General features: G+C 34.0%; 15 protein-coding genes and 2 long non-coding RNA genes across 22 annotated transcripts in view; 9 read left to right on the top strand and 8 right to left on the bottom strand.

The window, feature by feature from the left end:
* Positions 1–4,667, top strand: part of LOC108210143 (uncharacterized) — a 6,388-nt gene extending 1,721 nt beyond the window's left edge. The window contains exons 3-8 of the mRNA XM_017381413.2: positions 520–618; positions 769–911; positions 1,615–1,723; positions 2,715–2,822; positions 3,798–3,938; positions 4,035–4,667. Of these exons, the coding sequence (XP_017236902.1) occupies positions 520–618; positions 769–911; positions 1,615–1,723; positions 2,715–2,822; positions 3,798–3,938; positions 4,035–4,496 (1,062 nt within the window). The 3' untranslated portion in view covers positions 4,497–4,667. The remainder of the gene's footprint in view (positions 1–519; positions 619–768; positions 912–1,614; positions 1,724–2,714; positions 2,823–3,797; positions 3,939–4,034) is intronic.
* A 1,672-nt stretch (positions 4,668–6,339) lies between these two features.
* Positions 6,340–9,952, top strand: LOC108209889 (leucine-rich repeat receptor-like serine/threonine-protein kinase At1g17230). Its single transcript, XM_017381087.2, has 4 exons — positions 6,340–7,021; positions 7,225–7,485; positions 7,608–8,483; positions 9,340–9,952. The coding sequence occupies exons 1-4, from the start codon at positions 6,589–6,591 to the stop codon at positions 9,822–9,824; spliced, it is 2,055 nt and encodes a 684-aa protein (XP_017236576.1). The 5' UTR covers positions 6,340–6,588; the 3' UTR covers positions 9,825–9,952.
* Positions 9,953–10,038: 86 nt separating this feature from the next.
* On the bottom strand, positions 10,039–13,487 carry LOC108209890 (putative transferase At4g12130, mitochondrial). Its single transcript, XM_017381089.2, has 5 exons — positions 12,734–13,487; positions 11,563–11,813; positions 11,288–11,386; positions 10,703–10,861; positions 10,039–10,631 (listed from the first exon to the last, which is right to left on the bottom strand). The coding sequence occupies exons 1-5, from the start codon at positions 13,198–13,200 to the stop codon at positions 10,387–10,389; spliced, it is 1,221 nt and encodes a 406-aa protein (XP_017236578.1). The 5' UTR covers positions 13,201–13,487; the 3' UTR covers positions 10,039–10,386.
* A 2,296-nt stretch (positions 13,488–15,783) lies between these two features.
* On the top strand, positions 15,784–16,813 carry LOC108207964 (uncharacterized). The gene is made up of 2 exons (XM_017378426.2): positions 15,784–15,947; positions 16,148–16,813. Exons 1-2 carry the CDS (start codon positions 15,888–15,890, stop codon positions 16,736–16,738), a joined length of 651 nt encoding a protein of 216 aa, XP_017233915.1. The 5' UTR covers positions 15,784–15,887; the 3' UTR covers positions 16,739–16,813.
* A 2,012-nt stretch (positions 16,814–18,825) lies between these two features.
* LOC108206411 (uncharacterized) lies at positions 18,826–21,832 on the bottom strand. Its single transcript, XM_017376711.2, has 7 exons — positions 21,420–21,832; positions 20,528–20,587; positions 20,305–20,387; positions 19,822–19,886; positions 19,720–19,753; positions 19,367–19,437; positions 18,826–19,163 (listed from the first exon to the last, which is right to left on the bottom strand). The coding sequence occupies exons 1-7, from the start codon at positions 21,718–21,720 to the stop codon at positions 19,073–19,075; spliced, it is 705 nt and encodes a 234-aa protein (XP_017232200.1). The 5' UTR covers positions 21,721–21,832; the 3' UTR covers positions 18,826–19,072.
* A 4,817-nt stretch (positions 21,833–26,649) lies between these two features.
* Positions 26,650–27,629, bottom strand: LOC108205733 (uncharacterized). Its single transcript, XM_017375773.2, has 2 exons — positions 26,786–27,629; positions 26,650–26,678 (listed from the first exon to the last, which is right to left on the bottom strand). The coding sequence occupies exons 1-2, from the start codon at positions 27,627–27,629 to the stop codon at positions 26,650–26,652; spliced, it is 873 nt and encodes a 290-aa protein (XP_017231262.2).
* A 2,852-nt stretch (positions 27,630–30,481) lies between these two features.
* On the bottom strand, positions 30,482–33,175 carry LOC108205732 (uncharacterized). Of its 3 annotated transcripts, none has more exons than XM_064087737.1 (7): positions 33,049–33,175; positions 32,075–32,472; positions 31,821–31,990; positions 31,634–31,714; positions 31,284–31,359; positions 31,101–31,187; positions 30,482–30,941 (listed from the first exon to the last, which is right to left on the bottom strand). In XM_064087737.1, the coding sequence occupies exons 2-7, from the start codon at positions 32,451–32,453 to the stop codon at positions 30,772–30,774; spliced, it is 963 nt and encodes a 320-aa protein (XP_063943807.1). In that variant the 5' UTR covers positions 32,454–32,472; positions 33,049–33,175; the 3' UTR covers positions 30,482–30,771. The 3 variants fall into 3 exon arrangements, with proteins under 3 accessions (XP_063943807.1, XP_063943806.1, XP_063943808.1); XM_064087736.1 differs by having other exon boundaries at positions 32,911–33,051; XM_064087738.1 differs by lacking the exon at positions 33,049–33,175 and adding an exon at positions 32,684–32,804 and having other exon boundaries at positions 30,585–30,941.
* Positions 33,176–40,317: 7,142 nt separating this feature from the next.
* On the bottom strand, positions 40,318–43,985 carry LOC108206084 (AT-hook motif nuclear-localized protein 1). The gene is made up of 6 exons (XM_017376264.2): positions 43,786–43,985; positions 43,086–43,580; positions 42,089–42,153; positions 41,769–41,900; positions 41,303–41,464; positions 40,318–41,052 (listed from the first exon to the last, which is right to left on the bottom strand). The coding sequence occupies exons 2-6, from the start codon at positions 43,465–43,467 to the stop codon at positions 40,657–40,659; spliced, it is 1,137 nt and encodes a 378-aa protein (XP_017231753.1). The 5' UTR covers positions 43,468–43,580; positions 43,786–43,985; the 3' UTR covers positions 40,318–40,656.
* A 6,839-nt stretch (positions 43,986–50,824) lies between these two features.
* On the bottom strand, positions 50,825–53,380 carry LOC108206194 (ACT domain-containing protein ACR8). The gene is made up of 7 exons (XM_017376415.2): positions 53,129–53,380; positions 52,920–52,965; positions 52,692–52,806; positions 52,521–52,588; positions 51,840–52,406; positions 51,622–51,726; positions 50,825–51,514 (listed from the first exon to the last, which is right to left on the bottom strand). The coding sequence occupies exons 1-7, from the start codon at positions 53,188–53,190 to the stop codon at positions 51,146–51,148; spliced, it is 1,332 nt and encodes a 443-aa protein (XP_017231904.1). The 5' UTR covers positions 53,191–53,380; the 3' UTR covers positions 50,825–51,145.
* A 1,753-nt stretch (positions 53,381–55,133) lies between these two features.
* LOC135150750 (uncharacterized) lies at positions 55,134–57,948 on the top strand. The gene is made up of 2 exons (XR_010288963.1): positions 55,134–55,758; positions 57,679–57,948. It is a non-coding gene; the product is annotated as an uncharacterized LOC135150750 (long non-coding RNA).
* A 1,782-nt stretch (positions 57,949–59,730) lies between these two features.
* On the top strand, positions 59,731–67,145 carry LOC135150749 (uncharacterized). The gene is made up of 2 exons (XR_010288962.1): positions 59,731–64,955; positions 66,876–67,145. It is a non-coding gene; the product is annotated as an uncharacterized LOC135150749 (long non-coding RNA).
* A 16,324-nt stretch (positions 67,146–83,469) lies between these two features.
* Positions 83,470–84,954, top strand: LOC108208112 (AT-hook motif nuclear-localized protein 26). Its single transcript, XM_017378598.2, has one exon. It carries the CDS (start codon positions 83,803–83,805, stop codon positions 84,697–84,699), a length of 897 nt encoding a protein of 298 aa, XP_017234087.1. The 5' UTR covers positions 83,470–83,802; the 3' UTR covers positions 84,700–84,954.
* A 2,757-nt stretch (positions 84,955–87,711) lies between these two features.
* LOC108205762 (probable sodium/metabolite cotransporter BASS5, chloroplastic) lies at positions 87,712–92,955 on the bottom strand. 3 transcript variants are annotated; one of them, XR_001804012.2, is made up of 9 exons: positions 92,698–92,936; positions 92,419–92,519; positions 90,441–90,571; positions 89,798–89,991; positions 89,375–89,627; positions 89,044–89,297; positions 88,870–88,952; positions 88,303–88,434; positions 87,712–88,152 (listed from the first exon to the last, which is right to left on the bottom strand). XR_001804012.2 is itself a non-coding variant. In XM_017375821.2 (8 exons), exons 1-8 carry the CDS (start codon positions 92,816–92,818, stop codon positions 88,063–88,065), a joined length of 1,227 nt encoding a protein of 408 aa, XP_017231310.1. In that variant the 5' UTR covers positions 92,819–92,955; the 3' UTR covers positions 87,712–88,062. The 3 variants fall into 3 exon arrangements, 2 of the variants coding, with proteins under 2 accessions (XP_017231310.1, XP_017231311.1); XM_017375821.2 differs by lacking the exon at positions 88,303–88,434 and having other exon boundaries at positions 92,698–92,955; XM_017375822.2 differs by lacking the exon at positions 88,303–88,434 and having other exon boundaries at positions 87,834–88,152; positions 92,691–92,829.
* A 3,914-nt stretch (positions 92,956–96,869) lies between these two features.
* Positions 96,870–101,738, top strand: LOC108205761 (uncharacterized). The gene is made up of 4 exons (XM_017375819.2): positions 96,870–97,514; positions 98,133–98,369; positions 98,483–98,700; positions 101,030–101,738. The coding sequence occupies exons 1-4, from the start codon at positions 97,242–97,244 to the stop codon at positions 101,205–101,207; spliced, it is 906 nt and encodes a 301-aa protein (XP_017231308.1). The 5' UTR covers positions 96,870–97,241; the 3' UTR covers positions 101,208–101,738.
* Positions 101,739–102,857: 1,119 nt separating this feature from the next.
* On the top strand, positions 102,858–105,891 carry LOC108206125 (probable LRR receptor-like serine/threonine-protein kinase At1g12460). Its single transcript, XM_017376317.2, has 2 exons — positions 102,858–104,172; positions 104,257–105,891. The coding sequence occupies exons 1-2, from the start codon at positions 103,001–103,003 to the stop codon at positions 105,728–105,730; spliced, it is 2,646 nt and encodes an 881-aa protein (XP_017231806.1). The 5' UTR covers positions 102,858–103,000; the 3' UTR covers positions 105,731–105,891.
* Positions 105,892–105,932: 41 nt separating this feature from the next.
* Positions 105,933–109,478, bottom strand: LOC108206126 (probable aminotransferase ACS12). The gene is made up of 4 exons (XM_017376318.2): positions 108,928–109,478; positions 108,720–108,821; positions 107,482–107,642; positions 105,933–107,389 (listed from the first exon to the last, which is right to left on the bottom strand). Exons 1-4 carry the CDS (start codon positions 109,471–109,473, stop codon positions 106,537–106,539), a joined length of 1,662 nt encoding a protein of 553 aa, XP_017231807.1. The 5' UTR covers positions 109,474–109,478; the 3' UTR covers positions 105,933–106,536.
* Positions 109,479–112,304: 2,826 nt separating this feature from the next.
* LOC108206624 (protein TPX2) lies at positions 112,305–118,635 on the top strand. 2 transcript variants are annotated; one of them, XR_010288961.1, is made up of 18 exons: positions 112,305–112,767; positions 113,498–113,653; positions 113,994–114,080; positions 114,274–114,421; positions 114,622–114,724; positions 115,249–115,299; positions 115,496–115,593; positions 115,678–115,750; positions 115,828–115,890; positions 116,009–116,086; positions 116,216–116,274; positions 117,055–117,133; positions 117,213–117,278; positions 117,375–117,437; positions 117,697–117,774; positions 117,860–117,927; positions 118,017–118,117; positions 118,199–118,635. XR_010288961.1 is itself a non-coding variant. In XM_017376986.2 (18 exons), exons 1-18 carry the CDS (start codon positions 112,596–112,598, stop codon positions 118,215–118,217), a joined length of 1,539 nt encoding a protein of 512 aa, XP_017232475.1. In that variant the 5' UTR covers positions 112,306–112,595; the 3' UTR covers positions 118,218–118,635. The 2 variants fall into 2 exon arrangements, 1 of the variants encoding a protein (XP_017232475.1); XM_017376986.2 differs by having other exon boundaries at positions 112,306–112,767; positions 117,860–117,904.
* Positions 118,636–118,843: the final 208 nt, after the last annotated feature.

Here is a 118,843-nt window from a genome sequence, read left to right as displayed (position 1 = left end):
TTTTTTTTAAAAATATCAAGTCACTGTCTATTGATTAAAAGAGCACAGTCTGCCCTCTGATCTTTCGTTAAGATTTAGGCTTTACTTCCAACATTTGGGTTCTTTTTTTTTTCTAGGGGTTAAACCTAAGCTTGGGTAATGGATTAAATGGTGCCGCCATTGTCCACTTACTAGATTTCTTATCTTTTTAATTCTAGCATTATGCAGAATTTTGAAGAAAACCTTTAATACTATTACGGCAATTTCCGTTTTTTTTTATCTTCTTATTTTAGTCCTAAAAGAAGGCCTTACATATGTAAAGAATACATTTTAAAAGATTTTTTTATCTTTCATTAAGATTTAGGATTACTTCCAACATTTGGGTTCTTTTTTTCTAGGGGTTAAACCTAAGCTGGTTTTGAAATTGCATATGGTATACATTTTGTTGTTTTCCGTGTGTGGCTATTTAATTTGTCTTGAATAAAAACCGGACCCTGATATTGATTAAAGACAATTTTGTGTTCTGTATTATATTTTAAGGGCTATCGAGTAATCTCAGTTGATATTCCCCGGGTATGGAACCATCAGGAGTGGGTTCAAGCATTTGAGAAATTTTTGGACGTAATTGATGTCCATCATGTAAGCTCACTTTTTGTCCACTTCCGTGCCCTTTATTACTGCATCAGCTTTATGAGACTTTTAGTATTTCCTTTTTTAAAAATTAAAAAAGCAATTTAATTAAGTAGTAGTGATGGCAAACAGAGCTTACTGATCATCTGTATTCTACAGATACATCTTTATGGTACAGCCCTTGGAGGATTCCTAGCTCAACTTTTTGCTCAGTATCGTCCACGAAGGGTCAAGTCGTTGCTACTATCAAATACTTTCTTGGATACACTTAGTTTCTCATCTTCAATGCCATGGTCTCCTATGTAAGACACTTTACTTGTTTGATATCGATACATGTATCATCTCGCACTTACAGAATTGTGCTGCACTGTCCCCTCCAATCTCAGTTTGATGAATTAGCTTAAGCAATTTTATTTTACAAGGCTCTATTTAAGCTTGTTTTGTGTAGCATAATGTCAACAGACGACTTCACTATTAGATCTTGGGGGAGGGTGGTTCAAGCATCAGATAGATGCTAGGTTTGTTCGTGGTTCTCCGAGTTGGTCTGTTGCTTCCACCAGTCACTTCATATAATTGCTAAACAGTTTAACAGCTGTTGTAGATATGAGGAATCACATGATTCGAGTTTTGAATAAACTTACAGTTGCAGGATAATAACATTTAGGCATCACTGTTTATTTTTGAACCTGTTTTCTCTCTCTTCCTGCTGTTTTTTGACTTAATTGCATTAATTTTTCAGCATTCCTAAATATTAACTTTAAGATGTTCCCAAATTTGAAAAAAAAGAAATAGAACTGTTGGAAATTCATGTGACACAAACAAATATTATTAGTCCACATCATAAAGGGTAGCAGTTAACTACGATGCAATTATTAAAATTTGATTTAAATTTATTTGCTAGATTTCTTATATCTTTATTTCTGTATCACTACAGAATGTCTCTATTTGCATGCACTGATTCTTCATCTGAAAGGAATTTGTATTCAATCAACTATTTGGTTGCAGTGTTGGTTGGACCCCTTCTTTTTTGCTGAAGCGATATGTCTTGACAGGAATCCCAAAGGGTCCTCATGAACCATTTATAGCTGATTCTATAGACTTTGTAGTTTCTCAGGTAAATAAATACACGGTTACTTCAGTCACTACATATTAGACTCCATGAAACCATATAGATTGAAGTTTGTTTAAAAAGTAATGTTTTCAACTTGAATTATAGAAGTACCTGGGAAACTTTTCAATCTTGGACTAAGAGCAAGTCCAATGCAATGTTATAAGTGGTGCCATTTCTATAATTTGAAATCAAATGCTAAAAATCCCAACTCCAATGGGGTTCTATATTTGGATGCAAATATGCATATATGCATCCTTGGTTCTAAATTTGAAACCAAGGATGCATTTATGCATCCATGCCACATCATCAACTAACTATAATTGGTATGTATAGTGGTGAACTTTAAATAAATTTTAGGAGAGAGGGACTAAAGTTGCTTAAATTTGGAATTATTTGGATGCAAAATGCATCTAGCATTGGAGTTGAAGTACTACTTTAGCAATAAAAAACACTTTTTGGTGCTAAATTACAACAATAGCTATAGTTATTTTGCATCTTGCATTGGAATTTCAGAAGAAAAATAGGCATTATTTCCAACTTCATTATGATATGATAGACCAATGTCCATCTCAGATTTTATTCCTCTATCAACTTGCTTTTGTACTTATATTTATCTGGGTATCATTTTGTTGCGCTGATTTATAAATTTTAAATTACTGATAATAGCTAATATTTCAACATGAATTGATATATGTTCTTTGGAATATGTATTCTAGTATCCAACTGATTCGACATCCAGGACTGTCTGGAAGTAGTGTACTGATGTTTTTAAGCAATCAAATGAAGCCAACTGTTTCAGTATTTATCTTTTATTCCATGAAATGCTCTGTGCTAATAGCAGTATTATTCTTGTTTGTGCAAACATTTCTGTTGGAGCATTGTAATTGTGTAGCATGATTTAAAATTAGTAACTTGTGTTACTAATAGTTTTATAGTTACTGTTCCCATATAAAGAATTGTTAAGTCATCTTATGCTGCCAAGTTTGAATTGCAGGTAGAAACACTCAAAAAAGATGACTTGGCCTCCAGATTGACTTTAACGGTGGATGCTGCATCAGTTGGTCCGCTTCTCCTTCCAGATTCTAATATCACACTGATGGATGTATGTTGATGGAACAATTGACATGCATTTATAATCACTTGCAACATTGAATGTTGTTGGTTAGATAATTTTATCTGTTCTATTTTTAGCTTTTACAATCAGAATTATGTTAGAACTTATTTTATAAAGAGGTATTAAAATGATACTTGGACTCCTCTATACCACTTGCCCGTGATTTTAGCGACTTACAGGGCATCAGTAGCTAATAAGAATACCTGTTAGGACGTAGATGGTAGCCTCCCGTTTAAAATTATAAATTTTGTATGTTAAAATATAGAAATAAAGTTAATTGTTATATGTCGTGAAATTGATAAGTAGGTGTAGTAATATTTGTTTTATTTATTTAATTATATTAGTATGTTAATTTGAAGAAGTGGTTATTAATTAGACTAGTATATATTATTAGGGTTTACTTGTTAATTAGGTTGTATGAGTATTGCATTTGTGATCTTTCTCTTGCAAATTGCAATAGCTAGAGTGCACGAGAAGTCCTATAGGTAGTGTACCCTGCGGTCGAGTCACCATAGTGGCAGTGGATTTTCTGCAGTTAATCCACTTAAACTTCTCTTTTCTTGTTTAAATTCATAAAATCCCTATTCTTTACTTGCACCCAATCAAGACTTCTTTAAAAACAGAAACTGATGCAACATACTGATCCAGGAAGTTTAATAATGATATGGTATTGCAGCTTCACTAGATTTAATTATCTGGCTCGTGAGAAACTTGCATTGTATGGCAATCAACTAGTCTTGCAACAGAGTTGAAGTTGCCTGCATTTTCTATTTAACCTGATAATATTTGTCATTAATGTCTAATAAAATATTGTCGTGTTCTTGCTTTATGGTCCAACTTGATTATGGAGCACTTGTAAACCTACTCTTAGGTTGTTTTTAGCTTTTGAATAAAAGAGGCCTGAAGAAAATATGCTGACTCTTGTATTATTATTTTTTGTTTGTACTTGCTACTATCTGGAAGACAAATGACCAATCTGCAACCCCTCAAGAACTAAAGGATCAAGTGACTGAAAGGTACCCTGGTGCTAGACGTGCATACTTGAAGACTGGAGGTGATTTTCCATTTCTCTCACGCTCAGACGAAGTAAATCTCCATCTTCAGGTATATATTTCATTTAGGTTGAATGTTCCTATTCTTTTTATGCTGATAAATTGGTAGTGCATATGTTTTTCTAAAGTGGAAAGTACGATGCAACAGCTACACTTGAGACGAGTAGGCGTTGAACCTCGGGCAGACTTGGTCCAAGGTGCCTCAAATGATGGTGGTGGAAGTTCTAGTGAACAAAATGGGGGAAAGGAAGATTCTAATGATCCAGAAAATAGAGATTCTGATGGCTCACCTAATAATGATGCCGGAGATTCACCATCTGAAGATGCTGAAATCTCTGAAAGCCCATCGAATGAAAATCAGCCACCCCTAATGCCTACAAGTGCACATATGAAAAATCTAGAGAACCAGGTAATTGCTGCAATTTCTTCTGTTACCAATTGCAGTTGTTCAGTCCCCATAATTTCACATATACTCCCACAGAAACAACACCAGACAGTAGCCGCTACATCCTTTCTACATATAGCATTTGAATTTTTAGTTTGTGAACTGCTTTCCGGCTATATCTTAACATTGTACATTAATAGGGAGAATTTGTTGAAACTTAAATAACTTGTGTGATCATAACAATTTCTGGGTATTTTGCTGAAATTCGATATGAGTGCTTGAACAACAGGGACTTTTGAATTTTTCCATGTAAATTGAAACATCTGATGTAAAAATTTTGTAATGTACCGCTTTTGCTGCAAATTGTTGGTTGAAACAAGCTTGATGTTTTTTTAATCCTCTGTCTATGTAAAGGCACCTCTTTGCTATTTTCATTAAAATATTGTGCAATCTGTTGTAATAAAAAAAGGGAAATTGATCCCATATTTGGATAAAAAATGTTTCATTTTTCAAAGAGTAAAATTTTGATGCTGCTGCCTGTTGAAATATGTTGCCCTGGCGAGTTGCCACCTAAAGTCTAAAGACTCAACTTTCTGCTATTATTTTTACATCAGCATGACAGAAAATTATGCTTATAACTGCTCATCTATGAAGATGTATCAAGAATTTGAAAAAAGAATAAAGGAAGTGATGAATGATGAAGTTGCTATAATGCTACCTTTCCTTTTCTTGTGGACACTGTTTCTTGACTTTGATGATGAGGAAAAGTGGCAGCAAAAGAGAGAACCTTTTTCCAAATAATGCTCTGTATATCCACTCCTTGTTTCAAATATTTCATTTGGATTCATCATGGTGTGTGTGTTTCTGAAGCAACAGCTACCAAAATCCAGTACAGTTCTCCATCTCCTCTGTTCCATTGAGTATTTTATTCATGTACAATATTTTAATCATTTTATTCAAAATGGCAGAGTCTTGCATATAATCATTAATCAAATATTAATTATAGCTACTTTATTATGACTGCTAAGTTGTGACCCAGCAGGCCAGCACTGGTTATATTTAATTTGCTGCATATTTATATCTGACCTACCATAATTTTATCATTCGAAATTAGTTAAAAAAGAGAGAATTAAATTCAAATTTCAAATTGGATTTTGCATAACATTTCAAAAACAATTAATATTACTATATGATTGTACAACTCAAAAGGCCAACCTTTTTCTTTCCAAAACCAAAAAGCTAACTTTGATTTATATTATTAATAAAAAAAATTTAAATGTAAAAGAAAGTAAATGAGAGTCGGCCTTGTTTTTCCTTTTATGTCATTTTTGGAATGAAGATTTTGAAGTGGAATTATGTTAAAGTTGCATTTTTTTTCCACCTGCTTCCTTCCTTTTAAAAATATTCAAGAACAAAAATAATAGTGAAAGTTATGCTATTTTATCTCCTTTTCACAGGCTTTCCTTCTTGTTTAAAATTCGGGAGAAAGGTGTTAGACCTCCAGCATCTTCATCCAATTTTTACTGCCCAACGTCCGGCAGATTTCAATTAAGCAAGTTCTTGCCTTGGCACTAATGGAGGAGGAGTGGAGGACTATGACAAAAAATTAATCTTTAATTGAGATGGTGATTGTCTTTTTCCTTGTCCTTGTCCAGGACTAAGACAGATCTTCCTGATTAACTTTTGAAATCATTGAGCATAACTAAATCCATCTGTCCTTTTTCTATCTCTGAGTTAAATATTGATTAACCAAATTAAACATTCACTTATGTTCCAAACAAAGCAAGCAAGCTCAAACCAATAACCATCTACTATTCTAAAACCCAATGAAAAACACCCTTTTAATATATTTTTATAATTGTTTCCACAAGTTTTTTAGAATCTTATTAGCCAATTCATATACTTGTTGAGCTTATTCAACCAAATTAGGTCTCCAGCCTGACTTTTCTACTTGACAATATGCAACCAAACAAATGAAAGAAAGTCAACAATGAAATAGCTAAAGATCTAATAACCAATTTGTTTCAATTTATTATAAGAAAACAAAAAATAATGCTCCTCAAGTCCATTAATTATACACCTACTAGTATAGAAAAATGTGATTGCATGATCATGTCAGTGGCAGCCCCAGATTTAAAGCCATGACTCCTTAAAAGTCCTACTTTTCACACACTACATACTCACTACTATCAAATATCAATCCTCAAACTCAAAAAATCTAACAACATTCATACACATTCCCCTGGCTATACAATTCATTTCCTACCTAAATACTGTATATGTATCAGCTCTCTGCATAAATTTCACTAATAAAACAATGAACAACAATTCCCATACTGTTTTCTTCACATTTCTCTCATATTTCACACTTTTCTTTCCCATATTGATCAGTGCAAATGCAGAGCTCAGAGCTCTGATGGAGCTCAAATCTTCTTTAGATCCAGATAACAAGTTCTTGAAATCATGGACTTTTGAAGGGGACCCTTGTAGCTCTTTTCAAGGTGTTGCTTGTAATCAGCATCTTAAGGTTGCTAATATTACATTACAAGGTAAAGGCCTCACTGGAAGATTGTCACCTGCTGTGGCTGGACTCAAGTGCTTGTCTGGTCTTTACTTGCATTACAATTTTTTGTCTGGTGAGATACCAAGAGAAATTTATGGGCTCACTGAGCTGCTTGATCTTTATCTCAATGTGAATAATTTTTCGGGGATCATTCCTCCAGAAATTGGAAAAATGGCTAGTCTTCAAGGTTTGTAATTATATTCAAAATTGCTTGTTTTAGTTTTTATTCTATCATGCATCATCATTTAAGCATGTGTGTTTAATCTTGTGCATAAAGATGTAATTTTTCTATATGAAAAGATTTTGTCCATGATTATTCTGTTATGATTGTTTTAATATTTTCCTTCTAAAGATTAGCTAACATAGTATATGAATTTGTTGGTTCTGTAGTTCTGGATCTCTGTTGTAATCAACTGAATGGGAGCATACCAAGAGAAATTGGGAACTTAAAGAAGCTAAGTGCTGTAACATTGCAGCATAACAGATTGACAGGTCCAATTCCATCGAGTATTGGAAATCTTGGAATGTTAAAAAGGCTTGATTTGAGCTTTAACCAGTTATCTGGCAACATTCCTTCTACTATAGCTAATCCTCCTGAGTTGAAGATTCTTGATCTTCAAAACAACACGCTGTCCGGAGTTGTTCCTCCTGGTAAGTTTAGTCCCTTTTGTTTTAATCTTGTTAGTCAATTTTTAGCATATCTAGCTATCTTCTGGTTTAAGCCTTAAGGTATCTCCACAATGATATGAATGCTTTCTTGTTTGATTATGAAGCTTTGAAGAGATTAAATGGAGGATTCAAGGGCGAAAACAATCTTGGTTTATGTGGAGCTGGGTTTTCTTCATTAAGAGTTTGCAGCACTTGGGATAATTCAAATATCAACCAAGCAGAACCCTTTGCACCTAGAATAAATTCTACTGGTACAAAGCATGTACCTATGAATGCTAAGATTCCGGTAGCTTGCAGCCAAACAAATTGCTCAAAATCATCGAAACTCCCTAGAGTCGCAGTTATAACAGGTGTGATTATCTGCAGTATTACATTGTTGGTTGGGGCTTTTCTGTTCGTATTTCAGTTGCGTAGGCGAAAACAGAAGATAGGGTTCACAGCTGATAGTACCTCCGAGGACCGGCTTAGCACGAATGAGGCCAAGGATTTGACCTCAAGAAGTGCTTCTCCCCTTATAACTCTGGAGTACAGCAATAAATGGGATCCAATGATGAGTTATCAGATTGGCACTGAAGATTCTGATAATTTTTTACATAGGTTCACTTTCAATTTGGAAGAAATTGAGTCTGCAACACAGTACTTCTCAGATTTAAATTTGTTGGGAAAGAGCAAATTTTTTGCTGTCTACAAAGGGATTCTGAAAGACGGATCAGTTGTAGCTATCAAATGTGTGCATGTGATCAACTGCAAATCAGAGGAAGCCGAGTTCTTGAGTGGATTACGCTTATTGACTTCTCTAAGACATGAAAACCTTGCTAAATTACGCGGTTTTTGCTGCTCAATGAGCAGGGGCGAGTGTTACTTGATCTATGATTTTGCCTCTAGAGGTAATCTGTTGCGATATCTGGACCTGGTTGATGGAAGTGAGCACAATCTTGACTGGGCCACGAGGGTTTCCATCATCAAAGGGATAGCGAAAGGTTAGTATGTTTATTCAAAGATTTTTTGTTAACTTTTCCTCCTCCAAATCATTGCAAGTATTCGACTTATCTCACGTGTCAACGTGTGTGCACATACATACACTATGTTTAAACTTTCTACTATGATCTGTTGAAACTAGAATGTGCCAGCACTAATGTAGTTGCGGCATAAGCCTCCAGTTAGTTGCACATATTAGATTCCCAGAATTATTTCAAGGCACAGCACTTGATATTGTTATCTTGGTAAGAGACATAAGATTGGTTAGAGTTATTGTTTCAGTTGTATCTTTTATTCCTGTTGGTCCAGTGATGTAGAAACAATTTAAAGCACATTAGCCAAGCAGAATGGCAATGTATGTGAGTCCCTAGAGTGGACGATGTTCTGATATGACACGCGCCTTATGAAAGAAGATAGTCATGATAATAACGTCTGAAATCTTGATTAGATTCGTGTATGATAGTTTTCATGTTAATTGTTCATAATTAGCTTCAGTAATGGCTTAAATAGTTAAATTTTGCAGTTTGAATCTGAAAAATAGGGCAGTGAGATAGCATGTCAAATCAGATTTTTAATATATAGTTCCAACTATTTTTCCTGTTGGTGCCATATAATCTTGGACAATGTACAAGCTAAGAGATCTGAACTCAGATCCCAGGACAGTCAATAAACTTATTGAAAAAAAGTTGGTCATTGCATTTATTTTGATGTACTGTACTTTCTTTCTTTTTAAGTCGGGGTATTCACGAAAACAGTTTCTACTTCTTGCAGTAGGAGTAAGTTTTGTTCGGACCCTACTATCCTTGGATAATACTAACATATTTCTTCTCAATGTTTATGTTTACTTCCTCCAACTAGGTATTGGGTATCTTCACAGAAGTGAAACAAACAGACCTGCTATAGTTCACAAAAGCATATCTGTAAAAAATATTCTCCTCGACGAGCAATTTAAACCGATCATCACGGATTCTGGCCTTCAAAAGCTCCTTGTTGATGACATTATATTTTCCACCCTCAAAGTCAGTGCTTCATTAGGGTACATGGCTCCAGAGTACATCACCACTGGCGGATGCACAGAAAAGAGCGACGTGTATGCATTTGGGGTGATCATGCTTCAGATTCTATCAGGCAAAACATATCTCAATAGCTCAATACGATTAGCAGCTGAATCAGGCAGATACGAGGAGTTCATAGATGCAAATTTGAAGGGCAAGTTCTCAAAAACTGAAGCAGCTATTCTAACAAAAATTGCAGTCATCAGTACAGATGAACTTCCAGATTCCAGGCCAACTATGAAGACAGTAATTCAAGATTTAAGCAACCTTGGCTCTGTAACTTTATGATTTGTTCTGTACTTGCTAATCCTGCTGCTCTAGAACTGATGGTGAAAGAGTAACAGATGTAGTTGGCCGATTGTATAGTAGAGCTGGTACAAAGAAAATCTGAAGAAATTAACATTATGTTTACTATCTATACTAAAACCAATAATACAAAGTGAAGGAGATCTTTCACTTCACTTGCAGGTAAAATTTACACAGTAGGCGACACATTAAACTCTGAGCAAAATCTTATTCTTCATTTATCATGTAAACATTCACAAATCAAATTGAAATCCTTCATAATTTTGACCTTAAAAACAAAGGCTTCAACTTCAATTCATTTAACTCTAGATTCTACTGCTTCGAGATTCGCAAGTACGGTGCACATTTACAGGTTTGCATCCCTACCAAACTTCCAAAAATCAAAAGGTTATTTTACAAATAAAATTACATTGCATACATCAAAACCATCTCTCTGGTTGATCTTTATTCTTCTTAAAAGTGGAGTCGGTCTTCGACTTTTTAAGTGCACAAGTGGAGTTTCTAACAGCAATTAGAGTTGAAATTAGATGGAACAAACAAACATCTACGCAGCTGCCCTATCCTGTTGATTATCTACAGACCATTCTGAGGGCCACCAATCTGGTCTTCTAGTCTCAACTTTCACACCTTCATGTCCTTTAATCACCAAGGTTTCTGGGCTTTTAAAAGCTTCTTCTAGGCGCAAAAGTCCAAGCCCACGAGACCCAAGTGCAGTAGTAACAGTCCCGGCCTTTTTACCTGAAGCAGCAACCAAAACTTCTGATCTAGGAGCAACTTCTTGTTCCAACTCTGGAGTACAGAAAAACAATTCAGTTGATAACAAGTGACAGCAAAATGTTGTTAAGACCGGCGTATTTTACCTTTTCCACTGTCATCAAGAAACCTTAAAGGAATCAAGCGCTTCCTAACAACTCCACGATGATGGGAGCGTGCAATGAGTTCCTGACCAACGTAACATCCCTTGTCAAAGCTTATGGCATTCAAACCAGCGAAATTGTACTCAAGTGGGATAGCTTCACCTGATAATGTTAATCAAAAAATCAGACAACCAGTTTTGGTTGAATGGTAGTTTTTACTCGTATAAAAATAAAACAAGGCGACATGATTCCCAATCAAAAAATAGGCTTCCACGATTCTGAGCTAATAATGCTAAGTTCTAACATATAAGAAACAACACGGGTTAAAAAATATTCTCAAATTAAAATCAATAACACCAGAGAAAATATAAAGGGAGGAAATTTTTTTAGCCAAAAGAAAAAAAGGGAAGAACTTTGTTAAATCAAGTCCACATGGTGAAATTCCTATCTCATCCATAGTTTTCTAAACCTTTGTTTATAATGTACAGGGAACTCTTTATGTATAGGAACACAACATTTTCACACTAACAAACTTTTCAGGAAAACAAGATGTAAATATAGCCAAACACAAAAGGAATCAATATCAACCTTTTGGCATCTCAATCGAGCCTTCCGCAACTCCCTTCTCCAATCTCCAGAGTAGGTAATTTTGTTCATCAGTTTCCTTGTCAGCCTCCACCAAAGGTGCTGCAACATACAGAAAACAGTTAAGTGTATATTATATATGTTACTTTCCAAATTATTTGATAACCTAGCATTCATTACTCAAGTTTGAAGGTTTTTGTTTATGACAATTGAATGAACATTCTAATTCTAATTTTATTTGGTAACCCGCAGAAGTAGCCAAAGTGAAGGGAACTGACGTGTAGTATCGGCTGGAAAGATGCCCCTGAATCCGAGGCAATCTAATCTGGGATCCTTATACCATTGCCACCCATGTTTACCTCCTTCTGCAGTTGAGCCACCTAAACGATCAACTGCACCACCGTAGCCTATTCCAGAAGCTTCTGGGTCATCTGTACAAAAGTCCTCATCTAGGTTCCCACCAAAACGTTGCCAACATAAGAATTCCTTTCCAGCACTCTCAATCTCAACCTTAGACCTCAATCGATATCTGCAGCATCAACACATTCAATTACTATGCTATGCGAGAATATACAGCAGTGCCATATTACAGTACAGTGCACTATGTTAGATGCACAGTAAATCAAGCAGTCTTCCACAACTAACTCCCAAGTTGTAATTTACCACACTGCAAAGCAGAACTTTAAAATCTGGCATCCGGATTCCCAAAATCTAATCTTGGCCTAGTGAATTAATCACCCCGAAAAATCAACTACCTAGTTGTGTATCAATTAACTATCGGTTTGTCTAGTGTGTGCCCACGGGCACATGCTAAGCACTAAATTCTATGCATTTAGCTCATTTTGATTGGCCCATGGGCACACCATAGAAAAACCGATTAACTATTTGTATAGTTATGTGCACACACAAAGGGTCGGGTCACACCACACTATTCTACTCTAAAACTCTATAAACCAGCTACGATTCTCATCCTCATTAACACAATACGACTCAGTTATGTTGGAATGAATGAAATTGGAGGGAATGGAATGAAATTTGAACTATAATTTAGTTAAATGTTTAAGAATTTCATTCCCAGAACCATTCCATTCTTATCACCCTTAAGTAGAGCTTAAACCCTCCATTTTGTGAAGGAATACTCCATTCCTTATCATGGTTATTTTCTACCCAAACCTCATCATACAAAACTTGCATCCACTCATTTTTTTTTTCAAGTCCTCCCTTCTACCCTCTTTTATTTCCTTTTATTCCACTCATTCCATTCCATTCCATTACACTCACCCAAACAAAACACAGCATGAGTTAATAATTTTTAAGGCTAAATCATTATGCACCTAGACAAGAGCACGTAGAAGAGCTAGATTAAAACAATAAAACAGTAACATCAAAAATAATACTGTATAAATGAACAATTTGTACATAAAAAAGGATTAAAAACACAAAACTCACTTCTTTAAGGTACCCAATAGCTCATCCACCACAGACCCATCAACATCAGCAAACAACTCAAGCTCATCCGGGTTCGGGCCGGGTCCAGACCCGGATTGATCAAGCTTCTCAACAGGCCAAGAAGGTCTATATAAAAACATATCATACAAAAACCTTCCCTGAGGTGTCAACATTGCTGCGTACATGGGCGGAATCGAAACAGACGACAAATTAGGCGTAGGTACATTCGATGTCTTCTCTCCAATAGCTTCGCCAAATCTTCTTACATCGTTTGTTACTAAACCCTGTAGGAACTTCACCGAATCGGGTCCTCGGATCCGGATCACGGACCGGGTCTTGAGATGGGAGGCCATTGGGCCGACATCTTTAAGATGGGATTTTTGTGAATAGTTGTTCTTGATTGATTTTAGGTAGCTTTGCTTGGCGGGTTTGCTGAACTGTAGGCTTTTTCTTGTTAATTGAAACATAGTGTGTGTGTGTGTGTTTTCTTGAAAATTTAGGGTTTTGAAAGAAGCTTAAGAGCTAGAGCTTGGAGAGGAGGTTAGTAATGGCGGCAGGATAACGTGGCGTGGACACGTGTAACTGAATTTTGATTTTGGGACACGTGGCGCGTGTTTGGTTTCTTGTTGTCTGATAAATTATTTTTTCCCGAAAGGTGTTCGATAAAATGACTGAATGAGCTTGAGAAATGGATTATGTACGCACAAACTCATATACGTGGGTCTACAGCATAACCACTGGCTATGGATTTGTGACGATAACGAGATCCAGCCCAGTCACCTTTCCTACCACTATTATGGATTTGTGATGGTAATGACATCCAGCCCAATTCAAGACAACCCAATTCTATTATTATTATTACTTTTCTGAACTTTTGTGTAAAAATTTTATGATAAAGTGATCACAATTAATACCCGATCTCAACCGATTTCTTAATAAATTTTATAAAGAAGTAAGTCTTTATTTTCGAAAAATAAGATTAGACAAATAACATAATAGCTCGTCAATCAACAAAAATAATAAATAAATAAAATATAATTTAAATCCACAAGCATTTATTTTTAAATAAAAAGGTGAAATCATAACAACACTATTTATTAATATAATTAGTATGACCACTTTGGTATTACTCTTTTACGAAATATTATACATTTCACTTTTCAAAAAATTACGTATATAATATTAATAAATTCTGATATCTTACTTCATGTTGATCTTTAATTATTTTTAAATAAATAACTAATTTCAATATAATTATTGACTACTAAAATGATTAATACGTGGAAAAGGTCCGTTCTCGGTCTTAATTTTGAAATAAGTCAATACATAAAAATAGTAAAAATCAAAAATTGAGAAATTGAGAAATGTTTTATGTAACAAGACGGAGGAAGTAGAAATCAGAGGTACTGCGGAGCAAAGGTGGCGTCTCATTGCGTGTGAATGTTTTATTCGCACACCGTATTCTTCTATATTACCGCGGGCGCAGTCCCCTTGTTTGCTGCATTTGTCTGTTACGTACGCACCTTTGTGGAGTTGATAATCAGTTAACGGTTGCCTGTTGGGCCATAGTTCTATATACACATGAAAATATGTTTTTTAGTTGGTGGGGAGATAATGCACGCGTAAGTTTAGGGATGGCCACGGGTCGGCTTCGGTTCGGATTTCTTGAGATTCATATCCGATTCATTATATTTCGGGTTGGGTTGGGTCTGGGTCCGGATCTGGAAAATGAAGATTCAAATTCGATCCGTCGGATTTTTTCGGGTTTCGGTTCGGGTTCGGGTTTAATTCGGATATTTAAAAAAATAAAATAAAAATTAAAAATTATATATCTATAAAAAATGTGATGGCTTAAAAAAAATTTCTTTCTAATTTAGGAATATAAAAAAGGATTTTACAGGTTTTATTTACTACAACAAACACGTGAAACATGTTAACTTAATTATATACAATCATTCAACTTATCATTTGTATTTTATTATATTTAAATTTTTTAATGCACAATAATTAGGAAAAATAAAATATTGATGAAATAAATATAAATTTTGTATTGCGCATATAAAATTAAGGTGTTAATATGCATACATAATAATTCATAATAATTCATATATATACTTTACATTTAACATATAACACACACACATGTATAATATTTGTATCGGGTTTTTTCCGGGTTTTACGTTCGGATCAGGTTTAAATCGGGTTTCGGGCCAGATCTCGGTTCGGAACATGTAAGATCCAAATCCAAATTTTTTCGGGTCTAAAAATAAGATCCAAATTCGGATCCAGATCCAAAAAAATCGGATTCGAGTAGATCCAATCAGATCGGAACGGATCGGGTATCCATCGGGTCGGATTTTGCCATCCCTACGTAAGTTTACGAAAACACTTCTCAGAATACTCTGAGAAGTGTTTTCGTAAAAGGAAACAATTATCTGGGCTCGACTCGACTCGTTAAATGACCCGAATTCAAGCAAAGTTCCATCTCGTTTAATTAAACGAACCGTCTCGACTCAACTCGTAAAAATAAACGAGACGAGTTCAGGCAGAGATTTAAGCTCGATTAAGTGTAAAATGATACGAGCTGGCTCGTTCGACTTCGTTAAAACTGGCTCGTCTAGCTAAACAAGCCGGCTGGACTCGACTCGTGAAATTAAACGATTCGAGTTCGAGCAGAAATTTAGACTCGATTAGTTAAACAAGTTGGCTTCGCTCGATTAAACTTGGCTCGAATTAGACTCGACTCGAAACTCGACCGGCTCGGCTAAGCCTGTAGACAACTTAGGAGTAGTAAATTACAGAAGTAAATCCAATTGTGCATAAGTTGCAAACTTGCATGAACAACTTGGTATACTCCATTTGGTAAATTAGTTAGAAGTTGTAACCACTTATAAAATTGTTTAGTTCGGAGCTACATATATACCTCTACCTACGAATGGTAATCCATTGGGTTTCGTGCCAATCCTCCACACATTAACACGTTGGAAATGCGCGGTTTCATTTAGTCAACCCTTGTGCCACTACAACTACCCTTAATTAAAACCAAACAGACCGACCGTTTCTCATATAAAACCCCCATATCTCCCTCACCAACATACATATATACCTTTATAACACCCAAACAAAGATATCAACAAGTCACAACACAGGAACAATGAAGTTAGTTTGGTCTCCGGAGACAGCCTCTAAAGCTTATATCGACACTGTTAATTCTGTAAGCCTTTTCTCAACTAACTCTTTCTCATATTCTCTGTATAACAATCTTCAATCTTCGTTACTACAACAAAAACGGTTAAATTCATCTGACCACAGTCGATTTAAATTCATCTTTTTTTAGAAGCTGAAAAAATAATTTTAATATATCTGTTCGTAAACATTCAAAGAAAAGTCTATGAATATTTAATTTTGGTGCAGTGCAAGATATTTCAAGATTCGAGCGTAGCGGAGCTCATCTCGGCGATGGCTGCCGGATGGAACGCAAAACTAACGGTGGAGACATGGTCCCGAGGCGGCGCAATAGCAACTAGCATTGGTTTAGCCATCGCAAGCCACCACACAAACGGGAGACACGTTTGTATCGTCCCAGACAATCTCTCAAGAACCGAGTATCTCAAAGCCATGAAAATCTCCGGCTTAGCCCCGGAAATCATCGTGGGAGACCCCGAAGAAGCGTTTCAAACACTGCAAGGCATTGATTTCTTGGTAATAAATTGTGAAATAGACAATCCGTCGAGAATACTCAAGGTGGTCAAGTTAGGCCACAGGGGTGCAGTGTTGGTCTCGAAGAATGTGACGAGTACGATGAGATCGCCGTCGTCGGAGTTCAGGTGGCGTGGGGTGGTGGAAGGAGGTTCGCGGCTGGTCCGGTCGGTGATCTTGCCGGTGGGGGAGGGGCTGGATATAGCGCATGTTGGGGCGGTGAGAAGCTCCGGGAATAAAGTTGAAAGCAGGTGGATTAGACGGTTTGATAGACAATCTGGTGAGGAGTTTGTATTTAGGAAATAAATTCTCGAAACTTGTCAACCTTTTTTTTTGTCAGCTCGTGTAAATTGGTAGTAATGGATTTGTTTTTTTTTTTCTCGTCTCTTTCGTTTGTTTTTTATGCAGCGCGGAAGTGAAAGAGTTTAGAAACATACTCCCTCAGTCCCATTTAATTTTATACGTTTCTTTTTCACTGCTCGATACGCATTTCAATGCTATTATAAAATATAGCTCCGTAATTTATTTTTGAGATTTTCTTTTTCTATATAAAAATATAACATCCAAACTTTAATTCAGAAGAAAAAAAATTTAAAAATAAATTGCACAACTACATTTTGCAGGAGCATTAAAGTCCGTGCCGCGTCCCCGTCCCCGAATGTATACTACTCAGGGGGACGGAGAGAGTAGTAATTTCAGAGATCGAAAAAAAATAAACACCTATAATCTAATTAATATGTTGGTGACAGAGAAGAAGGGAATTAGTGTTTACACCCTAGATTTGGGATCAAACAGAAAGGTACGTTTTGCTGCGGCATCATCATCAAACTTATGAAAACACGAATGCTTTTCGATCTTATCACAATTGGCTACTTGATGTTACCAACTTGGGCATAATGTTTCCGGAGTGTCTTTAATAATTTCTTCCAACAAATTCTTAATTTTAAATTGAAAAAGAATATAAAAAAATAATGTTCTAAAAAGTTTCTAGAGACTTTTTAAAAATTTAATACATCTCTCTTTTTATCAAAAGAGTATCTAACAACTTTTTTTAACTTATTATTATTGAATATAAAATTCAGTTCTCTTTAATTATAATCACTTCTCTCTCAACATTTCTTTCAAACAATAATAAAAATATAAAAGAGAGAGCAGTTGCAAAAATAGGGTTGGAATTGTGCCTATATTTAATATTTTAACTTGTCAAAATAATATATTATATTATTTTTTTAAAAATGATTTAGGAGCAAGGGAAATGGTCGCGTGCTTTCCCTTGGCCTACAAAGGATTGTGAATCTAACTTTACGGGTCTTCTTGATCACGTTTAAGACATATACAATCATTACGTTCATCTCAGGCTCACAATTTAAATATGTATCTTGCTTTAAATTAATAAAAAGGAGTTGTCATTATAATCGTCTTTTCTTACGCGGTACAGTAGGGTGACAACTCCAGTTTCTGTATGAGACGAGTCTCCCATAATTGAATTCTACAAGTAACCATTACAAAAAAAAATGTCCCGGACTGATTCTTTGCAGAGCCGCTTCTCACACCAAGCCACTTATGCTAACGAACCACATACTCAAAAATTGAATACTGGGAACATAATCTTTTTCTTATAAAAGAGAAAAAGAACTAAAAATATTGAAGGGGCACAAAATAAGATCAAACATATGCAACATTTGATTAGAATCTACTTCCAAATGTATGTTACAAAAGATTCATTAATTATTGCATACAATGCTTACAATATACTACGGTATATATCACCATCAGTTGGTCAAAACTTTGAAGGGAATACTACAGTACATATCTTGCAGTTCAATTCCGTTATGTCAATTACTCAATTGCCAAGATAAGCATCTACTATATCCTAGTTCAACTTGATCTGCTACATGTATAAAATATGTCCTAGTTGTCACATTCTGATAAAAGGTCAATTCTTATCACCTCTGAAACTACTAGTATACTGTATTATACATTCTTATTATAAGAACCTGTCCTGATATAATAAGGCTGTGTTCTTATCATGTCCACGTTTGTTCTATTATTTATATTTTTATGCAGTGGAGTATGCTATTAACTAGATTTATTAGCTGTGGCCTGTAGCCAATATTGCTAATCATGACTTAGATACTGAATAAGACAAAAATTTTGTAAAAATATCACATTCAAAGCATCTTCTGTATTACAATTTACATATCATATGATATATCTTGCACAGAGGAAAAGAAAAAGAATATAAGAACCATGGGGTTCGAGTGTGCGAACTAAGAGATATCTATATACTCGTTATCACGCAATTACATGAATTTAACAATTAAAACTATAAAAGCGTCGTTATCACGCAATTAAATAAATTTAACAATTAAAACCATGAAGGCGTGCAAGGATAAAGCAGAAAGTCATTTTCATTATAAGTGTTAGCATAACTGCATTTTATATACAACATTTTCGTAGTCTTGATGTCTAGCATAATTTGGGCCCTTCTAATGTATCAAAAACTTTGGTATACATCCCCTGAGAATTTCAGCTAATTTTTAAGAAATTCAAGTTGCTAGTTGGTGGTCTGATCTTAAATATTCATTGACCTTTTTCATAGAAAATTGCAGCACAAAAAAGTTTACAGATAGAAAGAGCTTAGTCATAACTGTCTCGACTCCTTCGAAAAGCTTTCTTATCGGAAAGAATCTTCTTGCTCTGCAGCCTTTTCTTATCCCCAATGGCAGCTCTATAAACAATGATAAGAAAAAATTATATAGTAATTGTGGATTCCATACCATTATAATCATATAAGACAAAGCTGAGAATAGATAGAACAAAATCAAAAGGTAAGCTGAAATCAAGATTCACTGTCGAGCGGTAGCATTATAGGCAATATAAATAAAGCTAACATCAACAAAATATATAGTTGATATGACAACATTTTCTTACATTTTGGCTATTTTCTTTATCTGCTCTTCAGAAGGTGGTGGTGGGACATAAGAAGCAGCATCTATAATTGCCTGATATTTCATTTTGTAATACAGTTAAAAGAAATAATGCAAAATATATGCACATCTAAAACTATTGTACAGAACAAATGCAGCACATCTTCAACAACTTAAACAGTGGACATGATGCAGTTTCTTTCAGCTAAAAAGTGAAATCCATAAATAGGGTTATCACTATACCTTTTATGGTTTTACCATTATGAATGATAGTCACATAGTTTTGCACTCTTAGAAATCAATTTATAAAGCAGGTATGCATGAATCTCTCAACACCTTAAATGTCATTTATAGTACCTGAAGTTTCCCCAGCGCATCTTCAATATTACCCCTGACAAAAAAACCATGTCACTAGTATCATCTCATACATGAAAAGAATTACCGCATGCACAGACTTACTTCTGTGTTCTAGTCTTTGTTGAAGAAATTACAATTTCTCCGTCTTTATTGATCCGATTCTTTTCCTGTTGACGACATCACCAAAACATGCATAATGATATTGAGATTTACATAATAGCATCACTAAATAATAGAAATGATAATCCTTTCATTGCATGAACACCTGATTCAAAAAGAAGTGCATACATTTGGATAAGAGCATTATCTAACATGAGAAGTAGAAAAATCCATGACGATTACACATTGTAAGGACTATAAGAATAAAAACTTAGGACATGGAAATACAGGTAAAATACAAGAATTAGATAACTGTGTGTCAATATAGAGAATAGAGAAACCACAAACCTTCTAGAGCATGCTAAATAATTTTAAAAAGGTGCCCAAATTTCATTGCAATCTCAGAGTCCAGTATCACATTCTAATAATAAACTAACATAAAAAGATTCTTTACGAGAAAAGTATATAGGAATGACCAAAACTAACCACTTGCATAATCCGCTCCTTCACTCTGTCACTTAACCAATGTGCATCTTTGACATTAAACCGCATGTCCACCTTGGTGTTCACTGTAAAACATACATAAAGCGATAAACAATGCACAGCTAAGAAAAGAAAGGGAGGGATGAAATCAAAAATGTTAAAAAGCCACTGAATGTATAGAAGTAAAACTGCTTAAAATGCATTTGGAAGACAGGTTTTTACAGACCTTTATTGACATTTTGACCTCCAGGGCCGCCACTTCTGGCAAAGCTCACGGTGACATGATCTAGGTGTATAACACAGTACTTGCACTTATCAGAAGTATGCAGAACTCAAAAATCATGAGCAAGTCACAAAACACTATAATGCACATGATCAATTGATGACAACAAATTTCAAAATCTAAGCACTGTCCACGACTCGAAGAATATTGTAGCCATATGTTGAACACAAGAATTACACATTATGCGCATATAGTTCAAGGGACAGACAACTTTAATGTTTCTACAAATCAAATTGAAATTAATCAATGCATATTTTTAGTCAAATAATTACTACCTCTAGTTCTATACACAAGAAAGTACAGACTTGCTACTTGTTTACCGCTCTTGGCCTCTTGCTATAGCAGCACGGATGACATTACCATACTTTTGTCACTTCCCACTAGCAGGAGTCTCAAATGCTCAACCGTCTTTATGAAGAGCTAAGATAACACGATTTCTAATAGTATCATTACCCAAACCAGGCTAATCGAGTACAAATGATTCAAAAGTTAAAATGAAGAAGCATCTTCAAACTATATTCACATGCTAAGTTCAACAACCAAAAGTCAGCATTAAATCACAAACACGCCTGGATCGCAGCGCAATAACATCAATCAGATAACTTACAATCAAAGACAATAAGATATAGTAATATATACTACCCCATTTTCAAAAAGGAGAATTCAAACATTTCAAGCTTGCATTAATAAAGATGCAATCTTTGTCATTTCTCTGCAACCAAAATTACACAGCTTGCTCAGCAAAAAAAAAATTACACAGCTTTCGATGGTTCAATTAAATAGTACAGTGAAGAATAGAACACACGCACATATAAAGAAGAAAGAAAAGTAGTACCAAGAGTGATTTTAGGGATAGGGTCATTGCCAGCAGACTTAGCTCTCTCTTGGGCTTCGTGCAAGATTTGCTGAACCTGAGACAGTCTCGACGACGTCTTTTTCCGGCCATCTTCTCCGGCGGCGCACCGAATAACTGGTGTGTGACTGATAGTCCTGACACGTGGCACACGGCAGAGGGCAATACTAAATTCGGGGAACATCATTGTACGGAACATGGGCAGAGACTTTAAGGAAGATTGAGATGAATATGAGAAGACATCTCTCATGATTATGCTGCTTGTTGCTCTAATTGCCGCCATTTCTGTTTTGAGTTATGTCGGAACCCTAGTTTTTCAAATTTGGGGCAAGTTTTACATACGATCTCTGTGTCTCACGAGGAAAGGGGTTGATAATGTGCCACGTGGCGTTTGTCAACAATACTAGTACTAGACTACTAGTAATATTTCCTGAAAAAATAAAAATGACTTTGATATGAATTTTTGAGCCGGAACTTTTTTTTTTTTTTTTGAAACTTTAAAATTAACGCAAGGTCACTACAAATATAAAGGGAATTTTTTTATATAATAAATAATTTATGTAGTATTTAATCAAACGTAAGGAAAAATGAATATCTTAATTATAATTTATATCCATTTAATGGATTTCTTTTATATTTTGTTTAGACTAATGTCAGTGTAGTATGTGCATGATTTTCATAAAATATTTTATATGTTTTATATATTACTAAGTTGATTTTTTTAACTTTCCCTCTGGCCTCTTTTGATTGTAAAATATTGTTCATTAGTCACTCCGTCCCAAAATATAGTATATTAACTGTTTATGCGTATTTTAAGACTTTTATAAATTATAGTTATATCAAATTTTAAACATCAAATTTTTATTTAGAAAAGAGAAGATTTAAAAAAATATTATAAAATTATACTTAAAACGAGTCTTAAAAACATATCAAAACGTAACGTATATAATTCCAACATGGAGTAACATAATTTAACCCGAGTAACATAATTTAACCCGAGTGATGTTACGATGGTCTCGAGTGAGAGTACATTTGAATTAATAAAACTCCCCTTATCTTATTTACGTTTTGTTCATATTGTTTCTTTTCAATAATTTAGACTTACATTTCATATTTATTCTAATATTTCTAGGATGAGTCTGAGTCAAAGTCGGATGTCCCGGGACAACAAAGAATAAATCCACCACCTGGACGAAACGTTTTGGATTTTCTTATGATAAATGACATCATCTTACTTACACTTTTGTGTAAGATTAAATCATGTAAATATAAACATGAATCTCCAGATCAAGACTATGAGTATATATTAGTAGCGGAAGCGTACCTGAATCAAAAGAGGCCATTGATGATCGTGAGAGAGCACGAAGAGCGTGAGTTCTTGAGGTATTTGATCTTCACTATTCTCCTCTAAACATAAGGATGGGTGTGTGTATTTTTCTGAATATCGAGAGTGCAAGCATAGCTTTCTTCTCATACAATATTCATTATATAGAGGGAATAATGGGACCAACCCTATTAGGCTAAACCCATAACCGTCCATCAAAGTTATGAGCTTGGGTACATGAATCGTTATGAATAAATATATCTGAATAGATATATATTAGATGTAATAATTGAATATAATTAAATGCTATTTATATATTTAATAATCACTAAGGCTCAAGTCTTATCTTGCTGATAAATATTAATACCCGATAGGCCATAAATAATTGGATTGGATCCCGTCGAATCCAACATTCTCCCACTTGGCCAAGGGTCAGTATATCATCAACATTCATATAACAAGAATTTTCCTGTTGAGCTTTACATCTCATTAGACAGGCTAAGTTTTACATCATACTAAAACTGAACTAAAGGTAGTATCACACTCATGTACAAATATGAAACCGTCCTCTAGTTACATTCCAAGTATAATTATAAAACTCAACAAAATACTAGCTTCAAGTCATGAACAACATAATAAATCATAATCAATAGCAAATCAAGATGTCCATGAGGTCCTTACATAATTGTTTGTTCCATAAACTTCGAATGTGCACAAAATAGAAGTAACAAACTAAATACTTTGTCCAAAACCTTAACATAAGGTGATCACAATACTAGTGTCTTACAATAAAATCCATGAATCAGTAAGAAAGACTATCAACCAAACCCATGCTAGCAACATGTTCTCGAAAGAGATTGGGCGGTAAACCTTTTGTCAATGGATCCGCCAACATAGCAACTGTACTAATTTGCTCAATAGACACTTGTTGTTTTTGAACTCTTTCTCGCACTACAAGATACTTTAAATCTATGTGTTTTGTTGCGTCACTTATCTTGTAGTCTTTAGAGAAAGAAACAGCAGCGTTATTATCACAATAAATTCTCAACGGTCTAGAAATAGTGTCGACTATTTTGAGATAAGTGACAAAATTCCTCAACCATAAGGCTTGCTTCGTTGCTTTATAGCAAGCCACAAATTCAGCTTCCATAGTAGAAGAGGTGTGCAACGACTGCTTAGCGCTTTTCCATGATATAGCTCCTCCAGAAAGCATAAAAATGTAACCTGAAGTGGATTTTAACTCATCTTTACACCCAGCATAATCGGAATCCGAATAACCAATGACTTCAAGATTATCCGTTTTTCGATATGTGAGCATAAAATCTTTTGTACCCTGTAAATACCGCATGACCTTTTTAACTGCCTTCCAATGATCTCCACCTGGATTTATTTGGTATCGCCCCAGCATACCGACAATATGTGCTAAGTCTGGACGAGTGCATACCTGAGCATACATAAGACTCCCCACTGCCGAAGCATAAGGAATATGCTCCATTTGATCCAGTTCTAGCTTATTTTTAGGACATTGTTTCAAGCTAAATTTGTCACCCTTGACTACAGGAGCAACACTTGGAGAACAATTTTGCATGTTAAACCGTTTGAGAACTTTATCAATATAAGCTCTCTGTGATAAACCCAAAACTCCATGAGATCTGTTTCTATGAATTTCAATGCCCAAGACATAAGAAGCTTCCCCCAGATCCTTCATATCAAAATTCTTTTGAAGGAATCTTTTTGTCTCATGCATTAAATTCATATCACTACTAGCGAGTAGAATATCATCCACATATAGTACTAATATAATGTACTTGCTCCCACTCACTTTTAGATATATGCATTGGTCTACAACATTACTTTGGAACCCAAATTTTCCAATCACATCATCAAATTTAATATTCCACTCTCTAGATGCTTGCCTTAACCCATATATGGACTTCTTTAACCGACATTTCATGTGTTCCTTGCCTTTGACTACAAAACCTTCCGGTTGTGACATGTAGACATCCTCATGCAAGTCACCATTAAGAAAAGCAGTTTTTACATCCATTTGGTGTAACTCTAAATCATAATGAGCTACTAGAGCCATGACAATTCGAAAAGAATCCTTACTCGACACAGGGGAAAAAGTATCATTATAGTCTATTCCTTTTCTTTGTGTAAAGCCCTTAGCAACCAGTCTAGCTTTATATCGTTCGATATTACCACTAGAATCAAGCTTAGTTTTGTAGACCCATTTACAGTCTACAGCTTTGACTCCCGGTGGCAACTCAACTAGATCCCACACATTGTTATCTTTCATGGATTTCAACTCATCCTCCATGGCTGTAAGCCACTGAGTTGAATGGTTACTAGCGACAGCTTCTTTTATAAGAAATAGGATCATGTCCCATGCCTAGATTAGACTCAATTTCATCTAAATACACAATATAATCATCTGAGATTGCTGATCGTCTTACTCTTTCTGACCTTCTGAGAGGTTCATTAGTGTTCTCGTCATCATGAGGTGGGTCCTGACGTACATTCTCATGTGCACCAATATTTTGATTTTCATTTTCTGGTGCACCAATATCTGGAATGATAGGAATAGTGACATTATCCTGAATCTCTTCCAGATTAATCTTTCGAGATGTACTCCCACTGACCTCAGCATCCTCAAAAAATACTGCATTTCTAGTTTCAACTATTCGAGTGGTATGTGATGGACAATAAAATCTAAAACCTTTAGTTCTTTCCGGGTAGCCTATAAAATGACAAGTTATAGTCTTAGGGTCCAATTTCTTGATGTGTGGGTTATATATTTTCGCTTCAGCCAAACAACCCCATACATGCAAATATCCCAAACTAAGTTTCCTTTTAGTCCATATTTCATAAGGTGTTTTAGGCACAGACTTACTCGGAACTCGATTAAGGATATGCATGGCTGTTTTAAGGGCCTCAACCCACAAAAATTCTGGTAGAGTACTGTGACATATCATGCTTCGAACCATGTCCATAAGAGTTCGATTACGTCTCTCAGCAACACCATTCTGTTGCGGTGTGCCCGGCATTGTGTACTGAGGAACGATGCCACATTCTCGTAAGAATAATGCAAAAGGGCCTGGATTCTGTCCAGATTCAGAGAATTTTCCATAATACTCTCCTCCTCTATCAGATCTAACAACTTTAATATTTAATTCAAGTTGTTTCTCAACTTCTGCTTTGTAAATCTTAAACATTTCAAGTGCTTCAGATTTTTCATGCAAAAGGTAAATGTAGCCATAACGTGAGTAGTCATCAATAAAAGTAATAAAATACTTATGACCACCTAAACCTGGAGTGTATGGACCACTAATATCAGTGTGGATTAATTCCAAGCGTCCAGTGCTACGAGTTGCACCCTTTTTGTTTGTTTTTACAAATTTTCCTTTAATACATTTAACACATGTGTCAAAATCTGAGAAATCTAAAGGATGAAGAATTCCTTCTTTAATAAGTCTTTCCATTCTGACTCTAGATATATGACCTAGTCGTTCGTGCCATAATTTAGAGGAATTCTCATCTTTTCTCTTTCTCTTTTTAGAAACTATTGCAACCTCATCTTGCATATTCATTGAAATTAAGGATTCACTAAAAGAAGCATTCAAACATAATCTGTAAAGGTTTCCCTCTAACAGCCCAGAGCCAATACACTCAGAATAAAGGAATAGAGAAAAGCCTTTATTTTCAAATTTAAACGAGTATCCATAAGCGTCTAATTTTGAAACAGAAATAAGGTTTCTAGTAATACTGGGAACATAAACAGTATCCACTAAATCCAAATTAAAACCACTTTCCAACATAAGTCGGAAAGTTCCTACAGCTTCAATTTGTGCCTTTTCTCCATTTCCAACGAGCAGATATCGGTCTCCTTCATTTAGCTTCTTCACGGAAAGGAATCCCTGCAATGAATTAGTTATATGCACAGTTGCACCAGTATCTATCCACCATGTATTTAAAGGAGCTTCAGCTGTAAAAGATTCATAACAAACATCAGTAGTTGCATTACCTTTCTTGTCTAACCACTCGCGAAATTTGGAACATTCTTTCCTTATGTGTCCCTTAGCCCTGCAGAAGTTACATTTAGGACCTCCAAACTTTGCACCAGAAGCATGTCCCTTATCTTTCGAGACAGGTGCATCATTTCCCTTTTTCTTTTGACTATTGCCATATTTCTTTCCTTTACCTTTAGATGGTGTCGTTGTCACAACATGAGCACTTTCGACTTTCTCAGACTTAAGGCGTTCTTCTTCTTGAACGCACATAGAAATCAACTCGCTCATCTTCCACTTCTCTTTCTGTGTATTGTAGTTAATCTTAAAAGCACTGAACTGTGCAGGAAGAGAAGTCATTATGAAGTGAACGAGAAAACCTTCAGAGATTTCCATTTTCATGTCCTTTAACTGAGCAGCCATATCATTCATTCTCATTATGTGATCACGAACACCACTTGAACCATTGTACTTTAAAGTGACCATTTTCGAGATCAGTGTAGTGGCTTGAGCCTTAGTGGAAGCCTTGAATTGTTCCTCAATGTTCGCTAGGTACTCCTTTGCATTCTCAGATTCGGGAATTGCTCCACGAATTGCACTAGTAATGGAGCCCTTAAGAAGCATTAAGGAAACACGGTTGCTGTGCTCCCATTTTTCATAATCGGCCTTTTGCTCAGCAGAGCTTTGAGCCGTAATGGCAGCAGGTTTTGCAACCCTTATTGCATAATCAAGGGTAGTAACTCCCAAGGTAAGATCAATTTGCTCTTTCCACTTCTTGAAATTAGAGCCACTTAACGGTTCAATATGCGCAAAGTAGTTGGTAAGTGAAGTAGGACCAAAAGCTGAATCAAGGTTAATCATAATCATGCATATCAGTACAATAAATTTAATCCACATGATGAAAAATAGTTAGTTCACCAAATAATACATGAGTTAAATAAACCGAGGGATAAACAGTTTATTCAAATAGGAAAAATAAAATACACAAAACTTTTCCTTTCATTAAAAAATTAATTTAATTTTAATATCTTCCGTTGGGCCGATAACTAAAATGAAATTAATTTTATCATTAAGCATAATATTACAAATAGTAGAATATCAATTATATCACCGTTGGGCAAAAATAATTTAAATCCTACAATTTGAACTTTAAAATACCGTTTTACAAAATTAATATACAAAATCTTCCGTTGGGCCGATTCGTACATCAACTTGTACACTACATTAGGTGATTTACAATTTTCTCAAATAATTAAAGTAAAAGGCTTTCGTTGGTCTACCCAATACTTTAATAATTAAGAAATCACTATATTAGTCCATAAAATAAAATCATAATATTTTTACATGAGGGACTAATAATTTATTAATAATCATAAGTATCCCTTTAAATATAATAAATTAAATTAAGACTTATAATCATATAAACTAAAAAGTCATAATCTATCAAATGTAAGTAATAGACAATTCCAATCAACACGGCCATATTGACTAACAAACAATTACTCAGTACATTGTCCAGACATGCATCTACAATTCTGCGTATATAAAATTGAAAACTATATGCAGATTAAGTGGGTGGCTTTTAAAAATAGTTTTCTTGATAATCGGGAAGGATGGTGGCGTAATACAGATTATATAACTACCGGTACATGTCAAAATCATTAAGGCCTGATACTGAATCAAAAATACCCAATTCAATTAAAATAATAAACTCAAGGAATTAATCAAGGAGAAGGCTCTGATACCAAATGTAAGATTAAATCATGTAAATATAAACATGAATCTCCAGATCAAGACTATGAGTATATATTAGTAGCGGAAGCGTACCTGAATCAAAAGAGGCCATTGATGATCGTGAGAGAGCACGAAGAGCGTGAGTTCTTGAGGTATTTGATCTTCACTATTCTCCTCTAAACATAAGGATGGGTGTGTGTATTTTTCTGAATATCGAGAGTGCAAGCATAGCTTTCTTCTCATACAATATTCATTATATAGAGGGAATAATGGGACCAACCCTATTAGGCTAAACCCATAACCGTCCATCAAAGTTATGAGCTTGGGTACATGAATCGTTATGAATAAATATATCTGAATAGATATATATTAGATGTAATAATTGAATATAATTAAATGCTATTTATATATTTAATAATCACTAAGGCTCAAGTCTTATCTTGCTGATAAATATTAATACCCGATAGGCCATAAATAATTGGATTGGATCCCGTCGAATCCAACATTTTGTGCATAATAAATTGTTTAATTATAAACTTTGAATAAGTTGTGTACATATTGAAATATTACGACTAATCAAATCATATTCATTTGGTACTATCCAATATATAAAACAAATACTAGAGGCCTTTTAATTAATACACAATGTTAAAACATATTTGCTAATTTACAATTGACTCAATACCACTACAAGACGTATGATGAACTTCTTAGCAGGTGAGACATTCGAATTTCATACAAAGACTATTAGAGCATCTCCAATGGGGGTATCAAGAAGAGTGCTTAAGTGCCATGTGGCATGACATGGCATGGCAAATATTTTACAAGGACAAGCTCCCATAGTTGAGTTCATGGTAAATGGTACACAATATAATAAAGGATATTATTTAGCGGACGGTATATATCCGGAATGGAGTACATTTGTAAAAACTATTCCATTACCTCAAAGAGATAAAAGAAAATTATTTTCCCGATGTCAAGAAGCAGCCCGTAAAGATGTTGAGCGAGCATTTGGAGTACTTCAATCTCGTTTTGCTATTGTACGAGGACCGGGACGTTTTTGGCGACGAGACGTTCTTAAAAATATTATGTACGCATGTATCATATTGCACAATATTATTGTGGAGGATGAAAGAGATGCATATGAGATTTTTTCAGATTTTAATTATGATGAAAGTCCGGTTGACACTCCAACAATTCAAGTATCGCATGGGCCTACTTCCGAATTTTCAACAATGCTTCAAATAAATGCAGAAATTCGTGATAGAAGCATTCATCGTGATCTTCAAGCGGATTTAGTGGAGCATATTTGGTCAAAATTTAGAGATCATATTTGACTTTAGTATTTACTCAATTTTAAAATTAATTATATTAGCATAAATTAATTGAATGTATTTTGTTTGGTTTATATAAAAGAACTATATTCTATAAATGTGTGGCAACTTTTGGTGCCAACCATTGGAGCAAATATTTAGGTAGAAGTTGCCAAAAGTACAAATGAGGAGAGAGAAAATAAAATAGTAGTACTTTTGATGATTTGACATTTTAAGCAACTCTACTTAGCACCCCTCATTGGAGATGCTCTTAAGCATTGGCTAGAGCCCGACTTCACCAACCAATGAAGGTAGAAGTTGCCAAAAGTACAAATGAGGAGAGAGAAAATAAAATAGTACAGTAGTAATTTTGATGATTTGGCATTTTAAGCAACTCTACTTAGCACCCCCCATTGGAGATGCTCTTAAGCATTGGCTAGAGCCCGACTTCACCAACCAATAGATCATCTCCTACTTAGATCTTCTGCCTAAAACAACGGAGCCCATTTTCCCGCTAACAGCTCCTTTACTTGGCTCAAGCAAATTGATTAGATTCAACTTGTTGGCTTGTGACCTATCTTTTGAATTTGTATGTAGCCACAATGCACTTCATTTATTAGTAGGAAGCAATGACCCAGTAAATGTATCATCCAGTAGGAAGCAAAATTGAACATCATAATGAAAATAATGCCACTGCTGAATAGTAAGTTGTCAAATATATAGGTCTACATTATATATAGCATATAGCATATTGCAGCAACATCCTGTCTCATCTCAATCATCTCAACCACAAAATAGAACTGATGGCACCAAGCATAATTGTCTTAGAATACATACAAGCATCTTCTAGATACCCAGAAGGTCCTACTTTCCTACTAGTACTACTTTGAGTGCGGTAATATAGCACCATTTCGTCATCTCAGTGCCCTCAGAATGTGTGCGCCACCATACCAACTCTAATTGCCTCCTGATCTACGTCGAGCAGAACGTTTCGGGTCTCCAACTTTTTTCCTCGCCCTTTCAGTAGCAATATGTTGCATCTGAGAAGAACCAGCTCCATCTTCAGTCGAAGGAAGTGCCAAGCCTCCCCTACTATGCTGGTCACTTAGTGCGCTGCTCCCAGGCCCTAAATTACAATTAACAATCACCACATAAATCAGCAATTAACTACGAAGCATAGCAGTTGATTTCTAATACATACCAAGATCATGATAAAATAGAACTGAAGAGTTAAAATTTATCATATAAGCAACAAAGATGTAAATGCAGAGACAAGGAACCGTACCATTCTGGACTCTAAGGCCTTCACTCCAACCTGGCAAATGTTTCCCTGCATTTTCTTTCCACGCTTCTTCAAAGCCAACAAGTTCATCTAAGAGACAGGTAAAAAAAATCATTACTCTAAATATAAATAAATCATTTTGGCTCAGACAAAATGACAAGAGTCACCAACTAGGATATGAAATACCTTCATCAATATTGTGCAAAATCTGCTGAGTGTCCACTCTTCCATCTGACTGCAAGTTCCTTGAAACAGTATGACCCTGCAGATAACCCTCCATATAAGATAAGCCCGTAAAACAAATACTGTACATGTCGCATATATGAATATTTAATTCACTGATGCTCCCACTAGTTGAGTATAGTTATTATTGATGTCCCCAATAACACTCTTGAAAACGATAACTTGTTAAAAACTGGAATGCATGATGATGATGATGATGACGATGATGATGCAAAGCCTCTTATTTAAAAAGAAAGGATGCATTATCTAACTTGTCAGAAATTAGTTGGCAAAAAAATTTATATATCATCTACCTTATCATAAATTCCTCTAGAGAGCCTGTGAGAAGCTCGGCCAGTAGTTGAATCAGCTTCCTTACTTTCATCTACTGTCAACTGGAAACCACCACAAAACATCAACGAATCAGATGTTACTTAATATGCAAAGCAGGTACAAGCTAGTAAACCTGCAGCACAAAAGAAAAAGGATAAAGACACTTACTCCGTCACTTCCTGTCCTCATACTTCTTGATTTAGTATAATAAGATCCATCAGAACCACCATATGTAAAACTTGAGCTCTGAAATGTGAAGCTTTGCGATCGGGAATTCGTACGCGAGTTATTCAGAGTGTTGAAGTCATTCCGCTGCTGCAGCTGCTTACCACGTCCACCTACAATCCAAAACAAAATTTAATACGATATCAACATATCGTTGAGTCATACATATTTGACAAAACATAAGGAATGCACTTCACCTTGAATTTCCAAAGGCCCTTCACTTGACCTACAATGCTTTTTAGGAGCGTGCTTCTTCTCTTCATCTTCTACTACTTCATCATCAGAATTTAATTCCTCAATAATTGGCCCCCTGGACCTATTAGCTCCAGCAGAGGGATGAGCGTTCATCAAATGCTCATGTGTAGAAAAACCAGATGGAAGACCCATGGATGCACTAAATGGATCCAAATTCATCATAGGACCTAACATTCCACCAGATGGGCGCGAGAAGAAAGGATCATCAAATGGGTCTCGTCCTCCAAAAAAGCTCGATGTTAAATTCCGGTGAACACCAAAGCCATCAAACAGGTCACCAAATTGAGAAAAAGGATCGCCGTTTCCCCTTCGCCCACTCATTTTTCCCCCAAATGTATCACTGGAAATCACAACACAATCATATTTATATTTACGAAAGCCCAAGTTCCCTCACAAAAAGTACCATCACATAGTTCCAAATCATTACACACTTCCACAAAGACATAGAAACACCAATTTTGTAGAACGACAGAGGTGAAATCATTCCAAAAATATTCAACAGCAAGTGGGTAATTAAATACATAGGGTTTATTAATCTAAATCAAACCAACCTTACTAAAAAACATCACCGGCAAAAACTTCAATTAACGCCTCAAAACCACAAGACAACAAGCAAATTGATCAATCTACAACAGTAATCATTAAATAAAAACGAACCAATACATATAAATATAAACAAACACGACGGATTGTGACGATATCAACGCCAATAATCTCGATTCAAGCGATACACATACATACACAAAATAAACCACGAACGACATGAAAAAACTGGTACCTGATTAAGAGGAGAAGAGAAATTAGAAATCCTTAGAATCGATGTAGGGCAACCAAATTTTATCTCAATTACTATTAAAGAAATGATATTATGAAAACTAAAAATTGATTAAGTAGCGGTGATTTTATATAGTCGTACCTGGATCACAGACACGCGTAGGGTAGAGGGATGGTGGATGATGATAGACTGCTCCCGAACATTCTAGTAATTGGGTATAGTCCAACACTATGCGAAGAGGTTTCCTAAAAATATTATAAAATAATATGTCTTAGTGATTTAGCACAAGATTTAGCACATGAGCTCCAATAGTACTCCCTATATCCATTCCCTATGATTATAATAATATTAAATTTAAACACTTTGGGATGTTGTGAAAAGGGAAATGATGTGGAGGAGAGAGGGAAATGAATATTTTAATGATAAAAATAGTTTAGAAGTGGCTAGCATATTCTAAAAATAGGGAAGGGAAGGCTTGTGCTAGTGATTTAGCACATCACTAGCATAGTGTTGGAGTGCAATTTTATCCCATGTTCCTTATTTTTGAATTTAAGACTTGATTTAGCACACCTATTGGACTTGCTCTAAGGCCCTACTCTTAGCAGAGAAAACAAGCGAAAGTTAATGTGTTTTTACTTTTATTTCACAAAATATGTTATATTTGCATCCACTTTCACTTGCTTTCATTTTTTTTTAAAAATTCGGGAGCACAAACATGAGTAAAAGTTACATAATTTTACTTTTTTTCACTTGTTTTCCTCCCTAACTATAACTCTTCCTCTTTTAAAAAAATTCGGGAGCACAAACATGAGTGAAAGTTACATAATTTTACCCTTTTTCACTTTTCCTCCCTGACTATAACTCGGGAGCAGGGCCCAAAGGAAGGGAGAGAGTATAAAGTATTCTTAGAAATTCTTAAATTTACGTGCGATCTAATACTATAATAAATTTCATATTTAAATAAATCGTTTCGACAAAATATGATATTACTATTCATAAACCATTTACCATTATCCTATTTTGTCTTTTTTTTTTTGAAAGAAAATAAATTTTAACAATTTAGTTATAAATAATAAGAGGAATAATATTTTAATATAATCAACATGTTAATAAAGAGCACTAATTTCTTAGAATTTGTTGAACGGAAATAATTTTTTTAAATCCCATCAGTTTTCTATTTGTTCCTCATTATATAAAATTTCGATTTATTTTAAATTAAATCATACTCAATTTTGATTTTACAAAATTAGATATATAAATTGTTATATTCAAAAAGTTCCGGACAGGGATGAGAGGGCGCTTCCTTTGTATATCCATTGATTGATTTTTTTACAAACCTAATATAGGCGATTAATCGATATCTAATTTCTGTCCGAGAAGCTCTCATATTTATTCCACATCGTCTTCTTGTTTTTATAAAATTTTAAAATCCCATTAGTTTTCAGTTTGTTCCACAATATAAAATCTCGATTTATTTAAAATTAAATCATACTCAATTTTGATTTTTACTGAATTGGATATATTATTATCTTTTAAAAAAAATTTGGTCAGAATTGGAGGGTCCTTCTCTTATCCATCCGTTGATGTGATTTTTTTTAAAATCCATTGTACGCGAATAATCTGTCTAAAAGTCGTGAAACTCTCATATTTAACACATACCTTTTTGTGCTTATAAATTTTCAAAATTCCATCGGTTTTCAATTTGTTCCTTAATATAAAATCTTGATTTATTTAAATTTAAATCATACTCAATTTTGATTTTAAAAATTGGACATGTTATTAATAAAAAAAAAATCGGGCAGAGGATCCCTCTATTGTCCATTAGTTGATGTGATTTCTTTTAAAACCATTATTATAGCTACTAATCGGATCTAATCTCTGTCCTAAAATCGTGGAGCTCCCATATTTATTACACACACCCTCTTCTTTTCCTTAAACCCTCTTGCACTGATACAATTCTTGTTTTTTCTCTTCAAACCAAGAAACAATGACGATGAAAAAAACAGGTTGCTCATCAAGCCAAGAAACAGTGCCGATGAAAAAAACAAGAGGCCGTCAAAAAATTGAGATCAAGAAGATAGAAAATCCTGGTAGGAAGCAAGTCACGTTCTCGAAACGCCGAGCTGGACTGTTCAACAAAGCTAGTGAACTATGTGTTTTAACCGGTGCTGAGATACTCATTCTTGTTCAATCTGTGGGAAGCCGTGTGTATGCTTTTGGTCATCCCAATGTCGATTCTCTTATCGATACTTATCTGGGAAATAATGTTTCGAATTCGCCTCCTGTGGATGAAAATTCTGCGTGCATGTATGAAGAGTATAATAAGAAGTACTTGGAGATTGCTAAGGAGATGGAAGTTGAGAAGATTAAATCAAATAATGTGGAGGAAAGTGGGGAGTTTTGGTGGCAGAGATCTTTTGAGGATCTGGAGATGGATGAACTTGATTGTTATATTAAGTCGATGGAAGAATTGAAGAATAATGCGACAAGGAGAGCGGATGAGTTGAGGAATTCGGTTGAGGGATTATTACTTGATGATCAAATAATGTTGCCTAATTTAGATCAGTTTGTTCCTCATAATGTGGGTTTTGCTGATGACAGTTTGATGATGCAGCCTGTTAATTATGATCCCAGTGGGTTTAATGGTTATAGCTTTGTGAATGGTGAATTGGTTTCTGATAGTCATGATTATTTCAAGAATCATGGTGGTGATGATTTGCAGGTTCAAACTGATTATGGTGCTTTAGGGGCTCGTGATGATCTCTATTATGGACCAGATCACATTGGGAAGTAATAAATTTGACAATGAAATTAGAACTTCAAGGAACTCGGATATATATTATATATTTTAGTTGGATATGGTGTTACATATCAATGATATCATTCAATAAAATCGTTATACTTCCATTTAACTTGCTGATTTTGCAGTTTCCTCATCATTATTATTTTTTTTTTGAGCGCGTATGTATATGTCAGTTATCCTGTACAAATGCATAAAGAATTTTATTTCAAGTACCTTGGAAAATTGAAACTTGTGCCTCCTGTGTTTCTCAACCTTCTGCTGATAAGTCATTGAAATCGAGATTCAGAGTCTCCATATCACCATATTCAATTTTGAAGCAGCTAAGTTTTGTTGTTATCAAAATCTGAACTTTGATATATTGGACATAATATGAACTGTTGTAAATACAATTGACATGGAAGTATCATTGTACAATTACCAGCATTCTTTTTTTACAAAAATTCCAGTTAGTCGGTAACCTTTGGTTTCTGGTAGCATTGCTCATCACTTGTCTATGATACAGCTCCCTGTACATTTTCTGGAAGGAAAAATGTGGAACATGTTATCATTGTTTCAGCAGTTCATCTGGATCACTATGATCTCACGGTTGATCCTATTGGTCGAACACGGAAGTTAGTTAAAGCCTGAGAACTAATGAAGTGCAAGCCTATGCAACCTCATGCTAGGGCATCTGGAGAATTGCTTTCAGCTTATAATCTACTACGTAAGAATGTGGAAGTTGCTTTTCGCAGTCTGGACAAATGTCACCATCAAACCATTGATACAATTGTTTCTGTTGCCACAATTGTATAGTTACATATAGAAACTATTTGCGATATTTTCTTTCATGCATAAATTGTATAAATATAACATGAGATCCATCTCGGGACTTCCTCTAACACCTTAAGGTTCTAGATAGACGGGTTCTAGAAGGATCTTATGCTATTCATGTGTGAACAAAGATTGTTCCCGAATCTCAGCATAATGTGTTGCTCATGAAGAATAAAGGTTCCTGGAGGGATCGCGCTCTAGCTGCCCACGCTTCTCCCAACACCAAGTATATCAAGAAGATTCTGTTGCAAAATAATGCAGTTGGATCATTAAAACTGTTTATGATGTCTTGTTTTTCCATCTCTCTTCTCCCCCAAGGCTCTATCTCTTACCATTTTCGCTAAATATTCTATAATTTCATTTGATGGGCTTTTCTTTATTGCCTAAATTATGACTTTTTATTTAAATTCCCTCGATTTTTGGCAGATTCTTATGGGATTGAAGATCTAATTTGAATGTTGAATTTCATAACAAGGTGCATAACAGTATTGACTCCAGGTGTGTGTCAGATTTTCTCTATAGCAATATCTTTTTAAAGTTATCAGTCGCCTCTTTTATAATTTAGGTAACTTGAAACTAGTCATATGTCGTTAGATTATGGTTCCTTGTTGTATTTTGTAGTTTATTGATCAAGCGACATGAAAGATTAAATTATGATCGAGGATTGAATGTATTATGATCCATAGTTTATGGACAACTTTGTGGTTTAAGATTCATATTGGACATTGTATGTAAGATGGATATGTGGTACTTGTAACGTCATGACAAGAGAAAGTATAAGCACTTGTCTGGGATAGAAGGGTTCTATGAGTGATGTGTGATGATACATTCTTCGATTGCAGGACAGTAAATGGTAAGGCAAATTGGGGACATGTTAGAATGATGCCCATAGGTACACCAAGAGTTCCCTATAGAACACCTGGTGAGGGCAGTTGGCAATGGGTTGATTTATGAAATGCCCTGGTGAGTCATCCTGGCTGAATTAGTTTATGACCTTCTAATCTTTATCTTCCATTGCTGTATGCTGAGATCTATACTCGAAGTTAGTCATGGCACATAACTGGCAAATGGGACGTAACCTTTTTGCATGAACTGAAAAAGTTAGCGGAACTATATATTTATTCATGTTGTACTATATATAATCCCGTGTACAAGTAAACTTTGTTTGCTGAACTGAATTACCACGCAGCATATAATTATTTATAAGACTGGTGGTTATTTGCTTTAATGTTGTCGCAGTATCGGGAACGTGTTATATTCAATGGGAAAAATATAGATGAAGAATTTAGCAACCAGATACTGGCAACCTGTTATACCTTGACAGCATTGAACGTCCAAGATGATGTATATGTACATTAATGGCCCTGGCGGAGATGTGAGTTACTCTTCAATTTAGTTACCATTACAAAGCCATAAGCACATTCTTTTCAGAGATTTAGTGCCAGATTCAAATCTTATTTTCTGTTCATCTTTGCTGGATTGTTGTCTACTTGTTTAGCTCACTCCCAGTATGGCTATATATGACACATTGCAAAGCCTAAAGAGCCCTGTTGGTACCCACTGTGCGGGCTACGCATACAATCTGGCCGGTTTTCTTCTAGCAGCTGGAGAAAAGGTAGCTACACACTTATATTCTAATAGTACAATGGTAGATTGGATTAAAAATAAATATTGCAGGAGGAAAGATATTGTGTTACAAGAGAGGATCGGACAATTAAAGGCACGCATTTGTTGTTTTGGAAAACATGGACTACTTCCATAAATTAAATATCTAACCACCATGGGCTTCAAAACCATATTCATGATTTTCACTTCTAATGTTGCATTTATAAACTACCGTCGATCAATCTAGCCTTTGTAGGACTGAAATCTGTAATCAACAGGGCGATGACATTCGCAATGAAGCAAATGAGCTTCTCAGGATTAGAGATTATCTTTAAAGAGTTACTCCCTCCGTCCCATCAGGTTCTTTACGTTACTTTTCGGCACGCATTTTAAGACTCCTATAAAGTATACCTACATTATATATATATTTTTTAAAAAAATCTTGAAAAAAAGTTTGATGTCTAAACTTTTATTCTGAAAAAAAATAATTTTAAAAAATATTATTGACCTATTCTTTATAAGAGCCTCAAAATGCGTGCAAACAGTGAACGTAAACTACCTGGTGGGACGGAGGGAGTATCTCAGAAGACGGGCCAGCCTGCCGAGAAGGTATAGTTGAAATCTTGCCGAGTAATATTCCTTCGACTTGTTTGCAAGCTTAGTGTCCCTCCTTTGATTCTTGTCAACAAAAATGATATTAGAGCATATATAGATGTCTTCATACACTAATTTAATTATATATCTCGAACTAATATGCATCATCCAGACTCTTCATCTAGATAACTAATAACATTACAATGCTTAATATGATTGTATATTTAATTTCTACATTGCATAGATATATAATGACCTGAGCTGGATGAAACGCTTTAATGCTAAAGAAGCTCTGGAATATGGTCTTATTGATCGTATGGTTAGGCCTCCCCGAATCAAGGCAGATGCAGCATCAAGAAATGCTGGAACTGGTCTTGGTTAGTGTATGTGCAACTTGATTTGCCCATACTCTTAAGTTGACTTCTTTGCTTCTCGACATCGTTTGTCTGGCACTCTGGCTTAACCATCATCTTGTCTTCTGAGAACTCCGCAACACTTGGAAATCGGAATTAGTTACTGTAGACATGTTTATGATTCAGCTACTGCTTACAGCATTCAAAGTTTGCCTTTTTTGCTGTTGTAAGTCTTCTTCGCTCGGGCAAGTCCGGTAGTGTGCTATATCTTGTGTTATATCTCTACTATAAAACAAAAACTAAAATTCAATGCTACGACGATGTTCTATATTTTATATTTTGTGCTCAAATAGAACAATGCTATAATTTCTGTTGTTTTGAGAACAAGAAATAGATGGATATTAATTGTCATCTCATCAAAAAGTGCACAGAGAGAGCACACTCGTCAAAAAGTTGGTTTTGAGAGATGTATTTGGAAGTTGGTTAAATGTCAAACAAGATTTAGAATCAATCATGAGAGTCAAGATGTTATTTTAGCAAAATTACAGCAGTAACTTCATGGTTCCACCACTTTCCAACTGGAGAATGAGAACCACCAGTTTACGTTGATCTTGTTTTTGAAACTTGCTACATACAGATTTTACTTAAAATGCTAGCCCAAAAAATGTTGCTCAGCTGTAGTACTATGTATATAAGAGCATCTCCAGCAATGTACTAACTATGTTTCTGAAACATATAATAAATGATTTAATTTCTAATATACAAGGATTCTATAATTGAATGACAATTTCAATCATAATTCTTATTTTTGTTTCATATGTTGTTATACTATAAAGTTCAAAATCTATTTGGAAAAAGATCATGTAAAAAATGTGAGAGAGAGTAAAAAAATAGGAATGGAATATTTAATCATTAAGAACCAAAATCATAGTTTATGATATCATATAGCTAATATTTTGAAGATATTCTGAGCGGAAAAGTTATCATAATCTATGGTATCATATAACTGATCAGGATCAGAGCACAAAGTTATCGACTCATTAAAAATGAAATAGAGTCAAACATGAATGTGTGCTTGGTGTTTAGCATTCAAGTCGGTGTTTGGTACCTATCCGCATTTTAAAGATGCCCCGCTCTCTGATTTCAAAAATGAGCTTCTCATGTCCAAGTTATCAAGACAATGAAACAGCTGTCAAATTTTATGGAATCTATGGAATACTGCAAATGAATAAAACAGCAGAAAGAGACCCAGAAACAGATTCAGTTCAACTGAGACTAAGATTTAACTCCACATACAGATACTGCAAATCCAAAAATTCCATATCATCCGCTAATAGAACTGAAGAATGAGCTAATTGCCTAGTCAAACTACTGCACAAATTAAACTCAAACCCCAGCTGCATGGTCAGAAATGATCACAGCAAAAACTACTTTTACAGTTAAAGAAAGGAGGAAGAACCTAGCTGCATGGTCAGAAATGACCACGGTGACTACTTTTACAGTTACACATAGGAGGTGAGAATTTTCATTGGTTGACATCCAAAACCATTTTGGTCAGTAGCAGGAAAGGCCTCATCATCCAGATTATGCTGGCAAAGTCACGTTTATGTCGGTAGGCTTGAACGATTCAGGCAAGGTCACATTTATGTCAGTAGGCTTGAACGGAGCAGGCAAAGTTACATTTATATCAGTAGGCTTGAATGGTGCATGCAAAGTTGTGTTCATATCAGCAGGCTTGAATGGTGCGGGCAAAGTCACATTGATGTCAGTAGGTTTGCTCCTGGACTCATCAGCATATGTGGCCCAGCCATTTCCACCAAGAGAAGTCGCTGAAAGATTTTGCATTGGAGGAGCTGAGTTTTGCTGACCACGAAGATCATCAGATTGTGTAATAGGGACAGGAGCAGCAGCTGTCTGTGCAAAAAAATTCTTGGCACTTTGATCCTGCCGACTGCCAGCATAGAAGCTGCCTATGACAATCTGATTTCATCAATGAAAATGATAAATAAGGAAACTATTCAACTTCATAGTTTCAAACACTAGAGAGATGTATCAATAAAATACTGGGTCGATATGCATGTATGTCTGTATTCTGTAAGGCACAAGGTGGAAAGAAGAACTTCTACACCAGAAGTTATGTTTAAATACATTTACAATAACATCTGCATTAATTTTATACTGATTGGGAAACAGCTAAGAACTGTCATTTCAAGGTAGAGAGAAGGCAGACCTGCACAGGGCAAGCAGCTACCAGCAGCCCAGCGACACTCCCCCCAATAATACGTCCATCTGGGCTTGCTAACGAGACACTCATTCCTCCAGACCTGTTCCTTATTCCTCCAACTTCAGTAGGCATAAATGATCCAGATAATGACAGTATGTCAAAACGACCCTGAAAGAACAGGATGAGGTAGAGGTCAAATGTCTGTACATTATGATTGGATTAGGGTAGGAGAGATTTTTTAATGTCTAGGATAAGCAAGACTACAGAACCCTTGTTCGATGTATTATTTATATAAACACATATACATTCTTTTAACTACTTTAAGCTCATAAGGATTGTATGCATAACGGCAAATGTTATTATTGCATGATCCCAAAAATGGTATGAAAGTACTGAAAACATAATAGTTTGTCGCATACTACAGTAAGTATTGCAAAAGATGTATTCATATGAATGTAGTGGAATATGGCACCTCATAAGTCAGTGTACCCCCAGAAGAATCAGGCTGTCGAAGTGTCACACTGGATATAACACCATTTGCAGATAGGATGCAAATTGCTCGAGGTCCTTGCTGAGAGAAGGATATAATCTTCATCATTACATCCTAAACAACAAAAAGACATGAGTTCACACTTGGACACAAAACACAAACATACTCATACACTTTACATCTATACACATGGTACAAAGTGCAGCTATTAGGAATAAATTTGAAAACAATTCACTTGCAACGAAACAACTCCAAAAGCAAAAATTAGTAGAGAAATATAAATGCTATTTAAACTCTTTTACCTCTCCAGCATTCACCGTCACGATGTGAGGCGTAAAATTAGCACCAGCAGATGAAAACCATTCACCTGCAATATCAAAAAAGATTAGTTCACCAGAACAAAACACATGCAACACAGCTAATAAGTTTTAGTAAGAGAAATCTTAATAGCATAAACTATTATAGCTTGCTAATGCCAATGTGATGTAAACTAAGCACCAAACATTATATGATATAAGGATTAATAAGCTGTAACAACTAGATGCTCACAAGGAAATCCATGATCTTCTATCAATACAGGACATTGAGGACTTCCACCGGCTACTAAAAAATCAGACCTTGTGCGATAAAATACATCCGACTATCAGAGAGGTTTACTTTGAGGAAGAACAGGGCATAAAAGTTCGAAACAGTTTACTTCAGCTAGTTTGAGTTCCGAAACATGATCCATAAAACTACATCAGCTAGCCACAGACCAATCAAAAATAGTAAGCAACAACTTTACACTTTTCGGACAACCAGTTCCTCACAATGAAAGACTCCAGATAACTTCGACATCCATAATACTGAACTTCAGCTAGTTTGAGTTACGAAACATAAAATTAATAAAACTGCATCACTTAGCACATACCAACCAAAAATAGTAAGGCAACAAGTTTACACTTTTCATACCATTTCACACTTAAAAGAACCAGTTCCTTAGAATGACACACTCCATATGACTTCAACATCTCAAATATTCCCACCTCATCCCACTAATCCTACTTATTAGTCCTTTTGAACAACACATTAACATCAGCCATTAACATCAATGACCAAGTCACCACTATTGCAACTTTTAAGGCCCTACAACAATTTTCTTCACATAAAAATTAAATACCAAACACAACTACAGCTTCAGGACAGCACTAACCCAAACATCCCACAATTCCAAAACAATAAACATCAACATGCATGCAAAACAAAAATCAAAACTTCAAAATTTTAAAATCTCAATAAAACAAGAATTAAAATTTTTACCCAAGCCTTCCATCTGCATCTTAGGTTGGTGTTGCTTAGCTGTAAGCCCCACCGGCCGGACTTTACCACGCGGCTTCTCCGCCGAGAAATCAATGACCGGCGGCGGCGCCGAGGAGGAAATGGGCTTGGGAGACAAAGCCTTGGTCACAGAGCCATCTGGGCCATACTTCCGTGGCCTCCCTCTCTTCTTCTTGACAGCTGTCACATCCACACCCACCGGCGGCACAACCATCACCGGCGCCGGCACCGGAGAAACACCCACGTGGGGGGTCACGTGAGTAACTGATCCAGTGACAGTGGTTTCAGTTCTTGGAGCTACATGATACTCAGATGGGGCATCTGATCTAACTACTGTGACCCCACTGCTGCTCATATTTTCCATACTTCAACTTTTCCTCACAATAATATTAAATTCTTAATTCCAAAATTCTTTTCTCGAGATTTCTTGAAAACCCAGTTGATTCTTCAAGATCAAGTACCTGAAACTTCAAGAATCTTGAAAAAAATCAAGAAAAAAAAAGGTTACAATCTGTTAAACAGCTGAGACTATAAAACCCAAAACCCAGAAAATAATAAACAAATAAAAAGAAGTAAACAATTTAAAGAAGCTTTAAAGCTTGAGAATGATGCACAAGAAAGTAGAATTAAAATTCAAGAGAGATGAAAGCATTAAAGTAAAATAAAGATCAAGCCGACCTACCCCAAGTAAAAATTTCAAGCTAGTAGAAAGCATAAACTGTTCATTCTCAAATATATATACTGTGTATATATAATTTTGAGAGAAAAAGATAAAGAGGTTTGATGGGCTGAAGAAAGATAAAGCTTTGATTTTTAATATTGATGAGAAAAATGAGGAGTTTTGGTGTGAAATGTAGTTTGATTTCTCAGACTGTCATAATTAATAAATCTTGAAATCATGTGTATTTTATAAGATATTGGTATAAAATATTTTGTCATTAATTATTTCTATTAAAATAAAGCAGGAGCAATTATGTATTTTGGTTAAGAAATAGTTTGGAGTCCGGTGAAAGGAAATTAAAAACTCTCTTGTTGTGGTTGGGAAAAGTGAAATTAGGTTGGCAAGCCAGAAAGACTCACTTTTCCAAAGAAAATGATATTTATATTTTAATATGCACACATCTACATTGCATACATTAATACAACCTCACCAAACAAATACTCCTATACAAATAAGGACGGTTTTGACAATAAGCGCATATGCTATTTTCAAAATGCATAGTTTATACTACTAATTTAAGAAAATGGAAATTTAATGAGAAATTTTTTTCATGATTAAGTTTAAAAAGGTTTAACTTCAATGTCTCAAATAAAAGTATTTTCCATAGTATTTAGTTAGAATCTGAAGGAAAGTTTGTGAATCGTTTAAATTTAGTATGATATCATTTTTATATTTAATTCATTGAAGAAAAAAATAAAAACTCAACAAAAATAACCATTATTGATAGAATTTTTCATCTTTGTTTGAGGAAACTTAAATTTTCTTATATATTCTTCAAGCACCTTTTCTTGTGTTTTAAAATATAGCTCATGACTTCAACTTTTAACTCTATTTTTTGTATGTTTTTTTATCACATTAAATATATATGTTAATTTTATAAAATATTAATATGTATGTTAAAAGATATAATATAAAAAATTCAAGAAATTAGAAACGGGTGACGGTTTTCTGAAACTGTTTTGAACGGTAATGAAAACGATCAATGCACTTAAAAGATATAGTATAAAAAATTCAACAAATCAGAAACGGGTGACGGTTTTCTGAAACTGTTTTGAATGGTTATGAGAACGTTAAACATTTAAACATCTAACCTCGTATAATTATTTAATGACATTTAATATATATAAAATCTTCAGCTCGAGATACTATCAATATTATATATTCAGAGTTTTATATTAAAATGCCCACCACTCTTGCAATAAACTATCAAGACCCGATCTCCATGAGAACTTATTTTAACCACTAGAATCACTATATATATCACTATGTTAAATTTTGAAAATAATTAATACAAAACTTAATGAAATCCTAATCTGCAGATGATGTGTGGACCACATGAATTGCAAAAAAAAACTAGAAATGAAGATTACAGAGATATATTGGCAAACACATTGTTTGTCAATTTTTCATTAATCTTTTTTCAAGATTTAACGGAGTGATATATAATGAGTATGGTGGTTTAATTGAGTCCTCGTGTAGATCGGGGAATCACTTAGATAATTTTTGATGAGAATAATGGGCACTTTGATATAATAGTCAATATCTCTATAGAAAACTACACTATGGCGTACCTAGAGTTAGAGACGTCTAGCACTTGTAATACTGCAGTTTTGTAAGCAACACTTGCTATACTAAACTTCCCGAGCGCTAAACATGTCGTGTATCACGTCAATTTCAATGCACTGTTAATTTTTCCGGGTTCACTTTTATGCGTCGAATCAGTTGAAATACTATATTTTTCAAAACAACACTTGATATACTGCAAGAGTTATAATTAAAACCAACACATAAACACAACAACCTCAAAAAAATAAACAAAACAACTTAAAACTAAACACACCTGAATTAAAACAATTCAACACTATAGAATGGGTTTCAGTAAAATTAATCCTTGTTCACACATAAGCCATTTTGATGAAAGCACTCTGTTGAGCCGATACTGACACTGCCCATGACGTGTACGTGTTGGATGAACTAAGTCCTACGTGCCGAATGTAATTGAGTGACATATTGAGAATAAATTAAAAAAATTTATTATAGTTTATTAGAAATTAAATTTTATTATTCATATTATAATAATTAATAATTTCTAACATTATTTAGATTATATAATTTTCATAACGTATTAAATAAGACTTGTGAATCATATGAAAATGCACATGTTATAAGTAATTATATTACTCCCTCCGTCTCATTTTAGTTGTCACATTTGGTTTTGTGTCGGTCAAATTGATCAAAGTTTGACTGAAATTTATTAATTTTTTATTAATTGAAAAAATAAAAAAAATATGTCGCCGGAAATAACTTTTAATCTACTTTAAGATGTAATTTTCAGTTTTTTTAAAATAATGAAAAAGTGACTTATAATCTTTGGTCGAAAATTAGTCAATTTGGCCAACAAAAATAGAAATGTGACAACTAAAATAAGACGGAGAGAGTATTATAGATATGAATAAAATATATTTTCTTATGTTAGATTTATGTTATATGATCGTACATGTCCAATTCATAACTTCACCATAAAATTTATTGTGTATTATTTATTATATGTAATTATAGTAAACTATATTGAATAATTATATATAAATAAATATCCATATATATATATATATATATATATGAGTCACACTCTATGGAGAACCACCTTATATAGAGTCTAGTAGAGAACACCTATATATACACATAAAATTTTTGTATCAATCTCATTATTCGTAAAATATATAATTAGTGAATCAAAAAATAAAGTTTCACTATTTTTTCTTCAAAAAAACGTTGGAAATTAATCATAATATACAAACTGGTTCTACAGTAGAACCATATTCATCCAGAGTGATTCTACAGTAGAACCAAATTTAAAAATCAATTTTTTTACTTAGATTGTATGTGTTAAATTGTTTATACATGTTATGTATGATTAGTATTCTACATTAGAATCAAAATTTATGCATAAGTATGTCTAATTTTAAAATTATTAATGAAATTTTAAAGTAGAATCAAATGGTTCTCCACGGGACTCCATATAAGATGGTTCTCCATGGAACAATAGCCTATATATATATATATATATATATATATAAAAGTACCATATAATACTGAATATTAAAATGAACACATAACACATTGTCTGCTGCGAAGTGCGAAGGACAGAGAAGTTAGGACCCAGGTAACACATATCCGACTGAATGTAATAAATGGGCTGAGGACTGTTTTCTTAAGTTCGTACGCAAAGTCCATAAAATAATTCGACCATCCCACAGGCCACAGGCCACAGGCCACATGCACATTCTTTAGTGGTATATTTACCAGCCCAATAACTAATGAAAGCATGCTTTTAAGTCATATACTTCGGTGTGAATTTAGGAATTACGCAAGTCCGAATCACATTTTTCATAATACAAATAAGTCATATCTAACGGGATGATTATGTTTTCCTTCATTCAAAAATTATTATATTTTTTTGAACCACAAACTTAAATAATTTGAATAAAGACATTATTGACCATATTAAACATAACTAAAGTAACATACTAATATGATATGTCCAAAAGGAAAATGGTGTAACATAATAGTGTACCTTGTGAAGCACTGAGCTCGTTTAGTCTATTTGACGATTTGATAACTTAATACTTCTTGTTGTATAGTTTGAATTTCAATGAAAATATAATTAGTCATTTTCAAATAATGACAACCCAAGTGTCATCATTAGCAGCTAATTATAGTTTACCAATTCAATATGATGATTGACAGGTAAGCAGTCAAATGACTGAAGAATAAAACAGTGGGAAAAACAAAGATTTTTCAGATTTATTCTAGCCAACAAATTAAATGACATGTATCTGAATCCAACACTTTCTGCACTAAACCCCAACTCAGGGTTAAGATTGCAACTTGTTAACAAGAAATGGATAACAAGACAAAGATCCAAATGACAATTTGGAATGCAAAGCACATATGTTTGCCATTTTGTTAGTCACATATATAAATTGTTTGTATAGTAGCTGAATATTAATTATTTATTTCAATAATTTGGAATATATTCTGTAGAATATTAGACAATCTTCTTCAAAAGGTGTTGCTAATTTTTTAGCCCTTAATTATCAGAATAATTAATATTGGCCTGCAGAACAAATAATTTAAGTCCCATCACTTTCTATTTGTGTAGCATCTTTGATTAGATCATAAGCTTACATCTTGTAGTTATCTACTCCTAATACAACAAGAGATTCCTTGAGGAACATTTTGATTCTTGTTTAAGATCATACCTATGAGGTGAATTTAGCAGAAGCCTATACATTAATTCAAATGAACATCTGGCAAGGTTGGTACGGAGATTCCATGCAAGTAGAATGAGAATGAAAATATAGCAAAAATGTTATGTAAATGACAAATTGATCGATACTATACTCCCATTATTCTCAGACAGGAGATGCTATCTATGCCATATTAGCTTTTCTTGGCACTATATTGTCGTGTCATAAGATACTGATTTCAGAAGCACTTGGCTTTGCTTCTACCAAAAGTTATCGGAGCATTACGCAGCAAATGACATGTAAATTTAACATGTAATAGATTAAGCACCTAGATATTGTAATATACTGTTTAAGTGGTGTGGCATTTGCTTTCACTTGTTAACTAAGATACCTTTAATCCGCATGGCTTGTTCTCATTACTCAGTTTCTTAGTTGATAGCTAAAGTGAATAAAATCAATGGAATATATTTACTTTATCATCTTAGTGAGGAGTAAACACATGGTTTATTGAACCTATTAGTAGCATGTATTCTTCACAAAGGAGAATAAGATAACTTAAAGTTGTGAAAAGCGGGAAAGACAATCCAAGAAGAATAATTACCAACTTCTGCATTTCAGGTTAATTAACGAGTGCTTGATTCTTTTGTAATTTCACTAATTTTTAAACACAAACTTGGAACTACCTAGGCATCTACCGTGATCCAAAAATCCAAATTTGAGGCAGTTCTGCCTCAAACCACTCCAACGGTGAATTAAAAAGTTATCTAAATTTTAAAATATCTTTTCTGAATAAAAATATAATTGTAAGATCTTTATTTAATGAAGAAAATTTTAAAAAAAATTATTACAGAACTATACTATCCGTGTCGCGTCTCCGACTTCCAATATCTACGATTCAGGGGATGGGAGCGAGTTACACTTTGAGTTGTGAACTTTCCCGTAAAAAAAACCAACTATCCCCCCACCAATGAGTTACTACGTTTAAGTTAAATTATACATAAAAAAAATATAAAAAAATTTGTGCAGCATAAAATATATCTTATTAATTTAAATATTATAATTTAGTTTTGAAATAAAGAAAAAAGTGTTAATTCTTTGATCTAACAACTTGGTCAATTTCATCACTGGATCAAAACATGACAATTAATAAGGAATGAAACTTCAATGCAGTGAGTTAGGTGTGTATTTAATTGAGATTTTAAAAAATTACACTATAATCTATAAATTTTAATTGATAATATATAATTTTGATTCTGTGTAGATTTTAGATAAAATGTGCGTGAGTGAGTGAGGTAGAATCTCTGGTATTTAGGTGTAATGTCATTTAAAATTTACTGTAGAAAATACAGAACAAATGATTTCAATTTTGAACATTAACTAATAATTTACCAATTTATAGGTCCACGTGAATAAACTCGGTGATGTGTTTGTTACAGTGATGGTGGATGTAGTTTGAAGAGATTCTTCACCCTTGTGCCATAGAAAGGAGGAAACCAGCTAAGCAATGCACCATATCCGGAGCAAATGAAGGCAGGCATGTTCATAAAGTCACACACATATTCAACCCCGGCTCAACATTTTACGTGTACATACACTCCAGACAATCCCAACTATCCGACACACTGCAAGACAAATCCTTTTCCTTGTTACAGTTCCACTTGTTTTTAAGTCAAGCCAGTTGTTTACAGCAACTACTTTTTATTAGTATATTGTAACTCACTCCTTTTTTTATTCCATCAGTTTCTCAATTATAATAATATAATAATTTGGAAGTATTTTCCGAACATTGATATGTCACTCTTGGAAGCTTAAAGACAGAAGAAACCGCAGGTGGCCGCCCAGTGTCTCTCTACTCTCTTTGACCAATTTCAAATAATCAAATCGGTAACTATATTAAACAATTATTTTTGGTGTAATCAAAAAAGTATATACTCTAGTTTCAAAAAAAAAGAAAGTATATACTGTAACAGTTGTGATGTATATGTATATTTCGCTTTAGACATCTTCCTAGCAAAATCAACTTATCTGAATTTGTATAATAAAATTGATTTTAGAATTTAAAAATGATAATGATAATTTCTTTAACCGATTTATTTTATTTTTTGATTTGAGTTCACAAAAATGTATGTAATTATTTAAGTATTAATTTATAAATTATAAATTTAATATTTATAGTTTGTAAATCTAAATTTTTTTTATCCAAACAGATAAACTAAAAATCACTTTTCACTTATAAATAAGCAGTCACTTAAAAAAAATAAGTCAAAAGCCCACTAATTAAATGTTTTTAAATTTTTATCTTGTTTTAACTGTATCAAATTAAACCTAGTACAAAAGTCATTTTTCTCTTTGCTTGGCTAAGATCGAAGGTGAAACTCAGCTCGGGTCAAATTTGATAAGTTCGTTCTGTGAGTTGTCAAAGTCGAATTTGGATCAAGAAACATGTCCAATAATAATATTACCCCATATTGTTTCACTCGAAACCGACTTCACTACAGTTTAATTTGTGAAATATTGTGCAGAAATTAGATAACGCAGATCAACCCCGTTTTATCTGTAATAGCTGTAATTATTCTAGTTAAGCAGCCTTAAATCTTCTCTATGAAGACCTTGTTTTATTAGTGCCAGTTGTTATCTGTTCAAGTGGAGCAGCCTCAAATCCATCTCTAATCTATGTGCCAAGACAAAACTCGGTTTAGTTAAGACACTATCACCAAGTGTAATTACCGGATCCCACCACAGAAAGCAAAGAAAAGAAAGACACAAGGTCAACCATTAATTAGTACTTAAAAGGATCATTATATACAAATGCAATTTTGCACTATTGGTATTCACAAGAAAATTCTACAAGAAATTATAATTTTCTACCTAATCTACTACAAATCTTCCTATACCACTTTTCTGATTCTTCTCAATCCAAGAAAATCTTTAACTGTGTGTGTTTTAACTATTACACCAACAATCCCAGCAATCTCTAACAATCTCTGCCAAATTTTTACCTACTTCTCTTTTATGCACACAAGCTCACTCTTCAAGCAAAGTATATGCCAACACAATTTACCTTTCTTCAATCAAGAATATGATCTGATCAATCCCAAATTGTAGAGATTCCTCTTCACTAGGCTTCCTATTGATACCAAGACTGCCCCACCAACACCTGCTGGGGGTGGATGATCCTCCCTTTCTGGCTTCTGATGATATATTAAAGGCAGTTCCTTCACTTTTAAGTTACTGAATCCAATTTTCTGTCTAACTGATTCGATAATCTTGGGATCAGCTGGATACCCATTGGCATCCGTTACATGGAAGAAGTTTCGAGCTGTGTCACATGTAGTTGAGATTTCTGCCCTTGTTACATTAAGACCATTTTCTCGGAATGTCCGCATTACTTCCGCTAATAGACCTGGTCTGTCATCTGCACATAGCTCTAGTCTCACACCCTGTGATCATAACATATGAACTATGAGTGAAAGTGTAAAATTGAGAATTTTGCAAGCGGACTAAAACGATCAATGAATTCAGGACATCCAGAGTCATAAATTAGTACCTCGGATGCTCTTCTTTCAATTGCAGCACATAAGCAAAGAATCACTCGTTGCTTTTCAGCATCTGAACTAATTGGCGTCCCATCAGCATGTCGAATGAAAAATTCCTAAAAAGAAGAAGATAAACAAATTTATATTAGGTAAACACTAATACACTATATTGCCAACTGCAAGAGAATAAACTTGCAGCAATATTATGAATCTTATAATGTATGCGTACCATATAAGCTCTGTCCCCTGTTGTGTTGAGAGTGGCATGGAACACGACATAGTCCATGTCAGTTAAAGTGCAGACGACATCAAACAGAAGTTTAGCTCGATCCTTACAGTGAACATTTACCCCAGAATAACCCCTTTCAAAGCAGTTCTGGATCGTAACAATAGGGGAATCCTCATTAGTCCTAATTATAGGCTTTTGTTCATAATCACGATCAGCAAACATCATCTGATGAAGCCTTCTTTCCGTATGAGTAACTTCTAGAGACACCAATGTTTTAGCACTTCGAATGTCATTATCCCCCTTAAGCACATTCCTTAACCGTGCTTCAATCCTATCAATTCTCAATTCGTCCTCAATGGGGAACCCCGAATCACAGTCTTTAACATAAATTAAAGAAGCAATCCGGCCATTGTGTGTCCACACCTTCGATTCAACTACATTGACTTGCAAATCAGATAATACTGCAAACACCTCGGATAGTAACCCAACTCTATCAGTTCCTGTTAATTCTAATGCTGTTAAGCCCTCAATACTTTTCGATCCAGCAAATTGGATTTTACCTAGAGACTGTAAAATCAAAACAAGTAACACAAATTCAATAACAATCATACCCCCACATATGTAGCAGTCTTAATTAATCCGATAAAGAAACACAAAAATTAAGAAGTTAATAATATTAACCTGTTCCATGTAGTCGATTACACTTTCATCTGTTAACTTGTTTCCATTCAAATCAGTCACATGAAAAACTGTGACCAACAAAATAATATACATCATAATTAGTTTTAAAAAAAAAAAGATTAGGTAGCAAAGTTTAAGTTTTTGAAAAGGATTAGTGATGATTAAACTTACCATCCATGAACCATCTTCCATCAGAAGAAATATAAGCTTTCTTAATCGACATGTCAAGATCTGTGAGAATTTGAATGGCTTCTAAAAGAATTCCATGTTTTCTAGCACTGTCAATCTTTGAGAAAAAACAGGACAATGGTCAAATAATCAACTATTATTAGTCAAAAAAAAACTTTTTATTAAAATACAAAAAGTTAGCTGGTTCTAAGAAACTACTGTAGTGCATACCATAACTCTGGTGGCATTAGCACAGCCAGCATTATCAACCATCACCCTGCAATAACACCACCATGATCAGAAAAATTAAAAATTAAAAAACTCAAGAAAATTCAATAAATTCACAAGTGATCTTGCCTGCCCACAAGAATCAAAAACCAAAAAAAAAAACAAAAAAACAGGGGAGTTTGACTGTAATATGTAAAGAGAAATAAACAAACCTAGGCGTGTTCATTCGAATAACAAGCTTTTCATATTCATCGAGATGAGCAGGCCACTCCATCTTGTTTCTTCTTCGTCAACAACTCAAATAGTACTTATAGGCAGAAGTGTTTGTAACTTAAACAGGGCTGTTTCCTGAAACGCTTGAGCGTTATTACAAGAAACTTCTCTCTCTGGAAAGTATACTAATCTCAAAAGGAAAGCACGCTGTGGTTAAGTTTCTCTCTCCTAGAGTGATTAGGATCTGTCTTCTTATACTAGCTGGACGGTGGATTAATGCTTCGGGGTATTAGGTAAGTGGGATATTTTTAGAATGGAATAATTAAATACAAGGAAAGTACTATTTTAAGCCAAATAAAGGCAGTGTTCTAAAAATCCCCGATTTAACCGATAAATCCCCGATTAATCCCTTGCAAGGTCGGCCACCGATCCGATTTTTGAAATCCGATTAATCCTTATATATATTTCATAATCGAAGTATATGTGATAAATTATTAAAATTAAAATACTATATTACTTTAAATATGAATAATTATAGAGTTTATGAATATAATAAATATATTAGTTACTAAATAGCTAATATAATAATAACTAAATATTAAGTAATATTTTAATATTAAAATAAACCCGATTTTAACTCCGATTAATCCTTCCGATTAATCCCCGATTTCCGATTAATCCTTGAATCGGTAGCTCAACCGATTAGGTCCGATTCCCGATTTCTGTAACACTGAATAAAGGATATATGTGTATATTGAAAAATGGTGCGGTTTCAAAATTTACACGTTATTCCACTTTGATGTCATAATTAAGTCACATTCATATACTTTATAATTCACACTTAAATTTATATCAATATTTTTCAATATGTGTTTTTAAATAGAAAAAAATACCATTTAGCAACAAAAAAAAGAAAGAATACCATCAATTATTCTAAAGAATAATTAGCTTCGATAAATAAGTGGCTTTATTGACATTTTTTGATATACTAGAAATTATTTTGACAGTAATTTATATATTTGTGTGTATGTTAAATAATTTAATAATATAGTGGGTGAAATACATGAAAGTTTTGAACTTAATAAATTCATATTTGTATCAATGGATGATTTTTAAAAAAAGGTTCTGCGTTGTTGACAAACAAAATATTGATAAGCTGTCATAATTCATGGAGTGATCTTTGTTAAAAATAGAGAAAATTCATGAAATGATTTACTATTTATCATTTATATATTTCAGATAAATTTGTTACAATAAAATATTGTAATGGTAATGGCATGGGGAAGACGTGACAGAGATGTAATGTATTTAGAGCATCTCCAATAGTCTCTTAAATTGGCTCTTAAGACTAAAAATAAAGAGCATGGAAAAATATAGAGCTCCAATAGACTCTTAGTGGCTCTTAAAAACACTAAGAGTCCATTATCTCTCCTCTCTTTTAAGAGTCACTACATAGCTCTTAAGTTGTATTTTATAATACAATATTCTCTCTCACCCATTGGAATTTGAACTTTTGTCATAATGGAGTTCAAATAAGAATAAAATATAATGTTAGGAGTGGGTATAAAGAGCATTGTTGGAGCTCACACTCTTAATAATGTACTAACTTGCTAAGAGCTCAATATTTTATATTATATTTAGGAGCAAACTAGGAGACTATTGGAGATGCTCTTATGATATCACCCCTAGCGAGTCACGAGCTAGCCACTAACACAAGTGCCATCCCGGCATACATTCCGCCCCTTCTTGTCTTTTGATACCAAGTCAACTATGTATCATCAATATTCGATTTCTAATTTAACCAAGAGTGAATAAATTATTTAATATTATATATTTCTACTGAATTTTGTAATAAATCATATTTTAAATTTAAACGTAAGTCTAATTTATATTATAACATTAATCGAATCAATGGAATACGATGTAACAACCGCGAAATTTCAAGTTTGTAAAGAATTTAATTATTTTATACGGTTAAGGTTATTATTGGAATAATTATGAATTTATTGTTAATAAGATATTGGTACGTAAATAATTAAGGCTAGTACGAGTCTAAATTATATTGCTAGCATATTAAATTTCGGTTATGTAAATCAGTTGGTAGATGTATAGTTTTGTTCAGAACCAGAGATTATAAATATTGCGGGTTAGCTAAAATAAATATTTCGATATAATTTTTTAACGCTCTAAAATATTTAGAAAAGTATTGGAATAATTATTCAATTAATTATTCTAGTATTTTTTTTTATAATCTCAAAAGATATATATTCTAATAGGAATCGTTAAGTGAGTCGGGACTGAAATATTGGTAAATAAACGAAACAGGAGTAATTAAAACGAGACGTAACTACGGTGCGAGATAATAATTAAATAAAATAATTTAAATACAAAACCATTAAACAAGCCGGTGGTTTTGATTGCACACTGGAATTAGAAAACTTGGTGCCCTGTTGTGTAGCGGCCAAGTAATTATCTAATTAAGGTTAATTAAAAAGAGTTATTAGAGGCTAACTGTGATTAAGTGGTAGTATAAAAACCAACCCAAAAGAGTGGTTCACCATTTTGGCTCAGTAAAGAAAGAAATGGTACTAGTACATACTCGTTAAGCAAGAGAAAAGGATAAGACAAGGTAACATATTATTACTTTTCTTTCAGCAAGATTGATTCTTTAATATCATTACATGAACCCACTGATGGAGCTGTTTGGTTACTGATCTGTAGTACTATCACTTATGCTTATATCTAAAAACACTATGAAATAGTAAACACCCACCCCTCCCCTCCCCAACCTTATTAATTAACTTATTCGGGGTTTTGATAATTGGGGATTTTGAGTCCAATTAATTTATTGCTTGGCCGTTGTGTTTGCTGGGGTATGGATTTGCAAGCCGGAGCTAATATGGGTATTAAATAAATAAATGGGAAAAAAAATGGGATAATAAATTAAGAAATTTGTAGTAAAGAATTTTAGGAGTTAAAAGGTAGTTAAAATAAGAATGAGATATAATAACATGAATAGAATCATAAATTTTAGTAGTGTATTGGGAATAAGATTTAGAATAAGTAAAAGTTGTGGATTAAAGAATAATTCAGAATTTAGATTGAAAGGTCGATAAATATTCATGGTTAGTTGGATATATATATACAAGCCTCATATTAAATGAGCGCATATTTATTTGGATAATGAAATTGAATAAAGAAGTGAGATTAATATTGAAAAGAGTCAAAGAGAAGGAGTTTAATATTAATTGTTGGATTGGAAATTTTGGAATTTAGGAATTTAGTTTAATAATTGGATAATAAATTTGGGTAAAATATTTAAAAGAGATTTATAACTTAGAGACAGTTTAATCATCTCAATTTATTATTTAAAAAATGGGTGAATAACGGGGACATTATTAGAAATGAAATCTGGATAAGAGAATAGATAATTATTTGAATAGTAAAAGAGAATTGATTGTTATCCGGTTTTGATGTAATTCAAAATTTGTACAAGTATAAAAGTGAGAAGCTATGAGACTTGGTTAATTGATTAAAAGACTCATGATATTATTTGAGCTAGAGACTGTATTTATTATGTAATAAATCATTTAAGATTTAAAATGAGAATACTGAATATTTACTTTGCATGATTTGGAATATTTTATATCCGGAAGGACGAAGCCTGGTTATACGTGATAATTACAAAATATTTCAAGTTAAGGACTCCAGGCAAGTTCACTATCTTTTTCTTGACGTGAAGTTTTTCGTGCCTATTGTGATAAGTGTTGATTGTAAAAATGTTATATTTCGTACCATTGTGAATCGAGAAGATATCCACGTTTCATTTTGTAGATTTTAAAGATATTGTTCATATATTACTTTCTATAATTCGAGCCTTCCCATTGTTCGGGAATGAGTTGATCCTATAACGATGATGTTTTGAATCTTTAAAGCTTGATGTGAATACATCGCAGCAATGATCTCAATTTACTCCTTTCGAAGATCATCTTATTCTTTGGGTTCTAGTTCTTTTAATTATCTTTCACTTCTACCTTCGGTTAATCTTTGTTATGACGGAAGGGTCCATTGTTCGCACTTCTTTGATAAAGATGAGTAGTGATGATTGAGAAGTGTTTGTTTGGGAAAATTCTCTTGTATTCGGAGGAATCTGTTCAAGCTGGTCAACACGAATTTATTAAATTCGTGGTAGAGTTGAAATTTACTATCTGGTAAGGCAGATAGTGGGGTTCCAGTGTTAAACCCTGATGCTAGCAAAGAGAGTGTTGGTGTGTCTTCAGTGGTTATGATCAGACCACTAGGACTACACAGGAGAACGGTATTCACGAAATGGTGCTGATCGAGCCATGTAGTGTTACCGAAAGGTGGAAGACCAGCATTTTCTTTACTTAAAATTGTGTTGTCATTTGATGGTAACTGTTTTGTTGCTTTGACTTGAATTGTCTTCTATGCTTTATTCGCATATCTTGTTAATTGTTGTTTTGTGCTATGTGGACTTGCTGAGCAATTAGTTGCTCATTCTTGCATCTACCTTATTCCTTTTGAGCAGTAAAGAGTGAGTATGGCACAACTCAAGAGAATCGCCCGGAAGCGGGTTTTGGCAAGTAAAATGACAAGGCACATCACATGAGCTGAAGCTGCTAGGCAACGCTGTTTGGTGATGCCAACTATAGTTATTATAATAGTCTGTTATCAGACTCGCTATTATGTAATAAACTTAGACTTGGTAGTAGTGTTGTAAACGATCGACCCAGGACTTGTGGGGCAAGAGTTGGTTTGTATAAATATTAAAATGTAATGCAAGTGTTGTTTTGAGCTAGATGTTTAGTGACAGACCAGATCTGCGAGATGCAGATCTGGGGGCGTCACAAGTTTGGTATCAGAGCTATAGTTATATCCTTAGGATTTGAGAAACCCTAGGAATATAACGAGCAGGAATGACACGAAGATTAAAATAGGTGCCCTAGTTGAGCCTACCTTTTTATGTTATAGTGCATACGTGCTAAGTAAACCTTTTGATATAGGTTAGTAGAACCTACGAGTATACACATTTATAATTACGAGCAATCGTAGTAGTAACTATTGGTAATGATGTGTGTTGTATGTCAGGTTACGAGGCTATTTTGATCCATCAATGGAGATCAAGATGATAAATAGTAGTTATGAGAATTCTTCTATACAGATAGTAGAGCCACCAACACCTGAGATCATTAACTTAGTATTTGAGGAGATCCAGGATAGAGAATCTTCTGAGTTCAATGAGAGTCATGGGATGGACATCTTTCCATCTTCACCTGAGATGACTTCTTTGACCACCTCCTTTTCGGTTACCACTTCTATCGTTCCTCCACCTATTTTTTTTTTTTTTTTTTTTTTTTTTTAAAAGGGAGACCTTTCATTTTTGACTTGCTTCGAGATTTTGAGCTTACACCTCTTCTATATAGCCTTGCTACCTCACATACTTTTGATTGTTGTTATTTTGGGACATCTATGAGCCTTGAGTTTGAGATTCCTCCACTGTTACCACTTTATCCGAGACTTTGTATCACTTACAGCTTTATCCACTATTCTAGTTTTCTTCATCTCAAATTACTCCTTTTCAGATTAGTGGATCTTCTTTTGTACCAGTTTTAATACCTCCGAGTGGCAACTTTGTACCACTTTCACATTATATATCTTTGGTTCAACAGTACCAGCAATTAAGAGAGCCTACTTGTGACTCTAGATTTGGAATTCCAGGATCTTATGATCCTATGTCTGTTTCCGCGGGTTCAGGATTTCTGACCCGAGTGTTTAGTATGGAGATTTTGTATAAGATTTCTGTTTCTATATTTGAGGGACTCCGTACTGATATCTGTGAGATACCCTCCACCAACTCATGATATGTAAATGTTAAACTTGCTACAATCCTGATATATAGAGGCTTTTCTGAGTTCCAGCGTAGGGTCTCAGGGAAATCTGGTTGATATATTTGTTGTTTCATGTATAATTTGACTTTCGGGAGATAAAACACGTAGTCTGTATGTATCTCTATTATGGCATATGATGTATCTGCAGGATATGTAGACACTGTATATTATCAGAATAGAGAATCGAGCACTTTTATTTAGATGCAGAGGTTATGATTTCGATCAGTAGATCATTCTAGCAGTAGAGATGTGTATAGGTGATCTTTTGTAAAATGATGTCCAGATCAGACTCGATATGGAAGGATGATGACCAGATCAGATGTACTTTCTATATCATGACTCATAAAAACTTCAGATATTATGACCACTTTGGGAGGGATGATAAATCTTTATGTCATATTATTGTCTCTTTCTTTGTTTATACCTTCCTTATACTTCTTGCAGTTGTCAACTACTTTTGACCTGTTTCATTTCTGTCAACTATCCTGCATTTGCTACATCAATGATCCAATGTGAAATCTTATGGAAAAAAAAAAAAAAATGTATGTGTTCAACCTTTAGAGTTTTTAGAGGTTTTCAAAAAAGAGAAATGTTCAACTTGCTAAAGTTTTAAAGTTTTTAAAAAGTAAAGGTGCAACCTTTAAAGTTTCTAAAAGTTTTCAAAGAAATGCAATCTTGATACAAATTATGTTTTCAACCAAAATGTGCAACCTGTTTTCAAAAGTTTTATATTGTGTATGTTACAAAATTGCACCTTGTTGTACCTTTGGTTAAACCTTGTAGTTTGTATAATGATGAGATCTATTAAACGATTTTGTCTACTCTTATAGATTGAGATGAATTTAAACCTGAATGAAAACCTTGTTGATGAATTAATACCAGATTCTTCACCTGAATTTCAACCCAGACCCAATCTTGTTCAATTACTTGTTGATCTTCTTCAACAACATACCCAGAATTTTCAAAACAATCCTGAAAAGAAGTTCTTCGAGTCAACTTACCAAACCAACTTTTCCATTCAAATCTTTCAAGTTTTTGCAACCCCCAGAGTTTAAAGGGACTGTAGATCCCCATGAGGCCAAGATATGGCTAAGAGAGATAGAGAAGACTTTGAAATAATTGGTGCAAAAGAAGATAAGAAAGTTATCTTTTATGATTATATGCTTACATATTGGTGGGAAGCTAAGCAAATTCTAGTGTGATACCATGGTTAAGTTTACAAAGTTATTCCTAGAGAAGTATGTTCTTAAACACCTAGAGAATCAAATGGAACTCAAATTTCTAGAGCTTAAGCAAGAGAATATGTTGGTAACTGAACTCGAAGCCCAGTTTATCGAACTTTTCGAAATTTAGTCCACATCAAGTAAATTCGAATGAAAATAAAGCTAGACGTTTTTAGTCGGGCTTAAAGCCCTGGATTCAGAATAAGGTTGCTGTTCTCGAAATTGCTAGCTATGCGACGTGAGTGCATAAAGCTTGTATTGTGGAGTTAAGCAGTGAGTTGTTTAACAAAGAGAAAGTCGATAAGAAGCGGAAACCCCTGCAAAATAATCAAAATGTTGAAAAGAAACCCTGGACTCATAGTGTGAAGAAACTTTTGTGAAGTAAGAGATGCCGCGAGCATAGGTAAAATAGAAGGAAATCAAAGGTTCAGAACTTCGCATACCGCGAACGTGTTACAAGGGAAACCCCATTGCCTGAGTATAAGATTTGTGAAAAACGCTATTTATGATAATATCACGTTGCACACTATTTCGGCTCAAGTTGACATCAAATGTCATTTTGAAAACTGAGAAGTTTATTTTGTATCTTGAGTCCTTTCTTTGTTTGGAAGTGACTACTCCTAATAATCGATATTCCTTTAATGTTACAAAATCTTTTGTGATTCATGATTTAATATAAAAGAATTGGAATACATATATACCACGATGATGAACTCGATCTAATAATTTTAAGAGATCGTCCCATATTTGATCCTATTTCGATTCTATCCACTGGAAATCCTTGATTTTTGATTAAAGGATGCATCGCTCGCATTCCTTGGAAGAAGTGTGTTGAGAAGCAATTATGGTAGATCAAGTTTGTCCAAACTGTGAGATAACGATTCAAAAGAAAATCTTTGAGATAAATCTTATTTCCTTGATATTTCTTCAATCTGATTGGGATGAACAACCCTAATTATAGGGGACACAAGGTATACCTGTCTGTGTGATAGGAGTTGGATGGGACGCCATCACTTGTGTGTGTTGTGATTACAAGAAGGTTAATAACCTTTAGTAGTGTCCTAATTTGGACACGCAACACTTAGTTCGTTCGATCGTATTAGTCTCCCAATCATCCTTTTATTTCAAATGAAAGCTACTTTGAACACTCATGAATCGGTGATTACCATTGTGAAAGAATTCCATATGTCCAAGAAAGTTTTAAATTTCTGATTTCCTTTAAATTCTTTTCGAAATGCTCAGGTTTCAAATTCTTTGGTTTTGTTCTTTTCAGAAATATAGTTTTTCCTAAAGTGTTCTTAAGAAGGTGTTGTATGAAGACGTCAAATCCAGACCATCGGATTTGAGAGATGCCACATCGATGATCGAGAGTAAAATAAGATGACTATTAAGAATTAGTATCTTCCACTGAAGATGGATGGTTTGTTTGATCAATTGAAGGGAGCATCTTACTTTTCTAAGATAAACTTGAGATCTGGATACCATCAGTGAAAGAATCAGGTTTGAGAATGTACCTAAAACATCCTTTAGAACCCAATATGGACATTATGAGTTCTTGGTGATGCCTTTTTGGATTAACTAATGCACCTGCAACATTTATGGTTTTTATAAATAGAGTATTTAAGAAATATTTGAATAAGTTCATTATCAATGATATTTTGATTTATTCTAAGACGAAAGAATAACATGATAAGTATCTTAGGATACCATGGAAATTTTGAGGAAAGAATAGCTATATGCGAAATTTTCGGAATGTGAAATTTTGATAGAGCAAGTAAAATTTTTAAGGGCAAATATTTTCTAAGGAAGGAATATTGATAGACCCGTGAAGATTGGGGCAATAACAAATTTGGAAAAAAAAAAAATATAAACCCCAACCAAAGTGAGAAGTTTTCTTGGTTTAGTAGGATATTATAGAAGATTTGTAAAAGGTTTCTCTAAGATTGCAATTCTTTTGACCAAGTCGACTAGAAAAGGAGAGAAGTTTGAATGGACCCCTAAGTGCGGGGAGAGTTTTCAGGAATAAAAGAAGTGACTAACAACGGCTCCTATGCCGACCCTACCTGACGAAATATGGAATTTTGGTGATCTATAGTGACACGTCTGGACAACATGAAAAAGTGATAACATGTGCTTCTAGGCAACTTAAGGATTATAAACTGAGATATCCTACCCATGACCTAGAATTAGCTACTATAATGTTTGCTTTAAAGATTTGATGACAAATTACTTGTATGGTGAGAAGTATGAGATATTTACGGATCATAAAAGTTTAAAGTATCTGTTTACTCGGAAGCAACTGAATATGAGACAAAGAAGATGGTTAAAATTGATCAAGGATTATGATTGTACGATTAACTATCACTCAGGAGAAGCCAATTTAGTTGATGATGCTTTAAGTAGAAAAGAAAGAATCAATGTGATGTCTTTACCAAAAGAGTTGATTAGAGAGCTGGAAAAGTTAAAGGATAAGGGTTCAGACCCTAAAGAAGGAAATATTTTTGAAATGGTAATACAAACAGATTTGTTAGAAAGAATCAAAAAGAGTCAAGAATATATTATTTGAGGAAAAGCGTTCGGAGTTGTCAGGAGACGAGTATTTAAGTGTAAAGGATGATAAAGGAATTAGAATATTTGTAAACAGGATTCGGATTCCTAACATGACAGATCTAAAAAGATATATTTTAAGTGAAGCACACGAATCAAGATATTCTATTCACCCGGGAAGCACCAAGATGTACCAAGATTTAAAGAAGAATTATTGGTGGTCTAACATGAAAAGAGAAATCGTTGACTGGGTAAGTAAACGTCTGACTTGTCAAAAAGTGAAAGCGGAGCATCAAAGACCTAGTGGATTATTGCAGCCGTTAGAGATCCCAAAATAAAAATAGAAACACATCACCATCGATTTTATAGTTGGATTACCAAAGACTCGAGCTAATCATGATGCTATTTAGGTTATTGTAGATCAGCTGACGAAATTTGCACATTTCCTTCCTATTAGTGAAAAGTACACAATGGAGAGATTAGTAAAGTTATATATGAATGAGATGGTGACTAGACATGGAGTGCCAGTGTCAATTGTTTCAGATAGGGATGCAAGATTAATTTCAAGATTTTGGCAAGCTTTTCAGAAATGTTTTGGGACTAAGCTCAATCTAAGTACTGCATATCATCCCTAGACAAATGGGCAAAGTGAAAGAACAATACAAACCATGGAAGATATGTTAAGAATTTGTTCTTTGGATTTAAAAGGAAGCTGAGATGATCACTTACCTTTAGTGGAGTTTTCTTACAACAATAGCTATCATTCTAGCATAGGAATGGCCCCTTATGAAGCGTTAAGTCAGAAAGTGTAGATCACCTCTTGTTTGGGATGAGGTTCGAGAAAAAAAAAAGATATTGGGACCAAATTAGTCCAACAAACCACCCAGTCAATCGAGAAGATACGTAAAAGATTAGTTGCAGCTCAAGATAGACAAAAGAAATATGCGGACTTAGAATGAAAAGAGAAAACATTTGAGGTCGGAGAGAAAGCACTTTTGAAAGTATCACCTTGGAAAGGAATAGTCAGGTTTGGAAAGAGAAGCAAATTGAATCCTAGATATATCGGATCATTTGAGATTTTAAGAAAAGTTGGAGCTGTGTCCTATCAACTAGCTTTACCTCCATATCTACAACATATTCATGATGTATTTCATGTATCTCTTTTGAAAGCTTACAAGACCGATGATCGGCATATTCTATATTATGAGCCAATAAACGTCCAGTCTGATTTAACATATGAAGAGAAGCCAATAAAGGTTGTGGATTCAAAATTACAAGAATTAAGAAATAAGAAAGTGAAATTAGTAAAAGTAATTTGGCGAAATCAAGTTGTAGAAGAAGCCACGTGGGAACTGGAAGAAGCAATGAAAGAGAAGTATCTGGAATTGTTTCAGCATCAAATCTGATTCCGAGGTCGGAATCCTTTAAAGGAGGGAAGGATGTAACAACCGCGAAATTTCAAGTTTGTAAAGAATTTAATTATTTTATACGGTTAAGGTTATTATTGGAATAATTATGAATTTATTGTTAATAAGATATTGGTACGTAAATAATTAAGGCTAGTACGAGTCTAAATTATATTGCTAGCATATTAAATTTCGGTTATGTAAATCAGTTGGTAGATGTATAGTTTTGTTCAGAACCAGAGATTATAAATATTGCGGGTTAGCTAAAATAAATATTTCGATATAATTTTTTAACGCTCTAAAATATTTAGAAAAGTATTGGAATAATTATTCAATTAATTATTCTAGTATTTTTTTTTATAATCTCAAAAGATATATATTCTAATAGGAATCGTTAAGTGAGTCGGGACTGAAATATTGGTAAATAAACGAAACAGGAGTAATTAAAACGAGACGTAACTACGGTGCGAGATAATAATTAAATAAAATAATTTAAATACAAAACCATTAAACAAGCCGGTGGTTTTGATTGCACACTGGAATTAGAAAACTTGGTGCCCTGTTGTGTAGCGGCCAAGTAATTATCTAATTAAGGTTAATTAAAAAGAGTTATTAGAGGCTAACTGTGATTAAGTGGTAGTATAAAAACCAACCCAAAAGAGTGGTTCACCATTTTGGCTCAGTAAAGAAAGAAATGGTACTAGTACATACTCGTTAAGCAAGAGAAAAGGATAAGACAAGGTAACATATTATTACTTTTCTTTCAGCAAGATTGATTCTTTAATATCATTACATGAACCCACTGATGGAGCTGTTTGGTTACTGATCTGTAGTACTATCACTTATGCTTATATCTAAAAACACTATGAAATAGTAAACACCCACCCCTCCCCTCCCCAACCTTATTAATTAACTTATTCGGGGTTTTGATAATTGGGGATTTTGAGTCCAATTAATTTATTGCTTGGCCGTTGTGTTTGCTGGGGTATGGATTTGCAAGCCGGAGCTAATATGGGTATTAAATAAATAAATGGGAAAAAAAATGGGATAATAAATTAAGAAATTTGTAGTAAAGAATTTTAGGAGTTAAAAGGTAGTTAAAATAAGAATGAGATATAATAACATGAATAGAATCATAAATTTTAGTAGTGTATTGGGAATAAGATTTAGAATAAGTAAAAGTTGTGGATTAAAGAATAATTCAGAATTTAGATTGAAAGGTCGATAAATATTCATGGTTAGTTGGATATATATATACAAGCCTCATATTAAATGAGCGCATATTTATTTGGATAATGAAATTGAATAAAGAAGTGAGATTAATATTGAAAAGAGTCAAAGAGAAGGAGTTTAATATTAATTGTTGGATTGGAAATTTTGGAATTTAGGAATTTAGTTTAATAATTGGATAATAAATTTGGGTAAAATATTTAAAAGAGATTTATAACTTAGAGACAGTTTAATCATCTCAATTTATTATTTAAAAAATGGGTGAATAACGGGGACATTATTAGAAATGAAATCTGGATAAGAGAATAGATAATTATTTGAATAGTAAAAGAGAATTGATTGTTATCCGGTTTTGATGTAATTCAAAATTTGTACAAGTATAAAAGTGAGAAGCTATGAGACTTGGTTAATTGATTAAAAGACTCATGATATTATTTGAGCTAGAGACTGTATTTATTATGTAATAAATCATTTAAGATTTAAAATGAGAATACTGAATATTTACTTTGCATGATTTGGAATATTTTATATCCGGAAGGACGAAGCCTGGTTATACGTGATAATTACAAAATATTTCAAGTTAAGGACTCCAGGCAAGTTCACTATCTTTTTCTTGACGTGAAGTTTTTCGTGCCTATTGTGATAAGTGTTGATTGTAAAAATGTTATATTTCGTACCATTGTGAATCGAGAAGATATCCACGTTTCATTTTGTAGATTTTAAAGATATTGTTCATATATTACTTTCTATAATTCGAGCCTTCCCATTGTTCGGGAATGAGTTGATCCTATAACGATGATGTTTTGAATCTTTAAAGCTTGATGTGAATACATCGCAGCAATGATCTCAATTTACTCCTTTCGAAGATCATCTTATTCTTTGGGTTCTAGTTCTTTTAATTATCTTTCACTTCTACCTTCGGTTAATCTTTGTTATGACGGAAGGGTCCATTGTTCGCACTTCTTTGATAAAGATGAGTAGTGATGATTGAGAAGTGTTTGTTTGGGAAAATTCTCTTGTATTCGGAGGAATCTGTTCAAGCTGGTCAACACGAATTTATTAAATTCGTGGTAGAGTTGAAATTTACTATCTGGTAAGGCAGATAGTGGGGTTCCAGTGTTAAACCCTGATGCTAGCAAAGAGAGTGTTGGTGTATCTTCAGTGGTTATGATCAGACCACTAGGACTACACAGGAGAACGGTATTCACGAAATGGTGCTGATCGAGCCATGTAGTGTTACCGAAAGGTGGAAGACCAGCATTTTCTTTACTTAAAATTGTGTTGTCATTTGATGGTAACTGTTTTGTTGCTTTGACTTGAATTGTCTTCTATGCTTTATTCGCATATCTTGTTAATTGTTGTTTTGTGCTATGTGGACTTGCTGAGCAATTAGTTGCTCATTCTTGCATCTACCTTATTCCTTTTGAGCAGTAAAGAGTGAGTATGGCACAACTCAAGAGAATCGCCCGGAAGCGGGTTTTGGCAAGTAAAATGACAAGGCACATCACATGAGCTGAAGCTGCTAGGCAACGCTGTTTGGTGATGCCAACTATAGTTATTATAATAGTCTGTTATCAGACTCGCTATTATGTAATAAACTTAGACTTGGTAGTAGTGTTGTAAACGATCGACCCAGGACTTGTGGGGCAAGAGTTGGTTTGTATAAATATTAAAATGTAATGCAAGTGTTGTTTTGAGCTAGATGTTTAGTGACAGACCAGATCTGCGAGATGCAGATCTGGGGGCGTCACATACAGTATAATAATTTGATATCATTTCGATTTATATTATTAAATAGTATATTCAAGAAATCAACGATCGAGGAAAGCTCAAAATCACCAAAAACAATAATTCCCGAATTTAATGAACGGGCAGAACCAAAGTCTGAGTGAATATATATATATATATATATATATATATATTTCATATTTTTCAATATATTTGAGCATGATAAAACAATTTCGTCTATCTTTAAGATCTAAATGGTCGGACAGACATAATTATTAGCAGTTGTTGCTGGTGGTTTACCCAGTGTTCTAAAAATCGGTCTAGGCGGCCGCCTAGGCGGTGCCTAGGCGCTAGGCGGCCCCGAAACGCCCCGATTCGGTGCTAGGCGGTGAATTAGGCGTTTTTTTACAAAAATCGGTCCTAGGCGGTCCACATACCGCCTAGGCGGTCCAGGCGGCCAATAACAAAAAAAAAAGATTTTTAATAAATAAAATCGAAAATTATGATTTTATTATAAAAAATTAAGTATTTACTTGTACTTAACTTAATATCCTATAAAACAAGTAAAATGATTAATTTTATTTAATATTTCTTACATTATTTATAAGATAGTGGTTGGTATATATTTGTTTAATCAATGATTTTGTATTACATGTATCAAGTATTTAATTTCAATATATGATATTATATTGTTTACCGGCTAGTAGTGAAAAGTAGATAAAATCATTAAATTATGTTTAATTATAATAATTTAAAAATAATATATGTCCGATTAATGCTCCGATTAATCTTTCCGATTAATCCCCGATTTCCCGATTAATCGCTAGAAGGTACCCCGACCGCCCTGGGACGCCTAGCGATTTCTGGAACATTGGGTTTACCTACGAATCGACGTGGATAACTGTCAAAGCAATGTTTGTTGAAAGTTTGCTGTCATCTTCATTAATCTTACAGCTTGTCCAGCTGGAATGTTGTTGCCACATTACTCAGCAGTTAAAAATGCCTACTTTAAGCAACATACGATATCCACGTGTCATGTAATTTGGTGATAAATACTCTTAGAGGAATAGTACATGCTTTCTTATGAAGTCGAGATCTACCGACACATATTATTAAGGCCATAAGTGAAATTTAAATTAACATGAAAGCCTGCATGCTCAGCTTTTATTGCTTGTCAATCTAATTACTCCTATGTTGCGGCCGGTAGTCTCGTTGCTATAATCATGCTGTTTTCTCGGGCATGATCTCGTGATCATTTTCAACACACCTCCATGCTACCAAATATTTTAAATATCCCGTGAATCGTAATTGATGAGATAAAATACTGCTATTATCTAAAGTGTTGCTGTTAAATATGTCTAACAGATTTAACAAAAAAATAAAAAAGTAAATACGTCTAATAGACTATAAATAAAGACTATAAATGACTCGACTCACATTTCAATAAATATTTGAATTTGTTTGAGTTATAATAAAAATTTCTCAGTAAAAATATGTTATAGAACGATTAAACTTGTAAATAAGTACAAATATCAATTAAACAACACGCCAACCACAATTTTTATTGCTTTAGTTCTAAAAAGACTAGTATGGATCCATAGAGTTTCATTTTTATTGCATAGAACTATAGAAGCGTGTGTGTTTCCATCACATCCATTATCCATATATACTTGTTAATATATTTGTTTATAAAATTACAGTATGTAATATATATAATATATACAAATAAATGTAATAAATTAGAACTATCGGTAGAGTAGTTAGCAATTTGGTGGGATGTTCCATCACCGAAGTAGCGGCAAATGAGGGTATACAACAAAGGGCGGAAAACTCTCCACTCCGGGTTTTTTTTTCTTTTAATAGTCGAGGTATGGGCCGGATGAGGAGAAATTATTTTTGAAAAATGCGGCCGTCAACAGAAAACCGTGAAGCATGACGCTTTATTTTCCAACATTACTACTCCCTCCATCCCATTTTAAGTGTCCACTTTGCCAAAAAAAAAATTCTCAAAATATGTGTCATACTCTTTAACCCATGCAATTTTTTACTAGTTCCAATATAGCATTAAATACAACCAACTAGTTCCAAAATGAAGAAAGGTCAAATACACAATAGGAGTGGTGCTATACGTAATTAATATTTATAAAACGGTTTTTCTAGTGTGTGCCCATGGGCACACATTAAGCACCAAATTTTATAAGTTTGGTGGATTGTGATTGGCTCATGCTTCTTTATAATGGTGGACCCCCTGCAAATTCACCAACCACACCAATCAAAATCCACCAAAATTATAGATTTTGGTGCTTAGTATGTGCCCTTGGGCACACACTAGACAAACCCTTTATAAAAATCAAGGTGAATAGGTGTGTGAAGATAATGAAAAAAAACATTACATTAATTGTTTCTTAAGATGTGTGAAATTTGCAAAATGGACACTTAAAATGGGATGGAGGGAGTAGTTTACTATAATTAGTGCCAGAAACGTTCTAGGATATGCCCCCCGTTTGCTAGTCGTGCAAATATCTCAGATATAAACGACCAAGAAAAATATTATTATTTTTTGAAAAAATTACTTTGTTACTTAATATAAAGTGAAATTTTATTCTTCTAAAAATATTTATATTATTAATAAAATATTAATAACATGAATATAAAATTACAATGATCATGTATAAAAAAATTTGCATGAATAAATTATAGAAAAATTATCAATAGTACTTCTCTATTTATGACATTACTACTAACTGTACAGATTTATATGAAAGAACTCAGATTCTTCTTAAAGCATTTTCATTAGCCATACCAAAGAAGTTATTATTTTAACATTGAAATTGAATTTTATTAGTACAATTTTAAAAAATAAAATAAATCATTCACATAAATATATCATATCTAATTTTGAATTTATTTTTATCCTAACTTTTAAGTTTTTATTTAGATTCTAATTTAATACATAAATATATAATTTTCAGATTAAAGTAAAGATGACCAAAACCTCCAACTTTAATCCTACACAAGCAAGCTCGTAGTTTTTTTTTCTTTTCTATATCTCTAAGTACCATAGTCTCAGACCCTCTGCCATCCTTAAAAAAAGAAAGCTGTCTGTAAATAAAATAAACAAATACCTATTTAAATCAAAAAATTTGAAAACACCCAAGCACGATAAATACGGGTCTCCCATCTTGGTCTGACTATCACGTGCAGCAAACCCATAAGTCACGATCCTATGTTTCCATGTTGTCCCTGCCACCGTGGCACAGCACCATTACTCGCCAGCTGTCCGACACACTTCCTCTTTTTCTAACCATACGATCCTGTGAAAGATCTTGACACGTGACAAACTGATACTGCTGAATTTGACTTCATAGCAAGTCTTGGCGGGAAAAAACTCCAATCTCCAAATCTTCGCGCCACATCGTACGGTCACAATGCATTATTACAATCATCAAATATTCAAACACTAAGAGGAGTAATTCTACAACTGATGTTCGAGAAGTGGCCCTTCGGAGATCGGGAAGTCATCAACGTGACAACGTGGTTAACAGCTATAGGTCTGTCATTGAAAATCCCGCCAAGTTATTTTACTGCACAAGTATTTGTCTTTTTGACCGTTTAAATCACGGCGCCAATTTCGAGGTAGAGAAAGTCGTTACGGTGTGCATATAAACGCAGCGGCGCCCATGGGTCACTCTCACTCCACCCATGTTTTTCTTCTAAACGTGACTATACATGCTTGGACTAGATCTTTTCCTTTTATTAAAGTGTTGCAACCAGATTTTTTGCTAAGCACGAGATCGTATATTTGCTGTTTCCAGTTTCATTTATTTCATTTTACTCCATTATTTGTCACGTATTTTAAAATTTTTATAAAATATAATTTTATTATTTTTAGATTTTTTTTTGTTTTTGAACAAATATATCGAATACTGTAAATTTTTATTTAGAAATAAATTAAATAATTTACAGTACAAAACTTTATTATACAAGAAAATTTTAAAATAATTACTCGTATAAGATCATCTCCGATCCTCAAAAAATAGAATAAATAATATCATCAATAAAAATTATATAAAAAACTGTAAAAAAATTATCCCCTCCGACACCACATTCCTTTTTCTAAAAAATTTAGTCAATACTGTGACGTTAGACTATTTTCTTTACACATCTAAATATCAAAATAGACTACATAGGGATGGAGGAAGTAACAAATTAGTACTCTGCAATACTCGCACTTATTTACTTGTATTTAGAAAAGACTCAAATAATTTTGAGTTCTTCATCCCGAGTTCTTAGAGATGCTCGTAGATTCGCGGGCCTAGACCCATTACAGCTCATAATTTTGCATCTTGTTTTTCAGATGTCAAATGAGGGGCAGTTATTATGAACAGTAAAGATATTTTAATATGGCGTTATTATTTTGTTGAAATATTTAATTAGGATATTTATGATCACCAAGAAATATAAATTATAAATTTATAATCATGCAGAGGTGCATCAATTACATGACACATTGACACCACACGGCATGCCTAATGCAGTAATGTGCCATAGTACATGCAATGTACGATAAAGCATACCACACCAAACCGCTGAATTTAAGTATTGTTGACATAAATTTGAGTCGTGGAGGCATGGGTCACCATGTATACCTTCTCACATGCACTGCCCTCCTTTACCTATTACTCCTGTTCTTTGATGTCTGCGCATCAAAATATTATGAGTCCTTTGGGGATTTATGACTTAAAATGACTTACACAATTGATTTGGAGTTTAAAAAAATTGTTTGTATAATTGTGACTTATTAACAATTTAAAGATTATTATAAATATAAAAATATTTATATTGATTTGTGGATAACTCCTGACTTAGGTGTGATTTTTATAAAAAAATTCAAAAAAATTAAGTCACTAGAATAAGTACCTCAAACTAACTTCTGACTTTAAGTTAGCTTCTAACTTATTTTTGATTTTTAAATCGACTTCTGACTTATTACACAAATAAATATTTTTCAGCTTAAAGTTAGATATAGTTTTAAGTCCCGGTTTAAAGTCGGGACAATGGACTCTCGATTCTATTTATTTTGTTAGTATATGTTTATATGCTCGGTTGGTGACGGCCTGACGGGTGAGCCACGTTCATGGTCCAGAGAATTTATTTTACTTTATATTTTGGATGATCAATCAAATTCTGGGGTTTTATTATTAAAATCCACATTGATTTAAATACAAAAATTATGAGCATTCAAACTTAGACGACCAACCCAGTAACTCTTTGTACGGCTTGGCATGCAAGAAGTAAATAAATGATCCTGGATCCTGATATAAATTTAAGCATAAGCCCTTGTTGCTTGATAACTTGTGTTTTAACAAGAAATAATCATGGCTATAAAATCGGATGACATTTACGCAAAATTTACTTTCCTTCGGAAATAAGACGTCGAGGAGGAGGCTATTTATCAGCTGCTGGGGCAGAAACCAAAAACTTTTGGTAATTCGGCCAGGCAGTCCAATTGTCCAAACATCACATGTCCTTGAACCGAAATTTACTAGTTCACATGATGCATCAAATGTCTAATCCATTGTCATTTCTGTTTGTTTGCCAAAGAGACTCTGCTTGCTCAACCTATTACTCCTCAATGTGTTTTATCTACCAACCCTCAAAACACTCTAGAAGACAACGAGTAGGGAGTAGGGAGTAGGGTCGATTATTATTTATATCACATGATTTTCAGTATTACAGCTATCGTCTGATCCCTCACTCGTACCCTATTTTTTTTCTTTGTCTTCCATTTTATGCGCGGTAGCTTTAAATCCGTTCAAAACATGAACAAGTATATAATTTGATATTTATAATTTGTAGTTTAATTTAGTTTAACTTTTACAAAATTTGTTTATGTTAATAATCAAATTTGGTAAATGATAGACATTAGATTTTAGAAGTTAAACTATATGCCAGTACGATCACAAAAAATGATCAAGTAATACCATGTGTAAAAGTTACGGTGAAAGGCTATGTTTGCATTAGTGAATAATGGGCCACAATGCTTTGTATATATAATTTTTAATGAATCCAATATACAGGCCCAATTCCTGAATGATCGCCCAAGCAGTATGCAGATAAATATGCTTCGGCGGCTACTCAATCTTCCTAAACCCAGTTGCTAAAAAAGCCCGGAGATGTCTCTGCTAGAGATGCACAAAAGATCTGTTCGGGCCACATCTATACTGGACCAAAAAAATTCGGATTTTTTTAAAACCAGATCGGGCCGGACCACGCCGGGCTTTTCCAAAAATACTAGGCTTGGTTTAGTTATAAAAGACCCGGATTTTATCTGGATTTCAGAAAATACTAGGCCTGTTTTAGGCCTTTGGACCGGGCCGGGTCAGAACGGGTTTTTTTCGAAGGGTTTTTCAGATTTTTTTCCAAATCGGATCGGATTTCAGATTTCAGATTTTTTGAACATCTATAGTCTATGCCATAGAGTTCTGATCTGTATAATATATTATGCTGCAGATAATCATTTGGGTTTCTTCTACTAAAACTAAAAGGTCTCCGTAGGCTTTTCAAGTCTTGTTATGGGTAAGTTGGTATCTGATCACCGTAACAGAAGCTGTTCTGTATGGGAATTCTGCTTAAGGACTAGTTTTATATTGCTGGCAGGAGTGTCTGGATACGTATCTTTAACTTGTACATGTCTTTTTATGCTAATGCACATTGTTGATTGGTCTTTAGCTCCACATATCCTTTGTATTGGTTACTTACAAAATTTAAGTTTTGCTGTTGACATCGCTTAAATAACAGGAATACAGGCCTGATATTAATGATTAAAGTCACATGGTATGTAACTTGATTGTAGTTGTTTCTTGATGTTTTTGAGCAGAAACCGGCGTAAGGAATGTACTATAAAATTTTTCACCCCTTGAAATTTACATTGTCATAATAACCCTAATACGCGACGCTGAGATGTGTATTGTACTATATGGAAGGAACTTCAAGATTACAAATATGTGTTTGATTGCAGTGTCATGTTAATTGTCATCTGCTCAGCAGCTCAGGTCTTTAAATATGACTATAAAAATTTGCTTTTTTGGAGTTGGTTTTTTCTTTGCAGGAAGAGAATTAGATGGCGGATTGCAGGGTCAGAAAAAAGATCATTGTTATCGTTTACAGTTTCATCTAACAAAACTGTAGCATACATAATGGTTCCATCAAAGATAACTTTGGTTACTTATCTGGTGAAGAAATAAGAACAGCCAGCTAAAATGCATATATATATTTGTTAATTGATAAATATGTCAATTATATTAGATTAAAATTATTTGTTATAACTACCACTTGCATAGCTCAAGTCTAATGCATTGTTTGAGATACTTTCTATTGAAATGTTAACCGCCTCCCCTATGCTAGAGCTTTACCATTTGCGCCTTCTCCAAGAGCTTATATCATCTGAGCCCACTCTGTGACACCTATGACTTCATTGAATCATCATTGTACACCAACTTTATGATCTGAAGTAGTGAAGTAGCAATAATAATAAACATGAATAGAACTTGCGAAGAATCAAACTCCTCAGTTTGAATCTTGAGATTGTTCATTCTAATAAGACGCCAGAAGTGTTAAAGAGTTGTACTATTTAGTACTCCTACCGCATACACAACCACTAATCAACTTTTATTAGCTTCATACATTTGTTTTTTGCCCTGATCAATCTTTATTTCTACGCCTATGCAGTCTTATCCATTTATCTAAAATATATTTGTTCCATGTACTTAATTACTACTCCATTCCAAAATAATAGTCGCTTTGACTTTGTGCACGTATTTTGAGGTGTAAAAAAACCATACTTTTACACATTATTTTTGAAATTTTCTTTTTCTGAATAAAAATAGAGATGTTAAACTTTTATTCAGGAAAAAAAAATTTCAAAAATAATGTGTAGAAGTATGATTTTTTTACATCTCAAAATACGTGCACAAAATCAAAACGACTATTATTTTGGAATGGACGGAGTAATTTACTATAATGCATGTCTATCTATAACAGACGCATCATCATTATCGTCTTTAAGTCCACCAGAAATAACTTATCTTGCGAAATTCACAACTCATTAATATAATTTATTACTGTAATTAGTTCGTTGCAAAGTAATATCCACATCACACAAAGTAATTTACACTTCTGCTGGTTGACAAGCACTCCCTCTGTCCCTATTTATAGTCCACTTTGGAAGTAAAAACTTGTCTCTATTTATCTGTCCTTTATATGACCAAAGCAAAAAAATTCATTTTTACCCTTATTTATATTTTCAACGTGACTGATAAACATGTTAGTTTAATGCCAATAACTCATCTAAAAACGTGAAGAGTCTTTGACTTTGTTCTTCTAGCTATAAATATCATGACTATTACTGACTGATTCATTAAATTTGTATTGGATAATGGAGTAATCCCACCAGTATTTTCCTACATTTAAGGCATTAAATAAGGGTATTGCTGGAAGTTTTTTATCAAACTTAAATTTTCTTAATATGCGTGAAAATGTTAAAAATGGACAGATAAATAGGGACGGAGGGAATACATCGGTTCGATTAATGAATAATCAGCTTCCTTGTGTTTTTTTTTGCCGTGGAGCTAAATAATCAAATAAGTCTATAATCATTTTAAACTTGACATTGAGATGCATTTTTTGGTGCTTATAAGACTGGACAAGCCTTCAACCAATTAAAGATGCATAAGTTCTACAATAAACCAACAAACCAAATATGTAGATACATGATAAATCTAAAACTCCATGTTAACGATACCAGTCTAATTTAAAATTGGGTTAATTATCAAACTTATCACTTGAAGTGGACAAATGGTATCAACTTCATCACTGATCTCTACGGGGTCTCAAGTTGCTCACTAAACTCGCTTAATGGTATCAAACTCATCACTACCGTTAAAAAGTAACGGAAATTAGACGGAGTGACAGATTGGCGGTTGGCGTGGCACATTAATAAAAAAGAGCGAAGAAAAACAAATGAAAGAAAATAAATAAAAAAGTAGAAAATAGAAATGTCACATAATTTGAATTTTATATGGAAATAAAGTATGCAAATGTTTTATTAAATTGATTTTAAGATATAATTATCTAAATAAATGTATGGAACTAAATTTTAATATATAATTTACCAAACAATTAAGATTAACTTTTATGTTTTTTAATAGATTATAATTATTTTTGAATAATATTGAAATATTTTCTCTTTTAATAAATTTTTATTTATGTGAATATTAGTGTTGGCAAAAAAATATTTTTAAACACTATGTGTTGTTTTTGAAGATTTGGACAATGTGTGTTGCTTCATATGTTAAATTTACATATATTTATTTTCATGTTTTTGTTTGGTACAAGAAATTTCAAAAAAAATAGAAGTGTTAAAAATCGAAATGAATTTCTTTATGTTCTATCTCTAGATTTTTCTTAAAATTTTAAAAAAGTTGGTGATATAAAAAAAATTTGAAAATATTTTTTTGCCAACAGTAATATTCACATAAATAAAATTTATTAAAAGAGAAAACATTTCAATATTATTCAAAAATATTTATAATCTAATAAAAAACATAAAAGTTAATCTTAATTGTTTAGTTAATTATATATTAAAATTTAGTTCGATACGTTTATTTAGACAATTATATCCTAAAATCAATTTAATAAAAAGTTTGCATACTTTATTTACATATAAACTTCAAATTATGTATCATTTCTATTTTCTACTTTTTTTTATTTTCTTTCATTTGTTTTTATTCAGTCTTTTTTATTAATGTGCCACGTCAACCGCTCACTCCGTCTAACCTCCGTTACTTTTTTTTAACGGCAGTGATGAGTTTGATACCATTAAGCGAGTTTAGTGAGCAACTTGAGACCCCGTGGAGATCAGTAATGAAGTTGATATCATTTGTCCACTTCAGTGATGAGTTTGATAATTAACCCATTTAAAATTAATATGAATATAAGTCCTTTAATACTAGTAAGCCGAGAATGGAGTTGAAAGGTAAAGTATATTGGTTATGTTTTATAAGTATATTAAAGAGTGAATTTCAGGTTTATGGCCAAAATTTACACCGATTTTTGAAAAGTTGGTCATAATTCCAAATTCTAAAAAAAATGGTCAAACTTTGGCTACGCTTTTTAAAAGTGTGGCTACCGTTAAATGTCACTAACGGGAGCCTATCAGAAGCCACATTTTTGAAAAGCGGGCCAAAGTTTGGCCAATTTTCTGATAATTTAAAACTCATTTTTACCCTTCTGTCCTTTACTCCGTTAGTGACATTTAACGGGAGTCACGCTTTTAAAAAGTGGAGTCAAAATTTGGCCACCTTTCTGAGAATTTTGAATTTTGGCCAAATTTTTGAAAATCGGTGTAAATTTTGGCAACAATTTTGAAGTTTATGCTATATTAAAATATGTGTCAAATTATATGAAATAATTATAAAAAATGAAAGAGACCGAGGGGGTGATATAATTTATATCATATTAAAAGGTCTAAGTATAAATAATATATTTTTAAAAGACTTGTTAAAAATATATTAATTAATATATAATAATAAAACTTTTTATTTAGATCTCGTTCATCTTGAAGGTAAAATTGTTTATTACATAGTTTAATTCGTACTATATTATTAAAGTTAAATATAATTAATAACTCTTATGACAAAAAAAATAAAAAACATATATAATTAATAACGAGTTTTATACACATGAGTTGGTCGTTTACACTTTACCCTGATCATGATTGTGCTTATAAGTTTACAGAAACCATAATTTAATCAATACTTACCATCAAAATAGTACAGATGATATTCATATATAAACCAGGTTGTCGGAGATTGGAGATTAACTAAATTTAAACATGATTATAGTTTTGTTAACAACTCAAAGCAAGAAAAGTCAAACGTTCAAGCAGAGATTAATCTGATAAATAAAACACAACTGCTAATTAGTCAATCTCTAATTGGCAGGATTCGAAAATGATCAGAATTATCCACATGCGCGCCTCACATTTGTCGTTAGCTTAGTCTTTACTCCCTCCGTCCCCCTCAATTGTTTACATTGGAGGAGGACACGGAGACCAAGACAATGTATGAAAAATTAGTAAAGTTAGATGAAAAGTGGGTAAAATGGTGGGGCCTACCAATATTTAATAGTAGATTTGAGATAGTGGAGGAAAGTAGTGGGTGTAATAGTAGTTTTTATTGTTAAATATGAGATAGTAGAGGAAGATAGTGGGTGTAATGATGAGAAAAACTTACTATTTATAGTAATGTAAAGAAATGAGAGGGACATCCCAAAATAGTAACGGTAAAGAAATGAGAGGGACAGAGGGAGTATCTTTTAAATAATGCAGGCTGTCACTAATTTAATCAAGCAAAAAATTACGAGGTTAAGATAATGGCATGTTGTCATTAGTTTAATAGAAAGAATAGCATTCGAATAAAGAAAATGCAATATAAAAAAGGAATCTCTGGATCAAGTAGGTAGTTTTCCAAGAGGGATAAGCAAATGGGATGCAGTCTTAAACCGGAAAGAGTGGGGGGTTCGTAAGAAAGCAGAAACATGCAGCGTTACATGTTAGACTAGTAATTTTGCCCGCTTCGCATGGGCGTTAATTTCAAAAAATTCATATCTCATTTTAGAATAAAAATTTTGTGAATAATTTATTTACAAATTATCTTGTCACAACGTCGGCTTGCTTCGTTTTATCTTTAAACTATTTTATCTCATTTTATTTTGTTTATAATATGTTAAACCAGTGATATATTATACAAAATTTAAAATTAAAAAAATAATTTATAAATTATAATAATGTCAGTTCAATTAATTTAAGATAATTATTAAATAGTTAAATTTCTATGTGAGTATAATGTAAAGAATGAGATAATAAATGAAAAAAATTTCGTATCAAAACTTTGTATGTAAGTATGATGTAAAGAATGGGATAATCTAAATTTTTATGTATCAAAACTTACCAGAAAAGGTGAATTATTATAGTATAAAGCAAATCTCATTCTAATTATAATCCCCGGAAGTGTTCTTGTTAGATAATTTGCGGTTATGAATTAGATCTTGAGTCTAGTATATTTCTAAACCAGTAGAAAAATAAAAATAATTATAAACCCATAGTATACCTAATTTTTAAAAACTTGTTATACATGTTTCTAAACTCAAATTCCTACCCAAAATAAGAAAATTGGGAGAACTTGAAAGTAAATATTTACTTCAACAAATTCAAAAAAGATATGATATAAACTTTTATTATTATATTTTAGTTTTTGAAAAATGAGGTTCTATTTTATGAGAAAATGAGAAACATAAGAAATATTCACTCCATAATTGTTGAAATATCAGCAACAGTGAACTTGAAATATCAGCAACAGTGAACTGACTGGCATGAACAATTCACTATTGAAAATTTAAAGCCAAAATAACATTATGAAGTTGTGGCTTGATTTTTTTTATATTTCTTTTATCAAGAAAGTTGTGCCTTGTGAAATTGATTGATAAATCACATAATAACAATCATCTTTTAAATAATGCAGGCTGTCACTAATTTAATCAAGCAAAAAATTACGAGGTTAAGATAATGGCATGTTGTCATTAGTTTAATAGAAAGAATAGCATTCGAATAAAGAAAATGCAATATAAAAAAGGAATCTCTGGATCAAGTAGGTAGTTTTCCAAGAGGGATAAGCAAATGGGATGCAGTCTTGAACCGGAAAGAGTGGGGGGTTCGTAAGAAAGCAGAAACATGCAGCATTATATGTTAGATTCCCATGCTATATGTGCCCTTCACATGGCCACTTAATCAACTCTTTCCCCTTTGTTTATATACATGTAACTGTATGCCTGTATATATAATTATATATCCTATTAAACTGCTCCAAAGCCCTTCATGGGTTTACTTCTTGTTATTATATACAGGTAATTTATCAAAAATACTCAGTTTTTTTAAGTCTTTATATTTTTATTATTTTTTAAAAATATTTATGAAAATACTGAACTAAAAGCAACTATTTTCATACAATTTGTAATCAAATATAATCCAAAATAACTTTTTTCCCGAAAAATATTAGAACAACTATTGCTTGCATTTAATTTTGAATTTGGTTGCATGTGGTTGCGACACACTAGGGGGATATATAGTATTTGTTTAATTTTTAAAAAATATAGGTTTTTTGTGAAAATTGGGAAAGAAATGTATATTTTTAAAAAACGCCCTTATATATATACAAATTAATCTTTATTCATAAGTAAATTTATAATTTTATGGATTAATAAATATTCTTGACATTACTTAGATGAGCAAAAATCAAAATCTGACGCCTCATTCAACACGAGTCTTTACCAAACCACCCCGCTCCCTGCAAATTAATCTTTGCTGAGATATAGAGGGACTGACTTCTTTAAGCAGAAAGGGGTTAAGTATTTGGATAATCACTGACTTCGAGAAGTAGACACTTGTGCAACAATAATAAAATCCGATTTTTCTATGGTTTTAAACTCCCCTTTCCATCAAAACAGGTTTGAAAATGTGTATATTTTTAACACAAAATATTAATTTGTTGCATACAAGGGTTGTTAGATACTGGTAGTAGTTAAATATGAAGTCTTCATTCTAAACTGTACCGTAAGTGGCATGGGTTGTGTCAATCCACCAAACAATCATCAGGGTGCAAATAACTACTACTACTATTATTGGATCAATTATTTAGTAATCAAATGCGCAAATAATCAAGTGAGAATCTAGCAAGCTAATCAGCTGATTGGTCAATGTAAATAATTGTGTGCAAATGAACAGTAAACATAAATAGAGGGCTCAGAAATAAATCATGGAGTCAAGATTTTATTAAGGTGAGAGAGAGCCGACAGAGGGTATCTTTATTACATAGAATTTCACCCAAAAAAAGAGTCATGCGAATGAAGACTCAAAACAGCGAAACTGAGCTTTAGAACCACCTAGCAGAAGAAATAAAGGCTCCTGCAGAAATAAAAAGTGGCAGAATTACAACATAATCTTGATAAATATAGTCATGCATATAGTATAAGATGGCAACGTATCAGTGACGAGGCTCCCTGGTTATGTTTCTTTTTACAGACGTTGTTGTATGTTTTGAGTTTTGACGTGATAATAGCCATTGGCAATGGATCAAGTCTGGAAAGAGGGAGCTCTATCTAGTCTGTTGACTCTCTGTTTGTATATTTAATGTCAGCGCTATACACGCGTCTTTTCTCCGTCATTTTCACCTACACCAGCTCCACTTCTTCAATCATGCCGTTTTATCGGTCAAACCAGACCTCCCCGGCCGTTACGTACGAGTACCATTTACCACTTGACGTATATCTCAAATCTGTGTCCTAATTCTCCTGTTTTCACTCGCTATATACCACTTCATTGTTCACTGCCCTGCACACACTCGTGTTTGTTTTAGGTGACTTCACCTTTGATATATTTCTCTTGTAAATAATTTATGTTAATATAATTTTTCAAAATTAGTATAGAAATAAAATTCTTTAAAAATGAATCTTTGTTTGAATATAACAAGCCTGCCTGACTTATATTATTTTTCAGAAATAAGTCATTTATTTCTAATAAAGTACAAATATGCAAATTTTTCTGAAAATAAGTTTTTTCATTTATATAACAAAGAATATTAGACATGTATTTCCTCTGTTTTTTTTAGTCGTGACATTTTAAAAAAATAAAATATCCCTAAATAGTTGTCCCATTCTTGTTCCAGTACATAAATATACATATTTTTCTATACCTCTTGATTGTTTTTTTAAATAAAAAGGAATCAATTCATTGATTAAAAATCATACGACATTTACAAATATAATCGAAATCGGACAGACGCCGAAAAATATCGTTGCTTTCTTCTTTGAGAGACAACTAAAAGATTTGAAAATGTTTGAATATATGTACTTATTTTCACCCAATTGGCTTTCACTTGACAACAATCGGTCATGATCCGATCTCATAATAACCTTCACACCTGATCAAACTGATGAAAATCATGCTGATCTAAAATCCTGGTTATGGAGAGTATCAAAACACATCAAAACAAAAATCAACTCTCACCGATGGAAAATGATGGAAGCCCCCTCAAAAATCTTTAATGGAGGCTAGGGTTTTGGAGAGAAGGTGAGAAATAGTGAGAAAATGGTTTGCTTAATTTCAATATTTGAATTTCCAACAAATATATACCGTACAATTATAGATTAACATTTAATGTAATAAATAAGCGCATATATGAAAATAATTTATAATATTTGATTCTTGTTGACATGTGTGTGTTTTATAAACGTGACAACTAAAAAGGTATGAAAGAATATTAAATATTTATAATTATTATGTAAATATTAATATTTTTCGGTTCGACAAAAAATGCGCACCAAAACATACCCAATATGAGGCATGAGCAGCCTATTGTACCCTACCTTACTGGGAGGACGTATATTGGTTCGGGTCAGTGTTGAATTTGAGAGATGTATCATGTATGGTCTCCTCCCTCTCTTCGTTTTTAAGACTAATATTGAGTAGACAGAATTAATGAGATGGGATCAGAGTTTGCCCCTCTTTGGCAGGCTCATGTGAGTCTCAACCGGAAACTTCAATCTCACATTGCACCCCTTTAATATCAACTCCGATTCGCACATCCCAACAGTACCACCATCTTGCCTGGCTTCCCTTAATTACAGAAGTGTAGCTAATAATATACTCCCTCCGTCTCAATTTATAGGTCCATTTTGGAATAAACACGCATATTAAGAAAAAAGTTGGTTAGATAGAATCTTATCTCATGTATCATTAATTAGTGCATTGATAAGTGAGAATATGGTTGAGTTTCAAAAAAATCACAATAAATATAGTGATTTAGTGCATTGAGAAATGAGAATGATGTTGAGTTTCAAAAAAAACACAATTAATATGTAGATAAATTTGTATTCAAAGAAGGGAGGGACAAGTATTTTGGGACAAATTTTTTTCCCAAAGTGGACCTATAAATTGAGACGGAGGGAGTACACAAACTGAAATTATCATGGGATTCTCGGACATCATAGTACAACATAAATGATTCCTTAACCAAGTGTGGAGGACATTAACCAATAGTCATTAACATATGTGCATTGCGGTGGGCAACCAATTATTACTATTAAGTTGTTTAACATTACTACCAATCTTCAAGGAAACAAATGGTTTATCAAATGAGAACTGAACAAGATACAAATATTATTTTAGTATTTCTTTGTGGATGGGTGAGGAGCTGAAAATCTGGTTTAAGCAAGATTATTATAGTATATAATATAGTAATCCAAGAAAGGAGAGTAAAGATAGAAGAAACCATTCATCCATCCACCGCCCATACCCACGCAGTCTTTACCTTAACAGACCAGACCCCATCATCTTCCTCTCATCTCTATCCATTCCTCCTTCCTCTAAATCCAAACCCTAATTCCATCAATTACCTAAATCCTTAAACCCTAGCTAGGCAAAACCCAAAACTTACCTATTTCATTTCTATGATCTGTTGTGTTTCACTTGCTTGGACTAAATCAAAGTTTGTTTAATTAAATTTGGGTGGAGAAAATGGATCCGGGGAACTCTCTGCCACCTCCTTTTCACACCAGAGATTTCAATCTCCAACAGCACCACCACCAACAACAGCAGTTTCTCCACCACCAACAGCCGCAGCAGCAAAACTCCGAAGACGAACAAAGCGGCTCGAGTGGTTTGAAGCGTGAGCGTGATGACAAGAACAACGATGACCTAAATACCGGCGGAACTAGCGAAGGAAAAGAAGGCGAGAACTCGAGGCGGCCGAGAGGCCGCCCCGCCGGCTCAAAAAACAAGCCGAAGCCGCCCATCATCATCACGCGCGACAGCGCCAACGCGCTGCGAACCCACGTGATGGAAATCGCTGACGGATGTGACTTGATGGAGAGTGTAGCGACATTCGCGCGCAGACGCCAACGTGGCGTCTGCATCTTGAGCGGGAACGGAACTGTCACGAACGTCACGCTTCGTCAGCCCACGTCCCCCGGCGCCGTGATCACATTACACGGCCGGTTCGAGATACTCTCTCTCGCCGGTTCATTCCTCCCGCCGCCAGCTCCGCCAGCAGCCACCGGGCTCACTATATACCTAGCCGGGGGTCAGGGTCAAGTAGTGGGCGGAAGCGTGGTGGGGGCGCTTCTGGCATCGGGTCCGGTTGTGGTGATGGCGGCTTCTTTTAGTAATGCGGCGTACGAGAGGCTGCCGCTGGAGGAGGAGGAGGAGGTGGCGCTGCCTTTACAAGGCGGAGGAGGTGGTGGTGGTGGTGGGAGTAGTTCACTTGGATCTCCGGGAGGGCAAAATGTGCAACATAGTCAGCAGCACTTGCTGCCTGATCCCTCGCTGTTTCATAACATGCCGCCGAATCTTCTCAACTCTATACAGTTACCGCCTGATCCAGCGTTTTGGGCTACCGGTAGGCCTCCGTATTAAGCTCCGTATTGCATTGTTGATGATGATTAATTTAAACACTTTTTTAATTCGATAAAATTTATAATATTTGAATGTTGTTTAACTAATTGTTGATTAGGGAGCTGAGTGTATTATTCAAGAATTTGGATTGGGGTTGTTTGCGCATTCGAATTTGCATTTTTTACTTTAGATTGTTTTTGTAGTCTTGATGATCATATGAAACGAAATTGCTGCATGTACTTGACAATGTTGGACATGAAGAACAAACTATTTCAAGCTTCTTTTTTTTGCTAAATAAGTTTGTCAACTTCTGGGCGATAATGAGTTGGGGATCTATGATAGAGTATGATATGACTGTATGTTAAAACCTAGCTAGCTAATATTTCTCGATCGCTTTTCTAATTCCTCCCAGTAACAAAGAGAGAGATTGGATATATAATTCGTGAATATATACATACATATATATGATCGTATAAAAGTCATTGTTTTAAGTAAATAGTGACGACTAATCAGAAGTTAATCGTCGAATATATACCTTCGATGTTCAGGACCTCTCTCTGCCACTGGATTTGAAAAACTAAAATAAGTTGCAAGTAAACAAGGACTTGATTTTGTGGTCGGGAAACCGAGCCAAGCACACATACACGGGGGATGAAAATAATGAGACTCGACTTGTTATGCCCGGATGGTGACAAACTGATGAAGCGATGGCGCCGAAATTGTCAGCTTAGTATATTTTTATTACATAGCGGGAAAATATTAGGGCTGGATATTAATTTGCTCGTTTTGATTTTCACGACAAATGTAGGCATCTAGCTAGGCTTCATTAGTTTTATTTTTGTGTGTAAATATCCCGTCTCTTTAATTTCACTAGGTCAATGCAGTTAGTCCAAGACCAAACGTAAGATTTGATGTCCGAATAAGATAGTGCGATTATTTGAGTTTAGTTAATGATGTCCGTGGGTTTGATGCAACAAACAGATGTGTGTTGCGCATAATACTCCTATTACGAGTAGCTATATCCATTTACACATACATGTATGTTAGTGAAGGATGAGAGAGAGGGAGAGAGATTTTACATGGGGGAGGAGACATGGAGGAGTAAGGTGGGGGGTAGTTGCTGCTGGTATACACGTGCACTGCTCTGATGAAGCTCCTTTTCGAGGCAAAGTAAGTAGGAGTTGTAGTCGTCAGTCACTCACTCACTCTCTTACTCAACTCCCAACCCCGAGACTCTGTGTAATACTACTGCTAGTACATTCAAACCCAACAACTTCCCACCTTGACTCACCTAATTTACTTTACACACCTCCCTCCCTAGTCCTCATGTAATGACAACTCTCGCTCTCATTTTTTTTTTTTTGTATTTTTAAGAATTTTAATTTTTTATTTAAAAATATTAATATAATATTTTATAATTATAAGATGTTTTATCATATATTTAATTTTTTTGATTTATATTCACATTTTTTTCCAACATAGTAATATTTTATTATTCGATCAGAACCGCTAAAGCCTAAACATACAAAAACGTTGAGAGTATGTCACAAGAAGTGTTATTAATTTATTATTTGTGAGACTATATCCGCAAAACTAAAAAGAAACTATAAAACATTTCACTATTTTTATGCAACGTGCGAAAGATTATTTTTATCATAAACTCCAAAACAATACAAAAACAGCAGTTTGGTAGCTCCTTCCCTCCAAAAATCAATCAAACTAAAATCTAATTCGAAACCATCAATTAGTTGGATTGAGATTCAGGCTGAGCTTACCCTATCCTCATAATTAAATAAAATGGTTTCATTGAAGAAGTCTAGCTAACACATGCTATTGCATAATAGTGTAGTGATACACAGTGACAGAGTTACTGAGTGAGAGAGTGTGTGTGCGTGCCATTATGTGTTTTTGTCTCTCATCCAGCTAGATACTGGAAAGTGTTCAGGGAGGGAAAGTACGCAGCTGAATCCCAGCTATCAGATTCTTTGTACTGGATCATCATCACATTCACATCACAACCTCACCAACTGCTTCTTCTCATACACTTCTTCGATTTACTTTTCACTTTTGCTTTGCACTCTGGTCTCTGTGTCTTGCTCTTTCTCTAAGGTCCTTGCATCTCTTCATACAGAGTGGACTTCGTATGTATGTGGTGCAGTGGTGGCGTGTCGACTCCAGATTTTTTACTAGCGTGAGATATCTATTTTTGTAAGGTAAGGTGGCTAAAAATTTATTTACTTTTAATACTGTAATTTTGGCAGATGCTTTATTTTACATATTGTAAATACACTTTAATGATATTTGAAAATTTTACAAAACTACTCATATTTCTAAATTTATTTTAAAAATATGATTAAAGTTGTAATGACTATTGAAAACAATTATTTTTAAAATTTAAACAATAACAATTGAGATTGGATATATATATGAACCATATTTTATTGAAAAGAAATTTGTAACTTGGCCTTTTTTTTTAAAGCTGGTGATATTTTACTTCCAAAATTTTGATATTCAGTTAGAGTGTTTTGCGGAAAAACTTTTTATTTTATAATTTATATGCTATTCTTTTGTCAGAAATATTATTTATAAAAATAAGAAAGATTATTTATTTTAAAAAATATTATTATAAATTAACAAAACATGTATATTCATGACATTATTCATTAGACCTCGACGGGCTGTGTCAACAAGAACGTACGTGAGGATATTATTGTAATATACATATACATAAATATAATACACAGAACATAATTTTTTTTTGGAAATTGGATTCTCATCTGAGCCATTAAGATACAAGCGAAACAAGATTCGATTGTCGTGGGTACGATACAGATTATGCATGAGATCACCTGTAAATGGATGCCTACTCTTTCATGCTCTTGATGAGCAGTTGAGCACCTTGCCAATTGCCATGTCCAACATGCACATACAAAGTCTTTCCTATCCGGTAGTATACAGGGATATTCTGCTTGCGTAACGGTAAGAAGGGTATTGAAGAAACAGATGGAAAAGGAACTCATTATAGCCATCGACTCTAGATGCAAATGGATAAATTAGACAAACTCGAAAGTTATAGGTCATAAAAGTGCAGGCTTGACCCCAAGACCTTTCTGAACTGTTACATAACCATGTTATTTTAGGTTTTGTCAAACATCTGCTTAACATGGAAGTAACTGGTAACAGCTAAATGTTTACAACAGGTATAAGTTTTACTATCATTAGTTTTGCATTTTTGCCTCAACTATTGTATTAAATATCGAGGACCTTCATCTAAGTATCTGATGCATTTTATAGTTAATGGATAGAGTACAATAGCACAAGTGTAGAGACTCCCGAATGTTTGCCAAGAGTCTCCAGAAAGCCCCATCGAGAAGAGCATACTATCTATAAACGATCAGAGTAATTTAACTTTTGTTCTTTCTTCTTTGCCCATAACATGACAAGGGAGAATCCCATCAATGACATGATAACAACCTGCAAACATTTAAAAGTAATGTTAATTTTCCAAATGTTCTACGAGTATCCTATGAAATTCAACTTAAGCTTAAGAATATATAAAAAATCATCAAAAATAGGTCATTGTATACAAGAATTATAGCAAATTAATATAAAGAGTGATGATACCCGTTATATATTTAAAATTTCGAAGTTGGCAAAGTTTAAATTTTTTGCACAATCTCATCTCGATCTTCTTCGCTGCAAGCCCAATGAACTTGCACGATGCATAGACAAAAAAAGTTGACCTTGCACATCCTCCTGGAATAACAATTGGACTATAACTAAAGTTTCCTGACACTTCAAATTCACATATATCTTCAATTCTGATTGATCTGTCCTAACACCTTACATACATTTTACTTTCTATCGATCTGTCCTAACACCTTCAGCTCACATTTATTCATTTTGAGATTGGTGATGACCCAGTAGACACATAAATACAGTAACAAATTATTTAGAAGATTGTACTTAACATACAAACGATATTAATAGATTAGATAAAGAAATCACCTGCAGCACGCATACTCACATTTAGAAGAAGGGCATTGATTCAATACTATGTACAATCAATTATTATGGATAAACGTGCCTCTTTCCAACAGACGGGTATTATAATCCCACTAACAATCCTATATACAATAGCAGCAGAGGCAATACATCCAGAATAAATGCAGAGGAAAATAGTTGACTTACAGATATAGCAGGAGGCACCCCCACAAGCGGATCTTCAAAAAATTTATTTGCAAGTGCAAGGGCAAGAAGACTGCTCTGCATGCCTGCATAGCAAGGAGGATATACAGACCAGAGAGAATTAAATCATTATCATTACAAAATCATTAGTAACCGGAATATGGAAACTGTAACAACCTGTCTCATAGGAAATCGTCCTTTGTAGCGCTTTCACATCAGGCATTTTGCTGAAGGCAATGCCAGATAGAACATAACCAGAAACAAATGCTGACAAGTGAAATGCAGTTACAAGCAACACAATTGACATGCCAAAGGGAGATAAAACAGAGTTGATGTTGATGGCAAGTGGAGCTCCAACACAGAGAGCAGTCACAAATACAGAGAGTGGAGGAAGTAAAGGCCGGATAGCACCACACACTTGGGGAAAGAACCTGTAGATATGAATTTACACAGAAGAACATCAACGGTCATGTTTAAGAAAAAATTAATTAGAAAGATAGATAATTACCTATTTAAGAGCAACCCAGCCATAACAGGTGCAACAACAATCTGCAATATATTAGCTACCATCCCTTTCACATCAACAGGTAACCTCTTCCCAATAAGCAATAGTGATAAGATTGGGGTGACAAAAGCCGCAGTTGCAGTAGATAAGGATGTCATTACAATGCTAAGGGGAGCCATTTGTGGATCAGTTAGAAAAGTAGCATAATTTGATAGCTGTGCGCCGCTTACGCAAGAAGTCAATAAGATTCCAGCACCTGATTAAGCAACTTATAAAAACCACTATATTGCATTAATTTGCAGACGAAATTATAACAGTAATGTTCTTCATGTTTTTTCCCCCAACCTACTTTTCATGTGGTAACCTTTACAACTAGATTCTTCCCATTGGAAAATGAAAATAACAAAATATGAAGCAAGTAGCAACCTAAAGAAGTTGGGAGATCAAACAAAGTCATTGACAGTGCACCAAACAAATACCCAAGGAATGGTTTCAGAACAAACTGGCCAGCATAACCTGCAGCTATAGCAGATGGCCTGTTAAATGCTTCGAGAAAATCTTTTGCGCTTGAATTAACTCCAACTGCAAACATCAAGAACCCTAATGCTGGGGCATAGTACCTGCAAGCAGTACAAATATTAAGGGCAACATATTTCTTTTTGCTTGAATGAAATATTATGACAAGAACCTATTGAAATCTTAAGTTCATAGCACTTGCCAAATCAAGTAGCAAGCTTAGAATATTATAATTATATCATTATATAATGATAGAATACACAAATATCCTCTTATCATTTTTATTCTTCTAGCAGATGACCAATTACCGTAGAGTTTATACAGAAACTTTTACAAAGAATGATATAAAATTTGACTATTTTATACCCACTACCCAGTTAAAATAATAGAGCTATACTTTTGAAAAGTGTTTAATTCATCCACTAGCTGATGTAACATCTCAGCTCTTCCAAATTCAGTTCATCCCTTTAGATGGCTTTTATATAAATGTTTAGATAGCAGGGCCCTGCCAGTACATGTAGATAATTAAGATTTTTCTGTGGTAGTAAAAAACCTGCTGGTAAACCATGTGAAGGAAGGTGGATAAACAAGGGCTAGTACTGTACTGGCAATGACTACATGAGGCAGAATACGATTTGCTCCCTTCAAAATGTCTAAAAAAGAAGACTCCTCTTGCTTAAGCTTCTGCAATAAAAAATCAAACAAATGATTGGAAAAATTCTACGCTCTGCACATTATATATGATCTCCCGACAAGAAGAAAGCATTTAAAAGTGCCAAGTTTAGTCTTAATAGCACAAAGAACCACAAGGTAACCTTTTGCAAAATTTTAACCTAATAAGTAAAGCAGTTGAATTTACCAACTTTGAGGTTGATAAGTAACCAAATGAAGAACTTCACTTATAAACGTAAACTTAATGATAGGAAACACCAGAATGATATTCTAGTAGTTTCAATACTAGGAATTCTACGTACTGGGTAAAAACATTTGATTTTAGATAATTGTGGACCACAATTTGTGGTTATTTAGGAAAATATCGTTAACTTTAAATCTGTATTATTAAATAAAACTAGGAGATAATCATATATATACTTGTCTCACTTTGACAATATAGGCAAGGATTCTCTTTCATATACAAGTTTTGCAATTCCACACACTGAAGAAGCTGGTAAAAAAAAAAAATTGACTAGATATTATATCCTTTTTTAAGATAGTGCACTTGATCCACACCTTATCTTTCTAATACCAGAGTTGAGGCTACTCCATCAAACTCCTAGGTGTTGGGAGATATAGGGATCTCAAGGGGAAAAAAATGCTCATCACCGTAACTATGCAATTCTATTAACCATGGGAAAGAAATAAAATCCTTTTCAGCTACTATTCACTGCAGTAATTATTCTTACAATGCACTATGCATTTACACGGGTACTATTCACCATAAAGAATAAACGGCCTGGCTCCCAAGTCGTCGATGGTTTTTCCAGAGGATCCGAAGCATAACTGTGATAGTCACTAACATTGTTAATTTGTTATCAAACTTGATAGTTTGACTCTTGGGGCCGAGGATGTAAAGGTCAGACGTATGGGGAGAAGAAGAGTACAAAGAGAGACTATTACATAACATGAAACACAATAGGTCACACCTGGAGCAAGACGCAATCGCCTAGTTCAAATATGACTGAAGCATGTTAATACGTAAATATGGGAAAATAGTTGCACAATCACAATGTGGTTACTTTAGATTCTATAATTTGGACAAATCATAATAACAAAGATGTTTATGGCATAGTTGTAGAGATCCTCTAAAATTTATGTGGAGCATGTTAAAATGTTTACGAGAAGTATATGGCATAATATGTGATCATCAAGATTGATCATAATAGATTTATTACTTGAAAAAATTCCTCATAACAAATTTGAGTGCAAAGACAGTTATCGTAAAAAATATTTTTGCCCGAGTTTCTCGAACCAATTTATGTAAAGCTCTCTGGTGATATCTCTGTAACAAACTTTGCTCTGCATCTTTTCTTTCTCTGAATATACACATTTTACATCACTTTTATCAATCTCTTTTTAACCTGTTCTCTCGTATAATCTCAAGTTCGAGTTTTATAAATAGTGGAGCATGATAAAATGCAACCAAAAAATCAGGAAACATCTATTGTTCTATAAATTATCATATATTTTATTGGCTTTGATTCCCATGGAGTTTTGAAAACTCAAAACATATTAGAAAAAAGGCATAGGAACATTCCAGGATATATAGCAAGATATTCTGGTTCTTATTTTCTACCGAAAAATTTATTTTGACTATTGAGACCTTCTCCTAATTTGTGGTTTATGATTTTATACAAATTCATCTATTCTCCAGTTAGAACAATTTTGTATAAGCTCCTACAAGTAAATACTTAGCAAGTAAAGTTTGCGCAGGCGGGACTTAAACAATAATTGATTCAAGATCAGACCAAAATAACATATTATGTTATCACCATCAAGTGCATAATACTAATAGATATTCTCTTGTCACATACCTGTGTAGATTTGAATGCATGATCTAGAGAATCATCAGAATCATGACCATATTCAAACTTCTCTGATACACATCTCAGTCTCAGTAGCTTTGATCCACCACCTACAATTTTTATTCAAAATTACACAAGACTCAATAATTGCACTAATTTAAAAGACAAACAATAATACCCAGGAAAAACCCCACATGAGAAATAAAAGTAAATTTTTAAAGAAAAATTAAGCTGTGGCAAAGAGGAATAAAAAAATGAATCTTTAGTAAGAAAGAAGATACCTATTACCTAGAGAAATGCAAGAATCGTTTTTTGTGAAACCGTGAAGCGGGTTTTTACCCCTGCGGTAAAAAGAGGATTGCGGCGGCAGAATTGCTGGATGACCGTTAAGTTTCACTGTCATCATCATTATCGGGAACCGGAAAGTTAGGCGGCCGGTGGTCAGTAAAAGTACACCGGCGATTAAGTACTGTGTGGACTGTTGTTATTGGCTCCACTGATGTTGTTTGACCATAGAAGAATAAATTTATACCGGACGCTAGGCTACATGGAAAATCGGTCATTTTATAAAATTTAAAAATATTTATCAGAATATTATCAGATTTTAGTAGATCGTAAATAATCTATTCAATTAGAATTTCAATAGATTAATTTTAATATGTGATTTTTAATAGACTGTATTTGATTTTGATTTTGATTTTATACGAATTCTTGATAAAATGTGACAGAGTTGATATAGATTCTTTAGGATTTAAGCACAGTTCTTCGAAATCTTATCGATTTTGATGAAATTTCAAAATTTTTAAAATACATTGATCAATCCTGCAAAATCGATATTTTATAAAATTCAAAAAAATAACCAGTATTTGAATATCATCAGATTTTAAATAATCCCAAGATATTCATATTTTAGAGCATAATTTAAAATCTTGATCGAATATCACGATGTTGTAGCATTATTTAAAATCTCAACCGAAAACCCAAAGGTGCCGTTATTTTTTTAAAAAAAAAAATTCCAGTTGAATCTCAGAACTTGTGAATGAAAAAGAATTCTTTAAAATTCAATTGAATACGCCTCGTAAATTGAACATCATTGAATTTTCAAGTATGATTTAAAATCCTGATTGAATACCACCAGATTTAACGGTATAATTTAAAAATCTAACTGAATATTCCAAGATTTTGATGCATTTCTTATAATCCGAATTGATATTACCCTTCGATTTCATGAATGAAATCAATACACCGTTTAAAATAAGTATCAAGAACACCTTTAATGTTATTATTCATCAAATTGGTTAGATAAGATATTATATTAATAATGATTAATTGATGATCTAACACTATTAATTATATATGTATGTATATTAGCTCCATGTCAAAAATAATATTTTATTATTATTATCATTCGACGAATAATTGATTGGACATGTGATAAGTGTAAAATATTAATATAAAAATGAAGGGAGACTAGGTAGACATTTATGAATGATGAAAACAAATATAGAAGATCTAAGCGAGGTTAGTTAATTTTGTTTCCAACAAAATATTGTTGTATAAAAGACAATTACATATATTGGTTAGATATACTCCTTCCGTCCCATTTTAGTTGTCACATTTGGTTTTGTGTCGGTCAAATTGACCAAAATTTGAATGAAATTTATTAATATTTTATCAATTGAAAAGATAAAAAAAATATGCCACCGTAAATAACTTTTAATCTACTTTAAAATGTAATTTTCAGTTTTTTAAAATAATAAAAGAGTGACTTGTAATCTTTGGTCAAAAATTAGTCAATTTGACCAACAAAAAAAGTAATGTGACAACTAAAACGGGACGGAGGGAGTATAAAATGTCAATAAGAATCTATCTATCTACTTATCTACTTGTATCTATAATAAGGCAACTAGGGGTAAAAATTGCCAAGAAAATAGCTATGAAATGTCTCATATACCCCTACTGATCATATAATTACAAAAATGCCAGCCAAAATATATTAAATATTAATGACATTAGTTATATTTTTCATCTTACATAAAACTTTCATTTATAAAGTTATCAATGAATAATTTATTGATACAAAATTTTAGGAGTCATTAATTAAGCAATTAATTCATGTAATATTTAATCAATTAACAAAAAAATATTCATGTATATTGATTTGCGACTTTTTATTTAAACTTCGCAATCATAATCACTTAAATGATATCTCTCATGAATTTTATTTATTTTACTTAAAATCTATTTATTTTTATATACATATAAGAATAGCAAATGACGAAAAGAGCTTTAAATTGAGGTTGGAATGTTGAACATACCCTCATTTATCATATAATTATGAAATTTTTTTATTTAAACTTCACAATCACAACCATTAAAATAAACACTCTCAGGTGACTCAATCTTAAATATTAAAAAATTACACATTAATTTCGAAGATACCTTAAGTATTGGAATCATTTTAACAACATATAAGGCTGCTCATAATAAAAAGAATATAGGAGTGTGGGATAGTGGTGGTGATACATGGACATCTAATCCAATCAAAATAATGAAAATTATATATCCATAAAAAGAATTCTCGTAATATCATGAAACTTAATCTATATTCGACAATACGAGCAAATCAGTCCAAATATGTTTATGATGCATAAAATTTTTTAAAAATATCGTGGTTAATATTATTATATATTGTTAAACAGTAAATTTTATATTCTCACTCGTTTAAGTAAGGGAATCGAACTCATATATTCTATAAAAACAGATAAATAAATAGGCATGTCGTAAACAAGATAATTATACAAAGTACTATTTAAAATACTATAAAATTAATATTATTTGGATTTTGTTTAATTTACATTAAAGTTGTTTTTTAAAGAGAAATTAATTAAATATTATGTAAGTATTAGTTTTTGAAACCTAATCTCTTGGCCCTGGAGTTTAGCCTCTTTCTTGTCGTAGCCGCCTGGGGCTTCCATCGGTTTTCACCGGTGGAAAGCCCAAAATCAGTTAATTACTTTGTTTTTTTTTTTTTTATATAGTTTTTGAATAATACTTCTTCTCTGAAAACTTAGATCGAAAACCATCGGAGATTTCGCCTTTTCTCTTCCAAGTGGGTGAGTTTTCAGTCTGATTTCTCTTGTTTTTATGGTTCTGTTCCAGATCTATTCTCGGAAAGATTTTTAGATCTAAAACCATCGGAGATTTCGCTGTCTTTCCTCTCTGTTTCAATCGGGTGGATTTTCAGTCTGATTTATCTTGTTTTTGTGGTTCCGCTTCAGATTTAGGGTTGTTTTCTCTCCCTCGTGAGAGTTTTATTTTCGCTTCTTCATTGTAAGCGGGTGTCTTTATTTGATGATGAAAGTTTGCATGGAATCGCAGTTCTGGTTGATAGCTCTATTAGGGCATGATGAAGAGGGTACCGGTGATTCAGCGAGGATGCATGAAGCGAGTATTTGTATTTGTATATAATTTATCTTCAAAATATCGTTTAACTGTCTTTTCATGAGAACAGGCGATTGCAATTTCCAGTTTGTTCGACTCGATCATTGGCGTAGATGCCGTATGTCTTTCTATTATTAGATTAACACATTTGTTTCAAAAAATAAATATATTAAATATTGGAAACTGGTATGACATCTAAAATACAATTAACATATATAAAACGAACCATATCGTTAATTAATATCTTTGTGGATACATAATCAAACTATTTGTTGTAATCAGGGACGGATTTAGCGTGGGAGCAGTGGCCCGTGGGGGTACTTGCCCCCACTGACCTCCACAATCCATCTATAGTTTCACTATATGTTTGATTGATTTGCTTAGTTGGCCCCATGGTTGAGGCACTGGTTTTTCTTACAGAAAGTGCATGTTCGATTCAGGCAGTTATGATAGAATTTTTTTGCCCTCTTCCTTTTATTTCCTCTCTATTATATTTTTTCTTCCTACATTCAAATCCTAGCTCCGTCCCTGGTTGTAATTGATACATAAATACTACTCTCTCTGTCCCTTTCAATAGTTTACGTATACTGTGCACTCATTTTGAGGCTTTTATAAAGTATATAGTTTCATAACTATTTTTTATAAATTTTTTTTCTTGAATAAAAATTTAAACATCAAACTTTTATTCACAGAAAAAAATTTAAAAAATATATTATAAACTATATTTTAAATAAGTGTAGAAAAACATGCTAAAGTAACGTAGAGAAATGAGGGGACGAGAGAGTATAAATTTGGAATAACAGAGAAAAAAATTTGTCATGATCTTTAAATCATCTTTTCCGGTTACAACTATACGGAACAATTATGATAGTCGACTTGGGCGCAATTTATTGTAAATGCGTTACCCACTTTATCATGGCCATAAAGGAAACGTGGGGCCATATAACTTATTTCCTTCCAGCAGCGCTGCACTTGACGACACGCGTCAAATAGGCAGACAAAACAGTTAACACGACGTCGTTTGATTCTTTGAATCCACTATCCTTGGAGTAGAACTGCTTGCCTTCATGGGTTACGCACTTTATAATCCTCAGGTTGCCTCTATTCTTCTCTGCGAAAGTGTTGCTATTACATACACACACGCATTGATACATATACACACGTAATAATTGTGTATATACAAATTCAATCGTGTGTGTATCTTTTGCTTTTAATCAAATTCTTGCTTTTTCTTGATCCTCCTTTTCCGTGGCGTTTAACTAAGAATCGGTTTGGTTTGGAGACCCAAATTGAAAAGATTGAGAGGGGTGTCTTAAAGATTCAATTTTGAGCTCGAATTGTATTGGGTTTCAACAAATTGGTTGCCGGGTCGGGTCGGGTCGGGTAAGATGGTGAGTGTTGTGGGGGTGGCGCATTCGAGTTCGAGAATTGAAGACCCAAAGGGTGATTATGTGAATCTGAGGGAAGCTCAGGCTCAAAATGCTGATGATGATGATGCAAATAATTGTTGTGATGATGGTGTTGGGGATACTGGTTTGGTGATTACAAGGAGCAGATGCTGGTTAGTTTGGTGGTGGGCTAGGCTCATTATTTTGTTGGTTTTTGCAGGGCTTCTTATTGCTGTTTCCTTTAAGTGGGTTGTCCCTTTTCTCATGAACAAGGTAAATATGTATGTCAGTTGTCACTTCTGCTTGTATGTTTTCTGTTGTTGAATATTTCTTGGATGCACATGCCATTGCTCATGGCAAACTTAACTTGGATTTGGTTTGTTGTATACCTATGAGATGGTCAAGGTTTGAAATAACTTTTTTTTTTCCCATGAGCAATGCAGAGTGGTTAGTTTTAAATTTGGTTTCACTTTACCATCTAATCAAGTAGCAATGAAAATGCTTTAAATAAGCTAGGTGTGGTGCCGCTTACTTAAAAGTATAAACTGGAAAGCTATGAAGTTGAGGAAGAACCAGGTTTTTTACAAAATACAAATAATGTGAAAGACTCTTGTTTTCGGGTAGTGGTGTTTTATGTTATTAGGCCTCATCTAGCTGATAGGTGGAGGCTGAAGAAATTTTCGAGTTCAACTAATGCCTAAGAGTGTTGTATCCATATTTGCTTCTGCCATGTGCTTTTATCTGATAAATTATTATGCAATGTGACTGGGATTAAGGTATATATTTGGAATATTTTATTCAGATTAACAACCAAAGAAGTACACAAGCCTTTCGAATATTATTGCTCCCGTATATTTTGGGTTTTTTAGCTGATATATTGTTCCTTTGCAGGAAATCATCCCTTTGTTAAACTGGGAAAGAAAAACATTTAGCAAACCAGTGCTAGCAGCTATAATCTTTGCATCTGTAGCTGTATTCCCTGTAATACTTATACCATCTACTCCCTCCATGTGGGTGGCAGGGATGACTTTTGGTTACAGCTTAGGATTTCTGATAATAATTACTGCAGTGCCTATTGGCGTATCCCTACCCTATTTCATTGGCACTCTTTTCCACCGTCGAATGGAAGTATGTACCTTCTACATTGTAATCTACTATATTTTGTGGAGGGAACATGAATTCTCTGAGTGTCTGTGCCTGTGGACTCATATATTTGCTAATCTGTTTCCTCTCTTACACAGGACTGGTTAGGAAGAGACCCAAAGAAAGCTTCAGTCATTAGGTTAGCTGGGGAAGGAAATTGGTATCATCAATTTAAAGCTGTCACATTAATCAGGATATCTCCATTTCCATATATAATCTTTAATTACTGTGCTGTGGCAACAAACGTGAAGTATGTTCCATACTTGTTGGGGACATTGGTTGGAATGGTACCAGAAATCTTTGTTGCAATATATACGTAAGATCTCTACTTCTACCTCTTTGTATGTCGCTCGTTGGTGTTGTGTATTCTACTTAGATTGTCAGTCAATGCGACTCGACACGTGTATCTGTTTGCTACTAGAACATCTTGCACCTTGAGACTATTTACTTGATGAAAAGTTTTAACCTTAACTAAGAAGACACTTCATGTTGGCATACTTAATCCCGTACATCATTTTACTAGGTCATTGTTCTTAATATGTTCTTGATTTAAACACCAAAAGTTATATTACTTTTATAGTATACAAACTTAACCCATATGTAATACATATTTTTCCAAATCAATCACAAATGTAATAGTAAAACCAACTTGAAGCGGATTTCTAAACTGTCTCCTCCCAATCGACTTTATTAGAAAGTAAGATATAATTAAGTTAATCCAATACAGATCACAACAAGGAGGATGCGGCTTTTTTTTTTTTTTTTTTGCTATTGGAGTAGAGAAGTAGTGTGACCAATTGTGTTCTTTAGAAATTTATGTTGGTTTTCCTCTTTGGTAGCCAACTTAAAATAGAACGCATAACCTCAACACTGAAGGTCGCATTGTTGCATGTTTTAATCAAGTTATGTCCTTCATAAAACTAGATTAGATCTTATCCCTTTACGATTTCCTTGGACTTTGATGGGACTGTTCAATATGGATATGTGTCCAAGTGTCGAACTTGGCAATTCTTTTCAGACATTTTGCATGTTTTTGGTCCAATATGAGGTGTTAGGTATTCATACCCTTGTCCAACTTTCTACTCAAGGCAAGGTAAATAGCCGGGGTAACATAGACTCTTAGGTTGTGTTCACTTGGATGGAATGGAATGAGAGAAGAATGGAATGGAATTTGTACTAAAAATTGGGGGTGATTAGAAAAATTGTCTGTAATTTTCATTCATTCAATCATTCCATTCCAACTATTTGAACTACAAATCTAACCCACATGTTTTGGAAGGAATGTTCATTCCATTTGTTCATCATGTTTTCCTATCATCTTCTTCATGAAAAGTTTTAACTCACAAATCTTTAATCATTATTGTCTTCTACTTTCTTTTTTCTCCATAAAACTTCTCTATATATTTTGCATTCCATTCTATCCAAGTGAAGGCAACCTCAGTTTATTTGGATAAAACAAAGTGAGTGCAATGCAACATTTAGGATATACACGCTTTCTGACATGAAGCCTGGTTGCTGTAATTTAGGGCTTGATTCAAGTACTCAGGTTCCTTTCTTGAGTTGAAGCATGTTGTATTAGTTCACTACAAAACAATATACTTTTTTTGAGCCAGAGCATAGAATAAGTAAAATCAATTGATAATAATTTTATTATTCTTATTCAAACATATTTATTTAAATTGTCCTCTCATTTAGATCCCACTTACAGATTTAGTTCTTCTTTATCTTATAAATTGTGTCCGAGTTTCTTTCAGAGGAGAAGAGAGTGATGCAGGGCATAATTAAATTAGTTGTTTAAATATAGGTATGTTTTTAATCAATTATTACATTATATTCATGAATATTCTGGAAAATTGATATATTTTAATTTAGATGTATGGTTGTAGACAAAAAATAGACATTAGTTAACAGTAAAAGGATCTGTTCCCTTTTATCTAGAAATTTTACTTATTTTCCAAATTTACCTGGTGAACATGTTAGGAATTCAATATAAACAATTGTAAATTTGTAATCTTCTTTATGTAATAGATATGAATTATAGATTGAATTTGTGGATTTATTGTGTTTCTTGCCGCTTCTCTTATTCTCCCAGAGGTAGGTATTTCGAATTTTGTCCGTTGTTTTCACCCATTTTTTACACCTGTCCTGCATCATTTTCCCTCTGTGCGCCATGTATATCTTAGCTATAGTATTCATATATCTCAGTATTTAGAACAACTAAGCTTGCTCGGGTGGTTTAATGCTTCTAGCAAAATGTTTTTTTGTAGTACCCTGGGATTATTTTCTCCCATTCGTCACTGTTTAGCTGATAATCTTAACTAGGTCCAAACTGTTTGCTGATAATCATTCTTAGGACGGACTTGATCCAAACAAAGAGTTTTTCTTGGTCCAAGTCCTTATATATAGACCTTTACTCTAAGCTTGCATGTGCAGACAACTAGACATCTAATCAACAGGAGATAAAGCTGTACAAAATGTAATTTGAGCATTGACTGTGCAGCGTATACAGATAAGACTGTGCAGAAGTTTGTGTGTATGCCTACGATGTTTTCAGCAGTCTTTGTATTAAGAAAATCAATGCTGCTATATTTTTCCGCAGGTGTGTTGATGGTGTTCTACTAATCTATCTTTTTATATTTTTCTAGTGGCATTATGATAAAAACGTTGGCTGATGCTTCAAATGATAACCACGCCCTTAGTGCAACCCAGATCATCTTCAATGTTCTTGGTTTTGCTTTATCCATTACAACCACGGTGATAGTTACAATGTATGCGAAAAGGCGGCTTAAGGGAATGCAAAAGGAAGAAGAGCTACTGGTGTAGCCTTGTGTGTCTAGGTCAAGGCGGGCAAGGCAAACTATTGGAAGGGCCAAGTTAAATTTGCATACAATAAATAAGAGTACGGGGGCTTTTTAATAATCAGTTCTTTAAGGGCATGTAATTAGAGGGAAGGAGCTTAGTGATCGGTAGACGAGAAAATATTTATATCAGGCGGGCTTTTAGTTATCTGTTGATAATCAAAAAGTAGATGAAAGGATGGGGAGGCCATCAAGAAGAAAAGCTAACATGGTCAAGTCCATCTATTGAAGTCTTGAGCCAGTATGTTGATCTCTTAAACTTGAAAGTGGCAACAAGTTGTAGTTTTGTTGTATAGTTTCTTCTACCCTTTGTCGTCAGGAGTCGAGCCCTTTTATTTTCCACAGTAATTTCATTTGTATATAACTTTTGAGTGTGACTAACACGATAGAAGGCCCAACAGATCTATCCATCAAGTGAAGAAGTTGTGTTCCTGTAGAGCTTAGTTACCCTCGTGAACTTATCCACAGATTATATAAAATACATATTGGTTATACATATGATCTGCTAAATTTTTTCAGCGGTTCTTCATCTCTTTCTATTTTGTCAAGCTGTTGTCATGATCATGATAATTTGGACGTTCTTTGTCAAATGTTGTATCTCATCTAATTTGAATGCCAGCATTTGTTTCTTGTGTTTGGTAGTCAAACATAAGACGAACAAATTTATATGCGAAACAGATGTGACTACAACGGTAATATAGTTGCAAAGCCCTGCTTTCTCCTTACATTTATATAAAATTACTCCCCTAATAATTCAGATACCAAACCCTTTATAAAAATCATCAAAACATAGAAACGTTAGATGTTAAAACAAGAATGTCTTTTTCATCCTTGAACTGGGACTCAAATTTAATGCAGCAACTCTCATTAAATTTCAACAGCCACTTGTGACTTGCGTTGTTTTGTATGATTCGATATCAAGGTGAAAGATTAATAGTGGTGCGCTCTGGCTTGGTTGGTGGATAAAATAAATATTGTAGTGAAGTCATTTGGACAAAGACCCTGCAGAATATTGGTGGGCATGATAGTAATGGTGTTCACTGTGCAGAGTGGCACTAATTGTTTCATCCTTCGGTCTCTGTTCAGTGTCGGAATATAATATGATCCTTGTAAACCATCCTCCTCGTTACACCTTATGGTTTTAGATCAAGGTATTATATGTTTATTGTTTTGTAACTTTACAGCATGTTATTACAAGTTACAACATATCATTCTTTAGAGAATAAGAGCTGTGTGTGTGAAATATATGTATATAATATAAGACAAAATATAAAGAGAGAAAGTGAGTGTTGAGAGAGTGGGGAGGAGAGACAAGAGAGGATGCAATATGAATAGAGCATGTGGTGACAACCTTTTAGACATGGACACATAAGTTTTATATATGAGCAGTTGTAAAAAATGGCCATTACCTGCTTCTTGCCCTTTCCAGCAAAGCCCAACTCAGTTTTCTTTTATTTCTGTTGCTCATTCCTTTGCAATTTGCATGTCCCATGTGCTCATATCTCTCTGCTCTTCTGAACCCTTCACTTTCTTATTTTATTTTACATAGATTTTAGTGTTCTTGATTCAATGTCCCCATAAAACACCCAGAAATTTCAATTTTTTTATAGAAAGTTTCTAGTCAAAGCCATCTCAAGCTTGCAGAAGATATATCTGTATATACAGTACATGTTAAGTACAAATGTGCTGCTACTGTATTCTTGAAATTATCATGTTCTATGAAATTGCCTGTTTACACAATTTGATCAGCAATTCTTGATGCTGCACACGAAAATGAAAAGATTACGAAAGTATGTTCTGTGCATTTTTGTGTTGCTTGGATACCAGTTTGCAGCAGTGTGTCCACTCACTGAGAAGGAGATCTTGCTGCAATTCAAAGGTAACATATTAAGTGATCCTTACAAGAGTTTGAGTTCATGGGATTCAAGTAAGAGCCTTTGCCAAGATTTCAATGGTGTGTCCTGTAATTCTGCTGGAAATGTGTATAAGATTCTGTTGTGGAATACTAGTTTGGGTGGCATTTTGTCACCAGCCTTATCAGGTTTAAAGTCTTTAAGAATTCTTTCATTTTTTGGAAATAAATTCTCCGGGAACATTCCAACTGAGTATGGTGAGATTGACACATTATGGAAAATGAATTTCAGTTCCAATTCGTTATCTGGGGATATCCCAGATTTTATTGGGAAATTATCAAATATTCGGTATCTTGATTTGTCAAGAAATGGATTTAGCGGAGAGATTCCTTCAGCATTGTTTACAAATTGTTTCAATAACAAGTTCATTTCTCTGTCAAGAAATAACCTTTCTGGTTCGATTCCTGTGACAATTGGGAAATGCTTCAATCTTCTTGGGGTGGATTTTTCATTCAACAATCTTAGTGGGGGCTTGCCACCACAAATTTGTGATATTTCAGGTTTAGTGTACTTTTCTGTGAGCAACAATGGGTTAGCAGGACCTGTTGAGGAACAGATATCGCGGTGTAAAAGTTTGGAATTTTTGGATCTTGCTAGCAATAGGTTTACTGGGTCAGCCCCTTTTGATGTTCTTCAATTTAGTAATCTCACCTATTTCAATGTTTCTTCTAATGAGTTTGTGGGGATGATCCCAAAAGTAGAATCTTGCAGCCAGAGATTGGAAATATTAGGTGCATCAAGTAATGAACTTTCTGCTGAGATCCCAGGTAGCATCGCGAAATGCAGTGGCTTAAAGGTTTTGGATCTTGGGTATAATATGTTGAATGGAAGCATTTCTGTTAACATTTTAGACTTAAAGAGGCTTCTTGTCATTCGACTGGGGAGTAATTTGATTAGTGGAACAATTCCCACAGAATTTGGAAGTATTGAATTACTTCAAGTTCTGGATCTGCACAATCTTAGCCTTGTTGGTGAAATTCCAGATGAGATAAGTAATTGCAGGTTTCTGCTGGAACTGTAAGTCTTACTTTCATTCTCTATTCAGCATCATTTACTATGTTTACTGGATAACATTTTTACCAAATCTACATCTTTGTGCAGGGATGTTTCAGGTAATGCTTTGCAAGGAAATATTCCGAGCAAACTTTACAACATGTCGTATCTTGTGATTCTTGATCTGCACCAGAATAGTCTGAATGGAAGCATACCATCAGTTCTTGGAAATATGTCGAATCTCCAGCTGATTGATCTATCAGAAAATTTGCTATCAGGCCAAATCCCTTTACTGTGGAATCTGTTGAACTTGACTCATTTTAATCTCTCTTACAACAACCTGTCTGGTGTCATACCATCCTCTTCTACCATCCAGCAATTTGGAGCATCAGCATTTTCTCACAATCCAGGGCTATGTGGTGCTCCTCTTACATCTTGTTCGCGCAATGACACTATTCCTACGACAGGGAAATCTAAACTTCTGAGTGTTTCGGCCATTGTTGCAATTGTCGCAGCTGCAGTGATTCTCATTGGTGTTGGAATGGTAACCATTTTCAACAGGAGGGCTCGTCGTTGGAGAAGTGATGAAGTGACAGTGGTTGAAGAAAGCACACCGATGGGATCAGCAGATTCAGATGTCATAGTCGGAAAATTAGTCCTTTTTAGTAAAACTTTGCCCTCAAAGTACGCAGACTGGGAAGCTGGCACTAAAGCTTTACTGGACAAAGAGTCCCTTATAGGCGGGGGTTCGATTGGAACAGTCTACAAGACGAAATTTGAAGGTGGGATCTTGATTGCAGTAAAGAAGCTCGAAACTTTAGGAAGGATCCGGAACCAGGATGAATTTGAGCAAGAAATCGGACGATTAGGAAACCTTCGCCATCCTAATCTTGTTTCTTTTCAAGGTTACTACTGGTCCTCTAGAATGCAGCTAGTTCTGTCAGATTTTATTTCTAATGGAAATTTATACGACAATCTTTACGGACTCAATCATCCCAGCACTAGTACGAGTATTGGTAATCATGTATTGAACTGGTCTAGAAGGTATCATATTGCTCTAGGGATAGCAAAAGCTCTTGCATATCTCCACCATGATTGTAAACCTCCAATTCTTCATCTTAACATCAAGTCTGCTAATATCCTGCTAGACGAAAACTTTAAGGCAAAGTTATCTGATTTCGGGCTAGTAAAATTTCTCCCTCTGCTCAATAACGGTGGAATAACAAAATTTCACAATGCTGTCGGATACATTGCTCCAGAGTTGGCACAGAGTTGGAAGCTGAGTGAAAAATGCGATGTTTATAGCTTCGGAGTAGTGGTACTGGAGCTTGTTACAAGTAAGAAGCCGGTGGAGTATCATCAAAATGAAGTGGTGATTTTGTGTGAATATGTTAGGAGGCTGATTGAGAGTGGTAATGTTTCAGATTGTTTGGACAGAAGTTTGCATGGTTTTGTAGAGAATGAGTTGATTCAAGTGATGAAGTTGGGATTGTTTTGTACTTCAGAAATGCCTTCTAGGAGACCAAGTATGTCTGAAGCAGTTCAGATTCTCGAATCTGTTAGATTAGGGTTGGATTCTTGACACTTGTAGCATCATAGTCAATTAACAGGTAGAGTAGTTTTGTTTTGTTTTTCTTTCCTTCCCATTTCATTTCATTTAACTTGCTTCTGTGGTCCAAAGTGGACCTGTATGGACAGATTAGACATTATAAAGATGCTTGTGGCTTTCAGCCAGTTTCATTTTTCCTAAAATTTCTTAACATGGTTGCACAATTAGCAATATGGCAATGTTACAACTTGAAGTTTCATCCAAGCGAAAGCAAGCTAAGAGTTTATACCTTAAACATAGAATGAGCTAACAAATTTATGCATCTTCGGTGCATTGTTGCTGATTGAGATACATACTATGGAATTGACCGTAAAACAGATTGGATCTTTACATACAATTTTTCAGACTATCCACTAAGACTTGAACTTTTCAAGTATGAATATGTCGTAAGACTGGAGAGGAGGCAGAAGTGGGTGTAAGGTTTGCGTGGAAAAGACCACGACAAATGAATAGACTGCAAACAAATTGAAGAAAGAAGCCATAACTTGAATAAACTCTAACTCAAGGGTTAGGAATTGGATAGTCATTAGCTTGCTCTTACCACTGAGAGGAGGTTTATGGGATATCTTGTATGAGCAGACTAAAAGCAACTGGAATTCATTAAGCTTCCATTTCCAGATCAATTAAGTGAATCGCTTGGCTTCTCCCCCTTGTCACTTGGATCCATATCTGTGAGGCTACCCTTGAAGTTAGCAATTGCAAGATTCTTGCAAAAGGGTGTCTCTCACCAAGCTAGATATTCGTAAGTTACTTGTTGAACACCAGTTACTCCATGACTGTCAACTCTGAGATACTTTTCCAGTAACTCTTTGAATACGTTCCATGACTACAGGGATTTCCTTTACCTTCAATGCAGTGAAACAAAACCGGAACCATCCAGGTTCGATACAGTGACAACAGGAACCAGGAGTTACATTAATCTTCGAAACATTTAACAACTTGTCCCAAAGCCCAAGCTCTCCTTTCTCATTATATGAGCTAATAAACTTTCTCATATCAGCCCAACAGTAGAAGCCTCCACTGCTCTTCACGCACTCAACTCCCAATTGCTTCAACCCAGCCAGAAATTCAGTGTGCATCATTTTGAGCCTATCTTTATTTGCCTCTATGAACATCTGAACAAATCTTCGATTCGAGAGCATGGAGACAAGTAATTGATGAGTTGGAACTGAAATAGATGAGAATTTTAGAAGTTTCTCAGCTGCAGCCAAAACAATATCATTATATGTATAAACAACCCCCACACTGAAGCCAGTAAGAGAAAGGTCTCCCGAAAGATTATAAACTATATGAATTCTGTTACGGTCAAAATCTCCAGAATCAATGATGTCTACCATACTGACAAACTGATCATCACCATGACTGGATCCTGCCAACATTTCAATGGAGATGACATGAATGTTCTTTTCAGTAGCAAAGTCCAGTAGGTTGTTGATTGTTTCCCTATTGAGCAAACTGCCTACTGGATTCGATGGGTTCGAAATTATAACTCCACGAACTTTAAGACCACGTTTCCTTGCCTGATTAAATGCTCGGTAAAGAGCAGGTGTACCCAAATTGAAGTTGTCCGCACTGCGGCATGGAACAGGGATAATTTCAACCCCAGTCCGCCATTGGACAGCCCTGTCAAGACTACAATTTGTGTTCCAAATTTACTTACTTTACTTTCAAGATATGGAAAATGGCCATCTAAAGAATTTCATCAGCGAAGTTCAGAAAATTACTCTGGGTCATAAGGTGATGGAACAAGAAAAGCGTTTCCTGCATCAGCAAGACAGAAGCTAAGCATCTCAATTGCAGAAGTTACACCAGCTGTCATCACCATTTGAGATGGGTTGAAGAAGACTATTTTATCTATGGCCCTTGACATGATTCGTGTTAATTCCTGCATTGGAATTGAAACCTTACGTACATATACTGATACACAGGGGAGAGAGGAAGGAGTAACATGATAGAACTAATTGTTTGCTCAAGTTCGAATTGTATAAAGTAACTAGAGAAAACCCGCCACATACAGATAATTGCACACCACAGTGAGATGTTCAATACTAGAACCCAGAGTTACAAGGAGTGCATACAAATTATGATATAGATAAAGGTAAACACAGACAATTCAAAAGCAATTAACTACCCCCTAAACAACTAGCATTTGAAGACTTGCTTAGGAGTTAATAATATTGGTAGGAAATGGAAGGGAAGAAAGTTTATTTAGCAAGTCATATTCAATTATACCTTGAATGACAACAATACGATGTTCTACTTAATTTAATAGGAAAGCCCATAGCCATGACCGAGTAGAACCACAACTTCACTTCCCATCTTTTCTATATTCAATAACCACTAAACAAGAGATTAATTACTGTAGGATATTTTATAAATATTCTTTGTTCAATTCTTCCAAATAACTGGATTTTTAGCAATAATGATCTACGCCTAAGAAGTGGGCAGGAACTCTGAAGTCAACTAGATAAATGCTGCAATTGATGCATATAATGGATAATAGAATATAGTGAACTAGTCTTGACATCTTTTCAGCATGAATTTTGCGTTCCAAACGAATCAATCAAATATGATGGCAAGGACAGTGTGATACTACCTATAACTGAGCAAGTAAACAGTTTAACAATTCAGAATTTTTTTTATTTTAGTTGACTGATTCATTGTCAAACTTCATTTCATGGGTACCATGTAGATTGTAGCCAACAGAGCAATGTATGAGTAATTATAATATGCTGGAACACTAAAGCTTGATGGCGATAATGAAGTTCACTCTTACAGTATAGACGAAATTTAAAATACTATAAGGCTCTATATAGTGATTAATCTGACAAGCACTATATATCAATTACACGTGGAAAGGCGAACCAAGAACCATGAGGCATGAACACATATAGACTATAGTAGTACGATATCTCTAAGCCATATTCAACAAAAAAAAAAAAACATATGGAAAAACACTTACCACTTTCAATTCCATAAGCCCATCATTTGGTAAATTAGCAGCAATTCCACATATACTCTCTCCATTATCTGCCAGCCATTTTTCAACCAAATCCTTACATAACTACAATTTCCAAAAAGAGCACACATCAACAAAAATATAGTAATATACATAGACAATTAGGCACACAACATATATAGGAGTATGTAACCAAAAACGAAAGACCAACCATGTTTTCAGACAATCCGAGCTGAAAAACACCATCTGGGTTTTCAGATTCATGAAAAGGGTCCTCACAAACCCTATTTAATCCAACAAAATAAGCACTATCAACTAGTTTAACAATACTATTAGCCCTTAAAGAAACATGGGCCGGACCACTTGAGCCTCTAGGAGACGAAATGGAGCGAGAAAGCACTCTGTTGAGCCTGGGAGACACCTCCGGAGGCTCCGGCTCCGGCGGAGATTGGCGTCGTTGACGTTGCTTGAGATAAAGCTGGAAAAAATAAAAGAGAGCGCAGGGTATAGCTGAGCCTAGAAGAAGACCACCACGGCCTTGAACAACGCCTTGGAGGGGCACGATTATCCTCATCGCTCCGACGTAAACGGCGGTGATCGGGCGTTGGGGTGGCCGGAGATTTGAAAGTGTGTCATGTTTGTGGGGAGGGATACATTGCAGAGTAGGACGGATACTGTAATTTATGGAGTGTCCGTGTACGAGATATGTGAAGCTCCTACATAAATTTCTAAATTTATGATAACCACCGTACTTCATTCTTTAATTACGATGACAAATGAAATTATTCAATACTAGTAGTCGTGGATAGATTCGGGAATGAGTTAAAACTGAGATGAGAACTAATTTATTTCTGCTTTCTAGGAATTGGATATTTCATAAAATCATATAATTTTGGAATTTAAAATTTTCTTCAATTTAATTGGGTAATGCCATAATTTGAAGAAAATTGAGTGCAATTCATCCAAATATTTCATTTATTATGTATTAAAATATTTATTAATATATATTGGAGAATTTAGATATATAATATGAGATATAATTAAAGTAAAAGTTTTGTTTAGTTCATTATGATATAGAATTACGAATGAATTTCGTCCATTCCAAACACATATTTGATGATTGGTTATAAAAAATATAATTTTAAGATTAAGATATGTGAATCAATTTTTTTGTAAATATGAATTTTGCTCGTTCCTATATAATATAATACAAAATTCGAGAATGAAATCGAATTTGACTAAAAATGACTCACCTTAAATGTTCAACAATTGATATTTAAATAAAATATAAAGTATTATTTACAATTAATATTTATATTATGAGTTTTCGGTTATTTAAATTTATAAATTAAAAAAATCAAATTATTATAATTCAAATTTTTTTATTAATAAATAAAATTTATTACACGTTAAAAAGTTGAAAACTTTGTAATAAAATGAAAATCAGCAAAATAAAGTAGTACAGTATTTCTTAAGTTCCTAGTTTAAGAAACTAAAAAAAAAAAACACTTCTATCTTTTTGCCCAGAGTCCCAAACCATACACAAAAACCAAGACATCCAAAGTGTTAAAATAAGCCGGAAATTTAAAGCCGAGCCCAATAAAAACACATAGCAATACGCACAAAAATAATATTGGGCTGGTTCTGGGTCTGGGAGTAGTTTCTTCGCACTGTTGATCTTTGAATTGGCAGAAAACGGGCCATTCGGTCACACAAATCTGCAGACCCACAAACGAATTACTCCCTCCGTCCCACTCATTTCTATACAGTTTCCTTTTTGGGACGTCCCATCATTTCTATACATACCAAATATAGTAACTTTTTATAATATAAAATACTACTCCACCCACTACATTCTTCCACTATCTCCATTCTATAATAATATAAACATTATTATACCCACTATTTTCCCCCACTATCTCAAATCTATCATTAAATATAAATGGGTCCCACCACTTTACTCACTTTTCATCTCAATTTACTCACTTTTTACACTTTTTCTTGGTCTCCGTATCCAAATCAAACGTATATAATCTACCGGGACGGAGGGAGTAAATAGTTAAGCGTAATCTGGAAATCGGTGAAGAAGTCGGACCCGATTTTTCAACTGCCCACGCATTTCGTCCGACAGAGTTGTGCGGCCCAGAAACGGAGGCTCGAAAGCCGGTGAACTTGTCAGCTCCCCGAACCCAAGTACACACAAAACTTAAGACATCGCGTCTCAAAATTCAAAAACAATTTACTCGATTCTTCACCCAATAATGCTAAATTTCGTACATTTAAATAAAATGAAATAATATTCATACTCTAAATTGAGGGTATAGTTGGAGAAAAATATTTATAATAATCCTTTATTTATGATTTATTTATGATTCTTCATGAATAATAATACTAATTTGTTTACTCAATTTAAATTTTAATGATTAGATATTAACTTCACATCTTTTGTACACTTTGATAACATTTTTATATTATTCTACTGATAATAGATATTAAATTTAGTACTACAATAATAAAAACACGAATAAAAATTATTGCTGCATATATTATAAAATCCTTAATTTTTTAAAATTCAAATTATTTATTATATACTCCCTCTGTCCCTCTCAATTTTTTACAGTTACTCCCTCCGTCCCCCTCAATTGTTTACATTGGAGGGGGACACGGAGACCAAGACAATGGGTGAAAAATGAGTAAAGTTAGATGAAAAGTGGGTAAAGTGGTGGGACCTACCAATATTTAATAATAAATTTGAGATAGTGAAGGAAAGTAGTGGGTGTAATAGTAGTTTTTATTGTTAAATATGAGATAGTGGGGGAAGATAGTGGGTGTAATGATGGGAAAACTTTACTATTTATAGTAACGTAAAGAAATGAGAGGGACATCTCAAAATAGTAACCGTAAAGAAATGAGAGGGACGGAGGGAGTACTATTTTGGGATGTCCCTCTCATTTCTTTACGTTACTATAAATAGTAAGTTTTTCTAATCATTACACCCACTATCTTCCTCTACTATCTCATATTTAACATTAAAAACTACTATGACACCCACTATTTTCCTCCACTATCTCAAATCTATTATTAAATATTAGTATGTCCCACCATTTTACCCACTTTTCATCTAACTTTACTCATTTTTCATACATCGTCTTGGTCTCCGTGTCCCCCTCCAATGTAAACAATTGAGGGGGACGGAGAGAGTACTCAACTGCTAATTCGTCAAGCTGGGAGTTTTATACAGTACTCCCTCTGTCCGCAGAGTTAGATACAAATGAGGTGTCAGGTGTGGCACAGAGATTAAATTTCTTTTGTAATCCAGCGAAAAAATGTAATACAAATAATTAACGTGATGATACCAATTAATATTTAATATTTAATATATAAAATTGGTGTAGTGCGAATAAAGTGTTATGATCAACTAATATTTGATAAATAAAATAAATATATTAAAATAAAATAATGGATATAATTAAATTTTTATATTTATAAAATTTTACTGTAATAAGTTTGGAATTTATAATTAAAAAAAAAAAAGTTTGGAATTTATAAATTGACGGGTGTATAGAGATAGGTGAGAAAGAGGGGGAGTAATTATTTGACAAAACTAGACAAGAGCAGCACCTGTCAAATCAAGACAGGAGAGGAAAAAGGCGACGAGACTGAGTTGAGTTATCTAGATACAAGGGCACTTTGGGGAGGAATTATTACAAGTACAAACAACATTTATTCGGAGCCCCACTGTTTAAATTCCGGATCTTCCCTTCCATTCGGCGCGATTACCAACATTGTCCCCGCTTATACATACATTCCCTCCTATCTATTTTATCCTCTATCAGAAACACACAGAGAGATAGAGAGATTCAGAGAGAGAGGGAGAGAATGGATGAAGAAATGGAAGAGACTGTAATGTACACATTCACAGCTATTGAAATCGACCTTGACTACGAGTTTGACGCTGCTCGATTCTTTGATTTTAGTCGTCAAGAGTCTGTAGATGAGACTCTTCAAGCTGAGCTTTGGTTCCAATCTCGACCAAGCTATCCTCCTTCTCGTAACCACTAAACCTAATGATCTTACTTAGTTGCTGTAAAGTTTGCATTTTTAATCATCTTTTTTGGTAAAGATTTGACTTTTTGTTATTTATACATGACATGTGGGCTTTTTTGCTATAAAGTTTTTAATCTTCATATGTTGTAATAATGCGTTCTTTTTAATTCGTACAAAAGAATGTGGGTTTGATTGCTTTAAACATTGTATTTTGTAACTAGTGTAATGTGGGGTTTGTAATTTTGTGAAAAATAAATGTGGGTTTAGGTGGTCTGAACTCTGAAGCTTGTATTCTGTTTGAATGTGTCTGTGTTGTAATAATGTGTTCATTTTTAGTTTTAAGGAGTTAGTGTGGGCCTTTTCTTTTTCAAGATTTTGAAGAACCGTGTCCCAGTTTGATTAATTTTATCAATCCCCTTTTGGATATCAGCTGTATATCTGTGCTCAGTCCTGCCTTTTTTTTAAATGGTCGAATGCATAAAATTTTAATTACTTGGTGCATCCTAACCCAAGCCCCAACCTATTATCAAGATTAAAGCGATGAAGTTATATACCTATGTATTCTGGACGAACTCACACGATAATGGTTACTAGAATTTATATGGTCATTCTGTATCTATATTCTATATACAATTGAAATTGAGAAGGGCCAGGCTTTTATTTTGCTTTTGCTCCTGGTTTAAATGCACGTTTTATTGACTGGAAAAGTTTCCCGTTTTTTGATTTCTTTCTAGCTTTTGTTAAAAAGCCGGTGTTGAGGGAGAACGTTCTGCCAGATAATGTCACGGCCTCATCAAAATTTGAAGGTTTCGAGAACATGGATTTCACAGAAAGTGACTCTGATTTGGGTGGTGACATGGAAATTTTAAGAATGGATATGAGCCGCGAAGGTACAATTGGTTTTTATAATGTGCTGTAGTCATATTTTTGTAGACTTGTACTCTTGATTATGATGTTCATACTATTTATTATAATCAATTAGGTCTCTTTAATCATTCTTAGAGATTATAGCCGTATATGAACTTTTGTAGTTAATGTGGGCATGGATTAGAGTAGGCATTCTTCAAAAAATTACCGGGCTTATTGGCCAGCCTCCATGAGTTGGTTTTATGTTCCCTATAGGATGCATGACTGGTGATTGTCATTAATATGCTGAATGCTGATTTATTTGCATTACTAGCACGTGATGCAATTTTTGTGTCATAAATAGTGACTGTATATATCTTGCAGAATGTGGAGGTGTTAATAGAAAGACTTCCATCGAGTTAAATGGTTGTACACAGCTGATTTCTGATCAATGCTCCAACATACCTGCAGGTGATTTGAATTATTTATTTTGATATGAAATACTTGTAGTGTCCAGAGTTCACTTTGGCACTCTAATTATAGGTTGTGAAGTCCTCCCTTTTGTTTTCCTTCATTACGGTCTCCAAAACTTTGTGTTGGTAAATAGGTTTGTTTACTTGTTGACTTTATATGCAAAAGCCAAATACCACCTTAATCTTTACAGATTTGAAGTTTTATGACTGCAATATCGAATCAGAGGATCGAAGAAACAAAATTGTCAAAAAGTCCCTTCCAAGAATCTCAACCCTCATGAAGCCAACAGCAAGCCAATTAGCCAAACAAAATCAAACCCATAAAATCAGCGATTCCAGGTAGATCTTACCTATTTTTTCATAGAAATTTGTACTTGATTATTTTATCATCTTTCTTTTTTACTGAATTTTACACAACAGAGATTTTAGACCTTCTGATTTTGCCGTGTTGGAACAGCTTATACTAAAGCATTAACCATCATAGGCTAGTGTTCCACTTTTAAGTTTAATTTCTGATGATTCATTTTCTCTGAATTTAGGTATCTAAAGTTGGAGAACTATAAAAGCATTGTTCCAAAAATTTCTCCATTGGAGAGTCAACCTGCTAAACGACAAAAGCTCGAAGGAGGTCAACTCTGTAAGGTTAAGATTGGCCATAATTTTTGGTTTTTCTGATAGTTATTCTTTTTGCAAGCACAGTGAGTGCTCATTGTAGCTTTTGTATAGTTGGTCCCACTGTTTACAATGCAAAGGACAAAGCAGCGCACACAGTATAGTTTTTCTTTTAAAAGTATATAAGTAACGCCACAAGACAGGCCTCTATATATTATGTTTCAGTTTGGTCCCACTACCTTCCATTTATAATGGCCCTGTCGGAGATAATTGCGACTCTTCTCTGTTCATATTTTGTTAATCTGTAACGGTATAACACCTTTGTACTGCAAGTTAAATCTGATTTTCTGATTTGAAGTTTATGAGTTCCTCTATCTGTACCACATCAGATGTCATGCGTTTCCTTGCATGCATATTAACTGAAGACATGTTTGTATGTGCATTTTGCTAGTGCAGACTAAATCCTTTCTATAATTAGTCACTGAAGGAAGACTTGACTTGTCAGTTAGCGGTTCTAGAATTTTGGTTTAACATTTAATTTTTCTTCATGACAGTTTGCTGATACACATCAACAAACTCATTTAGTTCACAAGGAACCCAAAAAGGTATGTTACACTGAAAATGGAAGCGCACATTCCACCTTCTGCATTTGTTTTTTCAGCAACAGTTGTTCTTAATGGTGAATTTGGACTTTTAATTAGTTGGACAGGCAATTATCTGCCTTGTATTAGGAAAAATGATGTGAAGAAGACTTTTGTAATCTATTCTATCTTCTCAGAATATTATCAAATAATGATGCAGGATATAAAACCTGACAAGAGTTTGGCACATGCTAAGTTACGGCTTACTATTCCTAAAGAGCCTGCCTTTGAAACAGCTCAAAGGGCACAGAGGATGAGGTTTCTTTTGCATATTCTTTTTGACATTAACAATATTGCCATGTCCTTGCATAGGTTGCTTTAACAAGCTACTTTACATCACAGGTCAAAAGTTAGAGATGATGAACAACTCACCTCCACAGCTCCTAAATTCAGAGCTCGTCCATTAAATAGAAAGGTCGGTAACATGGAGAAATAGGAAACAAGTTTAATAACATATTTACCTCATTCAAATATTTTGTTTATAACATGCAGATGCTAGAGGCCCCATCAATGTTGCTTCCGAAACGTAGCATTCCTCGGAAACCAGAGTTTCAAGTAAGTTCTTAATATATTACTCTTTACAACTTCACTATATTTCGAGATATCCTTTTGTGAGTGGACACCCTTTAGCAGTTTTAGGTGCTAACATTTTCTGAATCTCATTGCTCTCCAGGAATTTTATTTGAAAACATCAGAAAGGGCTATGCAGCACAATGTTCCATCATCCTCAGCTCATTCTAGTAAACCTAAGGTTATCTTACAAAAAATTCAATTAATAGTTGAAAAGAATCAAGTATATCTATCTAGTGTAATAAGGCTAATCTTATCTGTTTAATGTAAGTAACCATTTAGCAATTTTTTAATTGAAGGCATATTGCAGGTTTTGCACCATTCTGTTGCTGGATCGATTGCAGATTGTAGCAACAAGGATATCAAAAGGTCAAATTTTAAATTGCACTTGTTAGAGCAAGTCCAATGGAGGTGCTTAAAGTGGTGCTATATCTATAATATACTCCCTTTGTCCCGGCAGGTAGCATACGTTTGGGATAGAGGGCTCGACACACATTTTAAGGCTCTTATAGAATATAGTTTCACAAATTATTTTAAAATTCTTAGTCTTCTGACTAAAAATATAATATTTAAATTTTTATTTAAATTTTTTTGTTTAAATAAGTTATAAAACTATACTTTATAGAAGTCTTAAAATGCGTGTCAAACAATGCAAAAAAAAATTGTACAAAAATTAATGGGACAGAGGGAGTAGCACCCAAGCAAAAAACCTCACTTCAATGGGGTGTTAAACATGGATGTAAAATAGCAAACTGCTATACTTGGTGCTAAATATTGAATCAAGTATAGATGTTACTATAATCGCCGTAAAAGCATGCAAGTGGGAAAATCCATATTTAAAGTAATGTTGACAGATAAAGTAGTGCATTTAAAGTTTTTGTGAGTAAAATATAGCTATATTTAGATAATTTGGTGTTATTTTAAAACTATCATCGGATTACAAGTTCTATTTTAACATCAAAAATCACTTTTTAATTTCATAATATAGCTATAGCTATATGTATTTCACAACTACCATTGGACTTGCTCTTAGAACTCTATAAAGGGTTATAATTGAAGACTTTTATGTTCTTGTGTGTTTGGAAATTTTATTATATTACTTTTTTGACTTTATAATTTTTTTTATTGTGCATTTCCACTTATTACTAGGTGGCACGTAATCAACACTCCTAAGAAAGAGGGCTGTGAATTAGTTCACAAATTTAAAGCTCTACCACCGAACAAGAAGGTATTATATTGTGCATAGGACTTTGTCAGTGAAAATATTGAAAGGTAATTTAAAGGTAATACATTTTCCCATAATGCAGATCTTCTCCAGTAAAGCAGACATTAGGGTTTCTCGAAATAACAAGAAAGACAGCACACTTCCAACGGTACCCCAGATTCAAATATAGTTTTATGTATTACATCTCTCAAATTTGCATTAAGTTATGAAATAGTGGCAGCATGAAGTTCTGGTTTTGTCGCAGGAATTTAAACTTCATACAGAACGAGGGGCTCAACATGATCCACCTGTAGAGCTTTTTAGCATGGTAAATTGTGGAGTTGTTTTTCATCAGCTGAACTTAGTTTGTTAATTTTGCGTCTCTCTCGATTTCACTGAAACCAATAAGCAAGATACCTATTAACTTACCTTTTACAAATCACAGCAACTCTTTTGACAACTTTTCTTGCAATTTCTCTTTATATCTTTATTTCCCGTCTCAAAATTTGTTGTATATGTGTGCTTGTGTGTGTGTGTGTGTTCTTCAGTTCTATCATGACTCATATATGGCATTATGTTCTATATAGCTCACTCTGACAGCTGAAATTCAACCCAGCACTGGACCACGCATAAATTTGCCCCGTCCTACCTGTACATTATCAAAGGTTTCTAGTCCTATCAAATGTTGAATTGATTTAGGTCTTTGATTCATATTTAACCTTCTGATTCAATTGTCTAATTTTATTTAAGGGAACAAAAGAGAACAAATTGGGCTTGTTCCAACGAGAAACCGAGGTGTGAATGGTTCCTACTGTCATGTAATATTAACTTACCTGAAATGACCAGTTCTACTTGGGAATTGTCTATAGTATAAGCATGTAAATCATTTCTTAAGTTGGTGGTGCAGATTAAAAAACCATCACAAGGAAAAGCTACATGCCTCAAGGCGAAGCAGATTTCAGCACATACAGGAGTTACTAAAATTGGTTTGCCATCTAACATGAGCAGGTATGCACTTAATGTAACTTCAACAAGTTGCTTTGAAAATGTGACATGCAGATATATTTTTGACTATGAAGTATGCTGCAGGAGCTCAAGTGTACACTAAAATCCTTTGTAGAAATCCTTAAGCTCTGAACTGTGTCTCTTAGTCAGCAATATATGACAAGTACATAACAAAGAAGATGACTGTTTGCCTGTATATATCAACCATTGGAGTAGCATCTATGCTTTCTATGTACTTTTTAACTTCACAAACCGAAAATCTGAAGAAAATAGAAAAGTTCAGTCAGAATTGTCAATCAACTAATTTTACCACAACTTGAGCTGAGCCTGTATATAAAAGCTCAAACAAATGGCTGGTTATTCTGGGCCCTTCATTGAGCCTCCCCGGCAGCAGCTGCAAGTAATTAGTCGACAACTGTAATCTTTCTATACTTGTATCACTGCCGTTGATATATGTGTGCTAATGATCAACTTCACAGCTTTTCTTAGAGTATACATTCTTTTACCGGTCCTGTAGCTGATGCCGATTATCTTTAAATGTTCTGAAAGTAGAAAGCCTTATTAATGGTACATGAAAATGAATGTTTTCGCTAACATGTACTGTCTAAAGCATGCCATTTGATGTGAGAACTATAAAGTTCTACATGCTGCACCATATATTGTCATATTGATGGCGGTTTGGAAAATGCAGAAGTGAGAATTTTTTTTTTTTAATAATGCGATCAGATT

This window comes from Daucus carota, chromosome 2 (genome assembly GCF_001625215.2).
Source record: "Daucus carota subsp. sativus chromosome 2, DH1 v3.0, whole genome shotgun sequence".
NCBI classification, from domain to species: Eukaryota; Viridiplantae; Streptophyta; class Magnoliopsida; order Apiales; family Apiaceae; genus Daucus; species Daucus carota.
This window is presented reverse-complemented; position numbering and strand designations above follow the sequence as displayed.

Excerpts from the sequence above, each read along its gene's own strand:
- LOC108209890 (XM_017381089.2), bottom strand. The coding sequence starts at position 13,200 with ATGTTTCAATTAACAAGAAAAAGCCTACAGTTCAGCAAACCCGCCAAG. Across the intron at positions 10,862-11,287 it reads CTCGATTGAGATGCCAAAAG|GTGAAGCTATCCCACTTGAG; the intron begins GTTGATATTGAT and ends TAACATTATCAG. Across the intron at positions 10,632-10,702 it reads TCTTGATGACAGTGGAAAAG|AGTTGGAACAAGAAGTTGCT; the intron begins GTAAAATACGCC and ends TCTGTACTCCAG.
- LOC108207964 (XM_017378426.2), top strand. The coding sequence starts at position 15,888 with ATGAAGTTAGTTTGGTCTCCGGAGACAGCCTCTAAAGCTTATATCGAC. Across the intron at positions 15,948-16,147 it reads ATATCGACACTGTTAATTCT|TGCAAGATATTTCAAGATTC; the intron begins GTAAGCCTTTTC and ends ATTTTGGTGCAG.
- LOC108206126 (XM_017376318.2), bottom strand. The coding sequence starts at position 109,473 with ATGAAGTACGGTGGTTATCATAAATTTAGAAATTTATGTAGGAGCTTC. Across the intron at positions 108,822-108,927 it reads TCGGATTGTCTGAAAACATG|TTATGTAAGGATTTGGTTGA; the intron begins GTTGGTCTTTCG and ends TGGAAATTGTAG. Across the intron at positions 107,390-107,481 it reads CCATCACCTTATGACCCAGA|TCTTGACAGGGCTGTCCAAT; the intron begins GTAATTTTCTGA and ends CACAAATTGTAG.
- LOC108205732 (XM_064087737.1), bottom strand. The coding sequence starts at position 32,453 with ATGAGTGGGCGAAGGGGAAACGGCGATCCTTTTTCTCAATTTGGTGAC. Across the intron at positions 31,360-31,633 it reads CTAGAGGAATTTATGATAAG|GGTCATACTGTTTCAAGGAA; the intron begins GTAGATGATATA and ends GGTTATCTGCAG. Across the intron at positions 30,942-31,100 it reads AGGCCTTAGAGTCCAGAATG|GGCCTGGGAGCAGCGCACTA; the intron begins GTACGGTTCCTT and ends ATTGTAATTTAG.
- LOC108206624 (XM_017376986.2), top strand. The coding sequence starts at position 112,596 with ATGGATGAAGAAATGGAAGAGACTGTAATGTACACATTCACAGCTATT. Across the intron at positions 114,422-114,621 it reads CATAAAATCAGCGATTCCAG|GTATCTAAAGTTGGAGAACT; the intron begins GTAGATCTTACC and ends CTCTGAATTTAG. Across the intron at positions 117,279-117,374 it reads AAGACAGCACACTTCCAACG|GAATTTAAACTTCATACAGA; the intron begins GTACCCCAGATT and ends GTTTTGTCGCAG.
- LOC108205761 (XM_017375819.2), top strand. The coding sequence starts at position 97,242 with ATGGTGAGTGTTGTGGGGGTGGCGCATTCGAGTTCGAGAATTGAAGAC. Across the intron at positions 97,515-98,132 it reads TCCCTTTTCTCATGAACAAG|GAAATCATCCCTTTGTTAAA; the intron begins GTAAATATGTAT and ends GTTCCTTTGCAG. Across the intron at positions 98,701-101,029 it reads ATCTTTGTTGCAATATATAC|TGGCATTATGATAAAAACGT; the intron begins GTAAGATCTCTA and ends ATATTTTTCTAG.
- LOC108208112 (XM_017378598.2), top strand. The coding sequence starts at position 83,803 with ATGGATCCGGGGAACTCTCTGCCACCTCCTTTTCACACCAGAGATTTC.
- LOC108205733 (XM_017375773.2), bottom strand. The coding sequence starts at position 27,629 with ATGATTAACCTTGATTCAGCTTTTGGTCCTACTTCACTTACCAACTAC. Across the intron at positions 26,679-26,785 it reads CGAGTGGTTAGACAAGAAAG|GGATTCCTTTCCGTGAAGAA; the intron begins GTAATGCAACTA and ends AATTCATTGCAG.
- LOC108206084 (XM_017376264.2), bottom strand. The coding sequence starts at position 43,467 with ATGGAAAATATGAGCAGCAGTGGGGTCACAGTAGTTAGATCAGATGCC. Across the intron at positions 42,154-43,085 it reads GATGCAGATGGAAGGCTTGG|GTGAATGGTTTTCATCTGCT; the intron begins GTAAAAATTTTA and ends TTGATATTGCAG. Across the intron at positions 41,465-41,768 it reads GGGGTACACTGACTTATGAG|GGTCGTTTTGACATACTGTC; the intron begins GTGCCATATTCC and ends CTGTTCTTTCAG.
- LOC108209889 (XM_017381087.2), top strand. The coding sequence starts at position 6,589 with ATGAACAACAATTCCCATACTGTTTTCTTCACATTTCTCTCATATTTC. Across the intron at positions 7,022-7,224 it reads AAAAATGGCTAGTCTTCAAG|TTCTGGATCTCTGTTGTAAT; the intron begins GTTTGTAATTAT and ends TTGGTTCTGTAG. Across the intron at positions 7,486-7,607 it reads GTCCGGAGTTGTTCCTCCTG|CTTTGAAGAGATTAAATGGA; the intron begins GTAAGTTTAGTC and ends TTGATTATGAAG.
- LOC108206125 (XM_017376317.2), top strand. The coding sequence starts at position 103,001 with ATGCTGCACACGAAAATGAAAAGATTACGAAAGTATGTTCTGTGCATT. Across the intron at positions 104,173-104,256 it reads TGCAGGTTTCTGCTGGAACT|GGATGTTTCAGGTAATGCTT; the intron begins GTAAGTCTTACT and ends ATCTTTGTGCAG.
- LOC108206194 (XM_017376415.2), bottom strand. The coding sequence starts at position 53,190 with ATGGAGTGGCCTGCTCATCTCGATGAATATGAAAAGCTTGTTATTCGA. Across the intron at positions 52,966-53,128 it reads ATTCGAATGAACACGCCTAG|GGTGATGGTTGATAATGCTG; the intron begins GTTTGTTTATTT and ends GTGTTATTGCAG. Across the intron at positions 52,407-52,520 it reads TAATCGACTACATGGAACAG|TCTCTAGGTAAAATCCAATT; the intron begins GTTAATATTATT and ends TTGATTTTACAG.
- LOC108206411 (XM_017376711.2), bottom strand. The coding sequence starts at position 21,720 with ATGGCGGCAATTAGAGCAACAAGCAGCATAATCATGAGAGATGTCTTC. Across the intron at positions 19,887-20,304 it reads AGGAGCGGATTATGCAAGTG|GAAAAGAATCGGATCAATAA; the intron begins GTTAGTTTTGGT and ends TGTCGTCAACAG. Across the intron at positions 19,164-19,366 it reads ATAAAGAAAATAGCCAAAAT|AGCTGCCATTGGGGATAAGA; the intron begins GTAAGAAAATGT and ends CATTGTTTATAG.
- LOC108205762 (XM_017375821.2), bottom strand. The coding sequence starts at position 92,818 with ATGATGATGACAGTGAAACTTAACGGTCATCCAGCAATTCTGCCGCCG. Across the intron at positions 89,628-89,797 it reads TGATCTCCCAACTTCTTTAG|GTGCTGGAATCTTATTGACT; the intron begins GTTGCTACTTGC and ends TTGCTTAATCAG. Across the intron at positions 88,953-89,043 it reads GACGATTTCCTATGAGACAG|GCATGCAGAGCAGTCTTCTT; the intron begins GTTGTTACAGTT and ends CTTGCTATGCAG.